The sequence below is a fragment of the Mya arenaria genome, chromosome 10, assembly GCF_026914265.1.
Source record: "Mya arenaria isolate MELC-2E11 chromosome 10, ASM2691426v1".
Taxonomy (NCBI): domain Eukaryota; kingdom Metazoa; phylum Mollusca; class Bivalvia; order Myida; family Myidae; genus Mya; species Mya arenaria.
Genome location: NC_069131.1, coordinates 18237592 through 18339471, shown reverse-complemented (window position 1 = coordinate 18339471; position 101880 = coordinate 18237592). Strand labels below are relative to the sequence as shown.

Sequence of the window (101880 nt, the reverse complement as noted above, 5' to 3'; positions counted from 1 at the left end):
CGGGGTTTATCAGTGCAATTTTAACACAAAATAACACGGCAGCAAGCTTCATTTTAAATAATATAAAAATAAATTTGTATGCCATGGTAATGTAGGAGTTGTCGCTTTTTAACCATTTATTTTCAATTTTAGCAATGCTTATGTTAATCAATGTACAATACAAGAAGTTTATCGCTAGTTTGAATGCTATTATAGAAACATTTACGATTGGATGTAGTAACTCTCATTTAATTCAATGAATCACCGCACTTTAGCAGCAACAGAATTATTAAAATCATGATTTGTGATTGAATAAAGAAAAAAAACTTATGACTTCAGACAGATATTTTCTGTAAATAAAAACATCATACTATCGATAACTGCAATAGTAAACATTGTCGCACAATTTCTTTCATTTGCTCATATTTGTACAAAAGAATACAAATTCTGAGCAAAATGCAAAACACAAATATTCGAACACTTGGTTTTAAGATTGTATCCCCTTTTAAATCTTCAAACTAAGGAAGCTCGGACCTTACTGGGAAATTAACCAAACAAACAAGCCATAAACATAGTCTGACTAACATTTCATCTACATAATGTCATCAACGTAGCGTGGTGAACAATCTTCTCATGGCTTCGACCTTTAATACCCTAGCTTGCAAACGGTCAGACTACAAACGCTGCTCAGACGATGACGGTGATTATATTCCACTTAAGAAACTTCAACAGACAAAAACGATATGTTTTGTCAACATATGTTTTGCACTGATCGTGACTGCAATAATAAGGTAAATGCGTCGTGAAACTATATTTTTTCTACTCACACTGAGTCTCGTGAAATAAAATACCATCTTGCACTAAATTCAAAAAATACCTGAATAACATATGTAATACTTTAAAGTTGACTAGATACTGACTTGGTAAACAAGGAAACAGTAATTCAAATGACATATACAATAAATAATTGCATAAAATAAATAACAATTTAAACATGCAAGTATATAACATTACTGTGATAAAGAGTAATTTATAATTCAAAATAATTACTCGTCGTTAGATTTCATTCTTATCGACAGTTCTAAAGCGATTATAAATTAAAAATATGCCAAAGATAAAACTAAGTCAGTTGAATTCACCACTTGATATGTCTCCAAAAAAAATTTGAATGAACTAAATTGTATCTTAAAGAGTGTAGGAACAAGTTAATATTTCGTTTTCATATGTTTCCACCTTGAATGAATATTTATGGGCAAAAACTACAGAAACAAGCTGAGTAGCCAAAAGTTTAAACATAGCTTTATGTTATAAACCCCGTTTCATGGCACAGGGTAAACGCCAACGACATAGAACACAAAACAAAATAATCACAAACTAGAAACATTTAAGAATAGCACAAAACTCCGCAAACAACACAGTGCACATTTACTATATAAAACAATAGGTTTGTTTATCAAGAATTGTTAGGTACCGCCTTGGAACGGTCAGTAAAATGTCAATTTACCTGGGGTTTAAACCATTTTACGTGCACAAACCTCACTCTTATACCACCATTCCTGAATAAGGTAAAAACGTAAAATGTAAATCTTATCAAAGTTTGCATTAACTTGAGGAAAATTAATAATAAAACAAATAAAAATAAAATAATAGAAACCCCAAGTACTTCAATGATTATGGATCTCAACACTAAATGCACACGGACGAATAGAATTAAGAGTACCTATTGCATAACTTTTTAAAGATATGATGCAGTTATTTTGCAGCATCACACACATTCTGCCTTAAAAAATAAAACGTTTAAGACTGTGTGGTCATAGAGTTTCATAGTAAAAAGCATCATTATACTAAAACTGAGAATATATAAAGAAAAACATATCAAAAAAGAAAAATAACATGTGTTCGCTAAACTTCTCTTCCAAATGATTACCTATGTACAATATTTTAAGTCTAATTTTGTAGGGGATGTAGATGTATTTTCAATTTAAAGGTAATTCTAACGAAGCTTAAACATATGTGGGATTTCTACCCGATAGACACCGAATATATTTACTTCTGATCAACTTATTGACAGATTCGACTGTAAGTATATACTTTAGTCTGTAAATTGGTCAGTTATACAGTTGATTCAGTAGACATCACGTTTGATTTGGTACAGCCGAGGATTTCTGTAAACACACAATCATATTTTGATAATATATATATATTTACATTATAACCCACTTTCATTTCATGCAGCCTTCAATAACTACCACGATTAATCGACTACAGCTATAACACACGTCATAATTTGCTGAAAACAAAATAGATTATGAGACGTTTAGAGCATTTAAGGGGTAAATGTTAAAGGGACTATACACCAGATTGACACCAAAAAAAGATTTGTCATATAATCTCAGGACAGTTATTTAATAGAACGTGTTTCGCTTTGAAATCATAATTGTAAAAAATACTAAAAAAAAATAAAAATGTCGGAGACCGAGTTCGAACATGTGTCGCCAAAATTGCAGTCCAGCGTCGTATCCACTGAGCTACGACGGATTACTCTATAAAGCTATACACCTAACTCGGTAATCTCACGTAATAACACCGACTAGCCAAGAAATGAATTCTACTAGGTAGACATACCCATCTTTTTTAATGAAAAAATACGATACAACTGCTTAACTAAGATAAATTGTAAACTAGGTGGTACTTTTGTTAGTAAGCTTAAATGCATTGTACACATTAATACCAAGTTTATGACAGTTTTAGACAATTGTCTTTTTTTCTTGTGAATTGATCATCTGGTGCATAGTTGCTTTAATGACTTATCATTAAGGCTTTACGTCATACATTCAAACTATGATATTTCCCAAATATGTAGATACCAATACATCGTTTCTAAGTCGATCTGGTTTATAGACCGGATTAGTATAACTTATTTGTTCTTACGGCATTCTTGTTAGATGTTGATTAAAGTTAAAAATATGTGCTAGGGATGCAAACGAATGGCAAAATTGATATTCGAATATTATGTGCACATGTACATATGTCAGCAAATGTCTTGTTCTATTTTCTTTACAAATCGATGTCTTGGATTAGCTAAAACATTAAGTTATTTCGCATATTTAACATATTAATGAAGAGTCTTAAAATTGCACTAAGCCACTTTTAAACTGTAAACAAATGTCAATAAATAACCTTTCTCTCAATCAAATACTGTAATATATTCTTATATATTCTATGTTTATTCTTGTTATTGTGAAAAGTTTATATTACGAACAATATAATTACGAAGTAATGTTTTGTTAATTACAATTTAACAAACACACAAAATAAGAATTATAATACAATTAATCATTACCGATTTCATTTCAGTAGCAGTGATCGAGACCTCTGGTGCATGCCACCGGGCTCGCCTAGCTTTGAACACCTCCTGCACCTTCGATACATGGTTTTATCGTGTTATAGACAATGCAGTCACCGAATTATTATTCACAAGTGAGTGTGTTGGATTACATACCTTAGAGCAGTACACGGTTTTATCTTTTTACACGCATAATATAAACGCGTCTATCTTTGCAGTTTTAATACATTAAAAATGGGAGCAAACATACTTTTCTATCCAGAATGCACTGAACAACGAATATAAGGACCCCCTGAAAATAAAAACATAGTTATTTTGTTTCATTTAAGAGCTTTTTTTGACGGTTTATGCAAAGGTGTATGTGCACTGTGGAACAAAATACTTACTAGTTTCAATTATATGTGGTTATATATGGAGATATGATCAATGTTTCAATCAGCAGAAAACAAATTGTTGTACTTGTACCTTCATGTTATTGTACACGTACCTACATAACAGCGAGCGTGTACTTACATAATAGTATATGTGTTCCGACTGTTGTACGTGCACAATGACAATTTGTTACACGTGTACATAAACACTTTAGTCCGTGTACCTACATACTATTGTCCGTGTACCGCCACTATGTTATAGGTGTACCTGCAGGTCGCTTGTACGTGTGCATGCAGAATATTGAACGTGTACCTGTAGACTGTTGAAGATGACAAAGAGGTACTGGAAAACGACTGTTTCTCTGTTGACAGCAAACACTCCGAAAAACCACGTGATCCCGAACACTGGCAACAAGACACACACGCTACGTAGCCCGGTCCTGTAACAGATAATACTAATTTTTAACGATTTTTTTTTATACACAAGCAGGTGTAAAACGCAAATGATGTATGCGTTTACTTCCATACTAAAGTATGTAAACATTGAGCATACAATTGGCATTCACCTTGCATTTGAGAAATAACAGTAAACATATCAGACCAACAAAATAGCATGAAATACTCACCAATAAGACTAGGACTCAATATATAACATCGGGCAATTATGAAATTACCAGTTGTCATTATATCGGTGCAAATAACATGCTACTTTACGTCTGACGTGAACGCTTTCACTCATGATTGTTTCAAACAATTCAATACAATGTTGACTAACATTTTAAGAAGTTTTAAAATTGGTATCAAAATAGTTTAAAGACGTGTGCAAGTCATAAGCGTAAGGCAGCGATAGAGAAATGAAACGTTCTTGATCTTGTCAGCATCTCCACGTTTTGACAAAGCGGAAGTCCCAAACATCCTTTTGATGACAGCGACTGTGATGATGGTGTTCGTCTTTAACAGAAACATAAACATAACTAGTAAGAATAATAAAACCAACAGCACATCCAGCATAAAAACAATACCTGAAAATTCATTGAAGCAAAAAACGCAAATGAATATTATCCATATTAAGAAAATAATATTTTAAGAGCATGTGATTGATGCCTGTAAGTTTTCTTGTTGTTTTTTGTTTCTTTTCAAGCATTTACCATTTACTCATTCATCAACATGCTTATCAAACTATTTCTGCAACAAGAATAGCTACGAGAATGTTGTTGTAAGATTTGTTTAGGTTGCAATCAAGATCGTTATCAAGAACCTATAAAGGAAAACACTCACAAATACGATTGCCAATGCCGGTCCAGCAAAGGCCCAGAAAAGTCCCAAATCAATGCTTAGCCAACAGCTAGAAATAAAGAAAAACAAAAATGCAGCCCTCTTGAAACTAAAACCAAACAATTTAACAAAAAAAACTTCATTTATTTGTGGGAACTTACAATTTGTCATTTCCATAACCTTTCAGTTTAGATGATGCAGCAGAAATGATGACAACGATCAGGGGTATTCCTGAAAATATATAGCCTCTAAATAGGGGAAATACTTATGTTTGCTTACCGAACAAAAACATGGTTAGCATCAATTTACAGTAGTTTTGTTAGGGGTTTTTCCAACAGTTGACCAAAAAGGGTTCGCGAAAATGTATTTTGGGGACTTGGTCAGGCTATAAGATCTATGTTGTTTATGGTTAAGATCAGTTAAATACAGAACTACTTTACTAGACTTACTTACTTTATCTTCAACTCATTAAGGTTATCTTGTTTACATGTTCTTATCGAAAAAGGACACTCTTTAAATCATATATCTCAAATAGATCCCAGTGCATTACTATTTAATTATTTATTTTTTATCAGAAAGCTTCTTTTTTATTGAAAACCTTAAAACAATGGGTTTTCAATATATGTTTTTGTCTTTAAGTTAACCATAATGCGTATATAACGACTTTGTGATTTATATGTTCAACTACCGTAAGAAATTCCAAGCAATGCATGTAATGCGTTTCGTTTGTCATGAGGTCTAAGCACCATTTGTGCAATTATACATCCTTCCGATAGCATCAAGAAAAAGGCAACCAAAAACATGTAGTGGAGCAGAACGGCAATGGACGTGCACATGGCCTGTAAGACATAAAAACACACAATGTACAGACAAATCACCGAATAAAGTGGATAAATCTTTAGGTTTTCAGTTATGACGACACACAATGTGTTCTCAAATGTTGTAGCAAGGATCAAACGCATAACTTTGAATGATAATTCACAAATGTAAACATTTCTACCACAAACGGATTATACAGTCATTATTTTAGACTGGCCTTTTAAATTTGAAATGCCATTATTCTTTGGACGTAATTACATGTTGTGAAGTGCTGTTGACCCCTGCCAGAAACACGACGTATGCCAGAAGTAAAACCGTACACAGGTTGACAAGTAAAGCTGACCTCGGCGTACGTACAACTCTGTAAGGATATAAATCTCAATTATATCTTTTTGACATAATCTTAATATTTTTCATAAAGTTACTATTATAACATTTATTGCAAGTATTTATGTCTTTTTCGTCAACCTTACTCCTTCATCTCTCAAATCACTCATACATTATGTATATAAAAACTCCATTTACCTCCAAAAGTAGACATAGGTCGTGATGGTAAGAAACAAGCCAATTATAGATATACTGCATCCCACAATTGACAAAACTCCAAGACGGCGATGGTGAAAAGTTTCCTAAATAGTTAAGGACTTGCATATATTTATCAGAAAATAAATAGGATTTTTTTCAGGAAATTAAAATAAAAAATAACAGAAATAATGAAAATCGTCTGTACCCATTAAATGTCTGAATAATTATTTTTTGATAATGCGGGTAAAAAGACGTTCTGCATGCACTATACAGGTCTTACTGGCAGTTATGTGTACACATGTACAACACATTTTAGTAATAAGCACTTTATGACGAGAAAACGAATTATATCACGACCGTTTCAGATGGACTTGCGGGGCTCATTAGAACAGCAAAGTTTGTCAGGTGGTTACACTGGCAGGACACGGTTCCCCTTTCCCTATCAAATTGTTCCAAAGTGCATCCATCAGTAGACCAAAGGCTTTTCCCGCTACAAAAGAGACAACACAGTCGTATATAATACAAAATGACTTAGGGAAAGATATCAACTTGATTGAACTCATTTTGATTTGTGTAAAAGTAATCAAACATATCAGACTATTAATCAAGAATTGTAGTTTCGAAAAGATATGTTTCACATAAAATGATATATAAAAATGATGACTTAAATTTACTTAACTTACTTTTACCGCCGTACTAGTATGCCAATCATCTTCTTTTTTGAATTAAAGTTAAATGGGCACAATTGTGATAATGAAGTGCATTTGGTCCGCTTTCATCAATTCTATCCTATAGCATTATTATGTTTGAGCGCAAATGCGTTCAAATCAAAACTATGTTCTACACTCAAAAAGCATGAACTAGTCCAATCTATTACCTTACTAACGTTTACATATGAATGGTTTGTATAACAACTAGGGATGGCAATAAGTAACCGAGTACTCGAGTACTCGATCAATCATTTGAGTACCCGAGTATCAAATCACTACTCAAGTACTCAGATGATTGATATTTTGTTTATAAAATTCACAATTAACAGACGTAAGTATCAGATCTTTCGTGTATCCAAGCCGACAATTAACGGCCCCTCTAATTCCCGTTGTGTACACCGTAATACATTACTTGACAGTTATTGTGATAGTTGCAAACTGTCAACGAATGACCATAATTTGCATAACGCACTGATGTCAATTACCGATGTTTTGATAGCGATACATCTCTTACAGAATTGTATTGTTCACCAATAAGTGTGTTTTCACCAAACAATGGACGTTGACGAGCGAATTAATAACGGCCGTTACGTGCAATGATTCCTGAATGGGCGTATTTTTAGCAACGATTATCACAATTGATTGGTGGATATCTTAATCATGGACAAACAAATATTAATGAGGAAAACAACAATATTTCAGTATGAAGAACTGTCATTTTAAATAGTATTTCGTAGAGTAAACAACTAAACAATTTGTAAATAATTTTCGTTTATTGTAATTCTGAATTATTGAGTGTAGTCTCGATCATCTCGACGCTCGAATATGATCCGAGTTTTGCTTTCCATTTATATTGTAGTACATATACGTATAAAATGAAATGAAAACGACAAATTAAAAGCATGAAACAATACTTCTTTTCGTTCTGTTGATTTGTCTGTTAGGGTATAGTCTTATTTAAAGATGCAATTGCCAATATTACGAACAACGCACGATGTACACGACCGATACATATATACACAAAAATTTTCTTTCCCGAAAACCAAATTAAATTTATCCGTATAATCGTGTACTCGATCGAAAGATTGTCTGAGTACCGGACTACCAATTTTACTACCCGTTGCCATCCTTAATAAAAACCATTGCTCATACGTTTGAAAATTGAGCAAAATATTTTCACTGTTATATTTGTTCCCATAATGCATATATTTATGGTTTATCAAATTTGTATTTTAAATATTCAATTTTGTTTTTGAAAATATATGTATATGCTGATAACCATTTAATGTATAAATTGTATACTCTCAAATTTATTGAATTTAAGGAACCACAAATATATTAGGATGTACCTTCGATTTGTTTCCCAGAAGGAACAGAACGGATTTGTTAGGCTATTCTGAAATAATTGGACAAAAACAAAAGAAATATAAGTCTATTTCCACGCATAAACTCTGACCAATAATAAAATTATAAAGGAGCATTCACATCAATAAGCGAAAGACACTTTAGGTCACAAGTAAACAAACACACAAATATCAGTATAATTTTATGTTGGGCTTACCGCCACGGCATTGTCAGTGAAAACTAATAAGACAATGAAAATTACAGGGACAAGCCTAGTAGTATTAAAGTAACACCCTTGTTAAACGGTATACGACTAGGACCCAAGAGGTACTGGACGAGATGCAAAACAAACAACATACACTGACCACACTCGCATATAAAAGCTGTATCAATAATTGATTGGGTAACCGAATTTGAACTATCAGTGAAACACGAGTTCAATTAATTAAAAACACAAGTTCACTGGTACATGAATTCACTGGGGAACTTCTCCCAACATTTATCAGTACTTTCCGTATCAAAATGTAATTCTCATCGGAGCAGCCCAAACTTCCCGACAATGAAGAATATAGTAAAACAAATAGTATATAGTGAAAAAGCAACTACAGGTACATAGCAACTGATTAAAAATTAGAACAGGTATATAATTATTTAAAGATGCAAAGAAATCTATAAGTCAAAATACACCAAACATAACAATAACACAAGAAATTAACGGATAGAAACTCCAAAAATATGAAAACATCGAATGTCGAAATATGTATTTAAACATGTACATACATTTAAAAGATGGAAGCTCATTCTGACGTTCTCAGTCTTGATGTGATGCCCGTAAAAACTAAAGGACAAGACCGGACCGTTGATTGATCTGTCTAACCTGGCAATCGACACAACAAAGAACTTTTAATACTTCAAACTATAACATATTCTATGTCATGCAGGGAAATTGCTAGCATTGAGCTGTGGTATCGACCGAAGCTAGCTCAATTTCGTAGTTGTGCACATTTAAATGTCTAAACAATATCTTCTAAAAATGAAGCTACGTATGAATATAACTTAATGCAAATGCCATGTTTATATTTTGTAGATACGTAAAACATGCGTAAAGAACAGATATGGAAAGGACATTATACGTACGAGTCGATATCGTTTGAAGAGGTAGGCAACATTCCCGAAATACTTTTAAACAAGCTGCCGCTAAATACCTTTTTCCCAATATCTGTCTTACAAAAATATATTTTTCAGAACTTAAACATTTGCAACAGTATTCCTAACAAAGCAATCGAGCCGAACCGTTTAAACGAGACAAACAAAACATAATTAGAATCAATGTTTAAAACAAGTTCGTTCGATATCACATAATATATTATATTTTGACACATTGCTGAAGATACATCGGAGTGGCAAATAAGTTACAATTTTTGGCCAATTACTGTTATCAAAATAAACGTTATGTCCTTTAGACAACAGTGTTTCGTTTTGATATAAAAAGTTAAGAACATGTAAAGACATTTTTATTATCCCATAAACAAAAACAATAAATCTTTGATAGAGTCATAAACCTTTCTAAAATTAAATTTAAAATTAATTTCTATTGCATAGACATTGTGGTTCTATTCCATTTACGTATTACGTATAACTATGTGTACAAAATGAAATGACCCTTGCGTCTAATCATGAACCAATTACAAGATATGGCTACCTTGTCCACAGCCGACGACGATCTGATCGGTCGTACTGGCAGCAGCAGACGGAAAACTAATGTTTACACATTTGTCAACCTGCCCTATTTCTATAACTAAAATTATTGAAATATACTATAATATGATTTAACAAGCTTACATGCTTGCAATATAACTCAGGAAAACACTCATAATAAGGAACATTCAAGCTAATTAATATGTTATATTAGATTTTGAGTTTTTTTAACGTTTCAGATCCATTATTATGATTTAGTTAACAAAATGAATATGTTTTATTTGATAATAACACAATTTCTAAATACTTAACAAACTACTTACACAAATTTGACTTGTCGAACGTCTTGTTCCAATCACCGTTAGAAAAGTTTACAACTTTCGTTATAAAATGGTCGATTGTGTTTATAACTGAGTCGGCACCAACTCCCTTCTGTTGTTCAGAGAAATAAATCAAACACTAACCTAAGGTTATATTCGCCACAAAATGGCGATTCGTATTCATATATCAGTTAAGCGTAATATTTTTTTTTATTATTATTACCTAACGTTTCTTCAAGAAGAGGTAAGGTGCATCTCAGAAATCGGAAACATTTGTCGTCAATGTATACTTTTATATGTATATAAGGAAATGGTAAAGTAGGGTAAATCATTTAATAAGGACAATGTTTGAAGTGATAAACATCTGTTACAATTTCAAAAACAATTTGTTATTCACACTATTGGTTAGGGATTGTTTATAAAGCGATTATGTCTTTAAGAGAAGATGGAAAAAGAACATGTATTTTTCGAAAGAAAAACAGTGAGAATATTCTATTTTGACCATTTTTCAGAGCAAAATAAAACGTGTATACAATTTTAAATGAAACCCGACATCCAGACATGCTTGGGGATGTATTTTTGGCAAAAGTAAAATTCCACGTCATTTTGTACCACCGTTATAACATCCGAAATCGAAATGGGTATATCGCATTTAGATAATTATCACTCAAAACATAGTGATTATTTTGAAAATTCCCTAGCCTAGCAAAAAGTTTATGATTTCTCCGAAAAAAAAAATTATCAACCCTAAACGTACAATGTCTTCCGCAGCTAAATGTCTGAGCAGAAGGGTAACCTTTAATACAGCCTAAGCGTAGCTTGAGGAAATTGTCATATTGTCATATTGACCTTTATTTAGTTTGAGTAATTAAAACAATTAATAATGTTTTATGTGCAATTTTATTTTAATAACATTAGAAACCAAGAAAATTGAGTAGTCAAGGAGTCTTAATAAAAAAAAAATCAGATACATTTTCTAACATAAGGAAAACATACATACGTCATTAATTAAACTTTTCCAAGACGATGTCGCATTCCCATTTAGTAAATTATTCGCAACTTCGAAGAAACTCTTAAAAAAGAGAGCAAATATGACATCTTAATAGACAACTGTACAAACACACACATTTGTGATTACTTCGAGAAAATTATGATGTTTATGTTTGTTTATATTTCTAAACTAGCTATGAAAAGCACATACGTCAGTGTCGTTTTCGATTGTAGCAGAATTGATTTTGATGTCTTCAATGACTTTATCGAGAATCTGGTTAACATTCTGTAGATCACCCACTGTCGGCATATTCTCGTTGGCAGTTGTCAAGCTATTCGTTTCCTGGTTTAACTTCAACAAAGCATCCGTAGCATTGAGGGAGCCATTAAACACCTTCAAAATTAAACAAATAGTAATTATAAATATATTGTTTACCCTCGCAACTTTTCCCAGCCAGACAGAGTTGACTTTCGATGCCAAAGAAAGAATTTATCCTCACCGGATGGTTGGCTTAACCCCCTCAAAGATATTTTAACGCAAAAATGTTGTTAGAGACGCGATAAATGAGATCAGAATTGTCCCACAGCGCCGATTGTTGTAAATAATAAAAAAATGTTTATTCTTTAGATCCAACCGACTTTCCTTGTCGAAGCTCACTCAGATGCCGATTAAATAATTAAGTCGTCATCCCAGGGAGCATCATGCCGTCTTTGCGACGTGGACGCGAAAACCGATGGAAGAAATACTATATCTTCATTAAAAACTGTCAATGAATGTAGTTGTGAAACTCGGACGCTATTGAAATGAACATCACAATCAGCCGATGTAAAACAGTAAAATTGAAGAATGGAAAAATTGCATGCTTATTCTGAAAACACGTACGAATAGGTTTGCTATTTTGATTTTCAGTTACTCGTTATTTTTCGCAGCTAATGCCATTAAAAAACATTTTTTTATATCTTATTGTTAAAGCTTTCAGACTTCATGCTAATTATATGACATATCCTTCATTATTCCACAAAAACATGTTTTCAAATCCATTTGAAATCATTGACAAATGAAAAAAACTTATGTATTATACAGGATAATACATGTCTGACCATGGCTTTTGGTTGATAATTGCCCCAGCTAAAGCCTTTGGGCAATTATTCATTCCACTGGGGAAATTATCAACAAAAAGCCATGGTAAACCATGTATTATTCTATAAATAAAATACATATTTAAAATACTATGAAAGAATATTCCTTTGTACCTGGACATATAAATCCTGTATCGCCTTCCTTGTGCAATTGTTAACAGGGTTCAGATATTTGCCTTGTTGACAACGACGGTAAATGTCGCCTAAAATACAAACAACTTTGTTCTTATTGTCACGTGATGTATAAACATACAATTTGTTTAGATATGCATGTATTACTCTTTGGAAAACAAAGACAAGAGTTTATAGCCACTTTCAACTTAAAGGTAATCGCTTCACTAATTCCTAAATGATACTATACCTTGGTATCCTTCACTGCATCTGTATCGAGATATCTGCCCATCAAGAGCTTCTGGCCATTCCACGCCATTTTCTTTGGATGCAGCGCATGTGATTGGCCCTGAATAATTCGTATTAGAAAGACTGTGTGAAAGTATATTATAGTTCATAGAGGACGATTAAAGTTTAGAGTGTCTTAAATGTTCATAAAATGCACTTTTCGCTACAAACATAAAGAACGATATACAATTTTTATGGTAACATTAACTTCACAAAACCAACAAAGATTAAAGCATTCAAACTCATGATGTATTTTTACAAAACCCATACTGTTTAAGTTCTGTTTTGGTTTTAACATTATGTTGGTTTTTGATTTTGCAATTACGAGCGATATTTTGGCAGACATGCTATCTATCGACATACAGTTTGAGTAAACACAAACGTTAACCTGTGTCATGGACCACTGTGTCCGCGGTAATATCTTCATTAGCACTTGTAGCGTTCACTGAACCGTTGTCTTTTTCGTTACCTAGCGAATTGAAGAACAACTGTACAAAGTGTGTTCAATGAGGGCCCTGTTTTAAAGTGATTTTCCCAAAACTATTTTTCATGAAAACACAATTAAAAGTACAAATGAAAAGAAGATTTAATACAAAACCTGCCTCGAGAAATTGACTGCCAATCGAAAGCATAACGCTAGTGTTAAGGTGTTCTAGAACGACACGCGGCTCTTAAAGCTGCACTATCACAGATTCACTGGCTTTACATCTTTTTGTATTGTTTGACTTGGAATGAGCACATTTTTGCGTAAATATCTGCAAACCAGTAATAAAAGACTGCTGACAAAAATCAGTTACTAACGGTTTCAGAAAAATGCATAAACATCATTTTTTTAACTAAAATATAAAAATCTGCGATCTGAATTTTTGTCAGAAGTCTTTTATCACTGGTTTGCAGATATTTACGCAAACATTTGCTCGTTCCAAGACAAAAAATAAAAAACAGTTGTCAAAACGTTCAATCTGTGAGAGTGCAGATTTAATAAAACTTTTTTGCAAGAAAGTACCTTCTTCAATGCAATTGACATTCGCCCAGGCATCGTCATCAAGGCAGTCAAACACCATAGAACTAGCGACAAACCCACTATCACAAATAACAACTGCATATTCACCGCAGCCTACGTACTGTACATGGCTAACATAATTGATGTTGGGAAGGCGACACGCTGGGGACAAATGAAAAATGCAGTTTAAATTTTAATGCAAATATATCATATTATACTCAACGACATATTCAGGTAACTCGTTGCTCCGAAATCTAGCAGTGGAAGAGGTGTTGACATTTTGATGTTCATGAAAATCAATATGAAAATTATATTTTGGATGAATGATAAAAGTCTTGCTATGTTAGTATTAAAACTTTTGTGTCATTGTTTGATACCCATCAAATATAATGCAATTCAAATAATCATTTGTGACCGTGATTGTATTGCCTTTGTGTGTTGTGCATCGTTATGGAGTGCATTATAAACATGTTCCTCTATTCCTTAAGATACATAATCCAACATGAAACAGATAATTTGTGATATGATATCCTCTGGGGAACAGTATGTTTTAACGTCCGCATTTAGTAACATGTATTGAGATCACCATGCTTATTCCTAGTTTTCACTGTCAATCCACTACACAAACAGAAATATGGAGGATTTAATTCATTACGTTTATACACCAAATCTTGTAAGCAAATAAAAATGGTGGTAGAAATGTTTACCTTCAAATGTCCTTGGCATTAAAAAGTCAGTACTGTTTGCTTACATGAAGCGCATTGTCAAAAATATACATCACATGTTGTTGTTTAGGTAATTTTTGTGCTTTAGCCTTAAAATTACATTGACCTTGACCTTGAAGCGGTAAGTGTCATATGTCACTTTAAAGTACAATATGGTAGACGTATTTTATCAATATCAATATTCACACTTGTCTTTAATGGAAAATTTCGACACTCAAAAATAACATTTTTACTCAATTTACAATTTATGGCGGCAATCTTGGTTTCTTGGTCCCCGCCATGTGTTGGCAATTTATGACACAAGTTCCATATACTAAAGGCTTTGCAAAAACTATTGTGTGTAACGTTGTTTGCTATTTCATTGTTGCTACTCTTCCCCGGGATACACTGATAATCACCCAACTATGAATGCCTATTGGAGGTTTAACATAGCAAACTTTAATATAGCTCAATACTTAATTGTTTTATGCATGATACTTCGTTTATAAGGATTTTTAGCAGATTGATACATTTAAATGCCATATCGTTTAAATAATGTTATTTGTTTAATAAAAAAACACTAAGGAAAAAAAATGGAATAAGGTGATGGTACATATTTGGCTGGTTTTTCTTACCAGCATATCTTATGTGGCCCTCTTATGAATTATTATAAACAGAAATGAGACTATGTCAACGAACTATATTCTTTTAATGCAATACTGTATTATTTTGTAAATGTTTAAAAACAATTGTAGAAAATAAACAATTTCACATGCAGACTTTGAAATGACCTTGAAATAACTTTTGTGACCTAAATATATAATATATTAGACTGATTGACATATGTACACAATTACTCAACACATTAAAGTCAATACACGTTTCTGTTAGATAGTTATAACACAAGTAATAAGACTTGTCATGGGCTCGAAAAACGGTGGCCATTTTGGCTGTTGTCTTGAATACCATGGTAACCTGCATGATGCAATTGTCCGCCCTCGCTTTAAATGAACTTTAGACATCCACCGACACAAATATACCAACAAAAATGCACACTTATACCTTTAAGGGATGTATGGCATTCTGTTTTTGTAGCCTCAGTTCTATTTGGCTAAGAAGGAAGAGGGCCATTTAACGTCAGCTCCATCACTTAACGGTTGTGCAATGAAAATGAGCTGTAGACACTTCAGTGGTGCAGCTGATGCCCTGTGTTTACTTCTGTACACGTACACTGTGGTGCCCGAATCGTACTTGCTGCATATTTTGAGATCTGCTAAAACTTTAAGTACACTTCGTTGCTTACAGGTACCATTATATATAGTAATTACGCCGGAACATCACAAAAATAACAAGAACTTTTTAAAAAGGAAATATGCACCTTACACTAAAATTGGTTGTATTGTAGCTTTAATGATTGTCCTGTCGAGTAGTTGGGCGCTGTCGAGTAAGTCGAAGTAACAGAAAAGATTCGACTTGTTACACATATCTTAATTTGCAAGTATATTGTTGATAGGCGCGGTATATCTTAGAGATATACGCATGTACCATTTGTTTGCATACCATTAAATTTATTTAAAAAATACAAGTTTCCTTATATGGGTACCGATTTCTTCAATATACTGTATAGCACTGTGATATACTGCGAGTGTCTACAGCTCATTTTCTTTGTACCACCGTTAAATGGTGGAGCTGGCGTTTAGTAGCTGTGAAGAAAAACGCAATGTATAGTTCTCAAAATTTTATCGGAAAACGTTTAAACGATATATCAATAGTTCATGTTATCATAAACCTTCTTTAAAACGTCGTATAATTCCACAAAAAGTGATATTATCAACAATCCAACTTATCTCTTTAGGATCTATCTGTAATAGCTGATTTTAGCACAAATTGGTTTGAATCAACGACAGTCGCTTTTAACATCACTGAGCAAGTTACTCTACCGTTCGAACTTATACAGTCGAACCCCGTTAACTATAACCCCTAGTGACCGATGGAAATACCTCGAGCCTCGGATAATTCGAGCCAAGCGAGAATCTTTACCTTCAGTATAAAGAATCAACTAGAAATTCGAGCCAAGCGAGTTCGAGCCAACGGGGTTCGACTGAATGTCAAGCTTGTAAGAAATATCTTCAACTTCAACAGTAAACCATACTTTTCCATTTTAATTATCGACATAAAAATATGATTTATAAACATATACTTAATCGATATATTTACGACATTTTACCACCACGAACACTGCTCGCGCTTTCTGAGCAGCTAGTTTTCTAAAGTAAAAACATGGTAACCTTCTACTATGCCATCGAGTAACCCGCATCCCAATGTGTTCATGTTTCAGTATTAAACTCACAACTGTACATAATTTCAAAAAGTATATGTTTTCAAACAGTGTTCACTTGATGAACTCACATTGATAGTACACTGTAACAAAACTTTATCTTCTTTTTGCAATATAAATATCATATTGAAAAGGCCCTTGAAATTCAACGCATCTAAGGTTGCAAATGGTCATAAAATAAATTAAATGCTTTAAAACTGAAGGCGATTTGTTAATTCATACACTATTATATATGTACAGTTCTAACCTGAATCATTGTAGCATTCCGGGTTGCCTATAAGACACGCGAACTGGGGGTGAGATCTATTACCTTTCACACCAACATAATCTCTCCAATCAGCAGCACGACAGATGGCATCTTTAAAACAAGAATAAAAATGTATATTGACCGGCGATTATCCGTTCCACAATAAGAGGACACGTTCGAGATTAAAACAATAGATAAAGGCAACAGGCCCCAATTTCTAGAAACTTCTTACGTCTCTAATAAAAGGATTAAGATTATCCCACTATTTTTGTCTTTCAATATTTTGCGTTTTATATGCTCCTTTAAATGTTCATTTACTTAAGATAAGGATTATCGTTAATGTAATCACAATAAAACATTTTTCATTATAAAAATTCACTATAAGTATGTATTTCTGCTAATTGAAATTAGCAACTTAAGCCTGTTAAGCTTAAGAAGTTTCGATAAATTGAGGCCTGGTGATTTTTCTCTTGCTTTAAATGGCCATTTTTGTATTCAAAAGTACGTTAAACAACCTTTTTTTGCAACAGAAGATGGCCCTTACTTTACTTTTTTATTTAAGTATATTCTTCAGCAGGCTTTTCTACAATGCAGCATGCATAATATATTCACACAACATATACAATTATTGCAGCATTACGCAGTATACGTGTGTAAATATTATATCACGTGAAATATGAGGTATCTACGATCAATTCAATTCAATGAAGTGTGCGACATGTAATGAAAATAGAAGTATTGGGTTCACCAGCAAAGAGAATCACCTGTAGCACACATAACTCCTACATCCTCATAGTGTTTACAGTCGGTACGCCCCAATTCACCATGAGCACAATCAGCAATGCTTGACTCATTTCCTAGGCAGCGAACATCGTCTAGCCAGATCGTACCATTGCCTTCCCCATTAAAAACCTTCCGGTATCACAGTGGCATCAGTTCTTAAACAAAGATGAAGAATGGTACTTGTCTGTAAATATAAACATATTACAAATATTTATACTAAAGAAAAAAAAATAACCTGATATGTCAATTAAAGTTTCTTACACATTTATGTGCAGCATTCTGCACACAACCGATGCGGCATCTGCGTTGAAGTGGTCATCACATATTGTTCCCCAGCGTCCATTTATGTACACCTCGACACGACCTTCGTAATTTGTGGGTCCGTCAACAAGCCGCACTTTCGTATCATCTGAAGGTATGCATACATTTAGTGGACAGACTTACCAAACACCGATTATTCGATACCGCATCATTAAAGTTCTTACAATCAATAATAATAATGATAAAAAATATAATGAAATAAAAGCCATACCAAAACTTTCTTGTAAACAATCTCGTTTTCACCAAGTTCATTCAGTGAAAACACAAAAAGAGGAAAAATATCTGAATTGAATACATGTTAGACCAATACAATTCAAATAACTTATGTCGTGCGATTGATGTTGTTTCTCAAATCTAAATTAAGGAAATCAAATTTTAAAACAATACTTTCATTCCCCACCCGCTTTTTTGTCAAAGGCAATAAAAGAAACAAACCTTATTTGGCCTTATTAATCAAATACTAAAATTTTGCAAGACCAGATTCACGTCCAACAACTGTGTCACAAAACAAATTATGGTTGACCACCTAAAATCGTTTTTGGAGACTTTTTTAAGTTCTAAACATATAGGGTTTAATCTACTTTTCTTCCTGATGTTTTATTTTTTCCCATGAGAAAACATTACCTTTAACCGCGACTGGATATTGATACATTAAGAGATGTGTTTCGATATAAAAAACTAATCCGTTTGAATTTTATATCTGTTGTTTTTTGCATACATCTTGAAATCAGCATCAAAAATCAAAATGATAACACAGTCAATTTACAAGATTGTTATGGAAGGAAAACTTAATTGTAATTTCAAAGTACTAACTACCTTAGAATACATACAACGACAAAATTATTTAACGAATGTACCTGAAAATGTTGGCTCTAAAGTTGATATCAAATCTCCAAAATGATCAACATCAATGTTTCCATCTTGCCCATTTGCGACCGATATCCCTGTTTAACAAATAAACTCTTTTGAACAATTGCATGTGCTTCGTTTCGTTTTCTAATTCTCGGAAAAACAATAATTCTTACATCAAAACACAATTTGACAGGTAAAAGGGTACTTGATAGGTAGAAGGTTGGACCGTACTGGCTTTAAATGCATCAAAAAAGACATTTAATTACTACAGCAAAAAAATGGAGGGTATAATTGATAAAGTATCCGTGAAAAGTATATGATTTACTAGGGTAGTTCCATATATACTGCTATCAAACCTAGACGATTGGGAGACTCATATATTTGCGCTTTATTGTATTCTAACTGTTATTCACAACTCTAGTAAGTATGTGTGCAACGTTTTAGTCTTTCCATGTTTTATAAACACACAACAGGCATAACATAATATCGACAAAAAGGGCTCATATTTCAGTACACATTTAAACATTTCCTAGCTTTTAAATAAGCTGTTTTGAGTTAAAGGATAAATGTAGCGCATTTCCTCTTTAATCCAAACATTTTTTGAATGCTTAGCATATGCGACATTATTTGGTTGGCGATGTTTAGCGCGTCTAACTTGCAAAGAAGTTATAACCTTAGATTTTATGATTCACCAGCATTGAACATATTAGAAAAGATAAATTTCATATGAAAACAAACTGAATTATAGAATTTGTTTCATCGTGTGTAAATAAGTTCGGTGTATATTATATCATATTCTAAACGGTCTAATTTTGAAACGAAACATCGAACTAAGATCGGTATGGAACATCTTAGCGAGCTCCTCATAAGCGAACAGTTTATACAACGGACTTCCCTTTCTAATCAATACTTATGTGAACAACTACATAAACATGCACAGTAGCAAAATGTTTAAACATAAACCCGGTTTAATGACACTGGGTTAACGCCAAAGATTAAGAACACAAACACAAAAAAAAACACAAACAAAAAACATGGAAGAACAGCACAAAACTCACAAACCGCACATTGCATACATATATATATATATATATACTATATATATAAAACTAGGTTTGTTTATCAAGGATTGGTAGAAATCGCCTTGGAACGGTAAGTAAATGTAAATCTACTGGGGGTTTAAACAGTTGGCATGCACAAATCTCACTCTGATCATGCGAATTCATTTTGATATAATGATATCATACTTTTTGAAAGTACTTTTTCGTAAGGTTTTATTGCTATGACTTATCCAAAAAGTTACATCTTATGTAACTTGTGGTATAAAGGATGATATAAAGGATACTTGTTGATTTAAGATCGTATTTTATTAGCTAAGCGTCATAGAAGAGATATTAACACGAGTGGCGCGAAATTAACATATACTTTTATAGTTTTTATGTAAAATTTTAACAATTCCTAATGGGATGGAAAATGTGAATTTAGTATACTTTAGAAGAAAGATATTTTGGTCGACAAACGTTTTTTTCTATCAGGTTGTAAGATAGCGTACAAACGCGTGCATTCATTATGTAATTCTTGTATTCGTAAACATTAATAAGAAAATCACTAAAAAAGATAGTGACACTTTTACGAATATCAATGAAAATAAAGTGCCAGTCTGCTTATCTAAAAATGAAAATGATCTTAGTGCTTTAGCAGGTTAACATTACGAACTGCGCATTAGGCTAACCGCATTAGAATTGAACCATCACACACCCCTCGTTAAGTGTATATTTACATATAATTACAGTTTTGTCAACGGAATCAACCTTTTGACGCAAACATATACATTATAGATTAAACATATCTGAAAAAGTAATGGAAAAACCATTTTCAACCAGTAAACAGTTAATGTACAGTGTGCTTTATTGCTGTAGTTCAAATAAATAAGTTTCTCATTAAGCCAGTTCAAATCACCCACTATCGTTTTTTAACCTGGTTAAGATGGCACTTTGTGACCTACAAATAAAACTTCAGAACATGACCGAAGTATAGTGTTTGTTTTTTTACAGAACACATTCCTTCTAGTTTTGAGCGGTCTTACTTAAGACGTGTAGTTGACATAAGCAAGGAACTTACTACAAATAGGAGTAGCAACAACTGTATTTCTATACACCTAAGTAGTATGTAAGTCGCCAACTGGCCTTGAAACTAAAGTAATTATTGTCTTTTGCTTTAAGGATACACCCTGCATTGAAATAAATAAGATATATTAAGTTGTTTAAAAAAAATGATTATGTTCGGCAATACGCGTGTCTTGTTTGGCAATGTTATAAGCTACACCGCAGATGATTAACAAGGCGATGATTCTTGTTAACATTGCCGCACAAGGCAATATAAGATATTTACAATTTCGTTCCTACAGCATTGAAATGTATTTATTGAATGTTTTACGTGTTTTATCCACCAAACACTCAGTGGAACTGTTGGGGGGGGGGGGGGGGTATATCAACGAAGATTATGCAACAAAGGGATACCAGGGAAGAATTTCGTGTTGAATTAAAACAAGTTTTAAAGGATTCATCTCTTACCCTAACGAAATATTTCTCCTCAAATCTTAATAAAACATTTAATATAAAACTACCTTGTCACTGTATTTATTTGTATTACATACTATGAACTCTAACTACCACTGGACAATGCCCCATTGCTACTTTAAGAGAAATAGGTTGCGATAAGATTAACTTAATTGCAATGCAATACCTGCGTCTACAAAATGTATACATCTTGACAGCGTTATGAGTCAGGAATATGATAATACAGTAGTATTATGTGAATGATTTGGAAAGAAAATAAACTGACATTTCATAGAATTACTACCAACACCCATAACAACACTTTCGACAACACCATTATTTATCGAATATTTCTGATAACGATGGCTCCTTAGCTGATACAAAAAAACTCGTCCTTTCATCTTGGCCAAATCGAGACTGTTATCCCTTTTTCACAAATAAGTTCTCTTTTCACAAAGTTTTGTTTGTTTTGAATTCTTAATTCGTTGATAAACTAGGAGTATGACAGGAAGATAGAATGTATTACATCTAATATTTTGTATCATAATCGTTGGTTACATCTCCTTTATATGTGTTTGCAACGTTTAAATCATTTATTGTAAAAAGCAGAGATAACTAAATATCAATGACAAAGTCAAAACCCATGATGGTGAATTTCACAGATGTTGGCTTACATTTCTGTATGCATTTAAACGTTTATTTTGCTCTTTTATAAGCTCTATTGAGTAAAGGGATAAAAATGTTACACATTTGTTATTTACTCTTAACCTTCCTTAATTCTTACTTATCTATATGCGATCCCATTTCATTGCCGATGTTTTGGGCGTTTACTTGTAAGCTGGTTTATTAACTTTGACATGCTTTTTTCACCAGCGTTGAACATATCTTCGTATGGTATGAAATATTTAAATATTAAAATCAATTTTAATTCTAGTATAATTTATATATCTCATTTCTAACAGTCAAATATTGAAACATAGCATCGATATTAGAAAGGAAATGACCTGACACTTCTCGAATGCTAATAAATGAATAATCGGCATTACACTAATTTCACTTTACTATCAACACTTTTAAAAATAGTTGCCGCTTCTGAGACGTCTCGATTTCCTGTTCTTGACATTTCTTTGGCAGTGTCAAACACAGACACTCCTACTTTAAATATCAATAATTGTTTTATGATGTTATATTTATTATGTACTTTGTAACAGGATATTGCTGTAATTAGTTCTTTGTTTTATGATTGAATCTTTATTATGTACTTTGTAACAGGATATTGTTATAATCAGTTCTTAAGTACTACCGCCGCACCGTTGCAATTCCACTTTGTATTTGCATAAGTATCAATTAATTGGTACGTTTTCAGTCAAATGATATATCATTAAAACTCGCAAACACTTGCACATCCTTTATAAACGTAAATGTGAAGAACCTATTCGTATATATATATATATATGTAGCATACCCCCGAATAATCTAACGACTGTAATCACACACATTTAAACTTTAAACGAGAATAACTACATTCGCCTTGTCTTTTTTTATTGTTAAACTTGACGTTCATATTGTGCAACGCACAGGGAGTTATTATGTCATTGTTCCTTTTCAACATTACGCTCCGGATCAGCGCGACGTCATTTAATCAATGATATACGACTTAACAAATCAACTATTCCTTTAAACAGTCCTATGGTGTCAGTAGCATGTCACACTCTATTGCAAAAGATTGCGCTATTTTTAATCGCAATGAATATTTTTCTTGAATTTAAATGTGAATATTGATCGCATTTTTTTCTTGCATTTATGCTGAATGAACGCAGTCGAAAAGCGAGCGTAGATATTATAACCAAGAAGCGATAGCAGCATGAACGCAAGAAAAAATACGTTCAAGCTTTAATCAAGCGATATATAATGTGTATATAAATTGTAAAACAATGTGCTTAAGTCTTACCAATTATTGAAGAAGAAATCAAATAGTCCGTAATGACAAAAACCAAAAATATGCTCGTAGAACACATTTTCGGGAATAACTACAGCTAGAGGAATTGAATCAACTTCCCATGTAATTTATTTGATAGCTGTTTCAAATAAGTATAAGTAAGGAAATTAATACGAATGAAGTAGAAATAAATGTATCCTTGTCTTTAATTAAACATATCCTGTTGTGTGAAAGTGCATGAGAAGAAACACGGAAGACAAAACAACAGACACTCCCATTTGTAAAATATTAGTAATGAATGTATTTCTAAAAGCACACAAATTAGGTATAAACATGTTGTTCTTTTAGTGCATTATTGCCATAGTATATGAAATATGAATTAATTTTAAATGAATTTCATATATTTTTTATAGAGTATTAAGGTATACCTTTTGTCTAATTTACTTAACAGCAGACTCGTGTTTAAATCTAAATCCAAGCTAATCCCTAGTTAAGATTTTGAACTCGTTCTTTCTAGCTATATTTAAATAATAGTAAGTTTCTGTAAGTAATAAAATATAAACACATTTTCTTCGAGCATTGGTGTTTTTATTGCAGTTGTAGATGTTTATTGTTTTTGTGTTGTTGTTTTTGGTTGTTAGCACAGTTGTGTCATTTATCATTAATAATTTAATACATTTCTGTGTTAAAAGTTACGTGATTTGCATTGAAACTGTCACCTTTTAACTGTTGGAAAGTTCGGGCATGTCAAAAAGAAGATATTCTGACAAGATCAAGAAAGTGTTGTTTTTTGTGTTTTTTGTTTGTTTGTTATTTTACCGTGAATGATATTCATATATTGAATCGGAAAGTAATGACGTTATCATGATTAATCGTAACGACTTGTCCTATAATCCAGTATTATACTCTTTGTGATACTTTGGTTATCTTGCCGGAATACCAAACCAATTGTTCATCCAATACAATCAGGTCATTTTAAATTTAAACATAAATTTTGGACTATACAAGGATAATGTTCCGATGTCTTTGTTCAGTAGATGTTATATTAATGGTATCTTCTTAATGCAAACAGAGAAACGTTTAGTCGGATAAATTTAAGTATTATGATTACAATGCTGCGAAAAATTCCTTAAAAAAGATACGGCCAATCCGCATTAAAAACAGTCCGTGAAACAGATCATGTATTTAACTTCTCAATATATATACAACGAGCGAACTTTAGTTTGTGATCTACCACAATATCGGGATACGGAGCGTGTGTGTCTTGCTTTCAGTGCTCGGGATCACGTGGCTGTACGGAGAGTTTGCTCTCAACAGAGATACCGTCGTATTTCGGTACCTCTTTCTCATCTCAAACGTATGCAGGTACACCATTTTTAAATGTGTCTCTCTAAACGGGTCATCGTTAAACGAAACACACTAAACCTTGTCGATAATGTCTTTAACATATTTTCAATGAATTGCTCAACGTCTCTTGATAAAATACAAACTGTAATGAGTTTTTGCTCACATGTGGTAATTAGGATACTAATAATACATATTTAATATGGACCGCCTCATTGACAGTTCTTTAAAGTGTTTTGTTTGACAGTAGAAGTTCATTTGTAAAGCTTTAAAGATATTTTTAGTGTCTTCTAGATCATGCAAGACCATACATTTCACTTTGTTGGACTTTCGTTAATGTAAATGGAAATCATGGTATACACACTCTACGAATAAAACTGTCAGTCATACCATATGGATAAAAACAAGATATATTTGTTTGGTTTATCTCCAATATACCACATTTCTCTATATAGATGCAATTGATAGTCTCGTGATCACCAATAATATCTAAGCACATGTCATTATGGCCGAAAGAATCATAAAGTATTTGTTTGGAAACTGTTTCTGCTTTCTGATTGGGGAGTAACATATAATCCACTTACAAAGTAAATTGGTCCTTAACAAATACGTTTTTTTAATTAAACTAGTTGACAGACCAACAAACCTGTATAATTGCCGTCCATTTGAAATGAAACTGTACATTCCTTTATGCTTGAACGTCCTGCATGCAGCGGTCGTTTCCTTACGTCACACATATTATCATTCCCAACATATTAATTGACGTATTAAGCGGAATTACTCACTTAAACACTAGATTTCAACAATACATCAAAATTATTTACTCCTTTGTAGCCTACTACTGTCCCTAATATTTCAAATAAAAGACCACCAAGTAGAAACAAGTATCTCATTGATGATCTGTCTACTTATAACGAAAAGTAGTTCAGCATATATTTTTGGCTTTAACAAGCACTAACAAAGTTTAATGTTTAGAGTATTTTGTATGTTTTTTTTATACAATTTTGGGTTATGAGGCCTAATTTGCAAAACATACGTTAACGCGTGTGTGTCACGTAGGCCGTGCGTAATAGCATGCAATGAAACAAATCGTTTCAATGAGTTCTTTGCGTACACAAATAGTCAAAATCAGACTTAGATATCGATTACAGGTTAGATACCACCAAGTAATCATAGCATTAAACACAGCTTTTCTTAGTGTACTTTTATATTCAGGGATAAGGAAACACAGAACGTGTTGCTTTATACCTTTTGAACGCTTCTTATTTATATATTGACTGAAAGCGAACAGTGACAAAAAGGATAACTTTGTTCTAAAGAACGATCTTTCGCTTTAATGTTTACAAATCCGTATATAATCTGATCATCTGTATATATTGCTACATAGAACCCGTGACATAACAATGGTTTAGAAGTCCAGCGGTTACGATCTTTTCTAGCAATCCAAAGGTAACAGTATCGATTCGGACATATTGTGTCTTCTTTTAAACATTTGTTACACATATTATTTATACTTTATTTCATTTTCATCCTTGTCAAAGCTTAATTTAATTATATATTAATATTAAGATTTGATAATTTGAATATTGTAGCACATAACGCTGGTGTGCACCATTAGCAAGATAACAATTTAATTGATCAACCAATTTAGCTAAGTGTTCCCTTTGTTGTGGTCCTCAAATAATCATCCATTTTATGACAAATATGCAAAAACGTCTCAGACTGATAACTGTCTGTATTGGACCACATTAAGACAACTACGAGACATCATGGCATCGTCTTAAAGCTCAGTTAAAATAAAGATGAAACAATATTTGAGGTATTGTCATAGCTTTTGCGATTTTGAATGAAATTGTGCCAAGAATGCTCATGTACATTTAAGGTCACTATTTTCACGATGAGAACCTCAACCACAATGATCCTTTAAATCCCGTTGCCATCATTATACCATTGTCGTAGACGTCAGCGTAAACATTTTCAGTTTGACAAAATGTTACCAGAGACTTTCAACCTCTACAACAACGCCGTTTACTCTAGTTTATAGTTACTGGTGAGTTAGGCTCCAGAATTCTATTTCGTCCTGTCTGTTTGAAACAGACTAAAGATATTTAACAGCATAACTGGTTAAATCGAGTTCGGTGAAAAAAAATGCGAAAGAGATGTTTCAAAATACTCATGGACATTTAAGGTCACTTCTGTCATGATTAGACACCACCATCAAAATGATCAATTTCATCATTATTCTTGTCATCGTTATGGTCATCACCATCACCAATATCATCGTTATCGACATCATCGCCAAATGATAGTCTTCCATCACCACAAGGATTATTAACCCCACAACGATATCATAATTAAAATGAAGTTGATTGAACTTACTGCAAAGCTATTCAGTGTTATAAAATGATAGTTGAGACTGAATTGAATATAGTTTTAATAGTGATCAAAAGGGGAAAAATGGAGAATTTGCGGTATCGTAGCTGTAAAATAACAAAACATTTATAGAGGCTTATATTTAATTATATATACATCAATAATATTATATCTGAAATCAAATTATTGATATAAGATAATGCATTGAGAATCTACACATTTAAACAACCTACATTGTACGCCTTTAAAGTTTTTGCAAGTGCTATCTTCCCGTTACTTATAATGGATGCTGATCAGCCATTTGGTGCAATAATCATCACTTTCAAATTAAAAAAATACAACACAAAATGGAGTTATTGAGTGTGTCGTCTTGTTATTTCATTCATTTTTTAAGATAAATATATTCTTCTCAACATTGACCTAGCTTAACTATTTGTCACGTTAATGCATTGTATTTCCTCGTTATAAAATTTTCTCTGATGTCTCTTTTTTGGATGTCTTGTCTTATATCCTGCTTTATTTCCTGGAAATAAGCGTATTACAGTCAATGCAGGAACTGTAAACGAGTTTATTTCTATTTCCAAAACTTCAGAAATCGCCTTAACGAGCAATGCAGCGTTTCTAAAAAAAAGTCGTAGAATGAAAAATAAATTTTCTATGACAGTAAGTTTATAAAAAGATGGAAAATGCAACTTTCGTTAGTTCAATTTAAACTGATTATTTTATCCAGGTTTTAAATACATTTATATAAAAGTAAATTATTAAGGTTGAAACTTTTAGTGATCACATTCTTGAAAGGCGAAGACAACAAGTAGCTAGTTGAATAGGATTCGACCCATACTGCGATGCGAAACAGGATAATTTCAATTGTAATTATTATCCAAGCAGCGATTCAAGTTAATAATATCAACTTGTATTTTTCATGCATTGACGTAGACATAAAATGTTATGGGTGAGAAAATAGGTTAATTATAGAAGGTACAAAGCAATATAATATTAACTAATAAAACAACATCCATACCTTAGCTAAGATCGACAAAAGGCCGGCAATAAATCAATTTAATGGAAACAAACTTTTATATCGATTACCTACAAATGCCTAGCCTCTTACGGGAACATACCTTAAGTATAAAACAAACAGCGTCGTTGCCATAAATACTATTTAGTAAAGTAGAAATAGGTACAAATATATATGCAAAAAGCTACAGAAACATGCTCAGTAGCAAAAAGTTTAAACATAAACTTTCAAAGCCGTATACAATTGGTTTACTATACTTGTCTATATACTTTTTTCAAAATCTTTAAGCCCTACTTATTAATATTTTTGTTCCATTTAGATCTCTAATTCCTGACGGATGGTGTTGGGCACAATTGATCAATATAAATGATGAAAGGAATTGGAATTGCCCATTGGTATGCTATATATTTAAATTCATTCAAAATGTTCACCGAAAAGCTATTTGAATGATCATGAAATGGACATATTCTGTAATGATAATATCTATAAATAGATAAAATTATAAATAATGTAATCATTAATTCCAATATAAGGTACATTTCGTAAGTTAAAATTCTAGAATAAAGGTGGATTGTCACTATTTTACATGTGATTTATATAGTAATATATCAAAATTGTACCACCTTTATGGTAATTTATGAGTGTGACAAACATGATTATATAAAACAACTGTACACACTCCAATATTGAATATTTATTTACACTAGGAATGTAATTTCTTATTAAGTTCTTGACAACAATAAGTACAAACAGCCGATTGTATATATAAAGACATAAATTCCTATGAATATCATAACTGCCATATTTACGTCATAGTAAGTATACTTGCTTGATAGACACCTATATCCACAGTATAAGGAATGCCGTGATTCCACAGAAACTATCCTTAAAACGCAAAACTAAAGAACTGCAACGTGTCCTTACAGTATGAAAATGTCAATTAATGTGTTCATCCCGTGTAGCACTGAAGTGTGCGTTGCCAATTATTTTATTATATTTACACCTCAACTTCAATTCCTAGAATGAGTGTTTTTTTCGGCAATTGCGAATATTTTCCGACGTACAAAACATCTTTGATTATGTTCTCATTGAAAATCATCGCATATTAACATTAATACCGTACCCGTATCTTTCTTGTTATTGTGTCAGAAGGCATCGGAAATCTTTAATCTACATGATGAAACGTTTTAATTTATGATTTTGTTAAAACAATTGTTGTCATAAGCGTTTATTTTTTACGTTAAAACGTGATTATTTTTTTGGACTATGTTTCGTACTTGGCATTTAAATGTGCCATTTGTTCTTCACACACTTCAACCAACCATACCACGTCCATACCCCGATAATGACATCAAACACACAATTACATAGTGTATGTAGCAGTCAAACATGTGCATACGGCGTGTTTGGCAGCCAAGCATGTACATAAGGCGATTTTAAAGGCATATGGATCAAACAACAAACACAGATTACATATACAATGACATAATATATAAATGCTGGGGTTATCACCTTGGGATGGTCTGTACAATTATTATTGTAGATGACGGGGAACAATCACGTTCCGGGAAGCACATTTGAAGATATGAACATTTCATATTGTCTAGCTATTGAAGTTCTTCAATTGTTCACTGGGAATTGGGACGTTCTGGAAAATCGCAGCTTTATATTATAATTTGATAATTGCGACCATTCCGCTCATTAATCTCAAACACTCTTATCACATTACTTGAGACACAAATTGATCGCATACAATTCTCTAGCAAATGAAAAATGAAGAGACGTTGACGTCTTGCTTAAGTACAATAATTATTTTCGAAAATAACTGAAATTTTGGCCCTAGGCCTATGTTAAAGCATGGAGTATATTTATATGCCATAAACTCTATATAAAATAAACAACCGCTAAGTTTTATGACTGCGACTCTTTGTTAAAATCGAGCCTGTTTCTTTTACTTGATATTTTTAACGTCAAACATACCATAATTCAAACTTAATCTATTAAATTAAGAAGCTCAAAAGTGTTCAATGTTGAATTATCTAATTTTAGTTTGTCGGTGCCTGTATCCGACGTCTAATATTTTATGAAGTTTGCTAGCTTTGTTAAAGACTCTTGCTTTCAAATCAGGTTTAACACAATGAATACAGTTGAAAAAAATGACTAAATATCAAAGGCAATGGTTTTTATGACGGACACCGTGTTTAATTTGAAAGAAATATGCAGAAAGATGGTAATTCTACCTCATGAGTTGATATTAGATCACTGTTAACCTTTTAGCAACCAAGTCATTTAATATTCTTTCGTTTTCAGCTATTAAATACACGGTTACAATCTTGTTATAAGTAAGTGCCATTTTCCATAAATGCTTTATGTGGTAAGTTGTTGAAGGTTTATCACTCAAAATTTATGTTTGTTTTACATGTGTATGTATTGTATTTAAAATAGGAGTGTCACTTTAAGGAAACTTGTTATTGGCTAATATGAAAATGAACCTATAATGAAAGTCAAATTAAATCATTAAGAGGTGGTTGTTATTTAGTGAAAATAGTTCTTTACAAACATACTAAATGGATCTTGCTTACGAACGTATTGAAGAATCCACACTAAGGCAAACAAATAGTCATGTCAGATTTATGAATTATGTGACGTACATTCTATTATGATCTGCAGTGTTCTTAACAAGGTTTGGGACAACTGTTTCAGCTGTACTTGATTCATCTAATCGAATGATAAAGTTAATTACTATTTCACATTTAGAATATAACAACGATGGCGTTAATCAAATTCTTAACTTAAACAAAGTTCTGAACAATCGGCCAAAATTGTTAACGTACAAAGTTATAGTTCAGATTCTTTTTTTTCAGTAGTTCTTGTTTTGTAATGTTTATGATTTTACTGCAATAACATACAGTGAACAAGTTTCCATAACATCGAACCTGGTCACGTATTTTCCAAATAATTATATCCGATGAACTTTTAACGGTAAATCAAACTGTCATTCTCGGTTTCATAAACCAATTCGTTGACAGTTCAGAAATGTGATGTGCTTACAAGTGCTATACTGTCAACATTGAAATTATGTTTGTATTGGGTTCAACGTTAAGTATGAACACAGAAGTAAAGCAAAGTCGGTGACCGATTATTCTAAGACTGGGGACAAAAATACCCAGACAGTAATATACGCACTTAATAATCTATCAAAAGTAATTATTTACTTAAAAATGTTACATCTAAGATCAAGCATAAAGTGCTTGAATGGATTGCGTGTTGTTGATAATATCTGGGAATTTTATCCTGCGGGTGAAAAACCCCGTACTGAAAAGCGTTTTGTTTTTTGCTTTGTATTATTTCACTTCCCGTGTCGAAGCATAATGCTCCTATTGATATAAGATGTTGTTTTGTGCTAATAAAAGTAGTGTTTTGTAGTATGGAATCCCCGCGGGATTTTCCCCCAGCTTTTAAAAAGACCGAAATTGGCGAGTCAATATGACAAACTTCCAAAAACATTTCCCAAGCAAAAAATACCAAAATCATACCTAAATGAGGCCGTCTAACGAAATTATAGGCCAGTTTTCGATTACATCGTTATTACAGGGTACTTGACTTTGCGAAATCTGGGCTTGCAAACACAAATTGGAGGTCGTATAATCTAAGAATTTAAACGAACTTTGCTACATTTGTGATACTCGATTTTATAAATCCGTCAAAAGTTTAAGCAAATTTGCACCCCAAAGTTCATACTGCATACACAAAAAACGATTCAATCGTAGAATTCACATGTTTTTATGCAATTTAGATATCTATTTTACGCACAATTAGAAGACCAATTTTTTATTCGCACAAGGCATTCAACATGAATTTTAATAAATCTAGTCGCTCAGAAGTTTGATGAAGGTATCCAAGTGGTGTAAGATATGGTAATTGTTAATCATATTCATTTAAAACTCTCACCACTACAGCACAGCAATGCAAGCACACAAAAGAAAGGCCTGTTTACCCTGATGAGATCAGCTGCATTTATTTTCATTTACTTATTTAAAAAGTAACAAATTCAATTATTATGCTGTCAAATTCTTGACAACTCAAATTATTTAGTTTGAAATGCTTTATGTTTTAATGATCGATAAAAAATAAGTCAGCGACCAGTTTCTGGCCAGTCGCAGGCAGGACTTTTAATACTGTTCAATTATATTAAATTTCTGAAGATGTATTACAATTTAAAACGAATGATTTCAACATTATTATTGTATTTCGATACAGCACAATCGGTTTAAATGTATAATCTACGGACATTATCTATATAAGGTGAGGTTAAGTATAACATTTAAAATATTTCCTTTCTTTTAACATGTTTCATTAAACAATCATTACCAATCGGGCGGTAAAATGATTAAAAGACGCATAAAGTGTTTTGTTGATGCGTCCTACCTGAGCATAATATGATACTGGTGAACCGCTTGTGGTACCAATATACCTTAAAGAAATCTTCTGGCTTAAAGGAAAATTGAAACAGTGCGTAAGGATTCGAAATCAAGTTATTCCATCGAATTAATCTCTTGAGAAACTATATTACTATGCCCCAATTTCAGAAAATATATCGATGGTAACACGTTCAGGTATTATATCGGATACAGCCAAATAGCCGGCGTAACTCAATTTTACAAAACAAGAAGTAATTTGTCGTGATTATCTACAAATTACTTTCCGTCCATTCTAAACACTGTTTGAAATGAGAACGTTCACCATTTATACCGACACACCAGATTGAGAGACTTAAGATAATTGGTACCAGAATTACATGATGATGAAATGCCCGCAAATCGGTAAATGGAAGGATCTGGACTACAAAGGCCGCACGAAGCATATTTAATTTGAAGTGTAAGGAAAATACTAACAATAATACAAACTGGTACACTAGTATTAAAATGCATTTTTTATCATTCTAGGTGTTAAAAAGGGTAAAAAAGGTTAAGATAATTTATAAGGATTTGCATACAAATAAATAAGTTTCCATCACTTAACATATTGAGACTTTTTTAGTTTTAAATATCATATATAATACTTGGTTCATTTAACATATGTAATAAGTGCATACTCTTGTGAACGATATGGTATTAGGCAGACACATATAGATAATGAAAGAGGTCTTTTAATTTTAAGCATTGGGCTAACGCCTTAAAGATCTTTCAAAAAGGCATGGTTGTTCCTATGATTTGGTCAATCCCTACCTACAGGCAACCATCTAAATATCTGCCCGGCCATCGACCTGACAAAATCAGTACCAACCACTGTGTGAGAATGTTAATTCAATATTGCGTAACACCTTAAAATATTACCGAGAGATGTTGTGTGTGTGTTGGACACATTATACTGATATAAAAATTTAAAACAATCATGAATGGAAATAAGCCCTTGTTATTTGATTTTATAATTTTTATGTATATCTCAAATGGCCGCTACACTTATTTCTGGTATTTGAATGCCTCTTTTTATCCGGTGTAGACCATCTCACTGAAAACAAAACTCATATTCTGTGGAGACAAAGGATAAAAAGATATCTGTCAGGAGCCAGAAATCTCAACGGAATACAAGTAGACAAATTATTTAATATGACGTTATGAATCTAGCAAATAGAACACCGCTAAATTGAACCGATTTACAAAGGCGCTGACTTTTTTGCACTTACAACTACTCTCCTTAGTAATCCCAGTCATCATGAATAGCAACGGAATAGCAATGGAACCTTAAGGAACTCCCATCGAGATGAAAACTGTAGCAGAAAATGTTTATGAAAGGACAACATACAGTTTTAGATCTGATTGATAATTCTCAAACCATGAGATAAGACTCTATATTTTACAACTTATTTGTAGCTTGAATAAAATACCATGATGCCAGATAATTTCAAAAGCTGTGGATATATCACCGAAGAATTTCCGGATATATTGTGCTTCGTTAAAGGCTTGACAGAACGGGTGATACAGGGACACGAGTTGATTGACGAATCTTTCAGGACAATCTCAGATTGGAGAGCCGTTTTAACAGTGTTATGAATGAAGAAGTTGAAAACAAATTTATGAATACTGCGTTTATTGGTCTTAATTAGAACGCTCAGCAGTCAAATGTTTGCCTTCAATGTCTTAATTCAATACATTTTAATGTTTAAGAAGACACATTGGGTCTGTTTTGTTTGTACTCGACCACCATGCTTTACCCTAAAGGAGCGTTCGGAAAACAACGCAATTGTGAAATAGATACATATATAATGACAGGGCATAGATTTGTTGAGTTTTTGGAAAAGGTGTATGCCTACTAAGCAATGTCATCGTAATGACATCGTAGAGATTTCGTAGTTGTTTAAAAATCACTTTAATTTAGGGATACCACATTTGGACTGTCTACGAACAGAATACGAAATAGCATGTACTCTTGTTCAATCATTCATCATTATTTAAAAGCTACATCGGCGATTTAATTAATTTGAACATGTCTTTTCATATTAGTGTGACCTGAAATACATATCTCATTTGATTGAAAGGAACATTTATCTCCCGAAAAGCACACTATAAGGCATGCTCGATTGGTATATATAAAAGACATGTTCCGACGATTCTAGTCGTTCTATCAATAGAAAAAAACTACAATAGAATTACAATAAGGGCATTCACAGTATAATATTCGTTACGCATATAAGTTGTGTATACTGTTGACATATGTATGTATCTAAACACGCACGTTTTTCACGCGAAAACGACACCGCTTAACGCATGTAAACATGTGCACTACTGCAAATCTACCGCCGTATCGATTCTGCCATTCTGCAAACCTGTTATATCTTTGGACAGACAGAAATGTGACGGAATCAAAACCAGTGGCTCTTGATTGTCCTCCGATTCCGACGTTTTCTAAGTTTTGAGTTTTTTTGTTATTCTATCATACAATAATGTGCAGGAGGCTATTATTTTTGACTAATTTAATTAAACAAGACCACAGAGGAGCCTACGTCGACGATTTTGAGTTTGTGTTAAGTGAAATACATGCAATAGATCAATCAAAAGTTATTGAGTTTGCTGTACATTTACATGCTGTCACTAGTAATAGGAGTATAACGTTCCGTGATTATCCTGAAAGCGTTTTAGTTATAGGGAAAATAGTTTCGCATGACATTTTGTTACTCTAAAGAGGTTTACTTTCACAATAATTAATGCCAAGAGGTATAGGTCTTGCTGTGTATCTGTTTTTGTAATAAATAGCACAAATACAGTGTTTCAGGTATATATCTTGAACGGTATTGAAGAATGGTCAATTAAAAGTCTTGCTATACGACAACGACATAGACGATTTAAAGACAATGACAATAACTCGCCCGTTTTTTTATGCGTTATGTTGAGATGCGTTTTAGTTTTACTGGTAAAGTACTTTACAGTGTATTCTTAAGTCTTTTAATGACAGCGTAGACCAAAACCTCATGTTTAATAATATCTTGTTTAATTTTTGTTTGGGTGATCATCAATCTGAACAAAAATGGTATCTTAATGAAAGGTAAAGTAAAGGAAATTGGCTTAAATACCTTAATTATATAAAGCTATACTTTGAAGACAAGTTTTAGTTGCCTTATTTCATTCTTAGAATAAAACCTACTGTTGGTGAATATGTCTGTAACACCGATAATTCGAGGATTTCACGAGGCCATTTAATGATTGTGGGGAAACCATTTAAATGCAAAACCGATTCGCGAGAAAGCATCAATAATTAACCAAACCATAAACCTTAATCAAAAGCTTTTAAGTTTCATTTTTACATCATAGCTAAAGTCTTTTCAATGACAACAAAATTATAGTTTGCATTTCTCGAATATCTCGTTTGCTAAGTAAGAACATATTCAAAGCATAGATAAAGATTTTCTTTTTTCTTTCTGGATTTACCTGATGGAATTTCCTTTATTGTAAAAAATGCTCTGTATGCACAGTTGAACAAAGATGCTTTGTATGGCAACAGGATAAGTTTGTGTGGTGTATGCTACTATGCTGCTATGCCTGCAATCTTTTATAACCGTAAATCGGAATCTACCATTGGTAGACCGACAAAAACAACTTTACCTTTTGATATATTGATGCGCACACAGGCGCATCAACCCCATCGCTTATAGAACTGCGGTGTCAACGACGTACCAATCTACTCTTATAAGCTAGCTTTGGAGCTACGTTCTGCATAAAAAGTAGCTTGCTTAAAGAAGCGATGTAATGAGTATGCATAATATGTTGTGCTGCTTATATAGAGCGGAGAATCTGTATTTTTGCGTATTTACGAAATCAAAATCCTGGAAACCACAATTATCTTAATATCGAGGAGTTTTAATGAGTTTTACAAAGAACACGTATTGAATCAAAATAAACACATGATTATATGTGTGTTTACATTTTGGCTCAAATTTCGTCTTTGCTTTTGATGTAAGCCAAATCTCAAAGATAAGGTGCTAATTTGTGTATGGATTCAAGTGTCATTATAATCCATTTTAAGGTTGAGCAATTTTCTCTGGACTATAATAAGGTATATATTTCCGACATTTGTCATTTGTTTTAATCACAAACTTTATGCAATCATATCTTGTGACGTTGTAAATTTAGTAACTTAATTTAGATAACTTAAATTTCTTATGATGTGACATAAAGTATATGAGAGCATTATCGCAATATAAAAAATGTAGAAAATAAGAATCAGAAAGACAATAACCTTACCTTACCGTTTCCTATATAACATGTTTTATTATTGTTTAACACGATTTCAATAAGTTTCGGCATCTGTGGGTCTGTTTCTGTCTAGTTGGATATACATCAAACGTTGTAATAAGTTACTACTGTGGTATCTGGCTTGTATAAGACAAATATTATAGGTCAATTTATTTAAGAAATTGCGCCTAAATACGGAGGAAAATGAAGTATTTATGGGATAATATAAGCATTCTTCTTCTTTAGAATTAAAGTTTTGTTTCCCTATCGCTATCGGGTATCGACCTTTATTTTTTGAAAGGAGCATATTTTAACATCGACTGATTATTGTTTTTGGAAATATTTTTCTTCTATCCAAAACGATGTTATTAACAGTTATTAATAAATGAATGGTCAATCAATACAGAAGTTGGATGACAGCGTATGTGATTTTTGATTATAAAAATTTTTACTATTAAATAATATTTACTGCACGGAAAACATAAATTATTGAAACTATGCTAAGGCCCTTAGTGCGACTGTATAATTTCAATGTCGATGTTTTTAGGCGAAGTACCTGTTTTGTACCATATTGCAAAGGACAACATTCAGTCACTTATATGCGTACAAGTAAATAGTATTTTAATTTATCCGCATAACAGTTCTTGCACAATTCAGTTATTATAGGAGCGTTACTACATAGACGAAAACAAAGAAATCATTCTTACACAAGGAACTATATATACACACTGTTTAATGTTAGTCCTTACCTCACGTGAAAAATTAAGTCACTAGTAATATATCAAAACTATATTACGTTGATGGTAATTCATGTGTGTGAAAACTTGATTATAAAAAAAACTCTACATACTCAAATATTTAATAATAGTTTGCGCTAGAAATTTCTGATTAAGTTCTTGACAACAATTAGTGCAAACAGCCGAATGTATATATCCCGACATAAATATCCTAACTTATGAATAATACAACTGCCATATTTACGTCATAGTAAGTCTACTTGCTTGAAAGACACCCATATCCACAGTATTAGAAATTCCGTGAGGCTTCATTCCATAGAGATTATCCTAATACGCGCAACAAAAAACATTTACGTTTCCCTACATAATGTAATGGTGAATTGAAGTGTTCATCCCGTATCGTACTTAAGTCTGCACTGCCTAACCAATTATTTCATAATATTTACACCTCAACTTCCATTCCTAAATTGAACGACTTTCGGCAATTGCGATTTTTTTTCCGACGAACGCAACATCTTTGTTTGTATTGTGTCAGTAGGCCAAGAAAACTACAATCATAATGATGAAAACTTAGGATTTGTTAAATGAATTGTTGTCTATAGTGTTTCAAGTTCACGTTAAAACGTGATTATATTAATGGACAATTTGTGTCTGTTGCAATAAAATGTGTCTTTCGCACTCCTAACAATTCAAACAACCCAACTAGGTTCATTCCCCGATAATGAAATATATCATTCATTTCATTCCGTAATTGATTGCATAGCGTATTTACCAGTCAAACGTGTGAACAAGGCGTGTTTAAAGGCATAGGGATCAAACAACAAACACTGATTGCATAAAAAACGTCATTATATGAATAAATGTTACCACCTTCGACGGTCTGAAAAAAAATACGACATTCATTACACTCATTTGTTTTAAAAAGTACATCAAGAAATGCTGCGGTTATTACGTTGGATTTGTCAGTTAACGGTTCATGAAAAATCTACCTATACATATTCCGTAATTAATATATGTTGGATTTACAATGTTTATACGGTAATTAAACACTTGAAGATATACTAGTATATTCAACACACGTATCAAACATAGTTATCAATAAATGTTGGCTACCATCTTGGAACGCTCAGTAAACAGTTTAAGATATATCTACCCCATACTTGATCTAATATTGATTTTATCAGTTCAAAGCTCTTATTGTGCATATTAATTTCCTATTGTGACCTATACTAGATGACTGGACACGGTAACGGTCCGGGAAGCACATATGATGATATGAAGATTCATAAAAATTCAACTATACATAATAAAACCGTTATTAATAAATGTTGGATTTACATGCTTTGAACATATTAGTATATACCACACAGTGTCAAATATAGTTATCAATAAATGTTGAGGTTACCACCTTCGAACGGTCAGTAAACAGTTTTAGACATATATACCCCATACTTGATCTAACATTGATTTCATCAGTTTGAAGCTCTTATTGTGCATAATGATTTCCTATTGTGACCTATACTAGATGACTGGGAACTGACACGGTCCGGGAAGTACATTTGTTGATATGACGATTATTTCCTGTCTAGCAATAGAAGTTCTACCATTTGATAGTTTACAGGCAATTGGGATTCTCTTGAAATGGTAGCTTTTAATTGCCAATTGATAACTGCGACAATTCCGTTCATTAATCTCGAACACTTTTATCACATTACTTGCGGCACAAATTAATCGCCGACACTTCTCTAGCAGATACAAAAACGAAGAGACTTTGACGTCATACTAAAGTACGATAATTTTTAGAAATTTACAAGAATTGAAATGGTAGCCCTAGAGCTAATTTAATGTATCAAGTACAAATAAATACCCTAAACTCTCTTTGAAATACATAACTTCATATATTTTATGACTGCGACGATTTGGTGAAACCGAGCCTGTTTCTTTAAGTTGATTTTTTACACCAAACATACACAGACCGACAATAATTCAAATTTAATTTAATTTTGCAGAAAGTCGCTCAAAACAGTTGCATGTTCAACTGTGTTACTTAGCTTATTAGTCCCATATCAGTTCATCCTTCGTTTGTCAGTTTGTCCGTCCGACGTCTGATCTTTTAAGAAGTATGCTAGCTTTGTTAAGGAAACCTGGTATTGGCTAAGAGGAAAATAACGACATTTTGAAAGTCAATACTTTTATTTAAAATTTGAAGATGTGGTTCCTATTGAGTGAAAATAGTAAAATGAAAACATATTAAATGGATCTTGGATAACTTAAAACTTATGTACGTTTTATAGAAACCTCACCATGGCGAAAATAGTCGTGTTAGATTTATGAACTATGTGACGTAGAGAGAATACAGTTTAGATTTTCCAATTTGATTTTCTTTGCATAAAGAACATCAGGAAAATGGCATTGATGATAAATACATAACAGTTGCAAAACACAAACTAAACTGTTTTTTTAGTTATGTCTGATTATTCACTTCTTAAACGTCATTAACACTATTAGGCAAATGTTGTATTACCAGCAATACTCAGCGATTTGATCTTAAAGGTTTTTTACTATCGTTGGCTTCTGAAATGAAGAAATATGCCATACATGGTTTCATTTGATTTGATTGTCGGGGCCAAAATACAATCAAAATTGTTTAAGGGATTCTCATGTCTATTTGGTCGAATCGTAATCGAAGCTTACATAATAAACTTGTTAAACTTAATGAAACAATGAGCTGATTCTCCAGTTAACAATGTGGTTTACGTCATCGTTGCTATTTTTAAAAATCTACTCTGGAAGTTTAACGAATACAATTTTGATCTGCAGTGTTCCTATCAAGGTTTGGGACAACTGTTTCAGCTGTACTTGATTCGTCTAAATGTGTGATCACATTATAAACTAAATGTACGATCAAACTATAAACTATTTCACCTTTAAAATCAAACAACGATGGCGTTAATCAAGATGTGAACTTTAACAAAATTCTGAACATTCGGTCCATAGGGTAAACGTATATAAGTTATATAATCAGCATTGTTAAAATAAAGAACATTTTGTTCAACTGCAAACAAGTTTAACTAGTTGTTGTTTTGTTATGTTAATGGTTTTATCGCCATAACAAACACTAAAGTATGTTCATAACATCAAACCTGGTCTACATCCTTTCCAAATAATGATATCCCATTAAAGGTAAATCAATCCATCATTCTCGGTATTATAGAGTCAGTTGGTGGACAGTTTTCATTATTGTAGGGGATTAGGCGCACTGTCTGCACTCAGGAGCAAAGCATAGTTTATCACCGAATATATATGAATCAGACAGTAAAATGTGCATTAATTAAGAAATGCACAGATAAGGAATACCATCATGTTAACCGCTTTTGAATTGCGAGAAGAACCTTCCGTACAAGAAGATAATTCGAAATGTATTCACAATAAGAATTAAAAGTAAAGAATTTGAAATATCAACGGAATACAAGCAGCTTGTTTATTTCATAGGACTTAATGTTTCTTGGTTTTAGAATGCTGCTATATTAATAGTTATATACAAAACATAAAAAAACAAGTAAGGTAAACAAAAACCTTAAAAAGACCTTAAATGGCAATGGCAATGGCAAAGGTATGAAGCCAGAAACACAGAACTACACCACATACATCAACAAATAATTTACAACATTTAGAAGGTATTAAACAAGGGTGTTGATCAAGGACTGTTGGTGTACCGTTGGTTAACGTTAGATGTTAATTCACTGGGGGGTTTAAATCAGTTTCCGTCTACAACAATACACTCATTCCAGCTATCCCGAATAAACAAACACGTAAATGGTAAATAGTTTCCAAGCATGCATAAATTTGAAGAAACCAATATACAAACTGTAATTGAAGTATATATACATCAACCAAAACGGCATCAGGTTGGATTTTTCCTACAACGTAGAAGCAATGTAAATATCGATTCGAAGCGATATATGTAAACCATGCCGTTAGGTTTATTCGATATATTATCAATTGTGAAGCAATAATGGCATCGACAATTAAGGCTAAACTACATATCCGGTCAAATATATATTAGCGGCAATACATCTAGCTAAACAAACGACATAGTCGGGAGAAATTAGTGACACTAGAAGACTCCAAAGGATAAAAATGGAGTGCAGACACGGACAATTAATTCCACCGACGTATTCCTGGCAATAAATCATGATGCGCCTTGTCACTGAAAAAAGCTAACTTGTCGTGATAAATAAATGTTACCACCTTGGCGGGATCAGGTGGCTTACTTTTCTGCACTTTTACTGATATTTTATTTCTTAAGGATTTACTTCTTTTATTGCAAAAAATATGAGGCGCAAGTTTGAAAATGCTCAAGCACCCCTGTCAAGTTTATTAAGACTTTTAAATTATTTCTGGCACAATTTAGAAGAGTAATCTTTCATTGGCATAAGGCATTAAAGCTGAAATTTGATATAATGTGTCGCTCAGAAGTGTGATGGAGGTCTCAAAGTGGTGTTTGATTATAAATTTTAATAATATACATCTTTACCTCCAACTACAACACATTAAAGCAAGAACACTAAAGAAAAGTATGTTCACCCTGATGAGCTCACCTGCAGTTGTTGTTGTTTTAAAAATACTCTGCTGATAAAACATTGACATCTTAAACCAATCGTTTTAAATGTCTTACGTTTTGATCGATGATAAATGGACAAATAGTCACTGACCGGTCCCTGTCCAGTCGCACCCAGGATTTTCTATACTCTTCAAATCCGCTAACTAAAGTGTTATTATGAATTAAACCAAATTTCACCATTCCTGTGTTGTATTTCGATACCGCACAATCTTTTTCAATGCATTCTCTACGAATATTTTCTAGATAAGATAAGGATTAGTATATTTTCTTCTTTTTAACATGTTTTATTCATCGATCACGAACTATCGGGCGTTAAAATGATTTAATGTCACAGGAAGTGTTGTGTAGATGCATCCTCTCCCAGCATCATATTGGTGAATGAGTTATATTCATGTTAGTGTAAACAAACATCTAGATTCAAATACAATCATTTTTTGCCTCAGTTAAACCGAACTACGTTTTTCTTTCCTAACCAATTCCTTTGATGTTGGCGTTCGAGCTTGTATGTATTAGATCGTTGTTATGTTTAGTGTACTGGTCTACCAAGCTGTTTATGTTTTAGACCATTTTATGTTTGTGAATACTCGTCTTCTAAGCTTGACCCTGCATATTCTAGACACTTGTAATATTTTGGGAATTTGGCTTCTGAGGTTGTCCCTTTATGTTCTAGGTCATTGTTTTCGGTACTAATGTATTGATATTGTTCCTGTACATTCCCGATTATTGTGTTGTTTTGGATACTGGTCTACGTAGATTGTCCTAATTTAATGTTCTTCGGACTAGACTTATAATTGTGTCCATGTATGTTCTTTAACATTTAAGTGTTTTTAAGTACTGGTCTACAGAGCTATTTGCTTTATTTTCTAGAATTGCATTTCAAAAACAGTTTTACTTTGCATTAAACGCTATACACGGTATGCCAAAAAGCGTTTACTTTTGTCATCTTGATCATTCCAACTCTGTCGAGATATTTCAATAAAACATAACAAACGTCTTGACATCTATAAATAACTTAAAAACCCGTTACTTACATTACTGAAAAACATTAGAAAGAAACAATAAAAACTACGTTCAATTTGTTTCCAGAAGCCCTAAAGCTTTGTATTGTTTGAATGATATTGATGAACCTATTGTATTGCAGATATGCCGAATAGACGACTGGAGGTACAAACCTTGATCAACATCCTTATTTTCATATAGTATATACCTAGTGTGTTGTGTGTGGAGTTGTGTGCTGATGTTCCATGTTTCTTGTTTGTTATTGTTTGTTTTTGTGCTCTATTTTTTTGGCGTTGACCATGCCCCATTAAACGGAGTTACTGTTTAAACTTTTGATTTCTGGACTTGTCTCTGTGGTTTTTCGTATAAATATTGACAAAGGTTCTGGCTTAACAAACAGAAACTGTCCGTAAGAATTCGACATCACGTTATTCCATCGAATTAAAAGCTTGAAAAACTAGGCAGGCCCCAATATCACAAATTATATTGATGGTTACACGTTTAAGGATTATAACGGATGCTCCCAAAGTGTCGACCTTAACTCAATTTTACAAAGCAAGATATAATTTGTCGTGATTATCTTCAAAGTGCTTTCCGACCAGTTTACACACTGTTTAAAATGAGAACATTAACCATTTATAGCGACACAACAGATTGAGAGACTTATGATGATTGGGACCTGAATTACACGATGATTAAAAGCCCACAAATCGGTAAATGGAAGGATCTCGAGCACTTTTCAGTGCACTCTATTTCTGCAAAATATGTGTTTTTATGACATGTTATACACTTTTATGCAAAGTCTTTTCTTGATACACAGGAAAAAACAATGTAATTCTTTATATAAACAAGTTCGTTTATAACACAGAGTAAAACATGTATATAAGAAGTAAACACTTATTCGAAATATATAAAAATTGAGATACTTACTGCCACTAAGGATTAAATAATAGGAGAAAAAAGTGAGTATATATGTATGTTAGAGTCTAATATACTGTCTGATAAATTCCCAACATGCCAGGAAATGTAAGGAGAATACAAACGAAAATCAAAATTGGTCCACTGGTATTTTTGTGAGTGATATGATTTAAGGCAGATTCATAAAGATGATGTGCGAGGTCCTTTACTATTAAGCATCGACCGCAAACCTCAAATATATTTCGAAAAAGGCATGATTAGTCCTATGATTGGGTCAGTCCCTGCCTACAGACAACAATTCAAATACAGCCAGGCCATCGTCCTGACAATATCAGCACCAACCACTGTTTAAAAAGAATGATCATTCAAAATGCCAAAGCGTAACACTTTAAAATAGGTGCCGAGAGTAGTTGTATGATCTACAGATTTGAATAATATAGAAACTTAAAACAATCATGAATATATATAAGCCTTTGTTATTTAATTTAATGGTTTATATATATATTCAAAATGCCCGCTGACATAGTTTCTTGTATTTGAATGCCACTTCTCATTCGGTTGATGTAGGCCAACCCCGCTCAAAACAAAACTCATTTTCTGTGGAGACAAAGGATACAAGTTATCTGTCAGGAGCCAGAAATCTCAACGGAATACAAGCAGACAGTTAATTTAATATGACGTTATGTTTCTTGCAAATAGAACATCGCTATATAAAACCGATTTTAAAAGGCACTGACGTCTTTGCACTTACTACTTCTCTTCTTGATAGTCCCACTCAACCGAGCCTATGTGTTTATAGTTTGAGTGTATTTTGTACTTCTGAAGAAACAAGCTGTACATTTATAGATACTAGGTTTATCATTTGTTGGTATTAGGTTGAACATTCGTACGTAATCTGCTTAATATATATAAGTTCAAGGTTGGACATTTATAGATACAAGGTTGGACATTTATAAGTACTATGCTTGGCTTCTGTAGGTACTGTTTTGATCATTTATAGGAACAATGCGACACTAGTGCAAGTACATGTCGGGACATTTGTTGGAACCAGATTGAACAAGTTGAGTATTTGTTGGTACAACGTTGGGCATTTGTAGATACAAGGCTTGACATTTGTAGGTACTAGGCTATGCAAGGTAAGGCTAGGCTAGGTAAGTCCTTTGTTAGACATAATAGAATATGCTGGACATATTAAGGTCCTTTGTTGGACGTATTTTTGACATATATAGGTTCTTTGTTGGACATCTGAAAGAATATGTTCGACATAAGTAGGTCCTTTGCTGGACGTATGTTGGACATATGTAGGTTCTAGGTAACAAGGGTTTGATTCAGCTCGTCATTGTATAAGAGCTAGGGACATGATTGTATTATATATCTTTATCTAAAAAAAGTATTTCGGACAAACACCATGTTGCCGTGCACCGACGGTGTCATGGGTCCGGCCTGCTTCAACTTAGAGCAAGTTACCCTGACCTCTTAAAATGATATCAGTACTAGGCGGGACCCAGCTATTTATTAACAAATTATGCATGTTGGGACAAATGTTGCGTTGCATATATAAATAAGATCTAACCCCAGTGAACTCCTGTTTCGCTTACCGTTCCATGGCGGCGACCCCGACATTCACATGTTGTTTTGATGCATGTATGGTCTGTCAATGTTGAGTGTACGCTGTGTCACTCCTCTTCTGTGTAGGTAAGGCCTTAGTCGTGTGCCATCCTGTAGTTTTACATATATATATATATATAAACATGATTTTTGTATAAAAGTCTGGTCAATAGGCTTTGCCCTTTAGTTTCCAATAATTATTTGATAACTTCAATATAAATACGATATATAATATAATATAACTGAATATATTTTGAAATGACTGGCCTGGACTTCTCCATATCTGTTCATTATCTTATTTTTCATTTAACTCTTAATTTATGTCACGACCTAAAGGTCATTTTAAAAATATTCATTTCCGTTATTACATCATTCCATATATTTCATTTTCCACGTAAAGTAAGAAGGACTTCGTTTTTATTTTAAAACATACAATATGGAGATAAATAAAGGGGATGTGCAGTTATATCGCATGAGGAAAAAATACAGTGATACAAGCTCATGTAATAAAAGCTTAATAATAATTCATAGACAAATACAAGTCGATCCATTGTTCGATAAATCGATTTTTTTTCTTTCCTTGTTCTTCATTTAGTAATATTGAATAAAATGTATTTACTAAAATTTGCCATCATGTTTGCTTTGATTTAAGACTAAAAGAACGGGAATCAAAAACGCGTTGTTAGTTAATTCACTGACTAGTATTCGTTTATTTTCAGGAAATTCATTTAAAGGAAAGAGAAACGATGTACAGTTTCATATTGAGAGCATTCAATAAACTAGCATGTTATGATACTGTTTCAGAAAATAGCAGATTTGGATATGTTAAAAATGGATGAGCTGTTAGTTATACACAAAGAACATGAACAGGTATTCAACCTGCGGCATGTGGTCAAAATGTGTTTTCGTTCCAGAGAAGTGAGAAATGAAAAAACATAATACAAATTGTTATGGTTTGTAAGATACAATGTATGACGTGGATTTTTCAATATGATTTTAGTGACTTTGATTAATTGAACAAAAACGCAAGAAGCAAAAAAAAATAATGACGAAAAAAATGGTATCAAATTAATTTGAAAATATATAATATTGAACATGTATCTAAATACGGTCAAAGGCAATATAGTGGTATTACCACTAGCTAAACAAATCCTATTATCTAGAGAAATAATGGACAACAGTCATCTAGTGTAATGAAACTGATTATAGACATGTAACAGCATTTTCTTTCGACATTTTGTACGGGATATATCATAATGCGCCTTGTCACTGAAGAAGCTAATTTGTAATAACCCTGGGACATTGGTTGCGTCCGTTGGCTTGAATTTTTATAATAGTTGCTTTGAGGGTAACTACCTCTTCGTTCTGCTATCTTATATATTTAACTAGAGCTTTCGAAGGCTGACATGTGTTATCGGGAAACAACGAATAAGGACAAAAACAACCGGATGAGCCGTTATTTATACACAACGTTATCAAAAGCAACAGATTTAAAATGAACCTGAAAATACAGAGGATCAATGGACTGCGTTGAACTTCATTTAGTTGATTTATTGCCGATTTTTCTACATAAGGTGAATATCTGCAAGCATAAACAGGTAAATAACCTGCGGCACGTGTTTAATGAGTTGTCGTTCCTCAGAGGTGATAATTGGAAACCAAAGCACATCTGATAATGGTTTGTAATGTATGAGATGAATTTTTCAATATGATTTTAGTGATTTTGATTAATTGAACGCAAGAAACAAAGAACAAATAGTGACGACAAATAGGTATCAAATTTTGAGAATATAGAACATTGACCGGTATCTAAATGTGGACAATAATTATAAACTGTTAATACCAATAACTAAACGAATCCTATTAACAAGAGAAATAATGGACATTGTCAGGTGATTACCCTTAACCATAATTAGCGTTGGTTGAATGTAGCATTATCATGTTACTTCCGTTTGAACAACGCTTAGTAATCTGACCTTAAACATCAGCCATTCACAGTTATGCATTTTATGAAGTACCCTTTGTATTTGAAAAATTAAACACAATAAGATAATGTAAATTACGGAGAATAGCCGTGTGGTCAAAAAGTTCAATTTAACCCCTGACTAGAGGTACTTGTAAATAATAACCCGAACGACAATGAACTAAAAATTCAAACGTATATACAACACTAACAAAGCTTTATAAATTAACGTTGGGATTTCCCGCACTTGACCATTTTTCACCATTGATCGTAAATCTTAATTGTGGATTGCATCTATGCATGGAATTCCGGATGTTTTAAATGACTACATGATGAAACATGTTTTAATTCAAACGGATACATGTTATACACCGAACAAGTTCCAGGTCGGCAGAAAAACGGTATATAGTAATGTTCCTTATAGTGTATGTCTCATGCGATTAGTCATCCTATTTTAGAGCACTGATTGTAGCCTCAATCAAAATTATTTCATTCAGCTTTTAAAGTTAATTTTCCGAAATTTCCACTGCGGAAAAGATGTTATAAATAAAAAAAATTCATGAATTAGGGCACAATTAAAACGCTAAATTGATAAACAATGTTTTTGAAATAATTATGTTCACAAATTATCCATAAATTCAGTCAATATTGAAACAAAATGCTGTGTGTGAAGCGGAATATGATAATCAAAAATTATAATGACGAAATTTCTATACTCCATACGCGTATCATGCTAACAAAATGGGAGGATAATGATTAAAATTTAGAGAGCTCGATCATTTAAATTGTATTATTTATATAATGCTTTACCATTATTTTATTTTTTTCTATTTTGTCATCTAAATACCAAGTTAGTTTACCAAATAAAAAGGTTTGATTCAATTACATTTTGTATTTTGGTGTTTAAATTGGCATGAATAACAATAAACCAGAAGTAACAGCGAAACAGCGAGCATGGTCTAAAACATTTGATCCATTGATTACATGAAGCTAAAAACTATTTCCGTTAGAAAACGACAACAAAGTAGTAGTAGTTGTGTCAAAATATGTATGTAAAGTGTTATACTTGTTGTACAGTTACAAGATATTAGATGGCCATGTGGATTCACACAGAGGATGGTTTCAAGTCTTCTTGTTAGTGATTTTGTGTTCTATGTCTTTGGCGTTTGCCCAGTGCCACTAGACCGGGATTATGTTTAAACTTTTTGCTACTGGACTTGTTTCTGTAGCTTTTAGCATAAATATTCTAAATTGCCTAAATATTGATTGTAATAATATACTTATATCATGTGTGTTTTTTCGCTCTTCGTTATTCAATCCAGTTTACTTCATGAATACAGATCATATCGGGAGTTCCATTAACAACGGAATAGCGTATCATTGTGCATTATACAAAGAATAATTGCCGCGTTAACAAATTGAATAAATGTATAGGTTTATTTCATTCTAATCCTCTCGAGCTAACAAAAGTTTTGAATGCCTTGTTTTAATTAGACATAGATATATAACTCCTATGCTTCCGAATTATATCAGATTCTGTTTTGGTTTGACAAAATATCGACCGTGAATGCTTCATATAAAGGGGTACTACTGAAGTTCGTGCATGTAGACCTTTAACAGTGTCACATTTTTGCATCAATCAAACCTGTCTGTTCTTCCGGGATATCGCTTTGCCGACCACACATATAATAAGTGGCTTCGTGTTATCTGTATGCTGCAAAAATCACAGACAGCGTATTAAACAAACGTATTGAACAAACTCCAATTTTCTATGATAACGGCATCATATTTTCCTCTACTACTACCATTGTAACAGTCGTACAATTTCAGCACTTGTCATCATGAAATAATTGTTACACAAAAGCGAATTAGATTTTCTTGTTACGATACTAAGTGCACGCACGTTTAAGTAATTCCAAGCTCCTAAATCTATTGTCATAATCATAATAAATGTTGTAAATATTCAAATAGAAATACTTGTTTTTGCAGCATAAGGAACCTATTTATTTACTTTAATGTGTCATTTGTTTTCCATGTGGATTTTCTAATACATTTAACTCTTTGTCGGAGTTCTAAATTGCCTATTTACAACCTGATCAATTCTATGTGTTTGCTATTCTTAAAATCTGCCTTACTAAACTTTAAAGTTGCAGATACAGGAATACGAGTTGATTGACGAATCTTTCTGGACAATTCCAGATTTGAGAGCCGTTTTAACAGTGTTATGAATGAAGAAGATGAAAACAAAATTATAAAGAATGCGTTCAAGGATCTTAATTTTTACAACAGGAAATGGAGTTATTGAGTGTGTCGTCTAGCTATTTCATTTATTTCATTTTAGATTAGGCTATTCTCGTCAGTATAAACCAAGCTTAACTATTTGTTACGTCAATGCATTGTATTTCCTCAATATAAAATTTTCTCTGATGTCTCTTTTGCTGATCGCTTGTCTGATTTTCTTCTTTATTTCCTAGAAATCAGCGTATAACAGTCTGCAGGAGCTGTTAACTGGTATTTTTTATGTTTTTAGCCTCAAACTATTTATTTGTCAAAATTGCGAGTTTATAAGCAACCATGCTGGCAATTATGACACATCTTGTTATAATTTCCCTATAAAACGCAAAAAAGAGAGAAAAACTTAAAAAATCACCTTAACGAGCAATGCAGCGATTCTAAGAAAATGTCTTAAAATGCAAACTACATTGTTTGTGACAGTATGATTAAAAGAAGATTTAAAATGCAACTTTCATTTAGTTTAATTTAAACTGATTTATATTAGCCAGTATTCGAAGACATTTATATGAAAGTAAATAATTAAGGTTAAAACCACTATTATTTTTTTTTGAAAGGCGAAGATAACGTCTTAGGTTAAATAGGTTAATTGTAGAAGTGACAAAGCAATCTTACTTTCACTAATAACAAACATCAATGCCTTAGCTAAAATATGTCGACAAACTGCCGGCAATAAGACGATTTAATGAAAACATACGTTTATATCGTTTACCTGTAAATATCCAGCATCTTATGAGAGCAAAATATATACCTTTAGTATATAACATACAGCGATGTTGTCATAAAGACTATTAAAAAAAGTAGTTGTAGGTACAAAGTTTTCAAAGCCGTATACCATCGGTTTACTATACTATATACTTTTTCAAAATCATTAGGCCATACTTATTAATACTTTTGTTCCAATTATATGTCCAATTCTTGACGGTTGGTGTTAGGCTCATTTGATCAATATTGATGATGAAAGGAATTGGAATTGCCCATTCGTATGCTATATGTTTACATTAATTAAAAATGTTCACCGAAAAGCTATATACAAGGGAAATATTCTGTAAAGATTATATTTATAAAAAATATAATTATAAATAATCAAATTATTCATTTCAAGATAAGGTACACTTCGTTAGTTTAAATTCAAATATAAAGGTAGATTACCACTGTTTTACATGCTATTTATATTAGTGTAATAAAGAAAATGCTGTGTTGTTGCTGCCATCGAAACCCTAAACGTGTTCCAGTCATCATAGCGACAAAGATATATTTCTGTAGAAATCTTTTTTCATAAAAAAAAGATTGTTTGCTACCTTAATCGAGATAGCAGATATTATAATATTTTTTTGTTTAGCAAAATGAAATACTTGAAAAATAAAACAAATATACATAGTTATTTCTTCGTAATTAATTATTTATCCATTTTACTGCAAATGTGTTGCATACAACTTGTTATATACATAATCTATAGTTTGCATATCTCGAATATCTTGTTTGCTAAGTAATAACATATTCAAAGCATAGGTTTCTTTTTTTCTTTCTGGATTTACCTGATGGCATATCCTGTATAGTAAATTCCCTGTATGTTCAGTTGAACAAAGACGCATTGTATGTATATAGAGAATACTAGGTTAGCGCCGTGGATGGAGGAAGTTACCTGGCAATGCGGTGGAATTTATCGGATGAGCCGAAGGCTTAAAATTTATTAAAGTATGAGGGCAGCTATGTATTATTAAATAGTCGAAGGGAACAATAAAAGTCAAATTTCGTGTTTGCTCTTGATTTAAGCCAATCTTTAATATGAGGTGCTAATTTGTGTATGGATTTAAGTGCCATTATAATCCATTTTAAAGTTTAGCAATTTTCTCTTGACTTTAGTAGGATGTATTTTCCTGACATTTGTCAAATTTTTAATTACAAGATTTATGCAATATTATATTGTGACGTTGTAAATATAGTAACTGAAATTAGATAAGATAACTTTAATTTATTATGATGTAAAAGTAAATTACAGTTTTATCGCAATATATTTACGAAAGTGGAAAATAAATCCAATCTAACAGTAAGATGATAACCTTGGCGCCATTCCGTTTCTTATATAACATTTTTTTTTATTGTTGTTTAACACGGTTTCAATAAGTTGGCGTCAGATTTGGCGTCTGTGTGTCTGCTACGGTCTAGTTGGATATAAATAAAAGGCTGTACTCAGTTTGTACTGTTGCATCTGGTATTTATAAGACATATATTGTATGACATTCTATATTTCATTGAAGAACTTGCGTCATTATACGGAGGACAATGGGGTCTCTATGGGCGAGAGTATAAACATTCTTCTTTCTTTGAATTTATGTTAGTTTCGTTTCCTTATCGCTATCGGGTGTCAAATTTTATTTTTTGAAAGAAACAAATTTACTTTATTGTTTGTATTGTATTTGGTATTATTTTTCTTCTATCCAAAACGATTTCATCCATTCCGAATCGTTTATTTAGATACATATGATAACACATTTAAATTCAACCTTGAAGTTAGTGCAATCGAAAAATAGTTTTGTGTTTAACCTAACAGTTATTATTTAATAAATGGTCAATCAATACAGAAGTTGGATGAAAGCAAATGTGGTGTTCAATTATTTAATAATATTTACTGCACTGAAAACATAAATTATTGAAACTATGCAAGGGCCCTTAGTGCGACTCTATAATTTCAATGTCGATGCAGGTGTAGTACCTGTTTTGTACCATGTTGCAAAGGACAACATTCAGTCACTTATGCGTACAAGTAAATATTATTGTAGTTTATCCGCATGACAATTCTTGCACAATTCAGTAATTATAAGGGCGTTGATACATAGACGAAAAAAAGAAATCTTTCTTACACAAGGAACTGTACATACTCACTGTTTAATGTTATTCCTTACGTCACGTGAAAAAATAGGTCTCTAGTAATATAAACAAAAATTATACAACATTGATGGTAATTGATGGTAATTCATGAGTGGGACAAACATGATTATAAAATAAAACTGTACATACTCCAATATTGCCCTAGAAATTTAATTTCTAATTAAGTTCTAGACAACAAGTTGTGCAAACAGCCGATTGTATATATCCAGACATAAAAGCCCGGACTTATGATTACCCTTACTGTCATATTTTCGTCATAGTAAGTCTACTTGCTTGAAAGACACACATATCCACAGTATAAGGAATTCCGTGAGGCTTCATTCCATAGAGACTATCCTTAATACGCACAGCTAAAGAACTTTTACATTTCCTTACGGTCTGTAATGGTAAGTTGAAGAGTTCATACAGTGTCGTACTTAAGTCTGATTTGTCAATTATTTCATAATATTTACACTTCAACTTCCATTCCTAAAATAAACGACCTTTCGGTAATTGCGAAAATATTCCGACGAACGCAACATCCTTAAATATGTTTGGACCGCGACTAATTGCGTATTATCATCAATAGCGAACTATTATTTGTGGTTGTTTGTATATTTCAGCAGGCCAAGAAAAACCTTCAATCATCATGATGAAAACTTAGGATTTGTTAAATGAATTGTTGTTATTAGCGTTTCAAATTTACGTTAAAACATGATTATATTTTTGGACTATTTTTGACTGTGGCGATAAAGTATGTCTTTCGGACTCCACACAATTCAAACTATACAACATTGATGGTAACTTCGTTCATACCCCGATAATGACAGCAATCACGCAATTCATTCCGTAATAAAGTGCATAGCGTATATATCAGTCAAACATGTGAACAAGGCGTGTTTAAAGGCATAGGGATCAAACAACACACACTGACTGCATATACAATGTCATCATATATATATGTTTCCACCTTCGTATGGTCTGGAAAAAATACGATATTCAATACACTCATTTAAAAAAAAAATATATAAAAAAATGCTGCGGTTATCACGTTGGATTGGTCAGTTAACGGTTCATGAAAAATCTACCTATACATATTCCGTAATTAATATATGTTGGATTTACAATGTTTATACGGTAATTAAACACTTGAAGATATACTAGTATATTCAACACACGTATCAAACATAGTTATCAATAAATGTTGGCTACCATCTTGGAACGCTCAGTAAACAGTTTAAGATATATCTACCCCATACTTGATCTAATATTGATTTTATCAGTTCAAAGCTCTTATTGTGCATATTAATTTCCTATTGTGACCTATACTAGATGACTGGACACGGTAACGGTCCGGGAAGCACATATGATGATATGAAGATTCCATCCTGTATAACCATATAAGTTCTGCCATAGTTCACAGGGAATTAGGACGCTCTTGAAATGGTAGCTTTAAATTGCCAATTGATAACTGCGACAATTCCGTTCATTAATCTCGAACACTTTTATCACATTACTTGCGGCACAAATTAATCGCCGACACTTCTCTTGCAGATAAAAAACGAAGAGACTTTGACGTCATGTTAAAGTACGATAATTTTTAGAAATTTACAAGAATTGAAATGGTAGCCCTAGAGCTAATTTAATGTATCAAGAACAAATATATACCACAAACTCTCTTTTAAATACATAACCACATATATTTTATGACTGCGACGTTCTGGTGAAATCGAGCCTGTTTCCTTAAGTTGATTTTCTACACCAAACATAAACAGACCGGCAATAATTCAAATTTAATTTAATTTTGCAGAATTTCGCTCAAAACAGTTGCATGTTTAACTGTGTTACTTAGCTTATTAGTCCCATATCAGTTTAACCTTCGTTTGTCAGTTTGTCCGTCCGACGTCTGATCTTTTAAGAAGTATGCTAGCTTTGTTAAAGAAACCTGGTATTGGCTAAGAGGAAAATAACAACATTTTGAAAGTCAATACTTTTACTTAAAATTTAACGATGTGGTTCCTATTAAGTTAAAATAGTAAAATGAAAACATATGAAATGGATCTTGGATAACTTAAAACTTATGTACGTATTGAAGAAACCTCACCATGGCGAAAATAGTCATGTTAGATTTATATACTATGTGACGTAGAGAGAATACAATTTAGATTTTCCAATTTGATTTTCTTTGCATAAAGAACATCTGGAAAATGGTATTGATGAAAAACATTGATGAACAGTTGCAAAAAAGCAAACTAAACTGTGTTTTAAATATGTTTTGTCATTCACTTTTCAAACGTCCTTAACACTATTAGGCGAATGTTGTATTACCAGCAATACTCAGCGACTTGATCTTAAAGGTTTTTACTCCAGCTTCAGTGATTATCGTTGGCTTCTGAAATGAAGAAATATGCCATACATGGTTTCATTTGATTTGATTGTCGGGGCCAAAATACAATCAAAATTGTTTAAGGGATTATCATGTCGATATGGTCGAATCGTTAAGCTTACATAATGAATTTGTTAAACTTAATGAAACAATGAGCTAATTCTCCAGTTAACAATGTGGTTTAAGTCATCGATGTTTTTTTTTTAAATCTGCTCTGGAAGTTTAACGAATTCTATTTTGATCTGCAGTGTTCCTATCAAGGTTTGGGACAACTGTTTCAGCTGTACTTGATTCATCTAAATGTGTGATCACATTAAAAACTAATTGTACGATCAAATTAAAACTTAGTTCACCTTTAAGATAAATACTCTATAGGGTAAACGTATACAAGTTATATAATCAGCATTGTTAAAATAAAGAACATTTTGTTCAACTGCAAACAAGTTTAACTAGTTCTTGTTTTGTTATGTTGATGGTTTTATCGCCATAACAAACACTAAAGTATGTTCATAACATATAACCTGGTCTTAATCCTTTCCAAATAATGATATCCCAATAAAGGTTAATCAATCCATCATTCTCGGTATTATAGAGCCAGTTCGTGGACAGTTTTCATTATTGTAGGGGATTAAGCGCACTGTCTGCACTCAGGAGCAAGGCATAGTTTATAACCGAATAAAAATGCATCAGATAGTAAAATACGCATTTATTAAGAAATGCACAGCTGAGAAATGCCATCATGGTTACCGCTTTTGAACTGCGAGAAGAACCCTCCGTACCAGAAAAATTCAAAAGTAAAGAATTTGAAATATCAACGGAATACAAGCAGCTTGTTTATTTCATAGGACTTAATGTTTCTTGGTTTTAGAATGCCGCTATATTAATATTTATATAAAAAAAACTTAAAAAAAATAGGTAAAGTAGACAAAAACCATAACATGAACCCCGTTCAATGGCAAAGTTGCCATATGAAGCCAAAAACACAGAACTACACCACATACATCAACAAATAACATACAACATTTAGAATGTATTAAACAAGGGTGGTGATCAAGGACTGTTGATGTACCGTTGGTTAACGTTAGATGTTTATTTACTGGGGGGTTTAAATTAGTTTCCGTGTACTAAAATTCACTCATTTCAGCAATCCTGAATAAAGAAACACGTAAATGGTAAATAGTTTCCAAATAGCATGCATAAAGTTGATGAAACCAATATACAAACTTTATTGAAGTATTTATACATCAACCAATTAGGCATCAGGTTGGATATTTCCTACAACAGTAGAAACAATGTAAACATCGATTCGAAGCGATAGATGTATAACATGCCGTTAGGTTTATTCGATATATTATCAACTGTGAAGCAAGAATGGAAGACATCGAAAATTAAGGCTAAATACATATCCGGTCAAATATATATTAGCGGTTATACATCTGGCTAAACATACGACATAGTCGGGAGAAATAAGTGACACTGGAATCCTCTAAAGACAAAAAAATGGAGTGCAGACACGGCCAAGTAATTACACCGACGTAATCCTAGCAATAAATCATGATGCGCCTTGTCACTGAAAAAAGCTAACTTGTCATTATAGATAAATGCTACCAACTTGGCGCGTCAGGTGGCTTACTTCTCTGCACTTTTACTGCTCTTTTATTTCTTAAGGATTTACTTCTTTTATTACAAACATTTATGAGGCTCATGTTTGAAAATGTGTCAAGCACGCCTGTCAAGTTTTTTAAGACTTTAAATTATTTCAGGCACTATTTAGAAGAAGATTTTTTTATTGGTATCAGGCATTAAAGCTGAAATTTGATCAATCGTGTCGCTCAGTAGATTGATGGAGGTCTCCAAGTGGTGCTTGATCATAAATTTCACTAATATACATTTTAACCTCCAACTACAGCACATTAAGACAAGAACACTAAAGAAACGTTTGTTTACCCTGATAAGCTCACCTGCAGTTGTTTTTTTTTTAAATAAAATCATATTTCACGCGCAGCAAATGCAACTATTCTGCGGTTAAAACATTGACAACTTAAACCAATATCAAGCAAAGACTTCATACCGCGTTATAACCTCAATCACACTTAGTCTAGACAAAAACTATGAATACCGCACTACGTCCTGGCAATTTCGACGAACGCAGCGAGGACTCGGTCAAATTCTTAAAATAATACATTACTCAAGTTCATACTTCGTCCTTACTGCGTCACTACCAGCCATTCACTACGTATCACAAGTTCCAAATACGTTCTTACTGGCGCATCTCCACGTGCGCACAACGTCCAATGCGTTCTTAATACGCATGCACCACGTCCAATGCGTTCTTTGTACGTTCTTACTACGACAAGGAAGATTGCGCCACGTGCTTACCTCACGTCCTCATAACGTTCTTATGACTTAAATTTATTTTCAAATGTGATAGAGATGGAATTACCGTGCTCTATTTATACATGGCCTATTTTTCATTCATATACATCTTTGGTATAAAATGAAGTTATAGGGGAGTTGAATCCTGTATTAATACATGATCAGTGTTTAGAACCTGACAAGACGTGTGAAGAACCTGAAACAAACGTGTCTAAGATGTGTTTAGAACCGAAAGAGCGTGCAGAGGTTGTGGTGAGAACTCAATTGACGTAGCAAGAACGCAATGACAACATAAAGACAACGCGATGTGAACGCCATTCATTAGCATGCTTTACTTTGTAAAAATATAGAGAATATTGCATATGAATGGGTACTACTGTAGTTCGTGCAGACCTTTGGTAGAGTTACACATTTTTGTATCAATCAAACCTGTCTGTTCTTCCGGGGCATCGCTCTGCCGACCACACATATTATAAGCGGCTCCATGATATTTGTAGGCTGCAATTATAATTATCACAGGCAGCGTATAAAACAAAATATTTTAATAAGATTCCGAAATTCATGATAACGACATGATTCTTCCATCTACAACTAACATTTTAACAGTCGTTCCATTGCAGCACTTGCCATCATAAAATAATTGTTTTACAAAATAAAGCAAAATAGTTTCGTTGTTACGATTTTGTTTTTATATTCCGCATCTATTTTGTCTAAGTTCACGCACCTTTAAGCATTGACTTCAATCCAAGTTCCTGAATCTTTTGTCGTAATCATGAAAGTTGTAAACTTCCTAATAGAAATACTTCTTATTGCAGCATAAAGAACCTTTTTAATTACTTTAATGTGTCAGCCTGTTCCCGTGTGGATTTTCTATTAAATTTAAGTCTTTGTCGGAGTTCTAAATTGCCTTTCTAAAGCTATCTAATCAGTTATATGAATTTGCAAGTGATAAAATCTGCCTACCTAAACCTTTAAGTTGGCATTAGGGTATCCAATACATACACGAGTGAGTCTTAATTATCTGGGGGCCGTTTCAAAAACTATTTAGTCGATTTTAATGGTAAATTTAAACCAGTTTAGTCTTTTAGTCTCACTATTTTGACTGAATGGAACTTCGGGCAGTATCATAAATGATGAACATATTGAGGAAACAAAAACAAATCAATGTATTGCCTTTTTCGTTCACATAATGTTAAAACACAATATACGCCCATGCCCTTCATAGAAATAAACGACATACCTCAATGAATGAGTCAATGAAATTGAAGGGATTCCAATATCAAAAATATACACACTGGGAGATTCAGCTTAATTTTCAAACACTTATTGTATTCCATTCATTTCGTTTCAATTGAGAGGTAGGAGCGGTAATTGTATCAACGTATACGGCTTCCTAGACGGGCATACATTGTAAGCAATGGGTCTTAGTGAACCTGTCTTTCACAGGCCGTTCAAAGGCAGTATTCCAATCATTTATCGTAAAGCTTTTCTGATGTGTGTGTGGTCTGTTTGTGGTGTTTGTATTTGTGTGTGGTCCGTTTGTGGTGTTTGTATTTCTGTGTGGTTCGCTTGTGGTGTTTGTATTTGTATGTGGTCCGTTTGTGGTGTTTGTATTTGTGTATTGTCGGTTTGTGGTGTTTGTATTTGTATGTGGTCCGTTTGTGGTGTTTGTATTCGTTTATGGTCGGTTTGTGGTGTATATATTTGTGAGTGGTCCGTTTGTGGTGTTTGTATTCGTGTATGGTCCGTTTGTGGTGTTTGTTTTTGTGTATGGTCGGTTTGTGGTGTTTGTATTTGTGAGTGGTCCGTTTGTGGTGTTTGTATTTCTTTGTGGTTCGCTTGTGGTGTTTGTGTTTGTGTATGGTCGGTTTGTGGTGTTTGTATTCGTGAATGGTCCGTTTGTGGTGTTTGTTTTTGTGTGTGGTCCGTTTGTGGTGTTTTTATTTGTGGGTGGTCCGTTTGTTGTGTTTGTATTTGTGTGTGGTCCGTTTGTGGTGTTTGTATTTGTGTGTGGTCCGTGTGTGGTGTTTGTATTTGTGTGTGGTCCGTTTGTGGTCATTGTTTTTGTGTATGGTCGGTTTGTGGTGTTTGTTTTCGTGTGTGGTCCGTTTGTGGGGTTTTTATTTGTGGGTGGTCCGTTTGTGGTGTTTGTATTTGTGTGTGGTCCGTGTGTGGTGTTTGTATTTGTGTGTGGTCCGTTTGTGGTGTTTGTATTTGTGTATGGTCCGTGTGTGGTGTTTGTATTTGTGGGTGGTCCGTTTTTGGTGTTTGTATTTGTGTGTGGTCCGTGTGTGGTGTTTGTATTTGTGTGTGGTGCGTTTGTGGTGTTTGTATTTGTGTGTGGTCCGTGTGTGTTGTTTGTATTTGTGGGTTGTCCGTTTGTGGTGTGTGTATTTGTGTGTGGTCCGTTTTTGGTCTTTGTATTTGTGTGTGGTCCGCTTGTGGTCTTTGTATTTGTAGGTGGTCCGTTTGTGGTCTTTGTATGTGTGTATGGTCGGTTTGTGGTGTTTGTTTTGGTGTGTGGTCCGTTTGTGGTGTTTGTATTTGTGTATGGTCGGTTTGTGGTGTTTGTTTTCGTGTGTGGTCCGTTTGTGGTGTTTGTATTTGTGTATGGTCGGTTTGTGGTGTTTGTATTTGTGTGTGGTCCGTTTGTAGTCTTTGTATTTGTAAGTGGTCCGTTTGTGGTCTTTGTATTTGTGGGTGGTCCGTTTGTGGTCTTTGTATTTGTGTATGGTCGGTTTGTGGTGTTTGTTTTCGTGTGTGGTTCGTGTGTGGTGTTTGTATTTGTGTATGGTCGGTTTGTGGTTTTTGTTTTCGTGTGTGGTCCGTTTGTGGTGTTTGTATTTGTGTATGGTCGGTTTGTGGTGTTTGTATTTGTGTGTGGTCCGTTTGTGGTCTTTGTATTTGTGTATGGTCGGTTTGTGGTGGTTGTTTTCGTGTGTGGTCCGTGTGTGGTTTATACGGTCGTGTCCCTTGTTCATTGACGTTTTGGCCCTGGCCTTGTTATTCCTAAAATGGTTTATATTATATAATTTTTAAATACTGGGCTTTTCTCTTGTAATAATAGACGTGACGGTGACTCGTTATTGGATAAACGGGGTATTACGGTATCATCAGGTGTATTGAATTATGCTTCTTGTAATTCAATCAGCGCAAATTAAGCACTGCGTGTGAGGGTTTTAATTTATCAGTCGCCGACCAGCTTAGCTACTACACCTTTCAACGAACCGTTACTTGTTGGCGTACAAACGCGTAACGCTACATCGTATTAAGATTAAAGTTAGCCTAAATTTCAACATAACACTGTGGAAATGAACAGGTGGAACAGGTTTTGGTTAATCAATGTACCAAGTTCAAGTATTCTGAGAAAAAATTAAGTGTGCATTGAGATTGTGAACTGCACACTGCGAACGTTCAATTTATTTCCAACGCAGTAATATGGTATTGCCATTCTTTTGTAGCTATTATATTTAAAATTTGTGTTGTTGTTACAATTAAATAAATCAGAAAACGTTAAAGAACATTATATTAATGGACTGTAATAATTCTTATGATAAATACTTATGAGAGTTTCAAAACGAAAGTCTTACGTTTTTCTTATCGCAGTTTTTGTTATTCATTTCAACACGTGTTTCTGTGAACTTTGTTATTTAATTTAAAGTGACACTTTTTTTTTAAATCAATACATACACGTGTAAAACAAACAAAAATTCTGACTGATAAAGTAATTACTTAATAATGCATTTATGGAAAATATCAATTACTGATTGAACCATTGTATAGATATGTCATTCTTTGTCTCACATACTCATGCTGTCATGTTATCACGACCTAAGTTCTTTGAATAACCTTGTACCTTGTAAGATCATTCATTGGCTTGTTTTTGCCTGATTAAGTAGGTGTTTGTAGTATGTACAAGGATTCAGAATCATGATTCATGTTGTTTTCATTACTCTAAGCAAAGAGTCGACATCAAACGATCAAACAATGTCCGTCATATCTGATTTAGACAGTAGTGATAACATAAATATTCTTTGAAAAAAGGCAAATAATTTGCAATATAACATTACAGCAAAAATGTCAGCTGAAATTGTCAAAGATTCTTTCACCGTTTCCTATGTCTCTGCCTGTATTAATATTACAAAAATGTAGATTCGGCGAGTGACCTGAAGTTGGTAAAAAGTCTCGACATTTTAATTGAGTGTAATAGATTTCTTTCAAATCCGTACACTCATCCTTTTCTAAACCATCTTAATTGGCATTCTAAATAATCTGAAGTTATTACTATTTGGGCGTTAATTGGCAGGCGGGGTGAACATTAACAAGAAAAAAAACGGGATCAAGGCTGACACTTCCTGATCGTTTCGAAGTGGTAGCCCAAAAATTAATTTATCTTGATAGTGTAATGAAGAACAACCATAATTTACGTATCTGTTGTGTTGTGATGATATGTTGATCTCATTCAGTGCTTGTTAGGCCTTAGACATATACCTCTAAACTAGCCCATCGTTAACTTGTCCCTGCAATTTAAATCGAGTTATTATTAAAAATCATTGTTGTTTAACCCTAGGCGCGCAAACAGTGATTTATAGCAATCTTATTTCGGATGTATCAAGTTTTAATACAACGACTGACAAAGAAAAAAGGATCACGCACAAGTGACAAAAACTCACAGACAAAAAATGGTTGATTAATAAAGTCGTCCTAAATACTGTGACCTCTTGTCATTTGACTCTTTGAGATTTGGATTTTTTATTTATAAGTTAATTATAAGGAAGATTTTTCTCTTTCATGCGCGATTGTAAATAAAACACACCAGACACAACACAGTTGAAATGATAACATATACGACTAACTATGTATATGATATTTATTAATACGTTTATTCTAAGCACACTCATTCATAACAGGTTTAAGTAACAGTAATTGCTTTATTGTCCTTCGGTTTTATGTTTTGTAATAGTTCGTACGAGCGGATATCTACCATTTCATCTTCTGAACATTATTGTTACATTGCATTTTGTTAACAAATCTTAACTGTCAGCAGCTCTTGCTGGTTGAAAGTAAGATGAGATAAGGTTTTAGATAACATGAAAATCAAATACGTTTCGAAAATCCGAAATCCAATATTGACATAATACATTATTATCTAGGTGATAATGTTCTTAATGTATACACCTTTAATAAATCGCATATTGCCAGAACACATTCCTAGAAAACAAACGATCTTACGCTTGTACATCAAACAACGCAAACAATCTGTTGAAAAACATCAATTCATATAAAAACACAGACACAGTCGTTTGAAAGGACCGGATTTGTTAAATCGGAGTTAACGTTTTTAGGCTATATTCGAATATAACAAAATATGATAATGGTGAAATCTTGTCAATATGTAATGGCCGAACAAAGTTTTGTCGGTGAAATATAATTAAACTTCGTTTTCTCACCGTTATTTAACCGGTGTATATAAAGGACAATTACTTCTTTCAGTGTAATATAGCAAAATATTTCATTGTGTGAGCATATCAAGTTGTATTTCAAGGAATTGTCATGTTTAAAGAGAAACATTATTTGAGCATTTCAATACCATGTGCGTGGGACAGGATGGTTGGTAAACGCGCATAGCATGCCTGTCACCTTAATTGAGTAAACTCACGAACGTCTGGATGAATGAGGACTCAAATCCACAGAGAGTATTGCATCACAGATTTAACTTAAACAATGCGTGGCAGATTTAATTTTTGACTGGCTATACACTATTATAAAGGCAATGCAACTTTGTATGACTAGCGTACTTATGAGGTTGTATCTACGTGCTACAGTTTACCCACATATGCACTGTATCTGACGCTACAGGGTAGAACAGATTAGCCAATTTGCCATCAGGTGGTAGAACTCCCCACTAGTAAGCGGCCCTACTTCGATGGTAAATGTTGATACCATTCTATGCAATATATGATATATTGGCAATGTAATATAGTTCATGAACTTAGTTTTTCACAGACGTATGTCACGGTGCCAAGTTTTGATTATGTAAAGTTTATTGTTTAAATTTATAATTCACTGTATTTTGTACTTTGGTCTATTATTTTTCAACGAATGCGTAATTTACGCAATACCGGGATGATCGTAGTACGATTTACGACAATATATGCCCAAACTCGCCCAGTATCGATCAAAGTCGGCCTAAACGAGTTTCGGCCGTTTTGATTGGCTATTTAACGCGCCAAATACGGGATTATAGGAACCATCCATTTTCAATGGCGTTCTAAACTTGCCATAATATTAGAATACTGTAAATTAGTTTATAAGGCAGCTATTTTGTTATCCGTTCACCGACATTTTTGAAAAATGTTTGCCTTATTTAAAACATATTTGAAATTCACAGCCTATTACTTCAACCTTGTACAGGTTGAAATTACTGTTTTATTTAACCTATTGGCAGATTTTATGACAATTATGTTTTCGAAATCAACGGTGAAACCATTATTGGCAAACGATTTACGAAATAATCACGAAAACATATTCTCAGTTGGACTGTACAGTGCGATCGGCTTTATGCACAAGACTGTGCAATGTCACTATAAAGGATGCATGTCAAAATCCATTCTAGATCCATAACTGAAAAATGTAAAAAGTAAGGTAGTGTATTAGATTTTTTTTTAATCAAAATGTCGTAGTACACGTAATAGCTCATTATAAAATACTCATAAATTAGGTGATTTTATATTGGCCGGCTAACATACAAAGATACATGAATTGACCTCTGCTTTGATACAAAGATCTATGAGTTTGACCTCGTCTTAAATACAAAGATCCATGGGTTTGACCTCGGCTTTTATACAAAGATCTATGAGTTTGACCTCGACTTAAATACAAAGATCTATGAGTTTGACCTCGTCTTAAATACAAAGATCTATGGGTTTGACCTCGTCTTAAATACAGAGATCCATGAGATTGACCTTTTATTTTAAACAAAGATCTATGAGTTTGACCTCGTCTTAAATACAAAGATCTATGAGTTTGACCTCGTCTTAAATACAAAGATCTATATTTTTGACTTTGGCTTTATACAAAGATCTATGAGTTTGACCTCGTCTTAAATACAAAGATCTATGAGTTTGACCTCGTCTTAAATACAAAGATCTATATGTTTGACCTCGTCTTAATTACAAAGATCTATGAGTTTGACCTCGTCTTAAATACATAGATCCATGAGATTGACCTTTTCTTTTATACAAAGATCTATGAGTTTGACCTCGGCTTAAATACAAAGATCCATGAGTTTGACCTCGGCTTTTATACATAAATCAATGGGATTGACCTCGGCTTCTATTCAAAGATCCATGACGTTGGACTTGGTAGTTATGCATAGTGTTAAGTGAGCACATGAACTAGCTGGGCCTTATATCACAAATCAAACCTTAGACAATTCTCAAACTCAATCTGTGTTATTTATATTAGAGCACCTTCTCGTATAGATTATGTGTATAAACAACATCAGTGCTTAATTGTTAAACACATCTGAAGCAAGAAATGTATATGAATCCAATTTAGAGTTTTTGCGTTATAATTAAGTACAAGTTTTGCTTTTCCTTTGATGGAATGACCATATATAAATTATCAATATATGTTTGTGATTTACATGTTTCATAAGAGAAAGCACTGATAAGATGCAAAACATTTATAATTTCGAGCCATCCCATGCTTCCATGTGGAAAATAATTGGAAATACAATGCTAAAATAAAGATGAAATTAAGAAAATCTTCAAACGAATGATTTATTAACAGGAATGGCAATACACTAATGACGTCGTCATTAAACCAGGAAAAGTTTTGAGAGAGATAAAAGGAGATAAAATAAAGTATTAGTTGCTTAAACATCTGTAGGAAAGATATTTCAAGAGGAGTTGTTTTGAGTTCATTTAGCATATGCATCAAAACAAGGTGGGAGGCGGCGATATGCGGGTTATCCGGTTTGAAACTTTATTTTATGTAGAAACATTAAATGTGGAATTGAATACACAGGACATGTTTTGAAAATTCATTTTACATTTTGCTATTTTCTGCAATAAAAGCCAAGCAGTTCCATGATCTTCACGAAAAACATTTGATCAGTTTTTTAAAAAAAAAAACGCTGAGAACGTGCAATTGTTCAGCAACATAATTTAATTTTAATGATAAAACATTTGATTATGGCATAATACGTACGATTTGATAAATAAAATGGCAGTATTATATCTAAACACAAGCAGTAAATGAAATAAATTTGATTGCTATAATGGTATCGCAGGCTGTTGATTTAAAGATCACAATTTAAGGGTGCATAATCAACATAAATATATATTTACTTATATGCTTGTAAGTCAAGACACAAGGTAGGGAGAAGTCAAGGGGCATAGGTGCTTGTCTCTCACCCAGCAAGAGGTTTTGGGTTTGATTCCTTGCAGGGAGAGCCTCTCAAAGTGCGCACCCATTCTGTGACATTATGTCATGAATGCTACAATTTAAGTGTACGTAATATGCTAAGGAATTTACAATGACTGTGTTGTTATATCATGTTTATGTTTTATGGCATTGTGTACATTTTGTTGGATTGATGCGGTGCTTGTATTGCAAATAAAATACACATTTCTGTTATAAACTTTCGGTTTATATTATACTCATGTAAATGCTTTTATCGATAATTAACATCGAATAGCAATGCCTTTTAATGAGAATCTATAATATGAATTCATAATGCGTTGTTATCTACAATGTTAAAAGCACCTTTTTGTTACCGTTTAGTTAACTCTTTTTAGATGTGTTTTTTTCTAGATAAGATATTCATTTCATTTTATCTTGATAATTGCACGAAGCTGGTAATTAGCTTTATCCGATCAATATGTATCAATGGCACCGTTTTAAAATACCGAAACTACAATTGCTTTGGTTTTATTTTTTTCGGAATATCTATTTCGTGCCTTTACTGAAAATACTTGACTATATATCCAATGGCAAGGGACCAAATCGATCTTCAGTATTAACTGTTTCAACTTTTGTTTTCAAGTTATGACCGAACTTATATGTTTATGTTATTTTTGACTAAACGGAACTAATTGACCTGCTGGTGAATTAATGTTCGTTTCGATAGACTCTGCACGATCAGTCATTCCTACATATGACATAATGCTATGAAAATCCATTACACAGAGACCGTCAGTTACGGTGAAAGGTTTATACAACCTTGCACTGGCTGGAACATTTTTTTATTAAAATAATCAGGATGTTTAAAAAAACGAACGCGGCCCACCAACAGAGTTTGAATAATTACGCTGCGGAGGAAATACAGGCAAACAATATTCACGCGCGTGTTGTTTCCATTTTATGGTTAGTGTACTTTTTATTGAGTTTGTATAACCAAGAACAATGTTAAAATGTATTAGAGATGAACTGTTTCATTATTGTCTTAACTTCATCCTAATGTTCGACCGATTAATGCTATACACTTATTGTCTTTATTTTAGGCTGATAAATAAACAACATTGTTTCCATCAATTTTGTCGATTTAATTTGCAACCACACACGTATAAAAAAAAAGACAAATCGATTAAGCCAATTTCTGTTCTGTTTAAGTCATTATCTCAGAGGGGATTGTGAAAATCACGTGACATTTGTGTAATAAAACAGGCGCGGTTGAATGATTTGACGATAGTGTTAGCGTAACATTAGACGTGTTCCCAGCCTGTAAAACCGGGCAAAATAGTTTCTAAACGTAACATGTGAGTTTTTTAAAATTTTCCACTCACCCATTCTGGAATCATTTTAATATCAAATGATTTTTTGGGGTAATATTTTGAACAATTATTTATACGGATGTGACATTATATAAATATCATATAGCAGCATGTGTGGCATTGATATTGTCAACCCGAAGGCAGAATGTCACCCAATGCGTTAGCCGAGGGTAACATTCTGTTTCGAGCTTTGACAATATCAATTTTACACCTGCTGCCATATGATATTTATTTTACTATACCGAACAGAATTAAGTACATAAACAAGTTTTTAAATGTATTTTAATTCATTTAATAAAACAAGTTTAACAAGGTAAATAAAATATAACATAATAAAATAATTATATTTAGAACAAAATTATACCGTTAAATTCCTGTCGTCTGATGTTTTGTGATCTGGACAAAATGTAGTAATATTTTTAGCACAGTTTATTTAACCTATATACTTATATAATCTTAACGATCAACCAAGGCAATTGCACTTTTGTATTTACATATACAACGTGTAACCTAAGTTCGTGTGAACACATGCATTATTGCATGGCGCCATGCTGATTCAAATCACCAAAACGTTCTCCGTCGGAACAGACGAAACTGTAACGGGAACAAATTTCTTTTCACTTGATTTGCAATTCCGAATTTAATCAATCTACCACTTCTATAATCACATAATTCGTGACAAGATACATTCGCCGACCTGTATTAAGCAATGGGGAATACATTGAGAGTCACACTGAAGTATAATCATTCATTTTGGAACATTAGAAAGAATAAAAATGTTAGGCAACGTTTTATTAAAGATGCACTCTTACTCCCAAATTACGAAGCAAACCGTGTTTCAATTGACAGAAAGGTTAAGCAAACACGGTATTTCTACCTCATGAGACGATAGAAGATCACAGTTAATCTGTTAGCATTCACCAATCATTTAGTATTTTGGCGTTTTCAGCTATGAAATTCACGATAACAATCTTGTTATAATTGATTAATATTTTCCATAAATGCATTATTTAGTAAGTAGTCAATGGTTTATCACTCATAATGTATGCTTGTTGTGCATTGGTATGTATTGATTTTGAATAAGAGTGTCACTTTAAGAGATAATTTACATTCTTAACACAACCTTTCTTTTAAATTAACAAGTACGCTCTCTTACAGTGTACCTGATCGTGACTGTGTTTTATCTAAATCACGATTTTACATTAATTGTGTTTGTTGAAGACCCATTTAGGAACAGATGCGCAACCAAATATATATTTTTTTTCAAATTAAATCTGAATATAACTCGATTTGTTATTTGACTTGTTTATAAAAACAGCATATGCATTATTGGGGTACAACGTTTTTTAAACATTATAACTTACATAAATGTTTCCCTTAATTGTATATATAAAGTCGATCGATCCGTATACTAGTGTTTTTGAATAAAAAAAAAAAAAAAAAGATTATGTCAGCGGTCCATATCATATTTTTGACTGTCCGGACCTCGCAAAAAATAATATGGACGCTGACGTCATATTATATGAACATATTTGCTTTGTTAAAAACACACATCAGGGGCGCTTTATTATTATATATTGAAAAGAAATATCAAATGTTCGGTAAAATATAAGAAATATAACGAATTCATGCCATATTGCATTATAAGGACCGGCTGGTCAGCCCCTGAGGTGAATAGACCACGGCGAACTCCTCGGTCCATATACACCTTCGGAGGCTAACTGGCTGATCCTTATAATGTCTTTTGACCCTTAGTGATGTGTCATATTTTAAATCATAGCATTAGCTGATGACCTATAAAAGATGTATAAGATGCATTTAATATGTGTGCGTTTTAGCTATTGAATTCACGGTGACAATCTAGTTATCAATTATAACTAATATTTTTAAAGCATTTATCATTTAATATGTAGTTAAAGGTGTATCATTCAAAATGTATGTTTGTTATACATTTGTATGTATTGAATTAAAACACGAGACTGGCTTTAAAGGGACAAGACACCAGATGGTCCCATAATCGGAAAATGCTGTATTTCCGCAAAACAAGCCTTTTATTGTCAATATGAGCTAATATGATGCCGATATAATTTTAAGTGATTAAACGAATATTACGTCGTTTTCTTAGTTGAGTTTACACGTTTAAAATTAGCGCATATTTTTCAGCTTTAAGTGTGAATATTTAGCATGTGAAAGTCACGTTATTAATACAGATACATATACCGACGCTTCATGTGTCCTAAGTAATGTTGTACATCAGTAAGTAAGAGTCAATGCATTTTACACAACGATATCAAATTTATGTAGCGTTTTTTTTTTATAATTTTCGATTTTTATTGTAATGGTATCCTCTGGTGTCAGTCCCTTCAAATGCATTCCGTGGGTTAAGGGATCTTGTGGTTAAGCTCTGCACCAAGTATGCCGTGGTTTGAATACCCTTCTTTAAAAATTCCTTACAAATTTAAAGTATACGACTAAAAGGAATTGGAAATCCCAACTGAATATCGGTAAAATATTACTTTAACGCTGACTTAGAATATAGCGGAAAGAAATATCTGATTGCTTTAAGCAAAGATGGATACGTTATCCTCTGCTTCACCCATGTATACAAATACGATATGATTTAGGATATTAATTTACACATAGTGTGATGAAAGCTACTTACAAATCTTGGAATCTAAAAAAATTACAGACGGTTATGACCTTCAATACGACTAAATGGTGTTCGTTATACTTTGCATATGCATGAAGGCCCTTTCATTGTTGCAACTATCACTGATCAAACCGAAAATGTTAATTTATACTTTGTTTATATTTCATCATTCCAACTAATCCTCTTTCTAGAACAAGAGGCAAACCATTCGATCCACATTTGTTTACCCGTTGGTTTGTGTGTGTTACAAATCAGCACAGTAACAAGACACTTCATTGTGATATCACACATTTAATTTGCCGATAAAAGATCTTTCAATGAAAAATAAAGGATCGGTTTATATGTATCATATTACGGATGCAATATTCGTGGAAACTCTCAATAGTCTTACCCCAGCCACCAGCCTCAATCATATGACCTCTCAAAAAAGAACGCTCATTCTGAGCTCCTGAAGGCGTATATAAAAAAGTTTTGTCTCTACAATCGACCTAATATAATTTAATTGGTATGATTTAATAAACAGCATGCTTGAACTGACTGCTTAAGCTTTTTCAATTTAATTATATTATCATACTGTCATACAAAAAAGCGGTAATATTCTTTGATTTTTCCTATGATACTGCTAGGTATTCCTTGCATTGTGTTAAAAGACGCTTTATTCTAAATCCATTCCTTTGTGTATTATGGTTGTCTTATTTTTTTCAGGAATGTTTGCTTGGTAAGTAGCATTTAATGAACAAACATGTCTGCAGTTTCTAGATTCAATATAAAATCAAGAAAGACTCCCCTTGTATTTTCAACATTAATATTCGTTAATTTCCAGGAAATAAAGAATGATTTAAATCATTGAATATCTGGAGACCGTTTTATAATGAGGACCTAAAATACAAAAGCAAAGCATTGCGTCAGACATCTAACAATGAAAATTGAATTACGTATTTTCTAAGAAGGATGCAAGCCTATATTTCTTTAATCATGCAAAGGAAACCGAATACAATTAGATATCAGCCCTAGAACGTAAATGCTAACTTGCATATTATTTAACAATGATTGCGCTTCCTAAGAGTAAGAATTCATGATACGGAATCAATGACAAGATGCTGTATAGTGTATACGACAATTAATTGTAACCAATGGTAAGGTCACCTACATGTGGAGAAGATGAAATAAAGGTGTTTTTTTTCCATATTTTCTGTTACTGGTGTCAGATACTCTTTGATAACAAAAATGTATGCATGATTAATTTAACAGCACCGTAAGAAATTCCGAAACGATATACACGAAATCATGACTGAAGTTGCTCATGAAACAATGTTAAGGTTATTAAACTTGAAGTCTTGGAAACGAAAGTTGCTACAGAAATCCGGTCAAAGATATGAGTAACGGTGATACATTTGGCATGTCTAAAGACCACAAGCCGATTTTAAAGACCACGAGCCGATTCTAAAGACAACAAGCCGATTTTAAAGACCACAAGCAATTATACACACGAAAAAGCAATTTGTTTTGACACTTTGGTGTTAATCATGATGCGATTACTATTTCATGACAATGTGAACGCTATTAAGTCAGGTGAGGTTGTAAGTTTTGATGAAAATACTTTTTTTGCACGAAAATTGCTATCCGCTTTTAATGCGGGGTAATGTAAATACTTTCATATTCATTAAAAGACTTTTACATACGGATATTTTCTTAGTGTCGTTGCTGCAAATGACTATGAGAATAAGCAGAACAAAATAAATAATTAACAACAACTTTGCATTGTTTTGAAGATTTACGCGCGCCTTTTCACCCAGTTTATTTACCTGATCTTTTATGTGTCTTTGTTCAAACAAATTGATATAGGTAAAACGGTCTAGATTGTACAGGTGGCTATTAATCTTTGACTAATCTAATTAAACAAGAGCACCGAGGAGCCTATGTCGACGTTTTTGATTTTGTATCAGGTAAAATACAGGCAATAGATCAATCAAAAGTTATTGGGTTTGCTATACATGTACATGCTGTCACTAGTAATAGGAGTGTAACGTTCCGTGTTATTATCCTGAAAATGTTTTAATTATAGGGAAAATAGTTTCGCAAGACATTTTGTTACTATAAAGAGGTATACTTTCACAATGATTAATGCCAAGAGGTATAGGTCTTGCTGTTTACCGGCTTTTGCAATTGGTAACATATATCTTGAACTGTATAAAATTATGGTCAATAAAAGCCATGCTGTATGACAACGACGTAGACGATTCCAAGACAATGGCAATAACTCGACTGTTTTAATGCGTTATGTTGAGATGTGTTATAGTTTTACTGGTTTCTGAAATGCCAAAGAAATTTACAATTTATTATTAAGTCTTTTAATGACAGCGTAGACAAAGTCTCGACCAAAAGCTAATGTTTATTGATATCGTGTTTGATTTATTTTTGAGTGGTCAAAAGTCTAAACAAAAACGATATGTTAAAGAAAGGAAACAATAAAAGAAAACATAATTACCTTGATTATATAAAGTTATAATGTGATGACAGGTTTTAGTTGTCTTATCTTATTCTTTGAATAGAAACTACTATAAGTAAAAACGTCTGTAGCACCGACCATTTGAGGGTTGCACATGGCAATTCAACAAATGTAGGGAAACCACTGAATTGCCAAACCGATTCGCGAGAAAACATCAAGAATAAATCAAACCAAAACCTCCAAAAGCTTTTAATTTTCATTTTTACATCATAGCCAAGGTCTTCGCAATGACAGCACAATTATTAATATATAATGTTATATCGTGCAAATCTTTTCAACTGAATCAAGAACAAAACTTGCAAATTTTAAAGATAACAAATACTAGTTAGCGTATACCCTGAGACGATAACGGAGTTGCTTTTATCCTTATGCAAAGGTTGTGGGTAAAAGCTTTAAACCAATGGCTTAAACGTAGTACTTGTATAATTATATGTACACATCATAACGCTCTGAAAACAGCTAAGAGAAATCCTGATTCGGAAGTAAGTTAAAAATAAACATTAATTTAAAGGCATTTAGTGTTAAGAACACACATTTTAACGAATATAATTGTTTACACACCTTTAAGGTCCGAAATAGTTGCTATTGTTTTAATGGATCTAAGATTTTAAATCGATACACAGAGTAGTCAGTCTTGGCGTACTTAGTAGACTGAAAGGTGTACATAGCAGTTGGAAAAGATAATTATTGTCGTTTTTATTTTTATATTCAAAGGATTAAGGTGATTTCATCGAGCGTATTAATGGAAATTTATATCAAAATAGTAAAAACGAGGTTTTAAGAACAGTATAGCAAAGAGATATGTTAGGCTTAAGCATATCTCATAGATATAAATCATATAATCTGTATGTTGGAAATTCAAAATTAATTTAAATATTTTTTCTCGTGCTCGTGACAAAATGAGGTTCAAACTTTATCGAACATTCAATTAAATCAGCAAATCATGCACTATTTGCTTCATCATTGTCTCAATGCATTGCTTGATAACAATGAACTTTACTAATTTCAAACGTGTGTTTATACAATTAACGAGTTAAGCTCATGTTAACAGTAATATACAACTAGAACTAGTATTCGCTAATGTTGTATTTTAGACTTGTATTTTACAATAAATATATACGACAACTTGTTTGGTATCAATTTAACATGACGCAAAAATAATAATTATTTCTTAAAGACGAACATACCCTCAGACACAATTCCTACTTTCAAGCATGATTTTTTTTTGTTATTTTTGTGTATTATTATAAGATTCAAGATTTAACACATTTTTTAAGTAATTTGAAAACAAACGTATTCCTGATTACATGATAGAAATTTTAATTTAATTGTCCCTAATATACAATGATTACACAATAGGTTTGAAAATAAGATAAGACAGATAACATATTATCACTTAGTCTATTAATAAGTTTTTAATAATCAGTATTTTACACATTCAATTTGTATTAAATATTGTTTAAATTGACATTGGGGATGGACAATCAAGCGTTGACAAGCATGTCTTTTGTAATCAATTAAAATGTATGAATACAGATTATACATATATTTATAAATAAAATAGAGGTAAATGTCCAATGTTAGTCTTAACTAAGTGAATTTGGCTACGAAACAATAATAACAATGTTTTGACGACGTTCGAATCTTTTAGAAATAAATTTGCACAAATCAATTTCATTGAAATAGTTCGTATCTTGCATAAGGTCAATGAATTTCATCATGCTAGGCCTAACAAAGTACTTTCGTATTAAATATGTTTTACGTAGATCATTAAATACCTTAAAAACGCAATCAAGGTGAAACTCATCAATATAACCCCTACTATAGTTTTACATTAAGCAGCAATAGAGTTGATTATGAGAAGTTCTATTGTTGCCATAACGCACATTTTCAATACGTAACTGGTGAGACTAATGTCTTAATTTAGTAACAGGAATTAGATATTTTGAAGCAAATATATCGAGATTATATAAATATAATATAAGTGAATATTATCCAAAAACGTACTTCATTCGTTTCAGCTAAATAAAAAAGAAAACAATATGTCAAAACTGACATAATATAACTACAAATATTTATTACGCGTTCATTAAAAGCGGTAGAGGATAATAAAAATTGATTTAAAGGGATGTGCCTTGACAGTAAACAAAATAATTCCAATTATTAAAAACACAATTATTCATTTGGAGGTCTACATGATAATTTAACGCTATAAAGCAAATGACAAGATTTAATTTATTTTCGAAAATATGGAATAATTGAGATGTTACCCTAAGTATAATCAAGAGATCAAAATAACCTTTCATATCGAATTATTTAAGAACAAAATATTTCTTAATACCGTTTGTGTTGAAGAGTTATCACAGCGATTCAAATCATTGTCTTCATATTACAATCAAGGCGGCTTTAATTTGTAATCATTCACAAAAACTTATTGAACTTTTACCAGTCTTGCTTATATAAAAATAGAATTAAGTTATTGTAGTTAATAAAATACAGTTCTTGATGAGTTATGAAAATTATGTATTTTAGCGTTTAGATTTCGGTTCTTTCCGAAATGCTGAGATCTAAGTGTTATTTATGCGTTCAGTTTTCCCCTTGTAAAGATACACAAACAATACATTTCAGACGTTTGCTTCTAAATGACGCCATGGACAAAACCTCACAATGTGAATGCGGCTCTATTGATTTGACCAACTTAGATCTCGATAAAGTATTTATCCCGGGTTATTCACAGTCTCCAGGTAGCAGGCCTAGCAAAGAATGTTACATAACACATTGAAATACAAGCTTTAAATGAATACGGTAAAAGCAATTAAACAGTTGACATGCTTGCAAATGTGCTTTTCAATTCCTGAAAACAGTGTCAGCTATTTTATGAGTTGTTATAACATAGGGGCAATCTGCAACACACATTTAACAACATCTTTTATATTCCCATAAGTCACGCTTAGATATACACACCAAGAATGAAGAGTCATGTCAAAAGTCCAAAAAGACACAGTCACAATATCTTCACTGATACTGGTAATTTTATGTCTACATATTTAAATCCAGATAACATATTGATCATTATTTAAAACCAAAACTCTTTCAGAATGATTTCCATAAAAGGTGGGTAATGATGAAATCCTCAATTAATACTTTTATTAAATTATAAGTTTTTGGAGATCTTCTAGCTCTGGTGAATACTTTGGAAAAACTGTTATTGTACCGAAAGACCAATGAGCAATACAGTGTCCCATTATACACCAGATAATATGTTTCAGAACATGCAACAAATATTCTGAATAAGTTGTTCTCGGAGCTTTTACTTGGAATCAATGGCCAATAATATATTTTTTTTCACAATTCCGATATATACATACAAATAATATCATAGGGGGAAATGGTTTACTTCATTGAATCTAGGTCACCTTATATCGGTACTAGATTATAAAACCATGAAGTACTGAATGTCAAAACCTATACATGCAACACCAAGCTTTAGGGTTTCGCTGTTTTGGCCAAGACTGTTGTTTTAACTTATTACTTTATTTTAGCTCGAACGATAAAGCTGTTCATTGAAATGACACCTTTTGAAATCACTCTTATGAGTTGAGTGACCTCCAGTAATTATTCTGAGTTCTTCTGATAGGTTAAAGTAATCATTTGTTTATATACTGTTAATTGCATTTAATGACGAGTTAGATTTATGGTAATGCATCATCGTCGCTATCGTCCGTAACAAACTATTGCTTGCGATTTTAGATTTTTCAAGATACACTACTGTTTAAATCAAGAGTGCAATGTCTCCTGAGTACAATCAGAATTATAATTATTAGCATCGGCAGCCGTGAGGACATATCTGAGAGTTCTCGTGGTGTTTTATTACGAGCTGATTTGAATGATTGTACAAAAACAGCAAAACAATTTCTTGATAATGCATGATTTTGCAGATTTTATCTTGAAGAAAGAAACGTAAACTTTTGAATTCCCAGACACCCATTACGTCAACATCATTTTGAAAGCTGCATTTAGCGGAACAGTATGTTATCAGATATGACAGTAGCAAGTTTTTTTTTGTGTGTGTTGTCGACATAACGGCGTGGAAATCCTCGCCGACTTTGTATTCAAAGTAAACCGAATAATATTGATAAAGTGTCATTTGTATTTGATTCTAGCATGAATAGCGAGACAACATGTTTGCCAATTGTTCATTAAATCCCTTATAATGAAACTTTATTTCATCCAAACAACTTGAAAGGTTTCAATGTAAATGAATAAAAAGTGAGGCATCAATGGATGAGTATATTGTAGAGCTATGACATAATTAAAGTATTAGTTGAAACATGGAGCAATTTGAAATGTGAATTTGATATTTTATTGCCCGATTTCTCACTTTGACTATATCAGAACCAGATCAATCTAACTGTTTTCAAAGTAATGGGGGCGTAAGATTTATTGTTAAATCGGGCTCAATTGAATCGGATTTTATTCAACAAATATGTCGGATTCTGTACTTAAATATATGATATCAATCATTTAATTAAAGACGTGATTAGTTACATTGTTTTTGTTTCTCCATAAAGTTCACCTTTTTATAATAAATGACGAAGTCTTACTGGAAAATAGAATATAAGTAATCATGAATCAGTTCACAGATTGTTATATTTATTCAGCGGGTGACTTAACGCAATAACTGCAGATTTGCGGGACTTTATTTCCATGGTAACTTAGATTATGTTTATGAATATCATGTAGATTACATTGGTGATGAATTTGAACAAGCGCGTAATAATAAATACCTCCGTCGAGTAAATTATTTAGGTAAGTCATTAAATGATCTATGTTGTAATTACTGGGTACATTTGTTCAATGTTAGATTACATGATGATGTTTCAGGGGAGATAGCGTGCATAGCAAATGAGGGAAAGAGCTTTACAGACATATTGTTGCATCATAACTTTTTCCGTATATTTGATATTTTAGCGTCATGAACAGAGACTTATCTTTTAAAGGCGGTCACTTTTACATTGTTTCAATAACTAACGGAGAAAACGTTCGAAGAATCAGTAAATTGAAAACTGACAATACTGATGAATAAAGGGCAGAGTTAAATATGCAAATGTCGTACCAAAAGGCAACCATATTATTAATACTTCTCAATAACATTTTAGATACAGGGACATTCCATGACGCTTGGTGCGAACGCATTATAGTGTCGATATTGAAGTCAGGTTCGAGAAACAATACGTCAAATTTATTATTATGTATTTCTCTCATCTATGCCATATAAAACCATAAACTGACCTTGTATAACAAATATTCCGCTTACACGTTGGCCTAAAAAATCAGACATGTTCGACGAGGCGCGTTCGTCTTTCGCGTGGGGTATTGTACAATGAATAACATTTCTGGTTACAATAAATGATTGCTAAATATACAACAAAGCCATGATGGAAGTTTAACGTATTTTTGTCGATTTTAACATTGCATTTAATTTGAAAGTTCAAGTGTTTGATGAGTAAAGCCATTTGTAGCAAAATGTTTCATACTCCTGTTTTAATGTATGCAAATTTGACGTATAAGAGTGGAACAGATGAATTAATCAGAAGCCGTTTTTTGCAACATCGGTACCAGAACTCACCGTTATTATTTTTCTGAGTATTTACGATCTCTTTTAAAAGTGGAATTTTCGTAACAAATTATATTTGCGATGTTTTAAGCCTGTTCATCGCAGACGACGTTGCAAATTGCGCAGAAACCGCGAATAACTCACAATTGCATTCTAACCGTAAATCGGAATAGTGTTATAGGTAACGAGGAAAGGATCGTTTATTTACAAAACAGAAAATGATGTTTTCATGAAGAACGTATCATACAAAGATCACAATTTGAAGGAAGCTCGAAACTTCTGTATATATATATATATATATATATATATATATATATATATATATATATGCGTCTTATCCCCTCCCCCCCCCCCCCACACACGTTCTTAGTCAGATACCAAACAACAGTTAACATTGTAGTCTAGATCAGATATGTTCGCAATTAATTCTGATGAAAGGCCGTTTGGTTGGATTAATAGAAAATATTTTAAACTATAGTTGTCCTCATTCTGCAATATGGGGCGCTGGTCTGAGTGTGTAGCTTCAACCCTGAAATTATGGGCGTTCTGTAAAAACTTTCATTGTGACAATATCAGCAATACAACAATAATTGAATAGTTCTAGGTGAGTGTAGTCGTGTTCCATTGTGCTAGTCCTATTCTTTGTTATGTATTCAATACTTAAAAATATAAAAGATAAATCAATTAATCGATTAATCAATTGATGAAAATGTAAAATTATAGGGTTCCTGAAGAATATGAACTCGTTTGTTTGGAATGGTCTCTCTTTATATGTAAACACTAATATAAAAGTCATAGTAGCATTATTTGTTCTGTCCTGTATATCTGTATTTATTCACGAATAAAAAAAGGAATAACACTTCTTATAAAGCCTCTTTAAAACGCTGATGAATATGCATTCTTTAAATTGCATGCAAACATATGCTTTACTGCAAGGTTCGATTGTAACAGACGAAATTGTAACGGGAACGAATTTTTGTTGCACTTGTTTGCAATTATGTACATTTTAAATTTGTAAATCATTATAGTTGACAGCAGTTTTTAACAATTGGAATTGCATTTTTAGTCCTTTATTGGACTTTCAAGTTCCATATGAGTCGACGTTTTACGTGTCGTACTTAATAGTTGAATTGCAATTATATGGACTTGTCACATAAAATTCGAATCGGCATGGAGTGTCTGATTATTGTGTGACAAAATCGGCATACTTCTGTAACAGTGCTGATAGATATACAAGAGCACGTGTCACACTGCCGTTCTGCTAAGAACGATCAATGCTGTCAGATAAAGACTTCTTTTTAAAAAAATGTTAATATCATGCATGAATCATCAACAAGAGCTTTGAATGCAGATGGCAACGTTTATTCTTAATTCAAGCATCACAAATCAACATCTATCTTTGCCTGACAACTTATCATAAATCAATGAAAAGATAATGGTTAGTGTTTGAATCTAAGTCAGTTATGGGAGTAACATTTAAATGTTTTCAATCAATGTTCAACATGTGTCATTGCGACCTCAACGACAAAATATCTGTCATGCATGCGTGACAATCTATTGTATTTTTTTGGAAAATCAAAAAACAAAGAAAACATAGTCAGTTCTATAATACAGACAAGTACATTTTATTACAGTAGTATTTCAATTAATATCAGCTATATAAACAAGAAATCAATATGTCAAAACTGACAAAATAAAACTACAAGTATTAATTACGTGTCCATATTTTAGTGATTGAAAGGGACTTTCCTTGGCATGGGGCAAATATTAAAGCTCCCGTAAGACCTCCAAATAAACATTAACTTATAGCTTGTGGCAAAAATATATTTGCACATTTTATAGCTGATGTTAAAATGATTGTGTCATGTACATTTTTTTTCCAAAAATTAGGTATAATTGACATGCAAACTAAAATTTCATGAATAGATCATCATTACCTCTAATCTTGAATACTTAAGGAACAAAATTTCTTATTAAAGCTTCCGCCGAATATATACCATAGCGTTAAGAAATATTCATATTACACACGAAAGTTTCAATTTGCGACTATTTAAACACGTGCCTGAGTCGGTTTAACTTAGTATACACAATTGACCGTTTACAAGTCTTCCTTTTAAAACTAGAATTAAGGAATTGCACCGCATGAAATACAGAACTTGGTTTATTTATGCAAAGTATTTATACTAGCTATTCGATATCGGTTCTTTCCCAAATGCTGTAATATTAGGGTCTTCCATGTTTTCACTGCACTTGGCTGTAACGATACACAATAGATTTAATTTCAGAAGTTTGCGTCATGGTCAAAACACATAATGTGAAACCTTATATCGGGCTTAAATGTCATTTAATCTTACGCCTGTTGACCATTAACCAACTTTAACAATCTCCTTTTTGTTGTTTATATAAAGATGTTAGTCTCATTACTAGGTACAAACAGTGATATGTGACTTTGAATTCTCTCTATACGCGTTAGCGGTTTGCCACGTTTAAACGACTATGCGGTGACATATCTATTGGAAACAGTCGCTGGTGACTCTTTTCCTTGAGTCTGATATCTAAACTTAAACTGTGATTCTATTTTAAGTTTTTACTCTCAACTTTAATTATAAACGTCTAAGCTTTGTTTGTTGATATTTCTGTGGTTTATTGACATGTAAACAGTCTTAAAAAAGGTCAGCAAGGGCGATTGATAGGATTGAAGAATCTACTAAAATCTTAAACCGATTCCAGAGAAGGTAACCAAAAAAGTGCAAAATTATCTAACAAAATTCACGAAGTGGTCATGTTTAAGGGTTCTAAGGTTTTTCGCTAGGAAAACGATTGATGGATACAAAATCTTGGGCTATTTCAAGCACACAAAAAATACGTGTTAAAATACCTTTACAAATGTTTTTAAACAATGACATACTTATTCTGGGACCTTAGCATTCCCCAACCACACACGCACCCAGGCACGCACGCACGCGCACGCACACACACACACACACACACACACACACGCGCACACACGCTCGCACAAACACACACACACCACACACATACACACCCAGTAACCAAACATATATCGTAAGAATTAAGTGAAGTTACTGCTGTTTACCAAATATAATTTTTGCATTATACACAAAAAACATGTAACATTACATGTAAACATTAAAGCTTAAAATAAATACGATAAAAGCAACTTAACAATTTTAGTGCTTACAATGCTTACATTTTAATGATTCTAGGTCACCTAATTTTGGTACTTGATTATCAAACGAAGAAAAACTGAATGTGATTACATGTAACACTAAGGTGTAGGGTTTTGGTGATTGGCCATGTCTATTGTTTTAACTCCTTACTATATCTAAGCTCGAGCGAAAACGCCAATCATTGAATTAAAACCTTTTGATTCCACTTTTATGAGTTCAATGACCTCAAGTACTTATTCTGAGTAATTCTGATTTGATAAAGTAATCATTTGTGTACAGTTAATCATCTTGTTAATTACGTTTTATATTTACGGTAATGTATCATATTCGCTGTCGTCCGTAATATATTAATGCTTGAGGTTTTCTCAAGACGTTATACAGTTCAAATCAGCGTGCAATATTTCCCGAGTACAAAGCAAATTAGATTTTTTAGAATCACATTTATTGGGAGCGGAGAGGACTTATCAGTGTTCTTGTGGTGTTTAATTACGATCTTATTGGAATTTCGGTAATAAAGAGGACAAAAGAGTTTCTTGATTACGAACAGCATTTAGTTTTTCAGATTTTATGTTTGAAAAGGAAAAATAATATTTTAAATTTCCAGTCTCCAATACCGTTCAATTTTTTTTTAAGTTTTAAAAGGGAAGCAGTGTGTTATCAGAAATGACAGTTGCAAGCATTTTATTTTCTAGTTTTCAGTATACTGTTCCTTAAGTGAACCAGGAATTCATTTATAAATATAACAAACAAGTAAAATGTGTTTTGTCATTGATACGTTTCTGCCATTTTCTTTGGGGAAAAAACACGATGCTAGGCAAAATAGTTCATGCTGGACATTATGAACAATTAATTATATAATATCTTACTCCCCTATCACACTTTCGATATGTCATCATGGTTTGGGAAAGGTATTGACACATTATAAACATACCAATCAGAACAATGCGCTTGTTGTTGTGCCGTTATTTTCTTAGAAAGGACGCCCTCAATGATCGTATTGAAATATTGAAACAAATGATTTCAGTACTTATCAGGACCCACTATTGTTCTGCAAATTAGCTATTGCTCTTCAATACTTGTTTTAACTTGCCTTTGAAATTTATGTCGATAATAAATGGTCCAGGCCAAGTAACACATAAATGTAATATGATCCAGAGCGCAACGATCACCAAAGACACTAAAAAGTATAGTTTTCGCGTAGGAATTTTCGACTAAAATAGTCTTTTGGGAGGAGGGTTTACATCGGTTTTTGACCGCTCCGTCCTCTTTTATAGAATTAGGGTTGAGCTATTTGTACACCTATCTAGCTCCAACACTTCAAGGAAAGTGCATGCTTTATCATTAAAGATGATACAATAAATTATGAGAGTTTCAGTATTCAATACAATGGAAACTACAGAAGTAAAAGCATTAAAAACATTTTAGTTTACCAGCTGCCATTCGAGTTCGTTATTGAAGAATACGCTCCGAAACACTGAATGGTAAAGGTTATTGAAATAATTAATAGATAATTAACTGTTTTAACACAGACACACGAAGAAACTTTGGTTCAATGAAAGGACATTTTGTGGATATTTATATGTCTGTAGAGTTGTAAAGCTTATTTTAATTCATGCCATAAAGTATTTGTGTCAAATCAAAATGAGAGTTGAATGCCAAAGCAAGTCGTTCAGGAAAGTTCCTAGTTACTTGACTTGAGTCGAAATGAAAAAAGAACAATTAGTACGGATGTGAAAAAAGCATTAAAAGAGTAAAGAACTTATCAGTTTTAAAATGATATTCTGGTCTTCAGTAGTGGAGGCAATACTAACATATTCGTTTGCTACCACAGACGTAATATTAACAGAGGCGTTTGCCAATCAAAATCAAATTTCATCCACTATAATTCTGAATAGCGGTAGCAATTTGCATTAGCGTTACTATTTACACTCTCTTATGTAATGTAAGAAAAGATAAGCTGATATGACGGAACTGTCTGGAATATTATAGCTTGGATTTATATATGCCGTAACAGTAACGAACTGCTTAAGTCAACAGGACTAAAATGCATCTACTTAAACAAATATATACAATCGGTGCCAAAATGTGCTCCTTAAATGTACCACCTTCAACAAGATTTCGGAATACATGATATTGTCTCTTAACTTGTCTTCACGGACTTAAATAAAAAGACAAAAATCGCTTTGTAAAACTGCGTATACCAAACTAATGTATTCATTCAAATATATCCGCTGTACTCGGGTTCTTGTTTATTTCTTAGGGATTGCATTCCTTATTTCAATTTCAGACATTGGTCGATGAACAAATAAAACAGTTGAACAGATACAAATGTAATGCATTAACATTATGCAATATTCCGGTGGGTTGGGTGTTTCATCTTAAACAACTTGTCAAACGAATGCTAACATTAAGAAGTAACCAAGTATTTCAACTAAAATAATTTCCGTATAGATGAAATATATAATTGACGAACGTGTACGAAGATTATTCAGAACGTTATGCAACTGCTGCGCTTTAATCTCTTCAGACAATATTCTTTTTTGTGGTAAAACTATATATTGATCCCATTTGGTCGCGCACTTGTAAAAGGTTACACTACTTAACGACAGGTATTCTGTTAAATAATTATTATTAATAATAATATTAAGTATAACTAGTATTACTATTAAATTTGGTTTCACATCGAATATTGCGATTTTGATATGATTATATTTCGCATCAAGGTTAAGAACAACTGTTACAAAAACTTAAATAGTAAATATAATGATCAGTTACTTTCCGTTTCATAAGTACTCAACACAATTATATAACACCTGTGCTTTTAAAATGAATGTTATGTGTGTGTTTATTAGATCATTTGATATTTGAGAAATTTAGATTTTGTTAATTTAACACTTCAAATTAACTTCTTTATGCTTTTAATCAATTGCAATACAAATAATTATTTATTTATTTACTGATAATTACAGTTATGTGTGTAACAACGGCTTCGATAATTTGTTCATCTCATAATGGTTGATAAAGAGACAACCTGCGAAGACAAAACACACAACAACTTTTTTGAATCGGCTATCACGTATGCGCGTTGTAGACACATTTTGTAATTTTAAACCTTTTTACTATATTATATGTGATAGGCGAATTTGTTGGGTAGTCCTGTAGATGTAAATATGTGTTGAAAATACTTCTATGTTCATGGAAACGGTTTAAAAATAAATTTATTAAACGAGTTAAAACTATGTGGTGTAACTAGTAATCCCTTGCGTGTTGACAGGTCATTTTGCGTCTGAAGTTTGAAATACCGCCAATCAACGTCACATTCGTATTCATTTATTGTAAAATCGTTTGTAGCTTGTGGATTACACTATGGTTTTCTGTCATTTGGTGTTTGTCCTCATGAATATTACTTCCGAGAATTTGATAACCAAACTTGTTAAAAAATAAACCAGAAAACAGGTGAAATTGAACGTGGAATCAGTGCATGACTAAGTCGACTTGATCATTACTGGCAAACTGCAAAGATCGAGCATTTGACATGGAAGTTAAAGAGGTATTTTCGCATGCGTACAGGTTGTTGGATATTACCTTGTGTCGGTAAGTTTTATGTGGCTATATTGTTTATAGATGCAATGTTCTTGTGTCCCGATATTTGCAAAATCTTGTATGCAGGAATAATGTTGTATGATCTATGAACATGATGTTCACTATACATTATACAGAAATCGTGTGCACGGGTATGAACAACGTCAAATTGAAAGAAAGATAATATCTACTTGAAATATGCACATCTTGATTTTATAAAAACTATATACAAAAATATAAGGCTTTGATGCACAGTCTATGCTTGGGGGTCACCTCTGGACATGGTTATTCGAATTAACTGCTTAGCAAGTGCTTTGTTGTTGCTTCTATAACCTATGCGAAACTGACAATGTAGGTAGGAATGTCTTACTTTTTCTGTTGTTTTTTTTTTTGAGAATAGGGAGCCTGTACCAAACAGACCTATATCAACTTGCAATTCAAGATACAAAAATATAGTCACTTCAAAGCATTAAATTAGTATAATGAACACAGGTTGTACTCCTTGTAAGACGTGTTAAAATGTACCTGCCTTGTAATTTTTACAAAAAATTACAAAAGATTTCCAGTATATTGGTTCATTGGCTTAGGGCCATTTAGGGTCCAATTTTATAATGAAACCTCCAAAACTGCACAGCAGGATACTCAGTTTGGAGATCTGATAAAAAGGCACCAGGCAATTTGATTACGATCAATACTCATAGGTTGTGTACTATACACGAATGTTTTTTTTTTTTTTTTTTTTGGGGGGGGGTCACTTATAGAAGGCTTAAATTAAAAAAAATGTTACATTGCATTTTAATACATTTAAACATTCTTTGATGTATTTGTATCCATTCAACTGTTTGTTCAAGTATTAAGAATAAAGTTCCTTTCTTTGCATAACTCAATAATGATGGCATGTGTTTTCAACCAGTTATTCAATGCTGTACTATAAAAGCGGTTGGTATTTTATAAAAGACAAATTGAAAGCGACAATTTCTTTATTTTGTTGTTAAATAAAAACATATTTTACAATATTTCAGAAACAACATAAAACGTGTTATGTAAAAACAACAAGAAGATAGTCTCGTGGATGGAGAAAATAACCCGGCAAGGCGGAGCATTTTTCTCATCTGTAGGTATTCTACCTGGTATTCTATTTATCTAGTGACATATTTGTTTCATTTCAAAAACCTCTTTAAATTGCTAATATGAATAGATTAATATATAGATAAATATATTTGTTTCGCAAAAGAGCACTCAACATATAAATGAAAATAGTTTGGTTAACTAGACAACTTTAATGACATATGGATTTCATTAATTTTGTTAAGGATCATGTAAAACTTTGTAACCTTTTTCTTTGCATGCATTCAAGAAACATTAATCCGCTTATAGATTCACATATTTTGTCATTTCGTAGCGTCATTTTCGGCTTCACGGCTACGGGTACCAAGAGTCATAAATCACCTGACTGACATTACTAATCGAAAATACTTTCTTTACACAAAACTAACGGTAATAGTTTTAATTCCACATAAATAAGACTCAATACACAACACCTCTGATTTCATTTAACGCATTCGCACTTCATTTTTCCTCCAACTTTCATGTACTGTTTATACCAACCTCACCAAAGTAAAATGAACGAAGTGAACGTGGGTCAGATTCCACTTTTGGATCCTATTGCTCGCTACCGGTTTTGTTAGTTAAAAATAGAAAACAATACAACAAAACTTAAATTTATTCTTTAAATAGTCTTCAGAAATGACCAATTGACCTTAATATAAAAATCACGTGGCCAGCTGACCTGATTATATATCAGCCATCAAGTCGTTATTCAGGCAAGTTTCAACATTCAATTACAAGACATGCCAATAGTTAGCTACATAGATTAATGCAGCAACAACGGCATGAATGTGACGCCAAAAACAGATTTTCAAAAGAATGTTCTACACCGGCCAGTTAATTATATTAAACTGAGGCTTTAAAGTGTTCATTCAATAAATTATGCATGCTGGTGTAAATCTAACAGAAATACTGTTGAAACTGGTCGAAATACATTATGTTCAGTATAAGATATACAAAAGGAGTATTCATGTATATAAGAAGTTTTATTGAGCTATTAGAAGAGGTAAAGTAAAATATTTCCTATTGTTCCCGAAAACAGTCTCCGTTGATATATGAAGCTATTGAAAATATAAACTTATCTAGGAAGTTATACCATTTTGATACCTACAATAAAAATCAAAATCAGAGACAAACAAAACAGTCAAAAACCTGCTTTCATTTGAATATCTGTTATATAAAGTGTTCAACCTTACTTCTTTGTGTCTCTGTTTAGGACGAAAACCCGTTACTCTATTTTGAGATTGTGCACTATGAAAACAATAACGAAATTGTGAACATGTTGTGTTAAGTACGTGCGGGTACTGAACAACATTATCGTCGAGATCTAGCTATTTTCTAAGATATCCAAGGCCGAAATTGTAAAAGTGGTGGTCGAACATCTCTGACCAAACGTCTGTGATATAATTTCGAGGCATTTCCTCTGTAATTCAATAAGGAATTCGCTCTTTATCTTATGGCACATTTTGACTGAATTGTTGTCTGTAAGACGCAGAAGCCCAATGGACGACTTGTACGCATAATTGTATTTGCTGTACAAATAGCTTAAGTTTTAAAAGCGTGGGTATTAAGGTACATCAATTATGTTGCAAACCAGACGGTAATTTCTGACAAATTGAGCCTCAAAGATGAAGTTATATTTAATTGCACTTTCAAACAAGCCTTGAAATAAAATGACTGGGAAACAAAATAGAATATTAGTTATCGTCTGTGATAAACAAGTATCGAGGGACAAGCCCTGTTTAAACACATTTAAAACCTATGAGGGATTTTTTCTAAACGATATATTCATATACTCTTAACAATGGAACTCCTTTTGTGTCTTGTAAAGAACTTTACATTGTGAATATCCTTTTGGGGGTTATTCACATACTTGACTACGTAATGCGAAAACTTAATTGTGTTTTTTAATGTGTTTTTATTTTTGTGCAATCTTTTTTTTAAGGATTAATGCCAGTTTATATTCATTTATGCTGTATGCACGCAGTATAACACTTCTTTGTCATGTGCTTGCTTGGCTTAATGCGTTCATACAGCATACACGCAGAAAAATGCGATCCATACACATATTTACATTTTTAAAAAGACATTGATTCCGATTAAATTTAGCAATATCTTCTTTAAGAAGTGTAACCAGCAAAATCCGGTCATATAAAGAAAAGCTGAGTTTTGTAACGTCATATTTATATCATTGGTTAATTGACGTCGCGCTATTCCAATTCGCAATATTGAAATTAACAATGACGTCATAACTCTCTGCGTGTTTTACTATATGAACGTCAAGTTATATATGTAATAAGGACTAGGCAATTATATTCATAACACATTGGGGGTCATACAATATGAACGATGTTTTTCCTATACAAATTTTAAGAAATAACTTATTTTTCTAATATGTGCGCTCTGTTATTTTGTTTTAAGTGTGTAAATTTGTTTTTAGTAATTGAACTTGTATTATGATAAGTACTCATTATAAGTATGATTATTACATACTTTGATTGGTTATGAACAATCACCACTGTGTTATGGGGAAATCGTTTGTGTTACTCATTTTCTTCATTTTGCCTTGTGCATTATTTGTGGTGTTATGCTTTTTTTGTGGATACGGTTTCTGTTTTGTAGGATATTGAATTTAATGTTTGCATATTAGATTATCTGATTTGTTTCAATATATATTTTGTTCTTTGTTTAAAGCTTGTATGCTTTTTTGTGCTCATGCTGTATGAATGCTGTAGTACTCATGCACAAATTCTATACATTTTCCACATTTTACTTCCTCCATACACCCAATAACTGTCCGTCGCGAGATCCCTTCAAAAACCCGTAGTACATGTCCTAAAATAATATATGTCAATGCATTTAATTACTTAAAAATGCAGACTAAATATTCATATTTTATTAACTATAATTTCTTTCAAAAGTTATAGATTAGTCTGTTGTTATAATAGGTTTTTCACGAGCGGTATCGACATCATCGCATAATATTTTATTTTAGACAAAATCAAGTTCAAATTAATTGGCAGAAATTGGACAACGAATTTCTATGTTCATTAAACACAGAGATTACAATACATATACAAACATACATATTGTAAGTACTACAATGGAGAGCACATACAAACAAATACGCAAAAAAATCAACACCACAATAATAAGACAGTCAAATTATAAATCATTTAAACTTAATTATGACAGTTATTTAAAACCAGTTAAAGTTAAAGGATAGCTTTAGTTAAATGCATTGCAAATTTGATAATGGTACAGTATTTCGTAATTTAAATCTTGAATTGCTTAAAAATTCAGATTTTAACTTATCTATAAAAGGCCAGGAGTTGTTGCCTTATAAATTTGAAGAACGATATTTACATTTCCTATCATCTCTGGCAGTAAGGTGACGGTGTGCAGGTTAAAGAAACTTAAAACTACTTAATAATAATATCTTGAAAATGTCTTACTGTATTTTAAATACTTCATCACAATCTTCCTAACTAGAAGGTTCATATCAAATGCTTTTCAAAAAATATCTGCGACGTTTATGATACGATCGACTGAAGGCAAAACACGACATAAACTGCTACGTTTGTTATATGTTCATGCATAGGAACCGGACAAGAGGAGGTACGAGCCGTACAGCCTTACATTTACAGCGGTATTTAGGGTGTCACAACGATACACGGACGATTTTAAGGAAACTCATATAATAGCAAACAAAATCCTCTAGCTGTTTAACTTGTCTTTAACGAACAGTTGTTGTTTTATTTATGTTATGTATAAAGATATGTTGGTATGACGACAATTAAATGCTAAATCTGGGTTTTGCTTGTGAATTATCAGGGTTGGTATTCAATATTCAACCTAAATCAATCTTATGGTCATACATCGATGACTTCATTTACTCTATTGGCTAATTATCAATATCAAGTAATACGATAAGCTACATCGTTCTTAGAACGAACTAAGATCAATATTGAATACCAGCCTAGTACTAATGACATACAAATTGTTAGACACTGTATTTACATTTGGTATCAAGGAAATAACGTGTTCGAATTTGTCTTTACGTATCAATGAATATAATTCCGTTTACTTGTCTCACAGGCAGGAAGATTTGATTTGATATTTGATATTATTCTCCAGACATCCAATATCCTCCAGACAAATCTAAAGAAAACAAAAATGAAAGATCAAAATATTATCAGAATTATTCATTAGCCTTTCACTAAATTTCTCAAAGCAATTTCCTGATCCATTTTGATTTTTGCAGAAATCTCATTGTGAAGAGATATGATTGTTAAAGAATGATGTATGATAATAACGATAATTTTCCCTTTTGTTTTGTAAATTGAAGGTCAAGTAAGTTTTCTGGTCATTTCAAATAAGGATTTTAAGTTTGATACGCTTATTGTCTTTCGACAAATACAGCCATTGTTGTGCATAACAATGTCCTTATAAGAACTCCCTCAAATGAATTAAAAAAAACGATAAAGAATTAATAATACTGCAGTTAAACTTATATTAACAGCTTGCTATGGATAACAGTTCTTGGTGAGTTTTCCCCACAACACCGGTCCACACTACTGCTTCATATCGTGACAACAAGGATAATTAATAAAATGTTGTAAGACCTTGTTTCACAATCGTTAAATAGTAAAAATAAAACTGAGGAAGTGAACACTAATGGATAATTATGTTATAGTATCCTTCCATGGACAATGAAAGCACTGAAACCATTTAAAGCCTGTTCCTGTACCTGCTATCAAAAAAAACACAATCATAAATATCTCAGAGAAAACATATTTTCTGCTGGACAAGAACTTTGCTCAATTCCGGCCTGATGCGGTATGGATTTCGTGAAAACATAACGATATTTAATTTTAAACGGTGTGAATTTTCTTACGCGAAACGCGTCTTACCTTTGTTATTGTTTAACTCAATTTTTAAACTGAAATTTTAAGGAAATGTATGGTTGTAATACACCTGAAACGCTAGAAATTGCATCTTTTTTATTCTGATTGTTTTGCATACTTACATAGAAATGAAAAGGAGAATGAATTAGTAGTGTATGTTTATGGACAGATTGTCCCATATAACGGATGTTTACCTCCTGGTGCCTTAATATATTGCGCTAAAGCACTTTTTTCATTCGTTTTAAAAGCTGTTAAGTGTTTCCGGACTATATTCACATCGCATCCCTTTTAGTATGAGTGCAACATGTAATTTATGTCTCTACTAAACGTAGGTGGCTTCATCATCCATTCGTTAAAGATGGATTGTCAGCGATAACTAGAATGATATGGGAACATAAATGCAGTTCAATTTATGTGAAAGACACATTCATTTTATATTCATTTTGATTTTAAATTGCAAATATTGTCTCAGAAAATTTATTGAAATTTTCGAGATCAAAGACGTCTTCTTGCGAAATACCCCCCACAGTTTGTAGCCGTTCGTAGCGAGCTTCGGTATTGCTCATTTGCAAAATACATGCATAAAGCGCCCTTATTTTAACAACCGAAAGCGTCGTTTAACTAACCTACTACATTCAGCCACAGACGTAATCGAAGAAATATCTTCTACCAGTGACTCGAAGCCTTATTTTATTTTACTAAACCGACTATTGATAACAGTTACCAAGGATTGAGATAAACACCTTTAGTCGTATGTAGTAATATAAGTGTTGTTTGTGGAGTTTTGTGTTGTTGTTCTGTGTTTCTTGTATGTGACATTTTTAGTTCAATTTCTTTGGCGGTGACCCTATGCCATAATGTTTAATCTATCGACTACTGTGCTTGTTTTTGCTTTTGTTTATCATAACAAAATCAACTGCATTTACTCACAAGAGCACATTATTCAATAGTATTACTGAGGCTGTCCCAGTATTTCAGTTTTTCACTAAGTCATATCTTGCGACCCCGAAAAATAAGGGTCTTGTTTTAAAAACATTCAAAGTGATTTCTTAAACTTACTAGGTTTGATTCAAAAATATTGTTTTTCAGTTTTAAAACTTACGCTAGTCAAGAATGTTCACGTCTCCTGTAAGGTACAGGCTGAATTTATACGATAAATGGTCTTATGCAATTTGTATTGAAATGTCGTTTACGCCAAAAACGTTTTCTCGCCGGTTTTAAGTCTTATAATCTTCATTGAATCGTGACCTAGAACATCTCTTTGTAGAATTTGATGTCGTCATCAAGTTTGCTGTATTCATTGTATTTGTTTTTCATCCAGCTCAAATAAACAAATAAATTATATTCAATAAGTATTTCAATTATTTTATAGTCATTTAATTTGATAAGCCTTTTACCAGTGGTCGTTTGTATAAGGTACACATGTATAAGCAGTATATACAAGACACATAACAAACTCTATAAAATACAGGTATCTATCAGCAAGAACATATTATATAAGTAAACATGTCCATGCAAAAAAAACAACACTTTCGATCAACAAACTATACATACATCGAACACTGTCTTATTCGGATAGTCTGTGTTTTGCAGTTCCAATATATGTTGTCCAAGCGCCTCTGAGTCTGTAGATTTAAGGTGTGTTTGCCCTCTTTTGATGTTATTCAACTGATACTGGACACAAGTGTCATCTTAAGCATTACAATATGCAGTTCTTCAGAGCTTTGTACTTAATTCAAGTGTTCACAGAAATTTTTTAATCCATTTTGAACAGTTTGCGTACTCGTGGGAACGACTCATGTTTTAAACAACAAATAGGCAATAACGGTGCAAACAAGGAAGTGCCAGTTTTGGATGAAGCGGAGAATATAAATTCATTTAATACTGATATTTCCAAACAAAAGTGAAAAAAAAAATTGCCCTTGACTCTTGTTCAAAAACGTACACTACTTATTCATTCTCCTATACATTTCTATGTAAGTAAGCAAAACATTTAGATTAAGACTCAAAAAGCCATTTCTAGCGTTTCAGATGTATAACAGCCATACACTTCCTTACAATTCAGTGAAAAATTAAATTAAACAATAACGAAGGTAGGACGCGTTTCTTCCAAGAAAACTCACTCCCTTTTGAAGCTAATTATCGTTATTTTTTCACGGAATCCATGTTGCTGAGATATTCATGATTGTTTTCTTTTCTAATTGCAGGAGCAGGCATTAAACGGATTTAGTGCTTTCATTGTCCATGGAATGATAATATAACGTAATTATCCATTTGTGTTCACTACCTCAGATTTACTATTTAACGATTGAAAAACAAGTTCTTACAGAATTTTATTAATTATCCTTGTTGTCACGATGTTAAGCAGTAGTGTGGACCGGTGTTGTGGGGAAAACTCACCAAGAGCTGTTATCCAAAGCAAACTGTTTATATCAGTTTAACTGCAGTATTATTAATTCTTTACTTTTTTTAATTCATTTGTGGGATTTCTTATCAAAACATTTTTATCCCCAGTTATGGCTTTTTTTGTCGAAAAAAATAAGCGTGATAAACTTCAATTCAAGTAACAATTCTTATTTTAATTGACCAGAAAACTAAATTGACCTTGAATTTACAAAACTAAAAGTTATTATCATACATATATTTTTAACAATCAGATCTCTTCACCATGTGAATTGTACCAAAATCAAAATGGATGAGGAAATTGCTTAAGAAATTTGGTCCAGGCTTATGAGTGATTCTAACAATATTTTAATCTTTTATTTTTGTTTTTCTTAGATTTGTCTTAGATTTTTCAAGCTGTTCAGATAAGTTTTCCTGAAGTACTAGTAATTCTGTATCGTATTTTTCTTAAGTTCATGTGAGGTATTTTTCATCAGGACATTGTTGTGTACAAATATGGCTGTATTTGTCAAAAAAATAAGCGTAACAAACTTAAAATCATTATTTTAAATGACAGAAAACATACTTAACCTTGAATTTACAAAACAAAAGGGAAGATTATCGTCATTATCATACATAATTCTTTAACAATCAGCTCTCTTCACAATGAGCTTTCTACCAAAATCAAAATAGATTAGAAAATTGCTTTGAGAAATTTGGGAGAGGTTAATGAATACTTCTGACAGTATTTTGATCTTTCGTTTTTGTTTTCCTTAGATTTATCTGGAGGATATTGGAAGTCTGGAGAATATCAAATATAAAATCAAATCCGTCTGCCTGTGAGACAAGTAAACGGAATTATATTCATTGATACGTAAAGACAAATTCGAACACGTTATTTCCTTGATACCAAATGTTGTAAATACAGTGTCTAACAAGGTGTATGTCATTAGTACATGGCTGGTATTCAATATTGACATTAGTACTATCTAAGAACGATGTAGCTTATCGGATTACTTAATATTATTAATTAGCCAATAGAGTGAAAAAAGTCAATGCTGTATGACCATAAGATTGATTTATAATGAATATTGAATACCAACCCTGATAGTTCACAAGCGACACACAGATTTAGCATTCAATTGTCGTCATACCAACATTTCTTTAAACATAACATGAATATAACAACAACTATTCGTTAAGGACAAGTTAAACAGTATGAGGGTTGTGTTTGATGTTATTTGAGTCTCCTTAAAATCGTCCGTCAATCGTTGTTACGTCATAAATACCATTGTAAATGTCAGGCTGTAAGGCCCGTACCTCCTCTTGTCCGGTTACACTGCATGAAAATATAACAAACATAACACTTTATGTCGTGTTTTGCCTTCAGTCGATCGTATCATTAATGTAGCGGTTTTTGTATTGAAAAGTATTAGACAGGGACTTTTATTTAGGAAGTGGTTATAAAGTATTTCAAAAATACAGTATGACCTTTTCAAGATACTATTATTTAGAAGTGTCCTTGACCGTAACACCTTCCCCTTACTGCCAGAGCTGTAAGTAAATGTAAATGTTGTTCTTTAAATTTCTTGGGCAACACCTCCTGGCCTGATATTAATATATTAACGACTGTATTACTAAGTATACTTGATATTTTTGCGTTTTTGTTTGTATGTTCTCTCCATTGTAGTACTTAAAATTTGTATTATTGTATATGTGTTGTAATATCTGTGTTTAATGAACATAGACATTCGTATTCCATTTTCTGCCAATAAACTTTAACTTTGTATTTTGTAAAATAAGATATTAAATTGTTGTCGATACCACTTGTGAAATTCCTTATATATCTACAGACTGGCCTGAAACTATTGTAATTACAAAGGAATAATAATCATAAAAATATGATTTCTTATTCTACATTTCAAGTAAGTCAATTAAAGCATTGCCATATGCTATTTTGATTTGCGCGCATTCATACAGCATGAACGGCAAAAAGCAAAAACTCCTTAAACAAAGTACAAAAAGTATATTGACACGAATCTACATCAAATAATCTAGAATTCACACACCATATTTAATATTTTACAGAACAGAAACACAATCCACACAACAGAATAATGAAATCGCATAACACAGAACATGATACCTTTAATAATCAATGAAGAAAACATAGAAACGAATCTACATCAAATAATGAAGAACATCATATTAAATATTCTACAGAACATTAACCGAATCCACAGAAAAAAAGAACGTATAACACATATAATAATGCAAATAGCATAACAATCTCCCAGTAACACAATGGTGAGTGTTCATAACCAATCAAAGTATGTAATAATACTTATAATGAGTACATATCGTAATACAAGTTCAAAAACAAAACAAAAACAAATATACACACTCAAAACGTAATAACAGAGCGCACACATCATAGAATAAAGTTATTTCTTGTAATTTGTATAGGGACAACTACGTAAATTTTGTATGACCCGCAATGTGTTACGATGTCATTGTTTATATTAGTCTTGCGCTCTGATTGGATTAGCGCCATGTCATTTAACTTATAAAGTGAATAGTAAATGAGCCAAGAAGGCACGAAGAAGCGCTAGTTTGTCTTCTAAAATTTATCGTAATATATACAGTCGCCTAGTCTTTGTATGTATATAACTTGACGTACATATCGTTAAACACGCAGAGTTATTGCTTATTTCAATAATGCAAATTGGAATAGCGCGACGTCATTAAACAATGATATAATTATGACGTAACAAAAATCAGCTATTCTTTATACGAACGGATTTTGCCGGTTACACTTCTTAAAGAACAAATACCCAATTGCAGAAGATACTTTAATCCTCTAAAATATATTTTTAAAAATGTTAATATGTGTTTGGATCGCATTTCTGTGCATGTTTGTTGTATGGACGTATTAAGGCAAGCAAGCACATAACAAAAAGGCGTTCTATAAAGTATAAATGTAAGAAAAACTGCCATCAATCCTTAAATAAGGATTGCACAAATATTAAGAGTACAATATGAATATATCGATTAGAAAAATACCTCATAAATCATAAATGTGTTTAAACAGGGCTTGTTCCTCGATAACTAATATTCTGCTTTTTTCCTTGTCATTATATTTCAAGGCTTGTCTTATGGTGCAATTAAAAAAAACATTATCTTTAAAGCTCAATTTGTCAGACCAATTACCGTCTGTTTTATACATAATTGTTGTTCCTCAATATCCACGCCTTTTAGACTCTTAGTTATTTGTGTAGCGAAAACAATTATGCGCCCAAGTGCTTCAATGGACCTCTGCGTCTATATGAACAAGCATTCTGACATAATGTACCATAAGACAAAAATCAAATGCCTTATTGCATTACAGAAAAAACCTCGAAATTATATCCCAGACGTTCAGTCATAGACGTTCGACCGCTACTTTTGAACTGTCGGCCTTGGATTTCCTCGGAAAATAGTAATTAGATCTTGACAATAATGTTCTTCGGTACACTCGCGTACATAACATGGCATGAGTTTCGTTATTGCTTTTATAGTGCATGATCGAATAATTAAAGTGACGGGTTTTCATCCAAAACAGAGACACAAAGAAGTAAGGTATAACACTTTTCATAACAGATATCCAAATGAAAGCTGACTTTTATGTTATTGTAGTTATCAAATGGTATAAGTTCTTAAGTTTGTATTTTGAACTGCTTCATATATCAACAGAGATTGTTTTCGAGAGAAAAAAGAAATAATTCATAATTTATTTTCCCCCATTCAATAGCTCAATAAAACCACTTACATATATATACATAATTACCATACTACATATCTGATACTGTATACAACGTATTTCAACTAGTTAAAAGAGTCTTTGTGGCAGATTTACAACAGCATGCAAAATTTAATAAACACTTTAAAGCTCACGTTTAATATTATAAACTGGCTGGTGTAAAACATTGAATACCTCGTTTGGCGTCCATGCCGTTGTTGTTGCATTATTTTATGCAGCTAATTATTTGCATGCCTTGTAATTGAATCTTCGAACTTGCCGTAACAACGACTTGATCATCGGTTGGCTGATATATTTATCAGGTCAGTTGGTCACGTGATGTTTATATTTAGGTCAGTTGGACAAGTGGTCATTTCTGAGGACTATTTGATGAAAAGATTTAAGTTTTGTAGTATTGTGTTCTGTTTTTTACTTACACAACCGGTACCATGCCATTGGATCCATCTGATCCACGTTCTCTTCGTTCATTTAACTTTTGGTGAAGTTGGTATAAACAAAAACATGCAAGTTGGAGGAAAAATGAAGTTTGAATGCGTTAAGTGATATCCGAGCTGTTGTGTAATGAGTTTTTATGTATGTAGATGTAAAAACTTACAATTTTGTGTAAAGAAAGTCATTTCGGTTAATAATGTCAGTTAGTTGATTCATGACCCTTGATACCCCGTAGCCGTGAAGCCGACAAAATATGTGAATCTATAAGCAGACTTTAGTCTCCTGAATGTATGCAATGAACAAGTATGTCAGGTACCTAAAACAGTTTGATGAAATCTATATTTCATTAAAGTGGTCAAGATTTTCGAACTATTTTCATATATATGTTGAGTGCTCTTTTGAGAAACAAATCTTAAATAAATATATTTATTTATTCATATTAACAATTTAATGAGGTATTTGAATTCAACCAAATAGCTGACTAGATAAATTGAAAACCAGGTAGAATACCAACAGATGAGCAAAGTTTATTAGATTTGGCTGACTTCGAATCACCCAACAATTTCTCCGCTTTGCCGAGTTATTTTCCCCATCCTCGCCACAATCTTTATTTTTTTTACAAAACACATTTTATGTTGTTTCTGAAATATTTTGAAATATGTTCTTAATTCAGATCAACATAATGAAATTGTCGCTATCAATTTGTATTTTATAAAATACCAACCGCTTTTATAGTATAGCATTGAATAACTTGTTGAAAACACATGTACTTATTATCGAGTTAAGCAAAGAATGGTACTATATTCTTAATAGTTGAACAAACGTTTAAATGGATACAAAATATACCAATGAATGTACAAATCTATCATAATGTAATATAACATATTTTAACTTAAACAAGTTGGCAAAAATACATAAGTTCGTGCTTTTCCGCTTTAACAATGTAAAATGATATGTCAAAACGACCTTGATTTTACAGTTCACATCTCATATTATATATCATACAAGATTTAGTTAAATAAATATGTCTGTTGTTTTTTTGGTAAGAACTCAATACTCATTTTGTTTAGTTGATTAATATAAACTGACTTATTTGGTAGACAATAAAAGAAAGGTCCACATTAATGCATCAAACAATGTTTTATCAAGGACCTGTTATCATTATTATCAATAATTAATTTATCTGACTTACTTTTGTAAAAGTCAGGTAAATGTTAATACGTCTTTAAAGGAGTAAAACTTGTTATCTTTATAATAATTCAATGCTTTGAAGTGACTATATTTTTGTATCTTGAATTGCAAGTTGTCTTCTCGATATGGTAGCATTAAGAGAAAGCTTTATCAAATAAACATCATTATATCTTTCAGTTCCTTCGATACCTTTCGTTCTTTTTTCGTTAGACAAAGAAATTTGCCTGGTACTTTTGCTGTTGTCGTGTCTTTTAAACCTTTGACACTGCGTCGATCCATTTGCTCTATGTTTATTTGTTTTCCTCATAACTATTGGTGTAAACGTATCGTCATCATTTGAGGAGCACGACGCATTATGCGAACTTGAACTGGATCTTGTAGTTTTAAAGAACGTAAGAGACTGTTTCTGGTCGTAACGTCTTTTTGGGTAGTATCCTCCGGTTCTACAAGTATTCTGTTTGTGAACAGGAACGTGCTTGTATGGACTGTAACCATAGTTGTGGCGTCTTCTAGAACGAAAACGTAGAGGTATTTCCGCCTCTTTCACTGAATGGCCATTGTACGAACTTGTTGCAGTTCTTGTAAAGAAATCTAACCCATATCGTTCACAGAAACATAACAAGCGAACAAAAACACGTCTGAATTTTGTACTCATAACTGAGTAAAGTATGAAATTTATCGATGCGTTGATAAGTACCATCAGATTTACAATGTTTCCGGCGATCTTCACGTTGTTTGCTTCGCATGCAGTTAGACGCATATCGTGAGAGTCAAGGTAAGTCAAATAAAGTAGCAATGCAGCGTTTGGCGACTGGCACAGAAGAAACACTATGACTACGCCAATTAGCATAATTGTGATTCTATTTTGTTCCGTTTGTCGACGGGCGTTTTGTTTATAAGAGGAATAATAGTTTGTCATACGCTTCCTGATTTTCATCGCAGAGTAAACTGTTTTCACTAAAATGCCGTTAAAGGTCGACAATAAAATGAATGGCAAGAATGTGAAAGTTAACACCAAATAGTGGTAGTAAATGATTTTGTAGGCATCGGTTTTGGCGAAATCTGTCTCCGCGTTCTTCAGGACTACAGTTTTGTTGTTCTCGATCCTTACCGTTTCCATTTCGAAAAATTCCGGCAATGTGCTGATAACACCAAAAGTCACGACTACGAAGGTAATAAATCTTGCCCTCTGTGGCGTACATATTACTCTACCCTTCATCGGATAACAGACTGCAATCAGGCGTTCTAGGGAAAATGTTACAGTAAGGCATACGGAAACGTTGCTACATATGTCGGTAAATGTTCTTGCGTATGGATACCAGTAAGTATAGGCTTCCGAACTCTTCACAACAGTGTAATGTTTCAAGCTCAATGTGAAACTAAAAATCAGGTATGAAATATCAAAAATGGCTAACGCGGTAAGATAGCAATTCGTAGACGACACCATGAACTTGTGAGTCAGAACATTAATACAGAGGAGGTTTCCAACAAATCCAATAGATGTTATAAAAGGCACTATAATCTTTTGGACGATAAATCGTGTCATCTCGAGTGAATAGTCGTTGTCACACGGTGAAACAAAGAAGTCACTTGCGGTGTTGTTAAACATTTTTCCATCGACGCTTGTGTTTACACCAGACGAAATGGCTTCAACAATATATAACATCTGAGCAGTACTGTTTATAATCATTTTCACGGGCTACTTCGCAACTTTGATGGTGTGTATATGCATCTCCTGTGCGACATGTCTGGTCATTTGTATGTTGTCAATAAATCTGAAAAAAAATAATCATATCTAATGACGGTTTGGCATCATATCATTTTAACATATTTATCATATATATGCTATTTGATAAACTTGATGTTAAAACTGATTATCTAGTTTAATATTGGCAAATTTCAAAGATATTTTTTTTATACGTGAAAAGTTGACAGACTGCTTTAAACATTGAACAGTGATTTGTTGCCATACGATCTTCAATTAAGATTATTTTGTTTGTTATATTATTTTAAATGTTAACGAAATCGTCCCATATGCCCAAAGAACCTTTCGTATCAGTATGAACGATTAAAAGATGGCATCCTTGAGTTAACGTAACTATCTTATAACGAGTGTCATTTTTATGAAATGAATAGAATACTCAAATATTGCCAATATAGCATTTGCGTGAGATTCTCTTTAAAACGGTAGAGCACTAAATATATTCAACGACCATATGACGTAAATGGTTTTTTTCAAAACACTGTATCAACCGTCCTATACACTGTTTTGTAAGAAACGTCAATTAAGATGTTTTATCATAAAATATGACGTTCAAAAAACATGACAAAAATAAAACACGTATCACCATTTATTACGACTAATCACTGACGCAGATATGCTGACCTCGGCCGTTATAAACAAAAGTATTAAAACTAGTAGGAGAGGGTCATATCAGCGTGTTTTATACGCTGATATTGTTAAGTAATAATTTGCTTATGTCACGCGTGCCTTGGCACTTAAAACATCATTTTAATATATTTCCTATAGTTGGTTTCTTTTGTATCAAAAATTGTGATTTATTATTACAAAGTCCCGGTGTTCAATAAATAATCGAAAGAATAGCTATGCCCATCTACCTTTCCTATTCATTAAATTAAACAAACATAAAACAGACTAAAATGCTTACCAATATAATGCAACAATATGATGACAAATATTAACGTTATAATAATTATATGTATAAGAAGCATTTTATACGAACTTTAAAGTAGAAGGTTTACGTAAAACTATTTTGGTAATAGTTTTATTTATAGTTTATCACAATTTATAAAATGGAAAAAGAGATTTTTAAC

At 32.6% G+C, this 101880-nt stretch overlaps 3 protein-coding genes across 3 annotated transcripts; all 3 read right to left on the bottom strand.

The window, feature by feature from the left end:
* Window positions 1-19: 19 nt before the first annotated feature.
* Window positions 20-18106, bottom strand: LOC128205334 (adhesion G protein-coupled receptor L3-like). The gene is made up of 24 exons (XM_052906900.1): window positions 17973-18106; window positions 17209-17319; window positions 13923-14081; window positions 13305-13385; window positions 12879-12977; window positions 12632-12720; window positions 11589-11771; window positions 11388-11459; window positions 10391-10499; window positions 10072-10167; window positions 9507-9588; window positions 9150-9246; window positions 8375-8421; window positions 6673-6805; window positions 6316-6419; window positions 6049-6151; window positions 5660-5810; window positions 5133-5202; window positions 4975-5041; window positions 4562-4647; window positions 4010-4136; window positions 3576-3617; window positions 3323-3400; window positions 20-2144 (listed from the first exon to the last, which is right to left on the bottom strand). Exons 1-24 carry the CDS (start codon window positions 17983-17985, stop codon window positions 2115-2117), a joined length of 2229 nt encoding a protein of 742 aa, XP_052762860.1. The 5' UTR covers window positions 17986-18106; the 3' UTR covers window positions 20-2114.
* A 6-nt stretch (window positions 18107-18112) lies between these two features.
* On the bottom strand, window positions 18113-23857 carry LOC128204411 (scavenger receptor cysteine-rich type 1 protein M130-like). The gene is made up of 4 exons (XM_052905827.1): window positions 23674-23857; window positions 19170-19256; window positions 18253-18400; window positions 18113-18146 (listed from the first exon to the last, which is right to left on the bottom strand). Exons 1-4 carry the CDS (start codon window positions 23738-23740, stop codon window positions 18113-18115), a joined length of 336 nt encoding a protein of 111 aa, XP_052761787.1. The 5' UTR covers window positions 23741-23857.
* A 31588-nt stretch (window positions 23858-55445) lies between these two features.
* LOC128204410 (FMRFamide receptor-like) lies at window positions 55446-100654 on the bottom strand. Its single transcript, XM_052905826.1, has 2 exons — window positions 99743-100654; window positions 55446-55529 (listed from the first exon to the last, which is right to left on the bottom strand). Exons 1-2 carry the CDS (start codon window positions 100652-100654, stop codon window positions 55446-55448), a joined length of 996 nt encoding a protein of 331 aa, XP_052761786.1.
* Window positions 100655-101880: the final 1226 nt, after the last annotated feature.

Coding starts and splice junctions, on each gene's coding strand:
- LOC128204410 (XM_052905826.1), bottom strand. CDS start 100,654: ATGTTTAACAACACCGCAAGTGACTTCTTTGTTTCACCGTGTGACAAC. Junction 55,530..99,742: donor GAAACATTGTAAATCTGATG/GTACTTATCAAC, acceptor TCTTCATTTCAG/AAGCCAACGATAATCACTGA.
- LOC128205334 (XM_052906900.1), bottom strand. Junction 13,386..13,922: donor TGTCAATTGCATTGAAGAAG/GTACTTTCTTGC, acceptor TCAATTCGCTAG/GTAACGAAAAAGACAACGGT. Junction 2,145..3,322: donor CTGCTACTGAAATGAAATCG/GTAATGATTAAT, acceptor GTGTGTTTACAG/AAATCCTCGGCTGTACCAAA.
- LOC128204411 (XM_052905827.1), bottom strand. CDS start 23,740: ATGTGTTCTACGAGCATATTTTTGGTTTTTGTCATTACGGACTATTTG. Junction 19,257..23,673: donor GATTTCTTCTTCAATAATTG/GTAAGACTTAAG, acceptor TTTGTTAAACAG/GGATATCGGTCGCAAATGGG. Junction 18,401..19,169: donor TTTAGAGCCAACATTTTCAG/GTACATTCGTTA, acceptor GCATACCTTCAG/ATGATACGAAAGTGCGGCTT.